This window comes from Martes martes (assembly GCF_963455335.1).
Source record: "Martes martes genome assembly, chromosome: 9".
In the NCBI taxonomy this organism is placed as follows: Eukaryota; Metazoa; Chordata; class Mammalia; order Carnivora; family Mustelidae; genus Martes; species Martes martes.
Genome location: NC_137896.1, coordinates 129,466,105 through 129,610,283, shown reverse-complemented (window position 1 = coordinate 129,610,283; position 144,179 = coordinate 129,466,105). Strand labels below are relative to the sequence as shown.

The window sequence follows — 144,179 nt, the reverse complement described above, 5'->3', positions numbered from 1 at the left end:
GTATCTAGTTCATCTGAAGAAAGCTGTTAAAAAAAAAAAAAAAGAGGGGCACCTGGGTGGCTCAGTGGGTTAAAGCCTCTACCTTCGTCTCAGGTCATGATCTCAGGGTCCTGGGATCGAGCCCCGCATCGGGCTCTCTGCTCAGCCGGGAGCCTGCTTCCTCCTCCCTCTCTCTCTGTGCCTGCCTCTCTGCCTACTTGTGACCTCTGTCACAAGTAAATGAATAAAATCTTTAAAAAAAAAAAAAAAAGAAAGAAAAAATAACAATCCAGAAAGAGAGCTAGGAAAGAGGTCATTGCATTACCCTGCTTGTGTTGAGGTGTTTTTTTGTTTTGTTTTGTTTTTGTCTTTAAATATTTTTTAAAAATATCAAAAAATGCACCAAAAAACAAAAATACAGCTCAAAGAATTATTGCAAAATAAACAACAGTATGTTCATGAGTAAAAGCCCCTCAAATGTCTTCTTCTACCTCAAGATAGCCAATTTCTAACCTACAAAATCATAGCTTAGCCTTTAATACTTTTGTCTATATTCTCGCACTCAATATTATGTTTGGGGATCCATCCACTTTGCTGAAAGTTCTTATAGTTTGTCCATCTTCTTTTTCATTCTATTATATGAAAGACCATATTATTTAATTCATTCTACTCTTAGTGCTCATATGAGGATTTTTCCAGACATAAAGACAGTATTTTAAAAACTTCAAAACATTATTTTTTATTTTTTATTTTAATAAACATATAATGTATTTTTATCCCCAGAGGTACAGGTCTGTGAATCGCCAGGTTTACACATTTCACAGCACTCATCATAGCATATACCCTCCCCAATGTCCATTTCCCCACCACCCTCTCCCGTCCCCCCTCCCCCCAGCAACCCTCAGTCTGTTTTTTGAGATTCAGTCTTTTATGGTTTGTCCCCCTCCCAATCCCATCTTTTCATTTTTTCTTTTCCTACCTCCCCCAACCCCCCAACATTGCATCTCCACTTCCTCATATCAAAGAGATCATATGATAGTTGTCTTTCTCTGATTGACTTATTTCACTAAGCATGATACCCTCTAGTTCCATCCACATCGTCGCAAATGGCAAGATTTCATGTCTTTTGATGACTGCATAGTATTCCATTGTGTATATATACCACCTCTTCTTTATCCATTCATCTGTTGATGGACATCTAGGCTCTTTCCACAGTTTGGCTATTGTGGACATTGCTGCTATAAACATTCGGGTGCACGTGCCCCTTCAGAGCACCACATTTGTATCTTTAGGATATATACCCAGTAGTGCAATCGCTGGGTCGTAGGGTAGCTCTATTTTCAGTTTTTTGAGGAACCTCCACACTGTTTTCCAGAGTGGTTGCACCAGCTTGCATTCCCACCAGCAGTGTAGGAGGGTTCCCCTCTCTCTGCATCCTCGCCAGCATCTGTCATTTCTTGACTTGTTAATTTTAGCCATTCTGACTGGTGTGAGGTGGTATCTCATTGTGGTTTTCATTTGTATTTCCCTGATGCCGAGTGATGTGGAGCACTTTTTCATGTGTCTGTCGGCCATCTGGATGTCTTCTTTGCAGAAATGTCTGTTCATGTCCTCTGCCCATTTCTTTCTTTTTTTTTTTTTTTAAAGAGTTTATTTATTTATTTGACAGACAGAGATCACAGGTAGGCAGAGAGGCAGGCAGAGAGAGAGGAAGGGAAGCAGGCTCTCTGCTGAGCAGAGACGCGAAGCGGGGCTCGATCCCAGAACCTCGGGATCATGACCTGAGCCGAAGGCAGAGGCTTAACCCACTGAGCCACCCAGGCGCCCCCTCTGCCCATTTCTTGATTGGGTTATTTGTTCTTTGGGTATTGAGTTTGATAAGCTCTTTATAGATTTTGGATACTAGCCCTTTATCTGATATGTCGTTTGCAAATATCTTCTCCCATTCTGTCAGTTGTCTTTTGGTTTTGTTAACTGTTTCCTTTGCTGTGCAAAAGCTTTTGATCTTGATGAAATCCCAATAGTTCATTTTTGCCCTTGCTTCTGTTGCCTTTGGTGATGATCCTAGGAAGAAGTTGCTGCGGTTGAGGTCAAAGAGGTTGCTGCCTGCATTCTCCTCAAGGATTTTGATAGATTCCTTTCTCACATTGAGGTCCTTCATCCATTTTGAGTCTATTTTCGTGTGCGGTATAAGGAAATAGTCCAATTTCATTTTTCTGCATGTGACTCTCCAATTTTCCCAGCACGATTTGTTGAAGAGGCTGTCTTTTTCCATTGGATATTCTTTCCTGCTTTGTCGAAGATTAGTTGACCATAGAGTTGAGGGTCTATTTCTGGGCTCTCTATTCTGTTCCATTGGTCTATATGTCTGTTTTTGTGCCAGTACCATACTGTCTTGATGATGACAGCTTTGTAATAGAGCTTGAAGTCTGGAATTGTGATGCCACCAACTTTGGCTTTCTTTTTCAATATTCCTTTGGCTATTCGAGGTCTTTTCTGGTTCCATATGAATTTTAGGATTATTTGTTCTATTTCTTTAAAAAAAATGGATGGGATTTTGATAGGGATTGCATTAAATGTGTAGATTGCTTTAGGTAGAATAGACATTTTCACAATATTTGTTCTTCCAATCCATGAGCATGGAATATTTTTCCATTTCTTTGTGTCTTCCTCAATTTCTTTCATGAGTACTTTATAGTTTTCTGAGTATAGATTCTTTGCCTCTTTGGTTAGATTTATTCCTAGGTATCTTATGGTTTTGGGTGCAATTGTAAACGGGACTGACTCCTCAATTTCTCTTTCTTCTGGCTTGTTGTTAGTGTAAAGAAATGCGACTGATTTCTGTGCATTGACTTTATATCCTGACACTTTACTGAATTCCTGTATAAGTTCTAGCAGTTTTGGAGTGGAGCCTTTTGGGTTTTCCACATATAGTATCATATCATCTGCAAAGAGTGATAGTTTGACTTCTTCTTTGCCAATTTGGATGCCTTGAATTTCTTTTTGTTGTCTGATTGCTGAGGCTAGGACTTCTAGTACTATATTGAACAGCAGTGGTGATAATGGACATCCCTGCCGTGTTCCTGACCTTAGCGGAAAAGCTTTCAGTTTTTCTCCATTGAGAATGATATTTGCGGTGGGTTTTTCATAGATGGCTTTGATAATAAGGAGGTATGTGCCTTCTATCCCTACACTTTGAAGAGTTTTAATCAGGAAGGGATGCTGCACTTTGTCAAATGCTTTTTCAGCATCTATTGAGAGTATCATATGGTTCTTATTCTTTCTTTTATTAATGTATTGTATCACATTGATGGATTTGCGGATGTTGAACCAACCTTGCAGCCCTGGAATAAATCCCACTTAGTCGTGGTGAATAATCCTTTTAATGTACTGTTGGATCCTATTGGCCAGTATTTTGGTGAGAATTTTCGTATCTGTGTTCATCAAAGATATTGGTCTGTAATTCTCTTTTTTGGTGGGATCCTTGTCTGGTTTTGGGATCAAGGTGATGCTGGCCTCATAGAATGAGTTGGAAGTTTTCCTTCCATTTCTATTTTTTGGAACAGTTTCAGGAGAATAGGAATTAATTCTTCTTTAAATGTTTGGTAGAATTCCCCTGGGAAGCCATCTGGTCCTGGGCTTTTGTTTGTTTGGAGATTTTTGATGACTGTTTCAATCTTCTTACTGGTTATGGGTCTGTTCAGGTTATCTATTTCTTCCTGGTTCAGTTGTGGTAGTTTATATGTCTCTAGAAATGTATCCATTTCTTCCAGATTGTCAAATTTGTTGGCATAGAGTTGCTTGTAGTATGTTCTTATAATTGTTTGTATTTCTTTGGTGTTGGTTGTGATCTCTCCTCTTTCATTCATGATTTTATTTATTTGTGTCCTTTCTCTTTTCTTTTTGATAAGTCTGGCCAGGGGCTTATCAATCTTATTAATTCTTTCAAAGAACCAGTTCCTAGTTTTGTTGATTTGTTCTATTGTTTTTTTAGTTTCTATTTCATTGATTTCTCCTCTGATCTTTATTATTTCTCTTCTCCTGCTGGGTTTAGGCTTTCTTTGTTGTTCTCTCTCCAGCTCCTTTAGGTGTACGGTTAGGTTGTATATTTGAGACCTTTCTTGTTTCTTGAGAAAGGCTCGCGCCGCTATATATTTTCCTCTCAGGACTGCCTTTGTTGTGTCCCACAGATTTTGAACCGTTGTGTTTTCATTATCATTTGTTTCCATGAATTTTTTCAATTCTTCTTTAATTTCCTGGTTGACCCATTCATTTATTAGAAGGATGCTGTTTAGTCTCCATGTATTTGCGTTCTTTCCAAATTTCCTCTTGTGATTGAGTTCTAGCTTCAGAGCGTTGTGGTCTGTAAATATGCAGGGAATGATCTCAGTCTTTTGATACCGGTTGAAACCTGATTTATGACCCAGGACGTGGTCTATTCTGGAGAATGTTCCATGTGCACTAGAGAAGAATGTATATTCTGTTGCTTTGGGATGGAATGTTCTGAATATATCTGTGATGTCCATCTGGTCCAGTGTGTCATTTAAGGCCTTTATTTCCTTGTTGATCTTTTGCTTAGATGATCTGTCCATTTCAGTGAGGGGAGTGTTAAAGTCCCCTGCTATTATTGTATTACTGTCGATGTATTTCTTTGATTTTGTTATTAATTGGTTTATATAGTTGGCTGCTCCCATGTTAGGGGCATAGATATTTATGATTGTTAGGTCTTCTTGTTGGACAGACCCTTTGAGTATGATATAGTGTCCTTCCTCATCTCTTATTATAGTCTTTGGCTTAAAATCTAATTGATCTGATATAAGGATTGCCACCCCAGCTTTCTTCTGATGTCCATTAGCATGGTACATTGTTTTCCAACCCCTCACTTTAAATCTGGAGGTGTCTTCGGGTCTAAAATGAGTTTCTTGTAGGCAGCATATTGACGGGTTTTGTTTTTTTATCCATTCTGATACCCTGTGTCTTTTGATTGGGGCATTTAGCCCATTAACATTCAGGGTAACTATTGAGAGATATGAATTTAGTGCCATTGTATTGCCTGTAAGGTGACTGGTACTGTATATTGTCTCTGTTTCTTTCTGATCTACTACTTTTAGGGTCTCTCTTTGCTTAGAGGACCCCTTTCAATATTTCCTGTAGAGCTGGTTTGGTGTTTGCAAATTCTTTCAGCTTTTGTTTGTCCTGGAAGCTCTTTATCTCTCCTTCTATTTTCAATGATAGCCTAGCCGGATATAGTATTCTTGGCTGCATGTTTTTCTCGTTTAGTGCTCTAAATATATCATGCCAGTTCTTTCTGACCTGCCAGGTCTCTGTGGATAGGTCTGCTGCAAATCTAATGTTTTTACCCTTGTATGTTACAGACTTCTTTTCCCGGGCTGCTTTCAGGATTTTCTCTTTGTCATTAAGACTTGTAAATTTTACTATCAGGTGACGAGGTGTGGACCTATTTTTATTGATTTTGAGGGGCGTTCTTAGCATCTCCTGGATTTTGATGTTTGTTCCCTTTGCCATATTAGGGAAATTCTCTCCAATAATTGTCTCCAATATACCTTCTGCTCCTCTCTCTCTTTCTTCTTCTTCTGGAATCCCAATTATTCTAATGTTGTGTCATCTTATGTGTTGCTTATCTCTCGAATTCTCTCCTCGTGGTCTGGTATTTGTTTGTCTCTCTTTTGCTCAGCTTCTTTATTCTCTGTCATTTGGTCTTCTATGTCACTAATTCTTTCTTCTGCCTCATTTATCCTAGCAGTGAAAGCTTCCATTTTTGATTGCACCTCATTAATAGCTTTTTTGATTTCAACTTGGTTAGATTTTAGTTCTTTTATTTCTCCAGAAAGGGCTTTGATCTCTCCAGAGAGGGTTTCTCTAATATCTTCTATGCCTTTTTCGAGCCCAGCTAGAACCTTGAGAATTGTCATTCTGAACTCTAGATCTGTCATGTTACCAATGTCTGTATTGATTAGGTCTCCAGCCTTCGGTACGGCCTCTTGTTCTTTTTTTTGAGGTGAGTTTTTCCACCTTGTCATTTTGTCCAGATAAGATTTGCTTTCTCCTGCTGTGGAATTCTGCTGTTCTTGGTGAGTGAAGTTGGTTTTGGTTGGGTTTCTTGTTGATCTTCTGGGGGAGGGGCCTGTTGTAGTGATTCTCAAGTGTCTTTGCCGCAGGCGGAATTGCACCGCCCTTTCCAGGGGCAGGGCTAAGTAATCTGCTCGGGTTTGCTTTCAGGAGCTTTTGTTCCCTGAGCACTTTCCGTAGAGTTCCGGAGGACGGGAATGAAGATGGTGGACTCCCAATCTCTCGGCCCGGAGGAGCCGAGAGCTTGGGGTTCCACTCCTCAGTGCGCCCTCAGAGAAAAGCGCCCAACCACCCCGCCTCCCTGGCCTGCGGTCGCATCTTGAGGAAAGCAGTCAATTGCTGGAACCTGGAGAAAAGCGCCCGGTCGCTTCCGTCTCCGTGGCCTCCGGCCACACTCCGAGCCCACCCAGCCTGCGACCGGCACAAGGTAACCCTGGGTTGAGAGCGTACTCCTTGGCTTTGTCACTGTAGCCGGCTTCCCCGCTCTAATACCTGCGAGCCCTGCGGCACTCAGACACCCCCAGTCCTTCTGTGACCCCGCGGGACCTGGGGTTATGCTGACCCCGCCTGGGTCCCCCCCCCCCCCATTTAGCCTCTGGAGCGATGTCTCCCAGTGGAGCCGACTTTTAAAAGTCCCGATTTTGTGCTCCGTTGCTCCGCCTCTTGCTAGGAGCCGGCCCCTCCCCCCGGGGGTCTATCTTCCCGTTGCTTTGGATTCACTTCTCCGCAGGTCCTACCTTTCAGAAAGTGATCGATTTTCTGTTTCTAAAATTGTTGCTCTTCTTCTCTTCAATTTCCCGTTGTATTTGTAGGTGTTCACAATGGTTAGATAAGCTATCTAGCTGATCTCCTGCTACCCGATGTCATCTCAGCCTGCTATTTCTCCGCCATCTTGACTCCTCCCCCCAAAACATTTTAAAAAATATCTCATGGTACACTGTGTCTACATTTCTGTTGAACCACAGTTGATACATCATGAGATATTCAAATGTTCAAATTTAGTAGATGATGCTAAATTGTTTTCCTAAATGACTGTGCTACTTTATGTTCACACTATATCCTCTATGTTCCTCCTAAACCATTCTGGTGAAATGGACAGCAAGAACTGGGACATCTGGCTGGCTCAGTTGGTGGAGCATGCAGTTCTTGATGTCATGGTCAGAGTTCAATCCCCACATTGTGTGTAGAATTTACTTAAAAAAAAAAAAAAGATTGTTAAGAATCTAAAGGGAACCCAAGATAGCAAGAATATCTCTCAAAAAGATTTGTCACTGTGACCTTTTGTCTGATGGAGTAGTTTCTGATAAGATTCATAAAAATCACCACAAAGTTTGTAATATAATTGTACTTGTGAAATTCCCAACAGCATGGGATGAAAAGGACAAGAGACAGCAAAGTATGAAAAGACATGTTTAGACCTTAAACTGTCTACAGGAAGGAAGCTATCTGAGAAAGCTAATAAATCCCAATCCATGTCTTATAGGAAAGAAAAGAATGAGGCAGAGTCAGAACCAAGAGCCTAAAGGACAGATCCAAGAACCACAGAGATTACTGCCCAGGAGGTCTATATTATTTTATTTAGAGAATTTTTCAAAAGGCAATGTAAAGTCCAGATTAGCGTGCCTATAGACTTCCTGACTTGAAACAGAATGCTCATTTTTGTGTATGTAATTTACCAGAGACCATGCACACACATTAGGTAAGTGCATAAGTTATTATTTTTTGCCATTCTCTTTTGCATGAATTGCTCCTTATTTATCTATTGGGTTTTTAATATTTTTTTAAATTTTTTAATTTTTTAAAATTTCTTTTCAGTGTACCACACCCAGTGCTCCATGCACTATGCGCCCTCCATAATACCCACCACCAGGCTCACCCAACTTCCCACCATCTGCCCCTTCAAAACCCTCAGATTGTTTTTCAGAGTCCATAGTCTCTCATGGTTCATCTCCCCCTCCAATTTCCCTCAACTGCCTTCTCCTCTCCATCTCCCCATGTCCTCCGTGTTATTTCTTATGCTCCACAATAATTTTTTTTTAATTTTTAAAGATTATTTATTTATTTGTCAGAGAGTGAGCACAAGCAGGGAGAACAGCGGGCAGAGCAGGCAGAGGGAGAAGCAGGCTCCCCACTGAGCAGGGAACCCAATATGGGACTCGATCCATGGGATCATGACCCGAGCCGAAATCAGACACTTAACAGACTAAGCCAACTAGGCATCCCTATAGGGTTTTTTTTGTTTGTTTGTTTTTTAATCAAAAACATTTTTCAAGATGGTTTCTTAGAATTTCATGTTTGATTCTTACTTAACTTACTATTAAAATGCAAGATATTTGTTATTGAATCCCATTTAGAAAGCAAATAGTCTCATGCCAAATATTTCTTATATATTTAATTGATCTTTTAATGGTTTGTATGCTCAAATATGAAAATAGCAAGAGCCATAACTGATAAGTGCACATCTATACCAGGGAGTCTCAGACTACAGGCTCCCTTGAACCATGCTTGAAATCAGCTAGAGGCTAAACCCAGCACACAGAACATTTCCCGGCAGGTATCTTAAGGCATAGAACAGCTGCTCAATAATATATGAATATATACTGAATAAGTTCGTCAGTGAATGGGCCACTGACATTGGGTTCCATCCAACTCTGCCATTTTTTAAATTATGTTCTTGTCAAATTACTCAACAAGTTACTCAACTATATAGTCACAACCTCACTTTTTCCTCAACTTCTGCAAACCAGTAGAGATTTTTTAACAACTATTATATGGATGAAGAGACTGTGCCCCAGAGACATTGAGTCGCTTGTATGAAGTCATCATTATGATTTGAACTCTTCCATACTGGGAAGCAAACTGTTTGCATGTAGGCAAAGTTAGATAAACATACATATTTTAAAGACTGGAATGGCCCTGAAGACTATTCTAAACCATTCCATTTTTAGATCCCAGCATGTTGGATTAGGAAATAAACTTAAAGGTCCCAACATACTCTTTTTTTCTTCCTACCTCTCTGTCATCCTTTTTAATGTTCTTTGTTAGCTCTTTTCTATATTCTTAACTGCTAAATTTTGGAAATTCATCTCCTGCTTTCATCTCTCTGTCTCTCTTCCTTAAAATTCTACACTCCATTACTCAACTCCCCTGCGATCCCATCCGGTATTATGTCACTGAATACCATCATTACATGTCGACTCTGATATTTGTATTTCCAATATGGATCCATTCTCCAAACTCAAATCCAGACTGTATCTCCAACAGCCCTACCGAGTATGCCCACCTGACTTTTTTAGCAGTCATCTCAAACATATGTTTCTTTTCATTCTAATCATGCCCTCCCAGATGTACTCTTTCCTCACTCTTAATCATCCTCGTTCTTGTCAACTCCATCTTTCCAGATACTCAAGTAAAAAAAAAAAAAAAAAAAACTGTATTCATCGTGGACTCTTCCTTTTTCTGACACTCCGTATACACTCAGCATATTTAAAATACATCGGGGCACCTGGGTGGCTCAGTGGGTTAAGCCTCTGCCTTCGGCTCAGGTCATGATCTCAGGGTCCTGGGATCCGAGCCCGCATCGGGCTCTCTGCTCAGCGGGGGGCCTGCTTCCTCCTCTCTCTCTGTCTGCCTCTCTGCCTACTTTTGATCTCTGTCTGTCAAATAAATAAATAAAATCTTTAAAAATAAATAAAATAAAATAAAATACATCCAATATTCTACTACTTCTCATATTCATTATGGGATAGTTTGGGTCCTCTGAGAATCAGATACCAAGATAGGATTAAACATGCAAATGTATTAGGGAAAAAGTCCTTGAGACAAAATGAGAATGGAGGTTGGAGAGACAGAATGAAATGCAGATCTGATTCCAAGTAAAGGAGAAAGAGAAGATAAGAAATTGGGTCTAAGTGGTTTGACTGCAAAACTTTTTTTAAAGATTTATTTGAGAGAGAGAGAAAGAGCACAAGCAGTGGAGAAGGGCAGAGGAGAACCAGACAACCCAGTGAGTAGGGAGCCCAACGCACAGGGCTACATTCCAGAACCCTGAGATCATGACCTGAGCTGAAGTCAGAGGCTTAACCAACTGAGCCATCCAGACGCCCCCAAAACAATTCTAAGGAGAGCTTGGCAAGGCCACTGAAGGGCCTTTAAGCCAAAGTCACCTGTGAGGGGATTTCTGCACTGCCGAGAAATGAGCTTGCCTTAGAATCTCTGCCACACTCAGTCACTGGCCGGGCAAACCATGGGAAACGAGGCCCTGTTGTAACCCACCACTGGATTTCAGAGTGTCCCCAGTGGTCAGAGATCTGGGAAGTGCATTCTCATGGTGGACACATAGTTTCATCACCTTGCTCCTGGCCATTATCATCTCTCAGTAGAATTATCAGAATAACTTGTTAACTGATCTTATTTATTTGCCCTTCCTCACTTTAGCCTTTTCTCAGCATACCTTCTGTGCCTCTTTCATGAGAGCAGGAGGGTTTTTGTTTGTTTGTTTGTGTGTTTGTTTGTTTTTGTTTTGTTTTCTAAGACTTATTTATTTGAGAGAAAGAGTGAACAGAGGAGAAGGAAGGAGGGGCAGGAAAAGAAGAAGCAGCAGACTACCCACTGAGTAGGGGAGCCTGATGCGGGGCTCCATCCCATGACCCTGGGATCAGGACCTAAGCCCAAGGCAGATGCTTACCGGACTGAGACACCCAGGTGCCCCAAGGGGAGGGGTTCTTATCTAACTGCTGCATTGTATTGTCTAAACCATTACACATACAGATTAAGTGCTCAGAATACACTTTTTGCATTTATAAATGGTGATGATCCAAGGACTTTAAGAGAGATGGGCATTCAAATTCTAACTTTAACAACTATTACTTCTCTCTGAAGAAATCAATTAGCTTCTGTACCTCAGTTTTCTCAGTTGTAAAATAGTAGATTAATCCAGTCAAGAAACCATCTTATGTGTGCTGTGGGTACTAAAACCAAACCAAACACAAATCTTTACAATCTTTCAGATGTTCCAAAAACCCCTTCATCATTATGATCTTTATCCAGTTAGATTGGAGTCTGTCGTACTCTCATTGCAGACCCAATTCTTCAGGTAATAATTCAGTTACAACACAGATTGGACACACTTTCACTCTGAGGTTCTCTGTTTTTAATTTCCTTGAAAGATTATAGATCACTTTTCCTTCCCGACCAGAGATACTGCAAGAGTATAAATTAATGGACATAGAATTTCTATTAATTGGGATTCAAAATTCAGCTTTGCCTCAAACAGTATGTAAATAGAGAAATATTATTTTATACGTCTCTGACATAACCCCTTCATCTATAATAGAGTAGTGATACTCTTCCGTCCAAGAGGTTCCCATACAAGGTTCATAAAATGTGTCAGACAGATTTAAATCAAGTAGTCAGTACCCTTAAGGATGGCACTTTACCTGAAGGTGACAGAAGGTCAGTGATTCTCAATAAAGACAGTAAAAGCATTAGATCATCTCCATACACCTGAAGGGCATAGTTTCTTATTTGATACAGCTTTGGTTTCTAGCACACCACTGCTCCTAAAATGACTAATGAAATGAAATATTAGTATTCCAAATTCAGTGTATCATAATTCTAGGATGACTGAAGAATAAGATAAAGTCATCATCAAATAAGGTCATCTGGGCATAAAACACATTTATCCCCCAATTTCTCTCCAGGAGACACACTACTCCTGACCTGAGATGTCCTATGTCAATATGATGTATTGGATGAATTATTTTCTGTTTAATGCTAGGGCAACAACATGTCTTTTCTTTATTGACCTTGATATCTCATTTTTAGAAATACAAGCATCAGAATTTCAAAAGATCTGACCATGGCCTTGCTCTCCCTTTCTTCCAGTGGATTTTTTAGTTGCATCTCACCTTCTACCCAAGAGCTCAGATCCCCCCTGCTGTTCTGTGCTTTCTGCAGAGTACAGACTTGTTCCTGTTCTCTAACTATGCAATCAAAGATAGAGGATATGTAAATAATTGGTTTATAAAAGCAGACCAATGTGTATTTTGCTAAAAATTTGCTCATGAATTTTTAAAACATGGAGCTTTATTACAAAGCCTGAAAGTATAATTGATTACATTTTGTCACAATAATTTCTAGCCTAATTATTAATTACCTAATTCATACACTAAATTTTCAGTCATTCAATCTGGTGAGATGAGCAGCAAAATAGGTCAATCCTGAGGCCATGGTGCTACTAGTTGAGAACAATGGAACCACCAAGATTCTTAAAAATATTTTTTTTTCCCTGAGAAACAATGTTGATTGAACCCAACAAATGCAATAATAATAAAAGATATATTTTATCAACAGTCTCATAATAAATTGGCACTCATACCTTATCACCCACCTGAGACACAATTAAAGTGGAACAGGGATGTCATTAAAATTATACCAAGACATCAGCAAAAACTGGATCTGTTCCAGACAACATTGGGAATAAATTCATCCTGAACCCTTTCAATATATCCTTTCTAGTTTCCAAATAAGCCTGCAAGCATGCTAACAACTTGCCTAAGATCATACTTGCTTATGTAGAACTTGAACACTTTTTCTCCCAACTAGAAAATACAAATTCTTTGTACTGTGTTACATTGCCTCCATACAAATACATGCTTCAGATCCATCCTTTCAAAAACATCACATAAAATACAGAAGGAATAAATGAACGTCTGTGGAGAAGACACTCCTGGGTTAGAGGTTACAGTCCGTTGGGAAACACAGAGCATGGCTATGAGAAGAAAGCATATATGCATAGGAGAGATCCACTCTGAGATGGTCGCTTCCATGGTAACATGGTGACTTCCATGGTAACATGGTCAGTGCGTAGACACATTCAGAGCAATACATCTAAAAAGCTGGAGAAACTTGAACTATAAAACATACTTTTTGTTGTTGTTGTTGTTTTGATGCGTGGCAGAGTTTTCAAGAAGAGAACAGAAATATCCAAGCTCCCAAAATGTAAAAGAAAACTAAATAGTAAGGAAGTCAGCATGTACTGTCTCGGCTATACGGAGGGTGAATTTCTATCTTTAGACCTAAAATACTAAGTTTTCAAAGTTATAAGGGGCGGTGATATAAGACATGGGGCTCCCTTGAGGCAGGGAAGATAACAGAGACTCTTACCTGTCTACCTCTGTGGTGATGGCTCTCAACAGGGGATGGTACACTAGTGCACGCTGGTACATTTGTATGGCTATTTTTGTTTATAACAATGAATAGAGGACACTACAGAAATTTAGAAAACTGATAACTTTTTAAAATACAAAAAGTTAATACACACTTATTATAAAATATAAAGTATTTTTTAAACTATAAGTATTTCTTAAATTCTATTTGGAAACTCAATTATAGATCCATAATGAGAAATCAGCAGGAAAAAAAAAACATAGATTTTGCATAAGCATTAATCATAACACACATGATTATCAGGTTCAACCAAAAATGTAAGCATACAGTGTTCAGAGCATTGAAAAAATTTTAAACAATTTCTAAAACATATAAGGTGTTGACTCCTTTTTATTACAAAATATCTTAATTTGAATATATTGTCTTAAATCATATACTTAAAAATAAATACATGCTGGATTCTGCAAACAGTTCTACCTTCAGGAACTGTGAGACCAGAAACTAGAGAAATTCGCATATATTATCTTCCGTCTCTTTGATGTGGTTTGTAAAGAGGAAACATCTGTTGGCATAAATAACAGCTCATTTGAAAAATACAGAATGAGATCTTTAATAATCAATACTTTGTATTCACCAAAATGTCAGTATTTATTTTCTGTTTCCCATTCTCGTTCAGTTTATAATCCTCTCTGTGATTTATGTGTTCCTTTTAATCACTAGAGAATGTTAGGTAGAATTAAAATTGGCACAGTCTTTGTGGTTACACAGATCTAGAATGAAACCCCGACTTCTCAACATCTGTCTGACCAAAGACAAGTGCTTGACCTCCTGGAGACCCTGTATTTTTCTTGTTTTAAATAAAGATAAGTATGCCTATCTTACAGGACGGGTGTAGAATTATTAGTAATATATGCATGCAAAACCTCTGGCATAAAGTAGATTTTCAAAAATGTACCTGTTATTATCACTGTACATCAGAATTACCTGTGGGATATTTTTACAGTTCAGACCCGTGTGGAGGAAATCATAGTGTCTACTGATGTGGCCATTGCCAAGATTGCAGATAGGTTCAAACAGCAACGGACATATTTGTATTCATATTAGATTAAGGGCAGCCACATAAAAGTCTTTTGCTTTACAAATACCCTTTCCAAGCCTCACACGTTGCAAAAGCTTCATTTATTTTCCCCACAGGTACCTCAGACTAAGATACAATTTATCTGGTGTTTACGTTTCATTTGGAAACTTCTTTACAGGTTTGATTTTGGAAAATCTTCAAAATAGTTCTAATTGGTGTTTAACGTTGCATTACAGGTAATTGGACTGAGATCAGTGAGATAAAGTTCCTTTTCTCAGGGGACACAAGGGGTAAGCACAGAAGTGAAGTCTTAGCTCTCTCAGATCCACAGTCTTACCCTTTCCAATACCCAGCTCAAATACCCATTCCTTTTGATGTCTTTCATCAGTGGGTTTTCGGTTTTGACTTTCAGCTGGCCTCACATGTCCTACTTATTTTCACCCTGGCTCTTTTCACTCTGATCTGCACTTTCCTGCTTGCGTACCTCTAACAGAGTGTGGGGGTACTACAGGGAAGGAACTCTCACTGTTCTACAATCACACTGTTAAATGCTCACTTAAAAAAAAAAAAATACTGAATTGTTGCATGAGCTGGGCTTGGCACCATTTCCTATCTTTTTCCATGAAGATGCATTGGACAAGGATGCCAAGGTCAGTGGCAAAGCTTAAACTCTCTTGACTCAGATTCTCACTAGCCAAAAGAGATGTCCTCAAAAAGAAACGAATAATCTCATAGAAATTACATCTTGAAATATAGCTTCATGATTGGATTCAGACAGAGGGAAGTTCATAAATTCTTCATGAAGAAATATTTTCTCTTTACAGCAGGTTGCAATGCTCAGGCCAAGAGTCTGAGCCAAAAGAACTCAGCTATTCATTTAAAGTAAGATTGAAACTGTATGATGTTGGGCAGTATCTGTCCATCTCAGAGTGTTAAAAAGGTTTTTATTTGTCTGTTTTCTTTTTGTTTCATAGTATTATAAATACATTTTTAATAAAATTGTTTCATTAAATGGTTATAAACTTACTGAAAAGTTACAAGTACTGTAAAAAGTTTTTCCTGAATCATCCGCTAATAGGCTGCCGGCATGATGTCTCATTAAAACCAAATACTTTAATGCAGTTTCCTACAAACATGAACTTTCTCTTAGATCACTTCTGTTTAGCTCTCAAAAGTCAGAACTTAACAATGAATCATGATTACCCTTTGAATCCTCAGGCCTCATTCAAATTCTGCCAGTTGTTCTGATAATATACTTTGTAAGAAAAGAAATCAATTCCAAACCATATATCGCATCTCACTTATTTATGTTATGTTTCTTTGGACTCCTTTTTCAATTTTTTCCTGTTTTCTTGACCTAGCTACTTTCAAAGATTACATGCCATTATTTTATAGAATGTCCTGCAATTGAATTTGATGTTTCCTTATGGTTAGATTCAGGTTAGGCTCCCTCTGCAGGAGTGTCTTGCCTTGGTCAGGGTTGGCCACGGTTAAGGCAGAGCTGGGTCTACAGGCAAAGGCTCTACAACCTGTTGGGACACACTAAGCCCACGACTCGCATATTCATTGACACTTGGCTCTTCTAGACTTCTCTAGACTTTGACCCTCAGCATTTCTCCCAAGATACCCACTCAATCCACACAAGACACCTGTCTTTTTACGGCCTTGCTTAGAAAACACCTTTCACATGGTCTCAACCCTGACTGAGAACTGAAACTGGTTTATTGTATTAGTTAGGAGCCTCCAAAGACACATAACTGATAAGGTGTGTGTGTGTGTGCGTGTGTGTGTGCGCGCGTGTAGGAATTAGTTCATATGATGGTGAAGGCTTGGCGAGTCCAAAATCTGATGGAAGAGGTTAGCCGGATCAATTTTGTAAATGAAGTCTGAAGGCCATCAGCTTGCAGAAATCTCTCTTGTTGGGAGAGGTCAGAATTTTGGTCTTCTCAGATTGTCAACTGACTGGATGAGAAGTACATTCACATTTCAGAAAATTATCTGCTTTATTCGGAGTCCACTGATTTAAATGTAAGTCTCATCCAAAACCAATCTCACAGAAATGCCCAAAATAACATTTGACCAAATGTCTGGGCACCGTGGTCCAGTCAATTTGCTTGATAAAATTCAGCATCACAGTTACCTACTCATTGGGCAGTCAGAAGTTATCTTATACCAGATGGGCCAAGACCCATTTTTTGCTCTGGTGAGCTCTTCTGTTCTGTGTCACTACTGTACCCCAAGTACAGCCAGAGGCTATCAGAGCATACATTCTAAGGACAAGGGTGGCTTTAGGGACCTCCAATTGCCCAGGGCCAGCTGGTGGGTCAACCAAGGATCGTGTTCTCTTGATGACCTCCCCCAACAATTTCACAGGTGCAGTATCTGACTAGAGAGGGGGTGTGGTGTTCTCAGTGTAATGATGCATGGTCAAGATACAACAAAGTATCCTCACACCTACGACACTCTTGTCATCTCTATCACTTTCTAAATATTCCCAAAGAGACGGAAAACAATAAATGTTATAGCTAGGACCTAGAGACATACATTATGGTGGACTGCAACAAGAAAAAAAAAAGAAGCTCTTTGACACTTCATGTTCTGTATTAAACATCAGTGTAAAACTTGCTCTCTCTATGATAATATACATGTATATTTTTTAATCTAAATGTCTTAAAATAAAAATTCCCACATATCTCAGAAGAAATTCCATAACCTAATAAGAACCTGACTTACTGCAGTCTTTCACTATAAAGAATAATCCACTGCTTTCGGCCAATGTTACGATTCTGCATTCTCCATTCCACCATCAGATGTAGCCATAGAAACCCTCCCTCAGACAGAAGAATTGCCACAGCCACCAATTAAAGTAAGGTCTGCAATAGAATTCGAGAGTAATGAATCAGTACCAGAGCTTTAGGACCAGTTCCACACAGCTAACCGTGCTACAGCACAGCTGGCACTAGCTTCTGGGCTCCATGAAGACCTAATCAGTAAAGCAAAACAGACTTGGGGGCTGGGGAGGGGAGGAGCGTAAAAGCCTATACTCAAAGGTCATCAGAGTCCCTGGGAATCTAAGAAAGTCCTCTTGGTTTTCACAAAACTATGTGTCTGCAGGTTCCTGGCTTCAGATACATAGGTAGATCTTACGGAATCCAACAACAGGCAGCAGCTACTGAGAAAATCAAAATTTCAGGATGAAGTTGTTGCAAACATTCCAAGCAGTCCTCACACCCTAGCTGTACTAGAGGAGAAGGAAGAGGGAGGGATCAATGAGAAGCAGTTGAAGGTAAGGAGGTTGTGTAGGAAGGCAGGCAGTCCCAGCTCTGAAGAACCACAGCGTTGTAACTGTAAATGCCAGGAGGGAAGGGATGACACGGTCATTTGGAAATGTGGATTCTTTTGGAGTCTCAAGTAAGTTGTAGTCTTTTAATAATTTACGAAGTTGTGGCTTCTCCTTGAATAAAAATAAATAAATAACGCAAGTGTGAATCACATTTTATTTCCACGAGACCGCAACATTTCATAGAGATATCCAAACCAAATTGGTAAGTGAACATTTTGACCAAACTATTCTCTTGTTAAGGATGTGTTACAGGTAAAAGAATTATGACACCTGCTCAGGGAAGATAAAAATGGCAGCACTTCCAGTCGTGCCTTAATTCTTTGATTATATCCCCAATTTAAGTGAGGCAAATGATTTCTAAAAATCATGAAAATTAATTTAAGCTCCTGGTTCTGGTTGAATTTAATCCCCACTGAGGCAACTGATTTCTAAAAATCATGAAAATTAATTTAAGCTCCTGGTTCTGGTTGAATTTAATCCCCAAATCATAATATTTAGCATCATTCAAGCATCCTTAGGTTCCAATAAAATTAGCGTTAAATAATTCTTTAAATGCAATTATATTTAGCATTTAAATGTACTGTTTGGAGCCAATTCATTGTAACACAAAGTCTCTAATTATTGTGTTCTTAAAACCATATTCATACCATTTAATGGTTTTATAGAGCCCTCTTGCAAAGGGGCACACAAAGGAAAGTTATGATGAAATGAATTAAGAAATTTTCTTTTTCCTATTTAACCAAGTGTATTTTAAAGCACTAAAAGAACAACGTTTGCAAATGACCCACTGAGACTCACATATATGTTTCTTCAACTAAATGATAAAACATGCAGGTTTAATACCATATAATTTCCTAACAGTGGATCAAATTCTCAGCATCACATATATTGTTTTTAGTCTTTGTGCTTTGAATAAAGTGCTGGAATAATGTCTTTTTATGGTAATTACAAATAAACTAATTCATGTAATTATTCTGTAATAATGTAATTGTTGCCATGTAGACTATAGACCATAAAAAAGCATTAAGTAATTGTAGGGTTATTTATGGCTTGAAAATTGTCTGGCAATTATACTAGAGGTAATAGTAGCATGAAATTCATAGCTTAATTGTTACTTGATTTTAAAATGTAAAATGTGGATATCTTTTTATTATAGACCTAAGCACCTAACCACATAATTATATCACATGCGCTGCACAGAATGGAAAATTGGGCACAATCCAATACCGAAGCATATTCTCCTATTTAGTTCTAAGTACTTGAAAAATTAGCAATTTTAAAATTGTTTGTTACTTAATTGCAATTTCCACATGTCTTAAAACCAGGACGTTTGGTTCAGACGGCACGTGATCCTATGCTCTGTGATACCTTATACCTCATGCACATGTGGGCACCTGGCAGAACATCCCCTATTCTTTGACAGCATGATCTGGGAGGCTGGCACCATTTTTGATGAAATTATTTATAAGAATGTGGCACACATGACAGAGTTCACTTTTGTGCCAATGCGAACCTTAATCTCTGAGAATAAGCAGAGTCCTTTTGGAAGATCAACCTGAGAAGAATAGCTGGCGGTCACAATTTATATTCATCAGGGACCAAGACCAAGATAAAATGCCCCTCCCTAACCTCAGCACTCTCAGCTCCGCACCAACTGTCTACCCGGTCAGGTCCCTCTCGTTCCACCATTTTTACCTTGTTCAGTCACTAAAATAGCATCCCAAACCCCAGATCACCACGCATCCCGCATTCGGGTTCCTGTAAGGTTTCTGGTGTCTTTGCGCTGTCTCCTTTCCTCACCTTTGGTACGCTTTTGTTTGCCTGCTCACGAATGTAATTTTATGATAAAAAGTCATCTCTGTCTTGAATCTATTTTAAGAAAACTCCTTAGTTTTCACTCTCAAAGGAAGTTTTTCTCCAGAATACCAACTGCCAGGCTCTCAAGTGATGGCTGTTTCCTTCTTCTTCATCCCTACCGCCTCTCATCCTGCAAAGTGTCTTCTTATGCCACGTGGCTGCTTGAAGACTACTCCCTTCTCCTCCTCCCTGTACCGATCTGCCAGCCGGAGATCTGTTAGCAGCAGACTTGTCACCCTCTGCCCTTCATCTCTGCTGGTTTCCACCAACCTCTGTGATAATTTACTCCATTTCTTCACACTTTTATTACCTACTGGCTAACTACAACCCTGAACAAAACAACTCATGTCTTACGTATCGATTTTAAATGTGTATGTTAAATGATACTTCCACAACTCTGGCCTCTCAGCAGTTTAAGCGACTTCCTCCAACACGCCTGTCTTCCGCTCTACACAAGCCACTCATTGCCAAGTATGATACCCTACATCTAAAGAATTGTATCCTTTTATGACGATGCCTCTGAACAATGGCGTTAACTTTTATTAATCAAATACTGAATACAGTTCCGTGGTACTCTCTGAAGTCATGTTCAATAAATAATTTAAAAAGCATAAGACCATGTGGTACCTACTTCAAGTACTTAAAAGTGATGGCAGATACCCACCCACACATCTATAACATGGACCCTTGTTCACTTGTGTAGATAGTCATTTTTCAAGTTCAGGAAGTCCTCCTCCATTTCTTTTATCAGTGGTGTTACGTTTTGCCAAATGGTTTTTCTGCATCTACTGATATGATGATAAGATTTTTCTTTTTTAGTCTGCTGATGTGACAAACTAACATGATTGATTTCTGAAGGCTGAGCCAGCCTCGCATCCCTGCCAGAAGTCCCATTTGTTCACGGTGTATAATTCTTTCTATATGTTTTAATTTGCCTTTCTAATATTTTGTTAAGTATTTATATTTATAATGGATATTGTTGTGTTTTCCTTTCTTGTAATGCCAAAATCTGGCTGTGTTATTTGGGCAATGATGGTATCATAAAAAAGTTTTGAAGTTTTTCTCCTGCTTCTATTTTCTGGAAGATTGTAGAGAACTGGTACAATTTCTTCCTTGCCTGTGTACTAGAATTCACCAATTAAGTCATAATGGTTTGGGGGCTTTCTTTGTTGAAAACTTATTAGTAACTGATTCAATATGTTGTCCTGGTTTGGATTTTGGGTTGTGTTTTATATGAACAGAAGGCTAGCAAGATTATTTAATTATCCTTTTGTGAGTTCTGATAGTTTACATCTTACAGGGAATTGGTCCATTTCATATAAGGCATCAAATTTGTGTACATAGAAGCTCATAGGATTCATTTATTACCCTTTTAATATCCAGGGGATAAGTAGTTATGGGCCCTCTTTCATTTCAGGTATTGGTAATATGTATCTTCTTTTTTCGGGGGGGGTTTCACTTGAAAAGTTATTAATAGCTTTCTGTATTGCTCGTGGAAGTATATATTCCTTGTGGAATTTCCTGTTAGAAGCACCTCTGAACGGTGCTTTAATATCATAGAAAAATAATTCATATTCTCAAGAAAAGACTGGAAAAATATTGGAGAAATGATTTGGCAGAGAAGAAAATATTTCTATGCTATATCTGTATATTTTCCATAAATCACTTGTGCATTTATTTATCCATCTATTCCAAAACATTTGTAGATTATCTAGTAAGTGCTACTTTGATAGCTTCTGGGAATAAATGCTATATGACAGACCATTTACTTAAGGATCTGGTCCCATTTTTATTTCCATTTACAAAAAAGACTATATTTTTTATAGCACAGGTGGAAAAGGATCCTCAAGAAGTGATAATGGATTTCTCACCAGTCATAGCAGACAGGTTTTAGAGGTTTAGGAAACAAAGTTTGCTTTCCTTCATCTAGAATCTATGCACCAAATGACATCCATAATATGTACAAATAGAATGAAAGGATTAAAGTCATGTTTTTGTCCCCATTCAAATAAAACAACCCCATAAGCCCATACTGATACAGACTAAAACTACAGAAATCTGGGGTGCTTGGGTGGCTCAGTCATTAAGCATCTGCCTTCAGCTCAGGTCATGATCCCACGGTCCTGGGATTGAGCCCCACATCGGGCTCCCTGCTCAGGGGGAAGCCTGTTTCTCCCTCTCCTATGCCCCCTGCTTGTGTTCCCTCACTCGCTGTCTCTCTCTGTCTGTCAAATAAATAAATAAAATATTTTTAAAATAATAAAAAATAAAACTACAGAAATCTGAAGGAAACTGAAATGTTCAGTGTTCACCACTACACAAGTCGTTAAATATTTTCATTAGGGTTTGTATTGCTCAAATGAAGAACTGAATTTATGTCCATACAAATTAAAATGAAAACTGACAAGGTACAATTTGAGAGGCCATATGAACCACCACAAATACTTCCTCCACAATCACCCAATCATGCCTTTGGACAAAGGAGATATCCTCTACCATAAGCCAAGACTCAGAATACATGAATTCTACTATATGTATTCTTTTGGATCTCTGTCCTCAAAGATACCCTTGAAAATAAAAATCATGTTAGAAAAGATGACGTTCTGGGGTACCTGGGTGGGGCTCAGTCAGTTAAGCTTCTGCCTAGGCTCAGTTCCTGATCTTAGGGGCCTGGGATCAAGCCCCACATCTGGTTCCCTGCTCAGCGAGGAGTCTGCTTCTCCCTCTGCCTCTGCTGTTTCCCTTGCTTGTGCTTTCTCTCTCTCTGTCAAATAAATAAACAAAATCATTAAGAAAAGAAAGAAAATTTGATGTTCTAAGCTGAAATACATACATCGCATTGTCTATACACTAAGAGACTTGACAGGGAGTTAATTCATTAAGGAGAGCAGAGACAGAAAGAGGAGTGGGAAAGGACTTTTAGCAGAGATAATACATTAAACAAGGTCATGGATTCTACATGGGGCACTATTAACATATTTGATCAGAAGACTCTTTGTTTTGTATGACTGTTCTGCACATTGTGGGAGGTTTGGCTGCATCTTGAACCTCTATGCATTAATTGCCAGTAAGAACCTTCCAAATATGACAACCAAAATTGTCCCTTGACATTACCAATATCCTCTTTGTTGAGGTCATTGTCTTTGGGTGTGAAGCACTCGTTCCAGCAAAGACACAAAACAGGTGTTTATTTCATGGAAACAAATATGTGTGTATTTGCCTTTAAAAATAAAAATATATGTATAATATATACTGTATAATGAGGATAATTTCACTCAATTGCTGGCAGGTTTCATTTTTTTTTCCTAACCATTAAATGTCTTCTAAGTGACAGATGACTTCCAACCTTTTCCTAATGGGCAAGCCATCTCAATGAGATATGTAGACAAGGCGTAAAAAGAGGGAGGAGAGCAGCAATAGTGGTTTTATGATCGTGTATGTACAAATCCACTTTTTGCGATTGATTTTAAGTGTCATTATTATAACCAGGGGATGAATGTGTGTGCATGTGTCTATGTGCATGTGTGCACATGCATGTGTGTGTGTGTGTGTGTGTGTGTGTGTGTTTGTATTGTTCAAAATGAAGAACTGAATTTATGTGCATACAGATTAAAATGAAAACCAGCAAGGTGCAATTTGAGAGGCCCTATGAACTACCGCAAGTATTTCCTCTGCAATCACCCAATCATAGCTTTGGACAAAGGAGATATCCTCTACCATCTCCAGGAAGGACATGTCAAAGTTCTTTCACTATTCACTGTGACTAAATAATATGTTCATAATGTGAGTTGATAAGTTCCCTAATGCTGTTTCCCTCCCTGTTTATTAAAATTAATGATTTTCTCAAACTCCTGAAGCTAGCAATAATGAGAATGATATTGAGCTTGATTTTAAATCTCCGGTGACATACATCCAATCAAGGCATTCCCTTAGGCTTTTAGCCTAAATAGTCTTAAAGAATTCAGTAAATTAATAAATTAAAAAAATAGAATAACTATCTACTACTTCATGATGATTATAAATAGAACAGACCAGAAAGTTTTAGATATTGCTAATTAAGAAACTCTGCCATCTAGCTCCAACTTATAAAGAGCTGTAGTAGGCCATCACTCCATGCTTACTGCAAAAGAAAAAAAAAAAAAAAAAGGCTGAATAATCTGAAAATCAGCGACTTTTCCTGGGCCCATTAAAGAATTTAGGTTGCAAGGCAAGCTGGCAGACTCAAATCTGGAAAGACAAGCCAATACAGAGAATCCCAGCAGAGATCAGATTAACTAGAGCATAAGCTGCTGGAGCCATAAACTGGCAGGAACATTTAAACGGTGATTTGATGACAGTGGACTAGCTTGAGAGTGAGAAAATCCTGAGGGCATGCAATCTCAGGGAAGCCCCTCTGCTTTTATGGGTTTTATGTCCAGTTCCCCATTATTTCTTTTAGTGAAGGACAAGAATATCGCCCTGTGCCTTTGGCAGGGGGAGTGAAGAAGTAACCGTGTGAAATATGCCAGTGTGTTCTCCAAACAAACACCGAGTCTCCAGAGCAAAAGGCTTTGCCAGAGTCTATCTTACACAGGCTTAAAAGTAATTATCCAACTCCAATCATCTAACTCCTTCTACTAATCCTGTCACCTGAAGAGAGGATGGTGGGGGCGGGGGGAGCAATTTTGAACCACTCTGGAAGTCATAGCCCATGAAAAGAGAGGTTTAATCTTAAGATTATGAAATCTTTCCCCTTTCCCGCTCCTTGTGAACACATGCACAGGGCTTCAGAACTCTAGCAGTAATAATTAGACTGGAATGATCCAGCAAGACTCACTCAGTTTAAGGAGTTCTTAGGATAGTCTAAAGGAAACAGGGGAGAGTAAGCAAAGATATTAGGGGATTTTGAACCCCCTGACATCTAACATTACAAACAAACATAAATGTAGCCCAATTCAGAGTCAGATGAAAATAAAACCTCAGTCTAAGGGATTATTACCTGGTACATTATGTTCAGGTTTCAACAAAAAACTTCAAGGCATTCTAAAAGGCAGGGAAAAAATAGAATACAATCTGAAGACACTAAGCAGACATTAGAACAAGATTCATATAAGGTACAAATTTGGAATTTCTTAATGATGAATTTATTTTTTTTAAGATTTTATTTATTTGTCAGAGAGATAGAGAGAGAGAGAGAGCAAGCACAAGCAGGGGGAGGAGCAGGCAGGACAGGCTCCTGCTCGATGTGGGACTCAACCCCAGGACCCTGGGGTCATGACCTGAGCCAAAGGCAGACACTTAACAGACCAAGCTACCCAGGCATCCCTTGAATGATGATTTTAAAATAAATGTGATTAAAATGTTAAGTGCTTTAATTGAAAATTTGATAAAAGACAAAAACAGGTGAGTAATGTAAATAAGGAGATGGAAATGTTAGAAAAAAATGCTAGAAATTTGGGGCACCTGGGTGGCTCAGTGGGTTAAGCCTCTGCCTTCGGCTCGGGTCATGATCCCAGGGTCCTGGGATCGAGCCCCACATCGGGCTCTCTGCTCAGTGGGGAGCCTACTTCCCCCTCTTTCTCTGCCTGCCTCTCTGCATACTTGTGATCTCTCTCTCTGTGTCAAATAAATAAATAAAATCTTAAAAAAAAAATTTAAAAAAAAATGCTAGAAATTTAAAATAATGTAAGAAAAATGAATGTTTTTGCAAAGCCCATTAGTAGAATGCACATGGCTGAGGAAAAAACTTGTAAGCCTGTAAGTATGTCAGTAAAAATTTCCCATAATGAAATATAAAGGGGAAAAAAATGAAAAGGAAAAAAAATCAGGATATATAAGAACTGTGTAAAAATATCAAAAGGTATAACATGCATATAATCAGAGCATCAAAAAAATAAACAATGAGAGAATGAAACTGAAAGAAATATTTGAATAAATAATGGCAGAAAGCAATAATAATAATAATAATAATAATAATAATATCAAACCACAAAATCAGGAAGCTTGGGGAACACAAAGCAGCATACATATAGAAAACAAACAAAACTATCATTAGGCATATTATATTGAAACTGCAGAAAATCAAAGTTAAACACAAAATCTTCAAAAAAGGCATAGTAGAATAACAAAAACAAAACAAAACAACGATAAGAAAACACCTTACCTACAGAAGAATAAGGATTTAAAAACTACAGCAGACTTCTTGTCAGAAATCATGCAAGAAAGAAGACAGTGGTGTGAAATATTTAAAGTGATGAAAGATAGAAAACCAATCTAGAGTTACATATCTAGCCAATCTAGAGTTACATATCTAGCAAAATTATATTTGCAAAATAAAAGAAAACAAAATAAATTGCAATGAATTCTTAAAGGCCAAGTACAGGTGAATGTGAGAAGTTAACTACCCAGATGCCCTAAAAACAAGTTTCATTGGGTGCTCATGAGAGAGGCTGGGGAAGGCTTTAGCTCAGAGGAGGGCTTGCACTGACACAGAGAGATGTGGAGTGATAAGCCGTCACGAGCGGAGTAGTACAGAGCCCAGACCCTTATCTCATATGAAACAAAAACTGTCTATGTAAAAGAGAAACTAGAACCCTTCCCACCCATCTCCACTCGTTCAGGGGAATGGTTGGTCACTTCTAGCAGAAAGAAACAAACAAAAGCCTTCTGTTTCTAGAACAGGGTAAGGGAATGCATTCTCATCAGGGACCATGCACTGAAACAAATCAGGATAAGGGCAGGAAAATCATTCTTCCTAAAAACACCTCAGTGTTGCAAGGCAGTGTTTGGGTGACAGCTATCGAGTAGGAGAAAAAGTGTGTGTGAGGGGGGTGGTATATTGGAGGCACACAAACACAGACCAGACCCTAAAACTAAGTCTAAAGAAGGCGAACCAAGGACACATACCTTAATTCCCTACTGCCCACTCAGGGTCTTAAATTAAGTAAAATCAACAGCAACCCACCACTGGAAGAACAGAGGAAGAAAAGAGAGCCCCTCTGTGTCTCAGGCATACAATCCTATTAACACCTTGACTAAAGCAGCAACACTGAGAAAATCTATGTCACTCCAGGTCTTACAGCACAAGGTAGCAGTCAGCCAAGATGTAGTAATTTGAAGTCTATGGTTCCCTGAAGGTGACTTTAGCAACAATAAAAGCTAAGACCCCCTAATTTATGACTAGATTAATTCAAATCTCTCCATTAACACAGTAAGAAAAAGAGACATGTCTTTCTATATGTCTTTCTTTCTCTCTCTCTCTCTCTAACTAAGCTCCATGCCCAGCATCAAGCCCAGTATGGGGCTTGAACTCATGACCCTGAGATCAAGACCTCAGCTGAGATCAAGAGTCAGATGCTTACTGACTGAGCCCCTCACGCACTCCTGAGCCATGTCCATTTCCAAGCAAGAATAAAATTCTGTTTAGTCTTTACTCATCTTTTATGTATAGTATCTGAAATGCTCTCAAATATATGATACACACTGAAGGGGGGAAAATTACTCATTTTTTAAAATTTATTTATTTGACAGACAGAGATCACAAGTAAGGAGAGAGGCAGGCAGAGAGAGAGGGGGAAGCAGGCTCCCTGCTGAGCAGAGAGCCCCATGTGGGGCTCAATCCCGGGACCCTGAGATCATGAGATCATGACCCTGAGATCATGACCTGAGCCGAAGGCAGAGGCTTTAACTCACTGAGCCACCCAGGTGCCCCAGAAAATTACTCATTTTAAAGGGGAAAACCAGTTAACAGAATCAAACTTAGAAATGGGCCTGTTGGTGGAAGTGGAACTCTCCAAGTAGGGATTTTGAAGGAACTGTGATTAATTAGTCAAAGGATATAGTGGAAAAGACACATAGCATGCAGAAGTAGATGGGAAATTTTAGTAGCAAGATGGTAATCTAAGAAAGAATCTAATAGAAATGCCAAAAATGCAAAATGTCATATCGGAGACACAGAAGTCATTGAAAAAGCTTAACAGTATATACTGAGCAGAGAAAAAGAAGTAATTAGTGTATTTTAAGACAGCTCAATAGAAATTATCCAAAATAAAGGATAAAGATAATTTTTAAAATTTAGACCAGAGCTCTAAGAATTAGGAGCTTATATATCAAAATGTTTAACATACATGTAACTGAAGTCTGAGTAGAAAAACAAAAAACATACAAAGAATAAGAAAGGATCACAGGAACAGTTGAATGATAGTGGCAAGCATTTTCTTAAATTAATGAAAACCAGTAGAGTAGACCATGATGCTCAGAGAACCATAAACAGGATAAATAAAAATATATATATATATAATAACATGTTATAGCCAAAGTGTGTGAAAACAAAGGTTAAGAGGAAATACTGAAGGCAGCCAGAAGGGGTGAAAAATAATAAACATAAAGGGTAAAATATAAGAAAAATATCAGACTTTATAGTTGATTGGAAAACAAACAAACAAAACCTGTAGGGTTTACTGGAAGCAGACCTGCCTCACAGACAGAATAAACATGACACCAGACGGAGATCTGGATCCACAAAAAGAAATGAAGGGAATCAGAAGGGGTGAAAATTAGAGTAAATAGAAGTATTTTCCAGGCACCATGCTGGCTCAGTCAATAGAACATGTGGCTCACGTGGGTTATAAATTCAAGCCCCACATTGGGTGTAGAGATAAATTAAAAATAAAATCTTTAAGGAGCACCTGGGTGGCTCAGTTGGTTAAGATCTGTGTTCAGCTGGGGCTTCTGGGTGGCTCAGTGGGTTAAGCCTCTGCCTTAGGCTCAGGTCATGATCCCAGGGTCCTGGGATCAAGCCCCACATCTGGCTGTCTGCTCAGCGGGGAGCCTGCTTCCCCCTTTCTCTCTGCTTGCCTCTCTGCCTACTTGTGATCTCTGACTGTCAAATAAATAAATAAAATAAAATAAAATAAAAGATCTGTGTTCGGCAAAGGTCATGATCCCAGGGTCCTGAGATCAAGCCCTGCTTCAGGCTCCCTGCTCAGTGGGGACCCTGCTTTTCCCTCTCCCACTCCCCGTTTGTGCTCGCTCTGTCCCATAAATAAATAAAATCTAAAAAATAAATAACATCTTTTTAATAAAAGTATTTTCCATATATTTAACCTCCTTAGAAATAAAATAAAATTTTAAAAAAATAATCTGTGTTAAATTTTGATGTATATAGTTTCCCAGATTTTTTTCTGTTTGTTACATACTTTTGAAATTAATAAAAGAAAAATATATTAACAATACAAAAAAATTAAAAGTGTTATTTTGAGTTTTATACTAAATGTCAAAATGAAAGATTAAATAATGAAGTACAAAGGAGGAAAGTGAGGAAATGGGAAATTACACTGTACAATACATAGTACTACATAAAGGTAAGTTGCGATAAAATATATTTTGTAATCCTAGAACAATTACTAAAAAACAAAACATAGAGCATGATCCAAAAATCAATAGTGAGGATAAAATGGAATAAAAATATTACATTTCTAAATAAAGGCCAAAAAGAAAAAAGAGGACCAAGGCAAAATAGGAAATAAATAGCAAAATAGTATATTTAAAAGTAAATAAAAAAGTAATATTTAAAAGTATATATTGTGCCTGGGTGGCTCAGTGGGTTAAGCTTCTGCCTTCAGCTCAGGTCATGATCTCAGGGTCCTGGGATGGAGCCCCGCATCGGGCTCTCTGCTCAGCAAGGAGACTGCTTCCGTCTCTCTGCCTGTCTCTCTACTTATGACCTCTCTCTTTCTCTGTCAAATAAATAAATAAAATCTCTTAAAAAAAGTAAATATATTGATAGTTACATTAAAGACATCTTCTAAGTATATCAGTTAAATGATAAAAATTGTTAAGTTGCATAAAAAATGCAAGATTTACATACATGCCATGTTTAAAAACATCCACTTTAATTACACAAAACGAAGATAGATTAATGAGGAATTTATAAAATATATTAAGCCATGCTAACAGAAATCCACAAGCTCCTGATTGGCTACATAATATCAGGCTAAGTAGACTGTACCACAAGGAATACTACCAAGGTTAAAAAAAGGTTTTTAATGTTGTAAGAGTCAATTCACCAAGAAGAGATGACAATCCTAAACACAGAAGAATATACCCCTCCAAAAAAAGAGCTTCAAAATACTTAAAGTACAACTGATAGAATTGAAAAGATTTATAATAACATGAAAAATATGAAAGGTTTAGGAAAGGTTTAGAAAAAAATTTCATAAACTATATATATATGTGTGTGTGTGTATATATGTGTGTGTGTGTGTGTGTGTATATATATATATATATATGATCAATTCATTGTTGACAGATGTCCCAATACAAAAGTAATTTAAGGGAGAAAAGGTAGTATTTTCAACAAATAATTCTGGAAATTATGTTAGTATACATGCAAAAAAATGTACTGCAAACTATATCCTGCACCATTTTCTAAAGTTTACTAAATATTTATCAGAAAATTAAGTATAAAAATGAAAACTTTGAACTATCTGATTGAAACCATTAAAGAAAATTTTTCTGACCTTCAGTTATGCTGTTTTCTTTGCTAAAAATTCAGAAAAGCAAAAACCATAAAAGAAAAAAATGATAAATTTGACTTTCTCAAAGTAAATAAGAAGTTGCGTACTTCATAAGATGCTTTTAATAAAATGATAGGCAAAGCTACCAACTAGCATAAAATATTTTAAAATAAATATTAATATGAGTTTTTATATTCTTTTTTTAATAAGATTTTATTTATTTATTTGACACAGAGAGATCACAAATAGGCAGAGAGGCAGGCAGAGAGAGGGGGGGAAGCAAGCTCCCTGCTGAGCAGAGAGCCTGATGTGGGGCTCGATCCCAGGACACTGAGATCATGACCTGAGCCTAAGGCAGAGGCTTAACCCTCTGAGCCACCCAGGCGCCCTGAGTTTTTATATTCTGAATGTATTAAGAATTCATATAATTCAATAATCCAATAATTAAAAGAAAAAATGATTCAATAGAGAGGAAAAAAAAAAGATCTGAATAGATTTCCCTAAAGAAGATATACAAATGGCACAAGATATGGGAAAATGCTCAAACCCCTTAGTCTTTAGGGAAATATAAATTAAGAGCACAGTAGATACCACTTCAACTCGATCACACTGGAGAAACAGAGAAAATCAAAGAATGAAAATAAGAGATGCTAATGAGGATGTGGACCAGCTAGATTTACACACACTGATGGCATGAATGCAAAATGTTCCAGTCGTGCTGGAAAATGTTTGACAATTTTTCATAAACTCAAAAACACATTTACTGCTCACCTCAGCCACTCCACTTCCAGCTATTTACTTACAGTGAAAACACAGGCTCACACCAAGAATTGCAGGTGAAAATCCACAGTATTTTTTGTTTTTATATTTATAGCCCCAAACTGTAAACAACCTAGTTGTTCTTCACACCGTGAATGGTCACATTTTGGCATGTTCATTCAAGGGACTAGACTCCACAATAAAAAGAAAAAAAATACTAAGATATGCAGCCACAGGGCCTCATATTATACAATTCCATTATGTGATCTTCTCAAAAAGGCAAAACTACAGAGATAAAAATATAGGTCATAGGTTGTTGTGAGCTCAGGCTAGAGGTAAGGGGTTAAAGGGAATTTTTTGATGTGATAGAAATGATCTAAGTGCTGAGTTAGGTGCTCACTGTTCTAAGTCTTTGAATCATTCATGTAAAGGGTTCATTTTATTGTACGTAAATGATGACTTAAAATAATTTGAAGAATTTGCTTTAATATCAAAGACTGCTTTTATGCACCCTACAGTGCTTTTGAAAAAGAGTAATAGTTTTTATCGAGAAAAAGTTATATTTGCATCAATATCAGCAAACACTTCATCAAGACCAACTATTAGAAGAGGCTTGTGACATGGAACAATTTCCATATAGGGTCACAACTCCATCCTGGTTTTGATGGGTGCCACTGACAACACTTTTCAGCCCAAGGTTGATGCTTGTCCATCCAACCATTCTTTCCTTAAATTTAAAATATATCCACATTTGACTAACTTATTTAAATTCCTTTAATTACAGAAACCTCCAGTGAGATAAAATTGAAAGCCTTTCATAGGGGAATTTCAAAAATACATTATCGTAGTATCAGAAACAGAAGTCTGGTTGGAAGAACATGAGATGATTTCTTATAATATTCAAATCCATACATCAATTTAAATTAAATAAAATATTCTGTAGGTATACTTGGTACTTTGAAAAAAGTGATTTTTCCATTTCAATTTCACTTAGAAATTATATGTAGACCCATAAATAATAGCTCTTACTCAGCTGTTTCCAAAGCCTAACAGTAATGTTACCGGAAGCAAATATAATTTATTTCACCTTTTATGACACACACTCAGGAATATGATTATAAAAAAATTCAAGCCTAATACAGTTATAAAAAGTTATTTTCACCTGACATAATTTAAGTTATGCTACCCCTCTATGTTTTAATGTAAATATGTATTTACCTCTCTCACACTGTATTTCAGTTAAATGTTTTAATTGTTTGATTTGATTCATCTATCTAATCTTACTTTCTCTAGATTATGAGAATTTATTAAATAAAGCACAGAAAAATGTGTTTTATTTCTATTTTTTCCATCCTGAGATAAAATAGGTACTCACGATGTGTAAGTTGAGGGTTTATTTTCAGCTACTTAGGAAAATGCAAAAATACTCCAGAAGAACCTTAAGCCGTTAGGTTTAATACTGAGTCATCATGGAAAAAGAAAAATCACTTCTTGATTTTGGAAAAGTGGGTAGGTTTTTAAAAATGTTCCTCCTTAGTCCCATTCTCTAAAATTTTAATGATTACACTTATTGCACCTATTTGGTACAAGGATGAGATAAAACACATTATTTAAAAACAAACAAACAAACAAACAAACAAAAACTAGTGCAAGGCCCAGAATATATTTTATTGAAAGTCACAGGAGCTGATTTGTGCCTTATGGAAAACAGTAGACTAGGTGTTTCCTCTAATATTGCATGTAAACTGTTATATGTGTTACCCATAGGTTGGTTTCTATCAGTTCAAAAATATAATATGAATCATGGAATCCAAATCGTTTCCCCTATCGTAATCCAGGCCATCCTTGTGAGGATCCTTCATAGTTTGGTTGCTCTCCCTGACTGGCTCGCTAATATTAGTCATGGACAAAGCACTGGTTTTAAAGGATGACCCGGTTCCTAATCTGGTGCTAAAGCCAGACATACTTTAAAAATAAAGTTCAGGGAGAGTCCCAAATTGCCAACAGGCGGGCTGGCCTTCAACAACCCTGGGATATGTTCAGTGACTTTAGGCCTCAGTGCCTTGCCCCAGCAGGGTACTTGGTACTTAGTACAAATGGTCTTCAGTATCGCCCGCTGAGACCTCAGCTCAGAGATGAGTACACAGGCCATGTCATGGGGCAGTGGGGTTGGACTGCCTTCTATGGCTCCTCACACAAAGCCTCTTATTGACTAGATGGCCTTCCTACACGGCAGGTATAATCTGGTAGAGCAGGAGCTGAAGTTCCCTGTAGCCCTCCCCGGGGCACACCTGGGGCAGCCCGTTGAGCGGCAGGCTAATGAAAGTGCTATGGCAGGGACTCTGTGGGGCTTCTACCACACAGGTGGTCTAACCCAGTCCATGCTGGTAATGGACTCCCCTGAGCTACCGCATCGTGTCTGTGAGTGCTGGATATCCAAGCTCCTCGTCTCCTTCCTTAAAACTCCAAGACTGCATCCAATCTGGCTTGTTTGCGTACTGCCCTATGGATGCCTGGGAAATTAGAAGAGCCTGTGGCGATGGTACCTCTGGTCCTTGGTGGCTGTTAATCCCTCCAAAGCCAGGATCTGTAGACTTTATGATTTGGCCACTTGACATGAACAAGGTACTGTCTTGGTTTGGGCAGACAACATTGGAAATAGAATGATTATTAACTGTGTGTGGAGTACAGTAGAAATCTTTGCTCCACATACAACATCTTGCCTCTGATTTAGATTTTTTTTTAAATGCAATGACTTTAAGATTGTGCATATTTGAAGCCTAGAGTAACTATGACTTAATGACAGTTCTAAATATCAAGAGAGATCCACTAATAAATATCATGGGTTTTTTTTTGTTTGGTTGGTTGGGTTTTTTTGTTTTGTTTTTTTTTACTTCTATAAGGGAAAGCTAACATCATGCATCCACTTGAAGAGACAAATTAGTTCAACAATAATAAAAACAACAAACGTAACAGGTAGCACATGGTATTTTGTCCCTTGGGGTAAAGTCAGTAGCAATTTAGAATCTCAGCACACCTGACCTGAATCCTATTGCTGCCAGTATGTCTGAAGAATCTGCTATTTGATTTAAAAACAATTATGGTTGCACTTCTTTAGGACAAATTATTTTCCTCACTTTCATACAGGCAAGTAGTTTTTTTAACTTTATGCTCATTGAATCCTATCACTGGAAGGAATAATATAAACGATTGGTCCAAAGTCATGCTCAAGGCTGCAAAAACTTGTGTTTTGATCCCAACAGGTGGAGACCCTGCCACTGTTGAAACTGTCCCAGTGTCACTGTGTTCTCTACCCTACACACCAAGCTTCGCTTCCATGCGGGGGCATTTTTAGTTCATGTTTCATTGTCTTTCTAAAATGCTTCCTATCTAGACTTAGACAAGAAAAGTCATATCCTTATTAAAAGTTTACCTATCTCAGAAAATACTCCAGTGATTTATAATAGTGGGAACTCCACTTTACAGTAAATTCTGAGGCAAATTAACACGTAATTCATTTCAGCTTTGAAAATTCATTTGAAAATTCATTTTGAATTACTATTGAGTGGATTTGTGATAACCATGTGATCTTTTATGTGATAAAACAAATCCAAGAACAGTTTTCTAGGCTAACTGCAACTACAAATAGGGTTCCAGTTAGTAGAAAACGTCCAGTGGTTCCTGGGTGGTTCAGTTGGTTAAGCCTCTGACTCTTGTTTCGGCTCAGGTTATGATCTTAGGGTTTTGAGATAGAGCCCTGTGTTGGGAGGCATGCTGGGAGTAGAGCCTGCTTAGGATTCTCTCTCTCTCCCTCTCCCCCTGCACCCCATGTGCTCTCTCTCTCTCTCAAAAATAAAAATTGAAGAAAAAAGGCTACATTTTAGCATATTTCATTTATTCTGGAATTTCACTACACATAACTCTAGACTGTTTCAATAAAGAGCAAAAATTAAATTTAATATCCTTATTAAGCAATAACCCTAGTAGTCTCTGTTAGACTCTTAACAAAACTGATTATTGAGCTCTCTCTAAAACATCATATAACTTAATATCTTTATGTGATGACTATTACTGTCAATACTATTAAACACCCATATGTGCTAAAGACTATTTAAAAATACATTATATACAGCCCAGGTTTCATGGAGAAAAATATTTAGATTGATAGTCAAACAACTAGTTACATTATAATATTAAACAAATACTAACAAAACATGTAATTTGAAGAAGGCATAAATTATTTTGTTGAGGTTTGAAAATTACTTCAATGATAAATAGAATTTCTTTAGTTAAGGAAGTAAAACTGAAATATTCTCACACACACAAAGATAAAATTCTCACCAGAATATAAGACTGTGACTAAAATCCTTTTGATGTTATTAAACTTACTCTACTAAACAAGAAATCTCATCAAATCTTGACAAAATATGCACAAAATGAAAATGCGTTTGTTCAGTTAAAACAAATGCTTATTATGGAACCCTTATGTATTATTCAAAAACATACAGAATGAATCATTCTGACTATATTTTCTAAGGTTGCTTGTATTCATAGCCTTAGCATTTTTCTGAGGGTCCAGGTAGTACCTTATAACCTCTCAGTATCAATATATAACCATAAAGGCAATTTCTAGAATAGACTTCAGGAAATAGTGACTCATAAGCGTTTTTCCTCCCTTCCACTCCCAGCCATAACCCAGCCACTTTCTGTACCCTGTGGATAACTGAGTGGGAAGGAGGGCTTTGGCTCTAAGGGGAAGCCAATAGAATAAAAGTAGTGCAAGGCTCCTGTGGCCAGTGCAGGGACTAGAGGTCATTTTAAGAGAACTATAAAGAAAATCACATAATGTCTATATATCGGTATCTCTATCTGTATCTTTATCTCCTAGAAAGAGCCTGGCTGACAGAAGTGTAAGAACCACATTGATCCTGGGTGAATTTGCCTAATCAGCCTGATTTCCAAGTACTGAAAGTGTTTGGGTCCTTCTACTCGTAGGTCTGGGAAGAAAAAGAGCATTACACCTGGATGACAAGGTGTCCCAACTTAATGACAAGCCACCAGCCATCTTTACTTGTGCTATTTTTAGTACTATTATTCAAGGCATTCCAACAAGACTTGGGCTCTAGTGAGCTGATGAAGAAAAATAATACCACATATAAGAGGTTTCGAAGTCACCAAAAAAAAAAAAAAAAGAAGGAGATCTTATAAACTTGGGATGGGAAAACATTTTCTTAAAAAGGAGAAGATCAGGACAGTATTAAATTTTTCATTCCATGTCACTCCAGAAACTAAAAGGTGGCAGAAAAACTACCAGAAGTAAATAATATGATACAAAGATGTTACACCCAACAGAGATGTCAATATCTTACTAGGGCACAAGAAGGATATTTGTAGATATTGAAGAGTTTATCACCCATGATTCTCATGTAAAGGAGATATTTGAGTGAGGTTTCTAACCAACATTTTTCTTTAAATCTCTACAATGAGGAAAAATTTTGAAAAGAAGAAAGTGATGAGTAATGAAATATGTGAAATATATAGCAATACCTCATTTCTACAAATATCTATGAATATACATATAAGTAAATATAAACTAATATTGGCAATATAATAGAACTTAATAAAATATAGATTAAGCATTATAAGGGAATTTTTAATTTTTTTATTTTAATTTTTTATTTTTAATTTTTAATTTAATTTTATTTATTCATTTCATCTATGTAATAGATAAAATATGATCCATGTAAGTGAATGTAGATATTGATAATGAAGGGGAGAATAGGGAGAAAAAGAAAATAGAAGCATTTTGAAGATCTCATTCTGGGAATAATGGGAAGTGATAGTAGAACATAATTGTGGGGGAAAATTAGAGTTTTTATTTTTAATTAAACAAGAAAAATATGTGTCTTATTGTCAGAAATACAGACATTTGTCAGAATTTTCCCAAGTATAATGACTAATGAAATAATCCAACCCATTACCTGATTTATTTTTACCTCCATAGCACTGATTACTGACATTTTATTGTGTATTTATTTGCTTTTTTCTTCACTAGAATACCTAGAATATAAACTCTTCTATGGCAGCGTCTTCTCTGTTTTGTTCAATGTTTTACTCCCATGCCAGGAAGAAACGATAAGTAGTAGGTAATCAATAAATATTCACTGAATAAATGCATGAGTTCCGGGTTAAGAAAGTCAAAAATTAATGGAATGGAGAAGCACATTAAATTTTCCAAGTTGGCAATGGGAAATATAGAATCAATAGTAATTTGGCCAAACCAGGAAAAAAATAATCAAAATGCAAAAAAGGATATAAGTAACATAAATTCAAATGTAAAGTAAAACAACAACAATAAAAGCCATATTCTATTTATAAAAAATACATTAGGCTTCTGATTTCAATGCCACATGCGCAAATCCTGGAAGTTATCACCCTCATTCGTTCTTATACTAAGGAAGCCTGGACAATTGAAAGTCAATGTCTTTTCTAGAAATATAAGAGAATAAAAGCTACAGAACAAACTGCCTCCTGGAAACCTGGACAGAGAGGTGCATCCAGAGTCATAGCTGGGAAACGGTCAACTGGTAGGAACAATCTCACCGGCACTCTTGATCAATTGTGACAATGAAAAACCCCTGGAATTTCAGTCTTGGGGGTGCCCACACTTTCATGGGCTTTACTTCCGGGAAGCTTACCACAGTGAAGATCCTGAAGTTTCCTTTTTCTTTTTTTAATTAAATTCAATTAGCCAACATCATTAGTTTCAGATGTAGTGTTCAATAATTTATCAGTTTCGTATAAGACCCAGTTCTCACCAGATCATGTGCCCTCCTGAAGATCCCATTGTGGATCAGGGGAGGGGGGGTGGGGATGGAAAGACAAACCACAGACTGGGAGAAAATGTTGGCTAAACACATATCTTATACAGGACATGAATCCAAAATATACGAAAAACATCTAAAATTCAACAACGAGTAAATAACCTACCTGGAAAATGGGTGAAAAATCTGGCAGGAACCTCATCGAAGACATACAAATAACCAAGAAGCATATGCAAAGATGCTCAAAATCATCTGTCCTAAGGGAGATGCAAATTAAAACAACAATGTGGTACCATAGTACAACACACACACACACAAATGGTAAATTTAAAAATAAAAAAATCACACTACTACTTCTGACCAGGATATAGAAGGACAATAACTCTCCTCACTGCTGGTGGGATTGCAAAATGAATACAATCTGGTAATTTCCTATAGAGTTAAACTGCTGGTGGGATTGCAAAATGAATACAATTTTGTAATTCTTATAGAGTTAAACATCATCTAAGCCTATCATCTAGAAGTCACTTTCCTAAATATTTAAACAATTAGTTTGAAAACTTATAGTCACACACAAGAAAACACAAAAACACTGCACCTGAAAGTTTACAGTGGATTTATTTATAATGGTCCCAAACTGGAAACACCTAAGATATCCTTCAATAGGTAAATGGATGAACTGTGTTATATCCATACAATGGAATGCTGCTCAGGATGACAAACAATTGGCTCTCAAGCCATGAGAACATGGGAATAAATCTTAACTGCATATCGGTGAATGAAAGAAGCCAACCTGAAAAGATTACATTCAACTATATGCCATTCCGGAAAAGCAAACTCGTAAGACAATAAATAGTTTAGTGGTCGTTGGGGGGTGATGTGGGAGGTTTTTAGTGGGAAGACTGAATACATAGGGCACAGGGAATTTTTAGGTCCTGAACTCTTACGCTTGATACTGGAATAGTGGATACACGACACTATACAATCGCCAAAACTTACAGAACTCTATAGTTCGATACTAGACTTTGATGTATACAACAATGTGGACAAGAGCCATTTTAGAGATTAGAGGGTCCCAGGGTAGAATGCAGAGTGTGACGAGAAAGAATCTGTTTTACCTGTGTATGAAACCGTTTTACTGAAGGAGGTGGTGGGGAGTGGGGGCAGGTGGTGGGAAAGGTGCTGACTTAAGAAATTTTGGCAATGAGTGGAATTTGTAAGACTAAAAGCAAAAAGTATTATACAAAGCATTATACTTTGACAAAATTGAGTCTCACCGAGCTATGTGTTAACAATTTTGGAAACATCTACATGTGTATTTGAATTGAACAACTGTGGTTATAATTGTAATTGGGTAGCGGCTTGAGGGACACAGTTTTTCACTGTTGGAGTAGAATAAACAAGTAGAAACAGAAAACCAAGTAGAAGAGGGCAGAATGATCCCTGTAGTAATGGATTAGAGGTGGACATGAGTATGAACACTTGTTGAACTAAATACAGATATAGATGGCACACATAGACATATTTATAGACATGTATATATACATACTTATATCCTAATGGAAGGACAGAACCCATTATGGAGGGAGGGAGAAATATACATCATATTGTGTAATTCTAAATTCATTACTGATAATACCAAAACACAGGTTATGTGTGTGCTATATACCAGGGAGGGATGGAATGATTTGAGAATTACAGGGGCAGGTATTAAAGTTAGGAAACCCAAAAGTGATTTCAAATCTAAAGGAACCTCAAGCAATAGGAAAACACCATGCTGGGCAGGTCCAGAAAAATGAAGGTTCAATGCATTCCCACAGAGAACTTCTCCAGGCTGGGATGTCTTAATAATATTCATCAATACTCTGCTCCAGTGGACCACAGAACACTCAACAGAGTCAAGCTACATCCGCTGTTTTTCAAACCCAGTTAAGTCACAGATAAGGCAACCAGGACCATAATGTTTGGTTCTTCTAGTTTCTCTGAATAAGAAAATCAACAAAATCCCAAAGTTCAAAGGAAAGAGACAATTATTGGGGGAGGGGACTCATTCACTGACATGACTGTGACTTTGCACAATTTTCTGCTTCTCTTTGTATCAGATTCTTCTTGAATACAGTGAGTCCACTAACGCATAACTGAAGGTTGCTCCACATTTAAATTTTTGCCAATAAAATAATTGGATACAGTTTATGACCAGCTGTTTAAGAGAAATGGAACTCCAAATGGCCAATAACTAACATGAAAGGTACTCAAACTCTCTTGTAATTAAGTAAATAAAAATTAAAAGCACAAGGGGAAATGTTAAAACTCACAATATTGTTATTTTTATAGCTTGACAATGTCAAGAGTTACCTAGTAAGTAGGAACACAGGAACTGCCATATACTGACAGCAGGAGTATAATTGTTACAATAATTTTAGAGAATAACATGGCAATTCTATTACGGTTTTGGGATATGTCTGACCTGTGACCCATCAATGCTAGTATTTGGTATGGATCCAGGAGAAACTCTCACATGTCCATAGGAGTCATGCACAAGCATTAACAGATGTAACTACAACTTAAAAAAAAAAAAAAAGAGAGAGAGAGAGAGATTCTGTGCTGCTCAGTACAGTAGTTACTGAGGACATGTGGCTATTCAAATTCAAATTTTAGGGGCGTGTGGGTGGCACAGTCAGTTAAGTATCAGACTTGATTTCAGTTTAGGTGATAATCTCAGGGTTCTGAGATTGAGCCCCAGGCTGGGCTCTACGCTCAGTGCAATCTGCCTGTCCTTCTCCCTCTGTTCCTCCCCCTGCTATCTTTCGCTCTCAAATAAATAAGTAAAATCTTTAAATTGTTTTTAAATTTTAGATCACTAAATTAAAATAGAATAAAATCAGTTACTATGTTGCACCAACTACATTTAAAGCACTCAATAATCATCTGTGCATTCATATCATTGCAGAAAATGCTCTTGGATATTGCTGATCTAAATCACTGTGGATAATTAAATGGATAAATCAGTTCTCAACTCTGATATATTTATAGATGAAATTGAAAAATATTAAAGACACATGTGCCAGTAAGTACAATTCTCATAAATATAACATGGAATGATAACATAAACTTAATTTAGATTTGTGCAGATATATATGTAAATATGTATACATATATGCATATATAATAGCATTTATATAAGGTTTCTTTTAAATTAGTTAAATTGGTATATATTGCTGAGTTGAAATATATAAAATAATAGGTAAGCAAAAAGATACGTGAAATGGAATACTGAAATTTCAGAATACTGGCCATCTTCTAACAAAGAGGGAAAGTAATAGAAGATAGAACTCAAGGTACTTCTAGTAATTTGTTAAAATGTTATATTTTATCCTAGGTGTTGGGTATATAAAATTTCATATTTTTGAACTTTTTTATATATAAGATGATTCATTAACATGAAATTAAACAGAATGACATTAAGTGTAAAGTTGTTTTGATAATGTAATATCAAACTGCAAATTTTAAAACTCTTTATATAGATAGAGACAATTATATAGGGATCCCTCATCTTATTAAATAAAGTCTATACCATCCATTATCTTTGCATTGTAAGTTAGGCATTATATCCCTACTTCAGGAAAACCCAGGCTTACAGCTGGAGCTTCCCCCAGTTCCTGATATTAATAAGCAGTAGAATCTCAATTCGAACTGTTTTGTGGGTCAATAAACAGACCTTTTCTGTAGCATATAGATATGTGTATTTACTGAGGTTTGATGAGAAAAGCACTATGAACATAGTTATGGGCAGCATTATGGTCTAGTAAGTTTTATTATCATCCTTTATGTTGTAGCAGGCACCAGACTTGAAAATACTTAATTTGATACCCACAAAAGATCTTGTAATAATAGTTTCTCTATTAATGTGTGGGAAACTTAAAAATTAAGATGATTATCAGCAGATAACATATTCTTACATGCATTTTAGCACTAACTTACAATGTAGATGGGGGAAAAGACCCTCAGTATTGTGAAAAATTATGATTATAATAATCTCTATAAAGATACAAGTTGGTTTTGTGTTCTAGGTTCCATAAAATTCAGGGATCCATAACTGAAAATTCTAACCTAAATTTTGGATCAAAGATGGCAACTCTGAAGATATGATATGTAAATTAGAAAACAAGAAAGAGCCAGAAGCAAGTAGAGGGAGAAAATAAGAGACTCCAGAGCTTATTTCTTATGCAGGGGATTACTGCATGTCTTCATGTAATTGTGTTATATATGTATGTGCCCCTGAATAAAAATGTTTTGCTCTTAAAAACTTTATTAATTATGACATTAATCTGTATATATTCAAATTTAATTGGCCTTTGGAGGCAATTGCAGTTGTCCGAGGTAAAAGCAGATGGTAAAAAGATGGTGGCAGCAAAAATAGGGAAAGTCACAATTACTGAATGGTAATTAAGTGGCAAGATTGTTGCACAAGGTGACTGATAGGATGTTTCAAGTTCACAAGTTCCATGTGAACAAGGATGGTGTCTCTTCTTGAGATGTGGCACATGAGATTAAGTGAAGTTTTCTTAAAGATCACAAGCTCAATCATGGACATTTTGGAAACTGAGACCTGAATCGTATTTTCTTTCCTTGCACACCATTTTGTCTCTCATTATATGTAAACTATACCACCCACATATCTACACATATCCACATGTACAAACACACAGCAGATATTAGCATCAGAAATGTGCTGCATGGAGAACAGTATTGTCGAAGGAATTTGGGGAAATATATTATTTCTTGTTCTCATGCCAAAGACACAACACATGCAAAAGGAGCCAAATCAAAGAGCTCCCAATGGCCAAAGCTGGAACAATCAGAGCAATGAAATAAAGAAGAATTATATATACAAAATATTCATGAGTTTATAATAATATAAATTAATTAATGACTAAAGAAATAGATGAAGAAGAGACAGACCTCCCATGCAGGATTCCAAATGATTTGCGTAGATAACGAGCATCACTTTCAGGGAAATGATGTCTGACCACTCATTCCTTAAGTGTGAGCTGAACACAGTGACTTCCTTCCAAAGTGTACAGTATGGAAATGGGGAAAATAAAGTACATATCAGTGAAGAAACCTGACAAACCCTTGTCAAGTGCTAAAGGTCAAGTCAAGAGTATTAAGTCATATTGAGAGCATGCACTCTTGACATGAAGTGATGAAAATGGCCTTTTCCCTCTGTAATATTCTCCCCTAAAACATCATAACCCATTCTAATCATGAAAGAAAAAACAAATAAATCCAAGCTGAGGGACATTCTACACAATATCCAGAATTCCTCAAAATTCTCAAGATCACTGAAAAGAAGAAATGTCTAAGAAACTGTCACAGCCAACAGATGCCTAAGAAGACATGACAGTGAAATGTAAAGTACTATCCGGGATGTAATCCTGCAACAGAAATAGCAGGTAAAAAATAAGGACATCTGAATAAAATAGGGACTTCAGTTAATAATAATGTACCAGGAACTATAACTATTTGACTATTCTAGTATAAAATGTTAATCAGGGGCGCCTGGGTGGCTCAGTGGGTTAAAGCCTCTGCCTTCGGCTCAGGTCAGAATCCCAGGGTCCTGGGATCGAGTCCCGCATCGGGCTCTCTGCTCAGCAGCGAGCCAGCTTCCCTTCCTCTCTCTCTGCCTGCCTCTCTGCCTACCTGTGATCTCTGTCTGTCAAATTAAATAAAATCTTTTTAAAAAAATAAATAAATAAAATAAAATGTTACTCATACAGGAAACTGGTGTGAGTATATGGAAACTCTGTGGTACCTTCATATTTTTTATATATTAAAAACTGCCCTAAAATAGTTTATCTTAAAAAAGAAAAAACATGGGGTGCCTGGGTTTCTCAGTGGGTTAAAGCCTCTGCCTTCGGCTCAGGTCATGATCCCAGGGTCCTGGGATCGAGCCCCGCATCGGGCTCTCTGCTCAGCGGGGAGCCTGCTTCCCTTCCTCTCTCTCTGGCTGCCTCTCTGCCTACCTGTGATCTCTGTCTGTCAAATAAATAAATAAAATCTTTAAAAAAAAAAAGAAAATACAGCAAAGATTTATGTGTTAACAGTTAATATTGGACTTAATTTAGGAATATGTGGGGCAGTGTTATGGAAAATTTCTAAGTAGGTAGAACTCCTGAGATGATTCACCAAGGGCTGCAAGAAGTTTAACTTAGGACGATTGTGGATTCCAAGCAAGAGGACAGAATATTGTGTACACGCAGGGCCTGAGATTCAAAAATACCCGAAAATGACTAATAATAGAATGGATACACCAGAAGGAATGAATTATTTGAGGCTGGGGAGCTTGTGAGGAAAAGGACAACGGGAGCAGAGATGACAACAGAGGGTACATATATACCATCCAAAATGGTCCAGCAGAAATTAACCTTTGGGTCCTTTCGGCTGTTGTGAGAAACCTAGGGACCGGAAGGTGAAATTAACGCTGATGAGCGGTTAGTCTAAGGCAGCAGATGTGAGGTAAAAAACTCAGAAGCACAAGGGAATATAAAATAGTCCTGTAACTATTCGAGGCATGATAACAGGATAGCATGTTGAAACAAAATGACATTTCTCACCAGCGGATGCCGGCACGCCTAATAACTTATTAATGTTCTCGTGTTTTTATACATCTCTAGAAGCTTGTTAAAGGTCAAAGCCAGAATTTCATAATTGAATTCAGAACAACAGGAGGAGCTGCTCTAGCTTGAAATGTACAAATAAACCTCAACACGGAGGAGCAAATTTTAATAGATTCATTCAAATATGAAATTTAATCCACGAGTTTAAGATTTCAGCATTTTAAAATTCATTAAAACTTAAGTTAGCAAAACCTAGAGCTAAAGAGGAAGGGAAGATTTCCATTCCTGCTGCCCAGGAATGAGTGGCCCACATCCTCACTGAATCAGTGGAGAACCCACGAGACCCTCAACTTCCACCTCCTCCTGCTGACCGCGAGATATCCATCCATCTTCTATCTAGCTGGAGTGGTGTGCCTAGAGGCCTCGTGGAGAGTGGAGAGTCAGAACTTCCAAAGGCACCCAGATATAGCAAGGCCAGACCCCGTTCCAGACAGGACAGTGTAGTAGACATCTAGTAAACACCTGTGTCCCTTCTTCAACCGAGGAGTAACAAAGAACTTTCCCCTAGGTGTCAATAGATGCTGAATGGAACATACACGATCTTCTCCTTCTATGTCAGGAAGCCATCAGTGCCTGCACTACTTTCCCCTGATGGGGCAGTGTCATAGAAGGCAAGCCAAAAACAAAAGATTTAAATAAGATAGAGAGATTTATAGCATGATATGTAAAACATCACAGCTTCTATCAAAAATCACCTGTCATAAAAAAATCTGGACAATCTCAATTTGAAGGAGGAAAATAATCAATAAATGCTCACACCAAGATAACAGAGCTAATATACTACCTGCGAGAATTTTAAGGCAGCCATCATACAAATACTTCAATGAGCTTTAAGAATATACTTGGGGAAAAAAAAAAAAAGGGGGGGGGAAAAAAGTCTTAACAAAGAAGTAGAAAGTCTAAGCAAAGAAGCGAAAGAGGTAAAGAGACACCAAATAGAAATTCTAGAACTTGGAACTGCAATATGTAAAATAAAACTTTCAACCCAAGAATAAGGGACAGGAAAAGAATCACTGAAATTAAAGACAAAAAAATATATATATATATTATATATACATAATATATGTTATATATATATATATATATATATAACTGAACAAAAGAGAGAAAATGAGCTGAATGTAAAAAATTTTCCCAACTTGATATACATATTTAATGTAATTTTTTATACAAATCTCCACAAGTTCTTTTTTTTTTTTCCAGAGACATGGACAAGCCTTTTCTAAAATGTTTATGGAAAAAAACATACCAAAGTATCGAAAACAATCATTACAAAGAATATAGTGGAAGGAATCACTCTTTACCTACAGTAATCAAGACTGTGTGATGTTAGTGAGGAAAAGGCACATAGATCAATTGGACAGAAGAGTACCACAAACAGCCTGTACAAGTTGGGCCCACTATTTCTGGACAAATTCATAAAAGCAATTCAGTGGAAGAGGAACAGTTTTTTCAACAAATAGTCCTGTTGGTCCTCATCCTTAGGAATTTCCCAGGTTAAATCTGAAACTCGCCCCCATAGTGGTGGGCAAGGAGAGACTGAAGAAAGAAGCAGGCCATTCCAGATTGGTAGGTAGTAGTTTTAATAAGCAAAGGAACTTACACACGAAGCTTGTCTTGCATGGCTGCAAGATGGGTAGATTTCCACACCTGCCTGCTGGAATCTTAGAAAAGTTTATATAGTGGCTCTGAGTGCAGTCACAATACCCATCCAGATGATCTCAACAACACCTTTCTCTCTCAAGGCTGCGTTCTTGAAAATGGCTCCCCCTGTGGGGATGGAGAGCAGAACGTATACTCCAGAGTACCCCCTTAAGAGGGAGTGAGGAGCCTCCAACAGCCTAGATCCAGTTCAAAGGTCAACTGACAGTCACAGTTATTTGATGACTTCTCCTGGCATGTTCCATAGCAATCAGATATCAACAGGCAAAACAAAGAAACATTGATCTAATCTTTAACGTCCTACAAAAATTAATTCAAAATTGATGGGACAACTGGGTGGCTCAGTAGGTTAAGCATATGGTTCTTGGTTTTGGCCTCAGGTCATGATCTCTTGGTGGTGAGACTGAGCCCGATCTGGGTTCCACACTCAGCATGGAGTCTGCTCAAGATTCTTTCTCCCTCTGCTCCTCCCTCAGCTTGCACTCTCCCTCCCTCTCTCTCTTTCTCTCTAATAAATACATATGTTTTAAAAAATTGATCAAAGGTTTAAGCATAAAATGAAACTATAGAGTATTTGGGAAAAAAAATAGGATAAAATCTTGCAAACCTTTGGCGTGATGAACAGCTTTGAGTCTCACATCAAAATCATGATCCAAAAAATAAAATGTATAAAAAAAAATTTAAATTATACTTTGTGAGAATTAAAAATGTTTGCTTTGTGAAAACCATGCTAAGAGAATGAAAAGACAAGTCATGGACTGTGAGAAGGTATTTGAGAACCACACATCTGGAAGAGGACTCCTATCAGGAATACATACATGATGATCTCTCAAAACTCAGCTGTAAAAAATAAAGAAATAAATATATAAAAAAAGAGCCAATTCTATCCAATTAAAAATGGGTAAAAATACTCTGGTTTCTCATCAGAGTGAAAAAAATCTTTCGCCTTAAACAAAAAAAAGGGGGGGGGGTAAAAAAACACGAATATATATTTCAATGAAGGTGATACTCAGATAGCAAATAAGAGCATGAGAACATATTTAGCATTCAGCAGTCATTACTGGCAACAGAGAGTAAGGCCATGATAAGATATCACTATCTGTTAAAATTGCTAGGAACATAAAAACAAACAAAACCACTGATAATACCCAAATGTTGGCAAAAATGTGGAGAAACTGTCTTACACATACATTGATAACGGCAATGTAAAATAATGCAATCATGCTAAAAATAGCGTGGTGTGTGTGTGTTTTTTAATGTAAATATACAATGTATTATATGGTGTAGCAATCACACTTCTGGACCTTTTCCCCAGAGAAAATAAATACTTATGTCCCCATAAAATTCAATACAAAAGTGTTCACAGGAGATTTATCTGTACTATTCAAAATCTAGAAAAAAAATTCAGCAGATTCATATCATGAAAATCTATGCAGTAAGAAGAAGAAAATTAAGGGGTGCCTGGGTGGCTCAGTTGGTTAAGAGTCTGCCTTCAGTCAAGTCATGATATCAGGGTCCTGGGATAGAGACCCGCATCAGGCTCCCTGCTCAGCGGGGAGTCTGCTTACCCTCTGCCCCTCCCCTATGCTCCTGTTCTCTGTCTCTCTCAAATAAATAAATAAATAAATTCTTTTAAAATTTTTAAAAGAGAAAACAAAAATTAAGAAACTAGTGTGATACCTAATGACTTAAATGGATCAAAAGAAAATTATGCAGAATAAAAGAAATCCAATATTAAAAAGGTCACGTATCTTACAATTCCATTCATGTTATATATGAGTATCGTAATTAGTAGGAAAGTGGAAAATGTGTCCCAGCATATATTCTTCCTTTTTCTGTTTTTCACAAATAGCATTCTGTAAACCAATAAAAAAAAAAAATAAGTTGCCCTTTATTTATTGACCTACAGCATTCAGACAGTCATAACTGTCTGTTAAACATACAACATACCTTACATAGCTCAGACGACCCGTGATTGTGCACACTAGCTGTTCATACGATATCCAGCCTTTAACTCCTACCCGGATCTTTTCATTATGGTTGTGAATAAGTTCCCACTTTTACTTTTATGAGAACACATTATGACAGTGGCAGAAAATGAAAAATCATCTTGAAAACAAGGATTTAGGAAAGAAAAGAGAGTTCCAGTTGTAAAGATTACAATGGGAAAGAGAGATGAACCTTCTTCAAGGACTTGTCTGGTAGATGAGGTTATAGGGTTCTCATTTATAAAATCAGATGCAAAAGGGAGAACCATTAAATACCTCAGATACACTTTGTTTTTTTAAAGATTTTACTTATTTATTTGACAGAGAGAGACACAATGAGAGAGGGAACACAAGCAGGGGGGAGTAAGAGAGAGAGAAGCAGGCTTCCCGCCAAGCAGGGAGCCCAATGCTGGGCTTGATCCCAGGACCCTGGGATCATGATCTGAGCTGAAGGCAGACGCTTAAGGACTGAGCCACCCAGGCACCCCCCTCATATACACTTTAAATGAAAGAAGCATATACTGACTCCTTAACATATACCAAGTGACCTTATACATGGTTGAAGGTCATCACCTCTAACATCCTACACAACTGTCAATAGCTTCATTTTACAGATGAGGACACTGAGGTTCCTCGAAACCAAGCGGTATGGCATAATCATTGGAGGTGATGGAGAACTAACATCGCTCATTTCTTTTTCTCTATACCCTGTTGCCTTCTTAGAGTGAAACGTATCCTTACACTTGCTGTAAAAATGAGATTTCTTGGATGGCAAGGTCTCTCTGGCATATGGCATTACCATGCTCATTTCTATATGGGAAAAATAAGAATTATATTTAAGTATAGATACTGGGATGCTTGGGTGGCTCAGTAGATTAAGCATCTGCCTTCAGCTCAGATCATGAGCCCTGGCAGGGTCCTGGGATCAAGTTCAGCACCAGGCTCCTTGCTCAGTGGGGAGCCTGCTTCTCCCCCCGCCTGCAGCTCCTCTTGATTGTTCTCTCTCTCTCTCTCTCTCTCTCTCTCTCTCTTTCTCTCTCAAGCTGATAAGTAAATAAGTATATTAAAAGAAATAAATAAAGTCTAGATACTCCTGAATGGTGAGGGACAATTCCTGAGAGGACAGAGGAAATGCAGACACTCTGCAGAGTTGCCCTGGGATCTCGGTCCAGGCTGGCCCTGCCATGCTCCTTTTAGATGGCGCTGATGATGGGCTATGGCTGCTGTTCGAAGTGCTCACGTTTCCTGGAAGTACACCTTTCACAGCAGACTTAGTTGGCAGCTGTGGAATTTAAAGTTTCTGCAGCAGCAAGGCAGTGATTCCTAATGACGGGATAGGAATGAATCCTGCACAGGCCACAAGAAAAACATGTTTTTGTTTTTAAAATATGGTTCAGACCATGAATTATTCCTAGGAATAGTGTTGTAAGTAGTTAATATCTGTTATCTGGAATTTGCAATTACCTTCAGAATAATTGTGGTTTTTTAATGTTTTGTAACATGCAAGTCAGTCTATATGAAATACTATGAAAATGCCAATATTCAATGAAATGTGAAAGCTGAAATGTGAAATTCTTCCATCCATTCTTATACTTCATGTGACTAATGTGTAAAGACAGAATGCTCTGCAGTGAGACTGCCACCAACACAGATCGTCACTCCTCTACGGTTAGCTCACACTGAACAGCTAGTTAGTTCACCAGGGGAAAAGGCTTATCTGACAATTCATTTTGAAAATAATTGGGGAATAATAATTTACTGCATCTAAATTCCAGCAAGTTACTTTGTGGGTATTGACAAACCAATTCTCATATTTATAGGGAAAGGCAAAAGAACCAATCAGCCAACAAAATCATGGAATCATGGAGAACGAAGTCAGAGTACTGGTGCCCCCCAACTTCAAGTCTTAGCATAAAGCCACAATAATAAAGCCAGTGCAGTGTTGGTGAAAGAACCGACAGACTGACAGCATAGACCAGAGTGTCGAGGAACAGACCCACAGAATTACAGCCAACTCAATCTTGACAAAGGCGTAAAGACACAGCTTTCCAACAAATGAGGCTGGGACAACTGAATGTCCACAAGCAAAAATAAATAAATAAATAAATAATAAAAATAAAAGGAAGAATAAAAAGAATCTAGACACTTACATTACCTCTTTCACAAAAATCTACTCAAAATGGATTATATATCCAAATGGAAAACACAAAACCACAAAATTTCTGGAACAGGAGAAAATCTAGATGATTCTGAGTTTGGCAATGAGTTATTAGATACAATAGCAAAACCAGGATCCATGAAAGGAAGTGAGACTTCACTAAAATTAGAAACCACTCCTCTGGGGGCACCTGGATGGCTCAGTAGGTTAAGGAGCTGACTCTTCATCTCCGCTCAGGTCATGATCTCCGGGTCCTGGGATCGAGCTCCATGTCAGGCTCCCTGCTCAGCTCTGCACTCAGCAGGGAGTCTGCTTGAGATTCTCTCTCTCCCTCTGCCCCTTCCCCCACTAAAATAAATAAATAAATGTAAAAAAGGGACTCATCTGTGAAACACTGTTAAGAGGATGAAATGAAAATCCACAGACTACAAGGAAAGACCCGTGAAACACGTACTGATAAAGGGCTTATACTGAAAAGATACAAAGAACTCATACGATTCAATAACATGAAGTCAAGCATCCCAATTTAAAAATTGGCAAAATATCTGAACAACACAGAAGATAGAAGATGGCAAATAAGCATGTGATAAAATGTTCAACATCATATGTCATTAGAGAAATTTTTTTTAGTGAGATAACACTAGATATACCTTGTTCGAATGGCTACAAAACCAAAACCCTGACAATGCAAAATTCCAGCAAGGATGTAGAGCAACATGAACTCTCATCCATTGATGGTGGGAATGCAGAAAGGTACAGCCACTTTGGACGACAGTTCGGCAGCTTTTTACAAAGTTAAACACAGTCTTACCACTAATCACACTCCTAGCTACTACCCAAATGAGTTGAAAATTTATATACACATAAAACATGCACATGGATGCTTTTAGCAGGTTATTCATATTTGCCAAAACGTGGAAGAAACCAAAATATCAGTCTGTAGGTTCCTGGATAAACACACCGTGGTACATCCTTGCAATGGAGTATTATTCAGCGCTAAAACAACTGAGCCATCCCCCTAGAAAGGACATGGAGGAGTCAGAGATGCACATTGCTAAGTGAAAGAATCCAATTCGAAATAGTGATACTCAATATGGTTCCAACCATATGATGTACTTTGAAAGGCAAAACTTCAGGGGAAGTAAAGAGATCAATGGTTCCCAGAGATCAGTGTGTAAGGAAGGTAAGGAATGAAGAGGTAGAGTGGCAGGGAATTTTAAGGCCATGAAACTATTCTGTATGATACTGTGATGGTGACAATGCCATATTCTGCATTTGGCAAAAGGCATAGAAATTTAAAATACAACTCTATCCAGATCTAAAACTGTTCTAAAAATAAAGTCTATTAATAAAAAATAACTGAATCTTAATCACTTGTCTGAGTTAAATGCAGCTTGTGGACAGCAGTTTGATATCCTCTCATTTGCAAGACATGTAAATAGTTGAATTCATAATTATATATGCTTATGCTGAGGGTAATAGATACGCCAATGAATACCTAAATATCTTAACTTTTTACCATTTAGGGTTTTTTTTTTCTAGAAGTTTTAAATTCCATGTACTCATATACATTTTAATTTCTAATCAATGTGCAAATAACTAATTTTTTTTTATCTTGATGAGTAAGTGTATACATTGACATCCCATGCAAAATAGTTTAAATTATAATCTTCCAAAAATCCAGTAGTGGTGAGGACTGACAGTATGTTAGAAGCATCCTTTGCTGAAGTGTGCATTTCTTTATCAATATATTTTATTGTGTCCTTTAAAACAGAAGTCATTATCTCCTGGAGGAGTTATAAATGGTATCCATAAGAGAGTATTGTTGAAAAAAAAATCGCATTTCACAACAAACCCCAAATTAATGTGGAGGACATTCATTTTCTTTATTGAAAACTGAGCATTTAAAAAAGTGTTGTGATTAATCCAAGAGAACTACGAAGCCAGGAAAAAGAAGATTCCAATGGAGAACCTTCTGGTAAGAAGGAAGCCACAGAGGACAGTGGAGGAAAACAGAAAGCTTCAGCAAAGTGTCACAGAACCAAGCCAACTGGATCATGAAACTACGGAAGCCATATTGCAAGAACTGAGGGGAAACCCAAAAATCAAAAAACTCCAGAATACCATTTGGTGCTGTCATAGAGATGGAAAAAGGGAATTAAATCAGAATATATAGGCCTGTCAACATGAAATCCTATCAAGTGTTTAAAATTCTGCTCATGAATTCCAAGACTGTCCTGCATACGAAAGGGCTTTCTTTACCCCCAACGATGAAATTATTTACACAAACCTTGGAAAGTGAAATGAAGGCCCTGGTGATTCAGAAACTGTACTTGACTTATTTTTTAGAATGTGAGCTCTCAGAAGACAGGGGAGGAATCTGTCTTGCTCTATCTAGACATAACTGGGAATACAGTAAGCTATACTTCTTGAAAAAAATCATGAATATAGTCTTTAATACTAGGGGTGACTGAATGTCTCGGTCAATTAAGGGTCTGCCTTCAGCTCAACTCATGATCCCAAGGTCCTGGCATTGAATCCCATGTTGGTATCCTTGCTCAGCAGGGAGCCTGCTTCTCCCTCTCCCTCTAACTGCCTTCATACCCATCTCCCTTCCCACTCATGCTTTCTCTCTCTCTCTCTCTCTCAAATAAATAAATAAAATCTTAAAAAAACAGACTAATTTTTATCTAAGTGGATTTCAGTGTATTCCTTTATTTTAACAGCTAAGGCCATTGGGGCAAAAAGTGTTATAAGAAACTGCAATGTCAAAAACGTTTGAAGGGTTAAATCGCTAATTAAATTTAAGAAGTTAATCAGATATCATTCATAAGTGTGACAGATATATTAATAAGTTTCTAAATTATCAAAGAAAAATATTTTTGGTTAAATAAAAAAGTATACTACTGCTGTTAGGGGAAGTTTTTCAATTCTATGAGTAAAAAATTGATTCTCAAAGGCCCCTAGTCCTAATAAAGTTGAATTTCAGTTAACCAGAAATTTAAGAACACCCATTTCTTAAATTTGTGGTTTAATTTCCACTTTTTTCTTCATTTTCTCTTGAGCAAAAACTCTGTCTGCTGTGTTCCATAAATAAAATTATGGTATCATATGCCACTAAGTGATTTACTTAAGAGTTTCCTTCTTGGTTTTGAAAATTTTGTTTGTAGTAAGTTCTTAAATGAAAAGCACTTTTTTACATCTACAAATGTTTTTATTAGGTAAATGTAATCTTTTCATTCTTATTTAATGCAGGATGTTTTGAAATATTATATTTACTTTAAATGAATTGCAAGATACATAATATCTTGCAGAAATACATTTTTTACACTATTAAAAAAATCTGCTTATTCTTTGTAATAAAAGTTCCTGGCTCCATTTCCTCCACTCTAAGCCAATATTAATCACCATATGAGTAGGCTCTGGGAACAAAGAGTGTCACAATCATGTCAAAGAAATCTTGGATCCTGGTGAAATGTGAATATAAAAAAGGCAACAGTGTGGAATGTTGGAAACTGGGGATGAGGACTGCCCTCGAAAAGAAGTGAGGGGATCTGCCCCCCATCAGGACCAGCAGGGTGCGTTCATTTGGTGAACTCACCTGGTTCCGCGTTCAGTCATCAGACAGGGTTTTTCACGCACCCAGAACTGTTTAGAGTCTCGGGTATAGCTTGCAGTTGATGTAAATAAGAAGAAACCAAAATAGAATCTGTGTGCCAATAGAGTTATATATATGGCTATAGTACTTCAGAATCGACACCTCCAGAAAGCCAAATGGATCGTTCTTAATGTGAGTTTATTCAGATATAGTTAAAAGGAGACAAAGAGTTTTAATTAAACAATAATAATAATAATAATAATAATAATAATAACGGTGACTCTTGGTTTTGGCTCAGGTTATGATCTCAGGGTCATGAGATCGAGCCCTGTGTTGGGCTCCACACTGGGTGCGGAGTCTATTGAAGATTCTCTCTCTCTTTCTCTCTAAGCTCCTCCCACCTACCCACCCCCAAAATAAATAATTAAATAAATCTTTTAAAAAATTCTAACGATAATAATAGCTCTCAGCACCTGGGCACACAATCCCTTTGTATCACTCACCTTCTCCAATTATAACCACAGTTCCGTGAGACAGAATTATATTCCCTTCTATGAGTTGGAAGAATGGAGCAATCCAACCATGCTTTCTAATTTCAAGTCCCGTGTGCTTTAGAATGATTTTCTTAATAGCTCATGGGTGTCTATCCTCTCTTAATTATTTTAGACACACCATCTAAATACTTTAATACTTCTGGGATGGAACGATCAAAGGGTGTAGATTCAAGTTCGCTGTATGGCTACTGGTCTGGAGTTCAGCTTTCATTTTTGAAAAGTGATGTTATTTGGTATTTTTGCTTTAATTTAGTGTAACTGCTTTGGGCATTCTTTTCTGAGATAATGCTTTCTTGGTTCATGCTTCTCTTTTGCTTGCTTCCCTCATTCTGTCGGTTAGTAGTAAATCCGAGTCAGCCTCCAGTTAGAACTGAACCCTTCTCTTGTCCTTCTACTCCTCCTGCACATTATAGCTATTTCCTAGCATTAAATTCCTCATTTGAAAAAAGTAGACTATCACATGGTTTTCTGACTGGACACTGGCTGACACACCTACTATAGACAAGATTTATAACACTCAGAGAAAGCCAAATGCATGAGGGATCAATGCCACGTGGGGAGGAACAGAAAGCCTTCGCAGCAGAGATAGTGCCAGAGCCAATTCTGAGAACTGAATAAAATGATTCAGGAAATAGGTGTAAAAAAAGAAAAAAAAGAAAGAAAGAAAGAAAGAAAAGAAATCCACAAAGACAAAGAAAACAGAAACAGCTCAGCAAAGCAAAAACTAAATCATTTATTTAATGTCTAATCCAGCAAAATGTTTATAAGATAGTGAATTAGGAATCATTTGGATTGGCAACAATTAGAAGTGCTTATATTACTAAAACCTATGTTCTTACTAGAAATTGTCTTTTGTAGTTATTTCATTCATCACCTTTATTGTCAAATAATGGAAGGTTATTTTATATTTAAAAAATAGCAAGGCATGGTACCTTAATAAGAGTTTCGTCAGAGCATGTCTTTACTGAAGGTCTGCTTTCAAAAGTATTTGGATTGAGGCTGAGAGAAGGAAGCTGCCTATATAGTCTAGTGTAAATGGTTATAAATCACAGTATGAATGGGCAATTTATAACATAACTTCTCCCTTAGAAAATTATGGATAGTGTATATAATTTCTTCAGTGTTTTTCTTAAGATCTTTGCATGTGTTTCCCAAATCATATCTTGATCATACTTCATTGGGAATCATCCATTAATTTTAATTTTAAAAGAGAGCAACTATGAATATCAATATATTCTTTTTGATTGATTAGACCAGGAATGTAATGTCTAAACTGTATATTTATTCTCTCTAATCTTTAAAGATGATGATTTCCTGGCCCATGTGTGATTTTTCATGGTGAGGACCCTTTCCTATGTATATTCACAGTAGACTAACTTGCAAACAATAACCAAAACCATATGTTTGTATTTTTTATTTATTTATTTTTAAATTTCTTTATCTGTTAGAGAGAGAGAGAGAGCCAGCACAGGCAGAGAGTGGTAGGCAGAGGCAGACGGAGAAGCAGGCTCCCCGCTGAGCAAGGAGCCCGATGTGGGACTCGATCCCAGGATGCTGGGATCATGACCTGAGCCGAAGGCAGCCGCCCAACCAACTGAGCCACCCAGGCGTCCCATATGTTTGTAGTTTTTAATATGTGAAGGTGCCCAGTCTGTGGGATGCATAGAAGGAGCACTTAGTATCTAATTTACCATCAAGGCTGAAATGAAAACTGTACTACATTAAATATTAACACATGATAATAGGAGATCCTCTCAATATTATCGGTTTCAATTTCAAACTTTTCAAAATATCCTCAGACTGAACCTCAATGGTTCAGTCAGTTAAGTGTTTGACCACTGACTTTAGCTCAGGTCATGATTTCAGGGTCATGAGGTCAAGCCCCACGTCAGGCTCTACACTCAGCAGGAAGTCTGCCCGAGATTCTCTGTCTCACTCCCTTTCTGCCCCTCCCCCCATTCACTCTCTCTCTCACTCTCACTCTCTTTCAAGTAAACCTTTAAATATATATTCCAGCTCTGCTCCAGTAAGTAAACTCATATGATCAGTTCACTGGAAATACTCTTCAAGGAAAAAAAAAAATGAGGGGGGATTACTAAGTGTAGAGTCCTTAATGACTCCTTGATTTCAAATTTCCAACAGCATTCAACATTGTAATCAAAGCTTTCCTTTCTCTGCTTCCTAAGTCATAAATTCAGATTCTCTAGTTCTTGATGTAGTTTCCTGTTCCTTTCTTCCTTGTGTAAGAAGGATATTCTCATGGAATTATCCCATCTCTCTATCCATAGATGGTTTCTGTATTATTTTCCCCCTTTCCATCAGAGAGTTCCTCTTCTCTTCATCTAACACCAATTCCCAAATCTAGATCTCTAGCTTCTGAAATATTTTTACTCTTGCATATTGAATTTCCTGCTACCCACTAAATAAACAGCCTATTTTAAAACGATCTCTTTGCCATCTCTTTCCTTTTGATGGCATTATCAGAATCCTCATTAATAATGTGCTAGAATTTTTTTTTTTATTTTTAAAACCGAATCATCACTGAAATTGTTCTCCACGGTATTGTACTTTAAATGAAGAATTAGAAGAGCACTGTAGGACTCATGAATAAGTCACCCCTCCCGGCACAGAGAACAGATAGTTGGGATGGTGTCGTAGCATGGAGCACAACACGTACGTAATCCATCAGTGGCGGAAAAACTGACCGAAGAAGGAGTAAATGTCAAGGGTAGCTGCTTTTCTGCCTTTGGCACCGCTGGCCATTAGACCGTACTGCGGAAGACAAATAGGAGCTCCCTCGTCCCATAATGTATCTTCAACCGGGATGGATGCTTTGACTTCATTAATTATGGGTATAAAAGAGCCCAGCGTCTGAAGTGAAATTTGCCTATAACAAATTGTACAGGAAATGTAGCTCTATAACCAACACCTCTCGTGCTTATGGCACATCCCCCGGGACGCAGACATGGCTGTAGGGAACTTCTCTAAAGAGCTCGGATTCAGCCCTCCCACAGGACTCACCTCTAATTCCCTCAGGTCAGCTCCCTGCACTCTTTTCCAGGGTCTTTTCCAGGGACAACTGCCATCTGGAAATGGGAACAGTTACACTCCCAGGCCAGTCTGTCATCAGTGAGAACTGTAGCCAGTTGATAAAGGCCACAGCCTTTCAGGTGGCTAATTCTGGAAAGTGCCCCCTATGACTGTGAGAGGTCACATCGTGCCGACAGATGAAATATTTATAATACGCCTTTGACTGGTTTTTCCTCCTTTCCTGTCTCACTCACTCCGATCTGTTATTCTTGGGATCACCTCACTCAACAACTCCCTGCAACCAAGTTCTTTACTCAGATTGTTTTTGGTGACCTTAAGTTGAGACAAGTGAACTTTGATATCACTGTTCTTTCTAACTCAATAATAAATGTGTCCTTACCTTTGTGCAAGAAACACTTTCCTTCTAAATGGATCTTGTTCATTTTCCTTCCAAATCCCACAAATTTTCTCCTGCCCTGTTCTCAGTTTCCAGCCTCTGGTGAGGGTGTGACTTTTTGCTTCAGTGTTCCTATTTAGCATATTTTGGTATGGGTTTATTCAGCTACACCAACTACAAGGTAAACACCAAAAGCTCTGAACTGAATCCCACAATAATTTTTTATTCTCCACAGTATCTTCTGAAAGTGTGGATTCTTTTTCATTAATTGATCTGTGGAATAAGAGAGTGGGACTCCATTTTTATATCAATCTCTTCCTCTCTAAACTAGGAGGTTTTTCAGGACACCGTGTTCTCTCCTCCTGGGCTGCATTTGTCTCTGTCAGAATCAGTACATTGCTCAAGCAGCGGAAATAAGAACAGAATTTTAAATATTACCTGGTGAGAAGAGTCCCCTCTTTTGTGGTCTGAGCTAAAAATGGACTTCTCATTGTGTAGCTGCCGTCCCTCCATGTGCAGAAGATTAATAAGTTTCTTGGAGGTTTTAACTCCTGGGCTCAACCTGAACTCCACTAGTATGTGGTCTGCTGGAAACTGCTGGGCAGGGAAGAGACCCGAGTTATTACACTGAAAAAGCTCTGTGGTCTTGGGAATGTTATTCATCTTCTCATGGTCTCCATTTGCACATTTTAAAAGTAAGATGGTTTAACTTAATGATTCTGCAGGTGCCTTTCAGCTAGAAAAATGTCTACATCCAATGGGTGCCTTTTCTTTTATATTGTTCTTTATTATCTAGAAAATAAAGAGTCATTTTGTCTCTCAACAGTAGTCTCTCTTCCTCTTTGGGGCCGGACACCAGGATAGACTTTCTCCAAATTCCAAAATTCTGTTGTCACACAAAGCCACATAGTGTGTCTTCATACACTGCAGGAGATTGATTGTAAAGGTTTTAGCTGGTGGCGCACCTGGGTGCTGCAGTCAGTTAGGCAGCTGACTCTTGGTTTTGGCTCAGGTCATGACCTTGGGGTTGTGAGACAGAATCCTACACTGGGCTCTGAGGTCAGCATAGAATCTGCTGGAGAGTCTCTCTCTTCCTCTCTCTCCCTCCAGCCTTTCCCTCCTTGCATGTGTGCCCTCTCTCTCTCTCTCTCTCAAAAGAAAAAAATAAATAAATAAAGGTTTCAGCTGGTGTCATATGTGCCACCTGGTATCCATCCTCCAAATTTGGGTTTGTTTATGTAGTTTTCTGTCTGAGCTACCACACCTATATTTAATTTTCAGTGTATGTTAATTTCAATCTCAAAAGCCCAATCTGATGTATTATTTCAGCAGCTTGCCAGAATGAATTATCAGTTTCTTTACCACATTGAATTAAATCTTCTGTTACTGAGAAATTTACTTTCACTTGAATATATATTAAACGAACATACTTAGGTTAACGGAATAACTTATATATTAACTCTCTTAGGTTTTCTGTTAGGTGTTTTAGTTAACTCTCTTAGGTTTTCTGTTAGAGATCACACCTTTCGGATAGTTGAAAACTGGAGAGGTTTACTCTGAGTCTAATCAGCCAGAGTCCAAAACTGAACTCCCATTCTTATGAATTCTGTGGACTTTCATTCCCTGAATTTGGAATCCTTTCTTACAAGAAGGGTAGCATGTTTACTCAGAGGGCTTGAAAACAAAATGATAGTGTTTATAAAACAGCTAACACAAGGCCTCCTACATGATACAGTCTCAGCAAATAAGACTTCCTATAGAAATGATAAATGGAGTCTAATCCACAGGAATTCAAAAGATAAATACAGTGCTTCGCACCAGTCATCGGCAACCCAGAAACATGCAGTCGAGTCTTAGGGCCATCGTACAGTGGGGAAAATAGTCCAGACCAGACTTTGGAGCCAGAACTATGCTCATTGGCCACCCCTACTACCCCACCCCCATCCTCCGCTAATTACATATATGCCAACTGGCAAGTTGTATAGTTTTACTTCAGATTTCTATTTCTCAGTAAAATAGATGCTTATAGGACTGCAGTGAAGAAGAGTGCCTGGGTGGCTGCCTTTGGCTCAGCTCATGATCCCGGGGTCCTGGGATTGAGCCCTGCCTGTGTTCCCTGATCAGTGGGGAGTTTGCTTCTCTCTCTCACTCTGTTGCATCACCCCACTCATGCTCTCTGGTTTACTCTCTCTGTCTAAAATAAATAAGTAAAATCTTAAAAAAAAAAAAAAAGTTTGCAATGAAGATGAAACTACAAATACAAAATGCCAAAGACAGCACCAAGCAAGGAGATGGGACTCAATCATCGATGAGTGGTTAATCACTAACATACAACAACCTTCCAAAATATATTTTTAAATCTATTCTGTTAAAAGGCTCTAATGTAGACCTCCTGTCACAGAACATATCTAATAAGTTTGTAACCAGTGCAATAGGGTCATTAGGCAAACATTTCTAATACTGGTACCAGTCTTAAATATGTCTCTTCTTTATGAAAGCATTACTTTAAAATCATATAGGTTTACAGGCTACAACAGAAAGTTTCCCATATCTGGGAGAGCTTTTCTAAATGAATCTACAGGCATTGTTTAGAAAAGAAGAGAGATCTTTGTCACAGGACCCCTGGAAGATCCCAACTTCTAACTTGATTAAATATCAATCCCATTTGTCAGTTTACATGCCCTTTCTTCTATCAAGCCTCCTCTTACCAAGGTCTTCCACTCTGATGTGTCATAACTGCACTTTAAAATTAAAATTGCTTGTTTAGTTTTTACTACCACAGGGTCTAATGTTGGAAGCCAATAAATATTTTCCAGATTCATAGATTATCTGTGATATCTTATCCCTTAGTCTATGATACGTCCATTACCAAGGAGATACCATGCTAAACACATGCTAAATAATTTGATTCCCCAGAAAGAAACACAACATTGTGACTCTATGAGAAAGAAATCTTCTATCTATTTGTGAAAAAACAACCAAAGAACTGGAGAGTTAGTGTCAACTGTAGAAAAATGTTTCAATATCATTGTTGTCAGAAAAAACAGAAGCTAGTTCTATGTATTCGAGGAATGAGCGGTTGTAATACAGAGAATTCAAGATTTACACAACTATTTTAAAGAGTAGGGAAGAAGGTCATAGGGGCCAGTGCCTGAGCCCTCTTCAGCACTGAGACTGGTGGATCTCAAGGGTTCCTCCAGAAGCTGCGAAGCACCCGCCATGAACCCCCTGAGTGGGTTAAACACCCCTAAGTTTCTCAATGCAACTGTGACCGCTGCTTCTCCTGTTTCAAATACCATTCTTTTCCCCTCGGGAAAGGGACCAAAAGGGATAGACAACATTGTTCATGGCTTTTCCTCAATAATGCAGTGGAGATCTTAGGAGTTGGTGATGATATAGTCTATAGGATATGATATAGGTGATCTATAGGATACGATATAGGTGATCTAGAGGAGTTGGTGATGGTAGAGTATTACTAATCATCAGCTTTGCCAGAACTCAGGCAAAACAGTCCCTAAACCATTATATTTTCCTTACGAGATAACCAGAACTACTATTTTATTCAAATTAAGGAATGAAGTTATGTAGACCACAAGGTAAACATGTCTCCATGAGCTGTGCAACACTCAGGTTATGCCAGCGACCACTGAATCACTCTTTCAGATGCTAGAACTAAAAGAGGGAGTTGATGGACTGTGTCCAGGATTCTAATTGCTCAGGAAAAGTAGGTTCCATATTAAATCACTTAATTGTCATACTGATTTATATATTAATATGAATGTATTAACAAATGACTAATAACTGAGGTGTGGGATAATTAAGTATCTGTATGGAATAAATAATGTACTCAGATAAGTCAGTACAAACACATTTTCAAAGAAGGAAGCTTATTAATTTTATCCACTCTGGGATCAGCATTTAGATTGGAAGTGACCTAAGGAGAATTCTTTAGGAAGGAATGACTGGAAGGTTTTGCTTTTTTCTCTTCCTTTCCTTTCTTTTATTTTCTTTTCCTGTTTCATTACTTTAAAAAAAATTTTTTTTGAAATGAAGGTACAACATTGAGTGAAGTACACGAATACGACACATAGAACTCCGTAAATGTTCCACGTGTATGTGTTCATACCACTACTCAGACTGAGATATTCCCCCTCCTCACCAAGTCCCCTCATGTTCCAGCCCACTCAATACATCTGAGGTAACTTCTACTCTCATTTCCACTTTGCCTGTCCTTGAGATACATAGCTAATTACAGAAATGTTCTCTTTTGTGTTTATATTTTTTCATTCAATATAATGTCTGTGAAGTTCAGCAGTATTGTGTGTTATCCGTAGTTTATTTATTCTTATTTCTGTGTAGTGTTCCATTATGTAAATATATTTTGCTTTACTTCGATATTCTTTATTTGCTCTTCACTTAAGTTGGTTTTTGCCTCTTAGGAGTAAAGCTACCATGAACATTCTTGCATATATCTTTCAGTTGACACACACACTCATTTCTGTTGGGCACATATCTAGGAGTAGGAACCCTGGGTTACATAGTTGGCTTATGTTTAGCTTTAATGGATGTAAAGCTATTTTCCAAAGTGATTGAATCACTTTATATTTCTATCAGAAACTATGAAGAGTTCTACTTCCTCTACATCCTCTTCATTTATAGTGACCACATTTTAGACACAGTCATTGAATTAGTTGTGAATTGTTATAACAATATAGTCAGTTTTTATTAAATTAGACTTTTTAGTAAATAGTAAAATAGACTTTTTGGTGCACAGTTCTATGACTTTAACACACAGACAGAATTTGGGGACCACCATCATAATCGGGATGCAGATCATCTCCATCACCAGAAAATGTTCCCTTGTGCTGCCTTTCAGAGTCAACCCGTTCTCATCTCTAACACATTAATACCACTGATCTGTACTCTGCCCTTATAGCTTTGCTTATTCCAGAACATCATGTAAATGTTATTGTACAGTAAGGAATCATTTCTTGCTGGGTTCTTCCACTCAGCCTTTGAGATTCATTCACGCTGTAGAGCACCGACCAAGGGTTAATTCCTTTCTGTCGCCCCAGTAGTAGCAGTTCATTTGATGGATGTACCACAGAATGTTTATGCCTTCACCCACTGAAGTTCATCTGGGTTGCCCCTATTATACTAGAAGACATGCTAAGCTGATTTCCAGAGTGGCTGTGCCACACTGCATTGCCACCAAAGACACATGAGAGTTTTAGTTGCTCCTAAACCATACCCACATATGGCTTTGCCAGGATTATTTTATTTTAGCAATGCTAACACATGTGTAATAGTATTCCACTGAGGTTTTATTCTGCATTTCTCAAATGACTAACATTGAACACTTTTTCATGAGATAATCTGTCATATGTTTTATTCTGTAAAATGTCTAAGTCTTTTGTGCTTTTCATTTTTTGGTGGTGTAGGGCTCCTTGTTCTGTAATCCTTGGTTTTGAGGGTTCTTTACATATTTTGCATCATGTTATCTCTTCAGTAGAAAAGCTTATATTCATTCCCTTAGACCCAGAAGTCATTTAGTAATTAGTGTCTAAACTGAGAGTAGGCTTTCTTTATTAATAATCATATTATTAGATGCACTGCCTGTTAATAAAAAATCCGTAACTGCACAATTTCTTTGTACTATTTAACCCCTAAACCAATTATTTAATTGTTATTATCTCAGTTATATTAAAACACTGTAATCATTTTCTTAGTGTCTGTTTTACTACTAGATAGTGAGTTCCTTGAGGTAAGAGCTCATGTGTTATTAAATTTTGAGTCATACTGAATGTCAATGTTTTGTTTACTGAGGGTGAATTTTTGCTTTCTTCTGAGTAGTGGCATTAAGATAGTGCTTATGTTCTACTTTGCGCATATTATGTAAATTATTCTATATATATTTATCATTATTTTATAGAATTTGTGTAATTATAAAAGTTGTCAGTGATTTTTTAAAAAAAATCAAACATTTACATTAGCAAGATGACAAATAAGTCATTGAGTTATCTTAAAACATGAAAAAGGTATTTAGATTTTAAATTACGCAGTGAAATAAAGTATTTATTTTTCTATATGACCAATAATTTATGCAAGATTCACTCCCACATAATAAGCTACAGTTTTTTTTAAAATTTTTTAACAGGTTTTATTTTTTTTTAAGATTTTATTTATTTATTTGACAGAGATCACAAGCAGGCAGAGAGGCAGGCAGAGAGAGAGGAAGGGAAGCAGGCTCCCCGCTGAGCAGAGAGCCTGATGCGGGGCTTGATCCCAGGACCCTGAGATCATGACCTGAGCTGACGGCAGAGGCTTTAACCCACTGAGCCACCCAGGCGCCCCAATAAGCTATAGTTTAAAGCACACTGAATTGGTATTCAGGACACTAATGATAAAATGTATCCATTGAACATAATTATGTGACATTGGTTATACTATTTCTCAATTTAGGTCTTATAGTTCTCAAATATAAGTAAGTTTTCCTTGATAATATGATAATATCCAAGATTACTTTCAGCTACAATGTCTTTCCAGTCCTCAAAACAGTTCCACTTATTTCTAAACATATAATGGAAAAGAAAACATTAGTTTTCAGCCTGTGTTTCCTTGGCTAATGGACTCTCAAAAAAGGATGTTAACCAATATGTTAGCACATAATGCCCCAGGCTATTTTCCATAAAGACACAAAGTAAATCCCTACAGAATTCTATTGCAAATAAGAAAAATGTATTTTGCCACCACTGAGATATTTTCAAAACTTCCCATGAAATTTGAACTCAGAGGGAAATAATTTGTATTCTTTTAAATGGCACAGAAAAGTCTATCACTCCTCCAAAATGGAAAAAAAAAAAAAAATTATGTATGTTGGGCCACAGACCCGAGCAACCCAAAAAACTTACACAGATATACAGAAAGTTAGATTTCCTTTCTTATTCAATGTGATCATTATTGCATTAGTAACTCAACTTATATTACAACTTTGATGTTTCTTTTTGTTCCTGTCAACTCTCCTGTCTGTCTTGTCACTCCCTAGGCCTACAAAGCTCCAAATTTCAAACAACATAAAACAATAAAACATCTGTACCTGAATGAAGTCTTTATGACTTCATGCTTAATAGCACTCCATTCTGCTGGGAGAGATAAGTTTGAAATACATAAATCTATTATTCTATTTTAATCCTTCCCATATTCCTATGACCTTGACAACAGAATGCAAAACACTATAGCCTAGAAAACCCTTCCTGATATTACATTTGTCGACTTATCAATATTCTGATACTATCTTCAATGCTATTTATGCTTTATGGATTACTTTTAAAAATTATTTTCTAGAAAATGTGTTTTTTACTCAAAATTAGCTTCCGAGGATTTAAATCTGTAAACCCATCCACTGTTGCTTATTTTGTTTTACACAAGTTACTCATATTTACTAGTTCAATTTACCACAAGGAAGAGTTAGCTCTGCCTTCCGTGCCAGAGAACAGGTAATAGCTATTCTAAGTATACCACAAGCTGTCCAATTTCTTTAAATAATGATTCCATTAGTTCTTTAATATAATATTTTAAATGCAGAAGTATTCGGTTCACTCTGACAAAGAGAGTAAACCACCGAAGATGGAAGAGAAGTCAGCATTCAAAAACAGTTATGCCCAACACGAATATTCTTGTTCTTTCCAGGATACTACTTTCTATCTCTCCCTGCCAAGTAAAACTAGGTTATGCAGATCAATTTATGAACTATCTTTGAAAACCACTTTCCATTTCTAAATGTGAGGATATTATCTACGTTAAGTGTTGTTTGAGAACAAAATATGAAAATATATTTAATGCCTCATTAAACTATATATTATTAAATAGCCATTCATCCAATAACATTTACCAAGAAGCAACTTTGTGGCAGACTCCTTTCTAAGTGTTCTATGTATAATAGTAATAAATAAAGCGGGCACACACTCTGGCCCTCAAGGCATATTTATTCCAGTAAGGAGAAACAGACAAGCAAAACAAAAATATCAAAGTGAATGAGTCCTTCATCCTTAGATAGGAGATCCTTGGTTTGCCTTGAATCGCAACGTAGGTCTAGGCCTAGAAGTAACTGAGTCCTGCATGAGATCAAGGTACAGAAAGATTCAAGAGAATGTCGGTATTAATCACGAATCATAATTCTTCTTGACTCCGTCAAAGAACTGAGGTCACAAGGCAGCAAACGGAACTGGATTCCAAAGAGTAACAAGCGCCTCCCAGAAGAGCAGAGATTATGAACTGTTTCACCTTTGACAAGCATGGGAGGAAGAAGCAGTCTCTGCAGAAGTGGGAAAGAATAAATCAGCTATAATTTTAACAAATTTTTAAAGGCCAAATGTGTGCTGGCATACCAATTTAAAATAGATCTAGACGTGGGAGTGTTCACACTTACTCAGAAGCTCTTTTCCATGTGTCTCTCCCGGGTATTCACAAAAAGAGGAGGGGCAAGAGGGAGAGGCCTGAGGAACCTTCCTCAGTGGCACAGTCCTCAGGGGAGGAGATCAGCTGTTGATGCGTGATAGGGTCCAACATTTCCCAGAACCCTGCCCTCAAGCATTAATATTAGTAAATATTAACTTAAAAAGAAAAAGAAAAAAAAAAAAAAGCTTTAAGCCACTACAGAAAGGTCATCGAAGTCTGTGGTACTCAGGGCCCTGTTGGAGAAGTAAAAGCAGAACTTTCTACCTTTAGAAAACTCTCTCTTCCCGCACAAAGCTAAATGAAGACCCAGGAATTTTCTTGTTGTTGATGATAATGATGTATTTTGAAAGAAGAGTAGAAGTCAAACCCACCTGACATGTGGGGAAAGGCAAGGAATTTTTGCATGCACAGGATCCACAACAGCAAGGAAATACTGGCCACACTGAAGATGGGAGTAGAAGAAAGCTTAAAGGGCCTTATCGTGAACCCAGGAGCAGCACAAGTCTTACCAAAAGCAGAACCTGGACCAGAGGATTAAGAATACTTTCCTGCCTGTATCACAAGCTTACCACTGAATAATAAGCAACAAAAGTCTTACTAGAGGATTGTAAAGTGTGTGGGAAAATAAGAATGACAATAGCAACAACAAAGCCCAAATCCAGCCCAGCCAAGCGACTAGACTGACCCAACCTTACACACTAGTGAGTTGATGGAAGAAAACGTCTGCCTACTTCCTGTTATACATTTCTTGGTACCTACTGTTCATTTATACACAACATTTTATATTCGATTAAAAATAAAAGATACATAAAAAGCAACAAAAATTATTATCAAGAGATAACGATCTCAGAGATGACCCATATGATGGAACTATCCTACAGGGACTTTAAAATATCTATGATCACTACTAAGTTGATAGTATTTGTATGTTGAATTGTGTCCTCCAAATGATATACCGAAGTCCTGAGCCCAGGTACCTGTAAATGTGTCCTAGTTCAGAAATAAGGTTTTAACACTGTTATTATTTAAATTAAAGACAAGACATAATAGATTGGGGTGGGCTCTAAATTCAATATGGTGGGTATTTTTAAAGGTTTAAGAGATGACACAGACACAGACACAAGGACAATGGTATACAAAAGCAGTGGCAGAGATTAGAGTGATACATCTACAAAACAAGAAACACCAAGAATTGCCAGCAAATTATAGAAGCTAGAAGAAAGGACTCTTGAGGAAGCATGGCCTTTTTGTGACCTTGATCTCAAGCTTTCAGTCTCCAGAATTGTGACAGAATATATTTCTGTTGTTTAAACCACCCAGTTTGTGGTGATTTGTTACATAATTCCTAGGGAATTAATATACAGTTTAAATGATAATTAACATGGAAAAATTGATACAGAAAGAAGAATCTCAGCAGACACATATAAAATTATTTTTAAAAAGTGATTTGAGACTGCTAGGAATAAAAATATGACATTAGAGATAAAATATTCCTTCAGTGGGTTTATCAACAAAATAGAACTAATAAAAAAATCAAACACCTTGAAAAGAGTCCAATAAAAATTGTCCAAAATGAAGCAAAGAGAAATAAAGAAAATCAGAACAAAGAACCCAAGAGGTATAGGTCAATATCAACTATCTTGACTTCATTACATAATTGGAGACAAATAAAGGAAAAGAGGCAAGGCAGAAGAACTATTTCCAAATACAATTGGTGAGAATTTTCAAAAAGAATGAAAGGAGGAAAGAAAAATCCAAATACACATTTAAGAAGATCAAAGAAACAAACGTTATTAATAATTATTTTATTTTATTTTAATATTTTACTTAGTCATTTGACAGAGAACACAAAAGTAGACACAGTGAGAAGGAGAAAGAGACTCCCCACTGAGCAGAAAGCCCAATGTGGGGCTCAATCTCAGGATGCTGGGATCATGACCCAAGCTGAAAACAGATGCTTAATTGACTGAGCCACCCAGGTACCCCAGTAATTTTAAAAAGCTACGCATACATATCAGTCAAAATGCACAAAAGCAAAAATTAACAAAAAATTTTAAAGGCAATCTGAAGAAAAGAAAAAAACATGTATACACAGAGGAGCAAAGATAAAACATAAAGTATGATGTCTTTAAAAATTAAAAGAAAGGGAAAAAAAAATCTTCCATTACAGAATTCTATACCCACTGAAAATATCCTTCAAAAATGAAGGTGAAATAAAAATTTTTTTCAGACTAACAAAAACTGAGAAGATTCACTGCTAGTAGACCTAACTATGACAAATATTAAAGGAGTTTGTTCAGGCAGAAGGAAAATGTTATCAGCTATAAATCTGGGTCTATATAAAGAAAAAAGAGAAATATATATGGTCAAAATGCAGGCACACATAAGACATATTACTTTAAAGAATGATAGACTATCTAAACCAAAGAAGATAATTGTATAAATTGTATGTTTTACAACAAATGCACAATTAAGTTGAATAAAAAGGATAGTATAAAGGATAAGATGGAGGGAATGAAGTATATTGAGTATATTTTAAGATTCCTACATTCTACATGAAGTGGAATGATATCATTTGATGGTTCACAATGGTAATTTAAAGTCAATATTTTAAAATAAACTTAAAATTTTTAAATGTGCAATAAGTAGAGATAACACATAATAAATCACAATAAATTTAAAAAGGCAGAAAGTTAAGATAAGAATTAAGTGATGAGACAACAGAAGTCAAACAGCAAAGGCAGACTGAAAAACAACCATGAATGTACAAAAATAAATATTAATAGTTGAAGTCATACAATATGAAATGTGTATATATCAATAACAGAACTTTAAAAGCCATAAATCAATAAAGGACAGAACTTAAAGGAATAATAGAAAAAAATCACAATTCCTTTGAACTGTTCTACTTGATAGAACAAGTAGACAGTTTCATCAGTAAAAATATATAGGAAATTAGTAACTTAAAATACTAATACTAAATATCACCAAATTAACATTTATAGTACAATACACCACAAAAGGAGGACAATACTTTTTTTTCATGTGCACATGGAATATTCATTTATATTTTGGTTGATTAAAACAAGAAAAAGTCAACAAATGTAAAACAATTGAGTTAATTCAAAGTATATTGTCTAACCAAAATGGAATTAAATTAGAACAGTAACAGAGAGATCTCTAGAAATTCTCTCAAATTTTGGAAACTAAGCAATCTATTTCCAAATAATCCATAGATCAAGGAAGAAATTTCCAGGGAAATAGACATCAATTTTGAAATTGGTAAAAAGAAAAACACAACATAACAAACCTATGGGATGCAACCAAAGCAGTTCTTGGTGGGAATTTTATAAAATTAAATGTCTATATTAAGAAATAAGGAAGGTCTCAAACCAGTACTTAAAACTTCCAACATTAAAAAAAAAAATTAGCAAAAAAAAAAAAAAAAGAAAGAAAAAAATTAAATCTAAAGCAAACAGAAGGAAGGAAGCAAAGATAAGAGAGCAGCTATCCATTAAAAAAAAAGAAAAGATTTAAATATCAATTTAACTAAAAGAAGTTCATTGAATAATAGGTCAATAAAATTGGATAAATCTCTAGCCAGGCTGATCAAGTTAAATAAGAGAGAATACACAAACCAGCAATATCAGGAATGAAAGTGGTGACATTACTACAGAGCCTAGAGACATTAGTTAGACCAAGAAAGGAGTGTTATTACAACTTTATGCCAATATATTTCATAATATAGAAAACATGGGCAATTTCCTGAATCAAACTACTGAAGTTCACAGAAGACAAAGTGGATTATCTTAACAGAACAAGTAATAAATTGAATTTTTAAATACTTCTACTAAGATAGACTTGTACCTAGAGAACTTCATTGGTAGTTTCTTTTTAATACAATGGAGTATTATGCCTCCGTCAGAAAGGATGAATACCCAACTTTTGTATCAACATGGACAGGACTGGAAGAGATTATACTGAGTGAAATAAGTTAAGCAGAGAGAGTCAGTTGTCATATGGTTTCAATTACTTGTGAAACATAAGGAATAACATGGAGGACATTGAGAGATGGAGAGAAGAAGCGAGTTGGGGGAAATTGGAGGGGGAGACAAACCATGAGAGACTGTGGACTCTGGGAAACAAAGTGAGGGTTTTGGAGGCGAGGGAGGTGGGGGGATGGGTGAGCCTGGTGGTGGATATTATGGAGGGCACATATTGTATGGGACACTGGGTGTGGCGCATAAACAATGAATCTAGGAACACTGAAAAAAAATTAAACAAACAAACAAAAAAAAAACCGTAAGGGACAAATTATAACAACTGTACTAAACTAAGATAGAAATTAAAAGAAGGGAACAATTTACAACTCATTTTTTTAGGTCGCCATTACTTTAATTCCTGAACTAGACATTATAAGGAAACAGATCTGTGCAACAAAAAGAGTGAATTTCAGTGTCTGTAAACTGGGATTAACAATAAAGGATTACTGAAAAAAAAAGAGAGAGAGAGAAACAGATGTAAATGTAGATTAGATGAAGAATCCTAATTCCCTTGCCCTACCAAAGTCTTTCTCTTAGCTTCATCTCCGCTATCATTTAGATTTCCCTTTCATGTGTGTTTCTGTGTGTGTTCAGGGAGGGGGTGGGAAGGAGAGAGGTGACACGGAAGTGTTAAAAGTATCCAAATGGCTGATATTTAGAGTAATTTTTTTCTATGACCTTTTGGTGCCACTCACACTCACTCTCTGGATATAAATGTAACTGATGAAGTCACTGCTTTCTCAGAAAGTATTTTGAATTTCCTTTAATTTTTTGAATCATGGATCAGAGAATACTTTGAATATTAATTTTAGCAACTCCTCCCTGAGAAATTCCTAAAAGCCAAGGTCTTTGATTGAACAAAATAATTATTTCTAAAGACAGACTTCTATCTTATTTTTACCACACCCCATCTTCTGGACAATCCTGTCATCACTTATATTATGAGATCTTAAAGTTGAAAAGGATTGGAGAGATCCTGGGCTTGAGGATTTAATCTAAACATTGAGCATTTCCTTGTCAATGTCCTTAACCTGTGCTCTCTGTTCTGCCTCTGCTCTGATATCACCAGCGGTGGGTTGTTTCTTGCCTTTCTTGGGTTTACCCATTCCACCAGAGAACAGTCATTTTGTTGCTCTTGTTTGATTTTGCTATTTTTCCTTTAGTTTTAATGTTCTATTCTATATTCTTCTGAGTCATACTAATGAAGCCCTTAGGCTGCAAAGCAGCCTTCTTTGTTCTGCTTCCACATGATAGCCCAGACAACACAGCAAGATCTCAGATTCCCTGTGCACCACAGGCTCAAGATAGTCCCAATTACTTCTACTAGTCTCATAACCAGAATTCAAGATCTCTTGCCATCTTTCAAGTTTAAATTGATTTGTGAATATTCTTCTTAAAGAGCTGTAGCCAGGACTGAACTCCCTTTTGCTGGGCCTTCTATTGTGTCTGTACATTCACTGTCTTAGTAGTTATATCAAATAACTGAATTCATTTAAAATTCTCCCCTTTCGGTTTGGAGGTTTTTAGTCTTTGCCATTATTATAAAAACTATGATTATTACGTGATGTCATGCTACTTACTATATTATAGGGTATATAAGAATTTTTGCTATGTTGAAATAATTAGTATTTTTATTCATATATTATAAAATACCCATCTGTTCAATGTCTTGAACAAGAAGGGAGGAAGAAATTACTAACATTACCCGAGCGTCTATTAAGTGCCAGGCACTGCGCCATAACTTGTGCATACATTTTCTCATTCATTCTCAAATTAGCCCTGGAAAGTAAGCATTATCATTTCCATTTTAAATGGGAAAACTAGACTCAAAGAATCTAATTAAACTGCCTAAATTTACACAACTTATGAGAGAAGAATAAGGATGTGAATCAGTATCTGCTATCATCTCAGCCCAGCGATACATACAAGACAATCTTCAAAGAACAGCAAGCCAAAACAGTCTGAATATATTTTACACTATTATTGACAAAAATGAACCATATATTAAGATGTTGTGTAATAACACATACGTAAGAATTTATGAATCTGTTTTCACGTTATCTAGAATGATATACACTGACTATTTAGTGCTCTGTAATAGTTGGAAGAGCTGGGATTCGCACATGCTAGTGCCCTAAGGCAAATACGGAAGAGCTATTTTACAATGATGGCATTATGAACACCACATGTAGATGATTTAATTAGTAATATCTTCTTTTAAATTAATTATTATACATTGTTGAGAATTAGATAATTAAACACCATTGAAACCAGTGAATGTCTGCTCTACGGCTGATTGGATAATGTTAGTCCAACCCTGTTAGGAATCATATGCCAAACTGTATGCGAAGAACTGCACTTTTTCCTGGGTAGGGGGTCTTGGTACTCAATCAAGAATACGTCCTTTGTGCTAACCACATCCTCTCAGTTCTACCTCTACCTGATTTTCATCTTAGATAATTAAACCTATCCTTATCCATGGCTTTGACATTGAAGGATTTTAGTACCATTTGATTTCTTGGTTCTTACAGAAATCTGTCTTCACAGCACGAGTCCTTGTTTCAACCACATAGGATCAAATACTAACAACATATTCTCTTTTTTTCTGTGCCTTTCCCTCCCCCTAAAACTCCCCTCTCTTCCTTATCAAGTCATAACCTACCCATTTTTTAAACTGACGCATAGCTGACATACCTGACATCATATTCCTGATCATTGCATTGTTCTAAAACTCAACACTGGCAATGACTGGATGAAAAGCTTCTGACTCTGTCCTCAAAATCCATGTGAGAAACTTTAGAGAACACTTAGTTCTGTAGAACACTAGGTCAGCTATCCCAAAGATTTTTAATTAGCTTCCACTCCCTAACCTCACAGAATAACAGCATTGGCTAAAGCATCTTATCTCATTAGTCTAGTTATTTAATTGATATGTCTTGCCACTTCTTCTGAAATACGGTATATGTGACTGTATAATTTTTGCTACCAACAGAAATGAGCAAAACCATTCCATCAGTGCACATTCACTTAGGCACTTTACAGTTTTTGGAAAGAAGAAGACTTCATTTGTAATTCTTGCAAGAGCATTTGTCTGGACCCCCATGCTTACTATCTGGCCCTCAGGAAGTGCATCTGGTAATTGTGACTATTTGAAGTCCACAAATCCCACTAAGTACAGGGGAATACCAAAAACCATGAATGCTTTTGGAAAACCACACGATAATGAGGCTCTAAAAAACCCAGCAATCACTGTGTACATCTGAAAAATTATTCCAGCTAATTATTATGCAGATGATTTTAAGGAAAGTAAGACCAAACTTTAAATAGAATTTCTAGGTCACAGGTTAGCTTTTTGATAAATGAAGGCTTCTTAACCATTATTACTTGAGATAAGCAATGGTAAGTAGCTCTTTGTTCCACTATCTAACAGATACCCAAGAAAATAATCTTCAACCATGATTTATTTCTTTATTGATACCACAAAATTGCCACCGGTTTTTGAAGAGGTTTAAAGAATTAGGGAGCTGACAAGTGACTTTGGAAGGTTAATCTCATTACTCTGCACTCTGTCCATATCAGTCTGGCCTCCTGCACAGAATGGAAGAATTATCTGTTGACAGTTCAGCAGTGATATAAAACAGTTTGGGAGAAAAAAAAGTTTGGGAGCATTATCCAGAAAAAGGTAGTAATCCACTTTCCTTTCCCCCAGAACACTAGCGTAATCATGATCTTTATTAAACTTCTAGTACTTAAAGAAACACTTAAAGAAAAGAGAATATCTCTGGTAATCATGAAAATATAATCGTAAAAGAAGTAAAGATAATTTTGTGTGGTGCCATGCCTAAATGAAATAATTTACATAAAGCATTTTGTACTGTTCCTGGCCCATAAGTACTTGAAGATTATATATAATTTTCCTAATGGGTTTAGGTGTTTATATTAACATGAGTATTTATTTTTCTAATACATATGCAACACCCGGATTGACTCAATCTTTCTGGTGGTCAGCATTTGAAAACAGTGCCCAGTTCCTGCACAGCACTCCAAGGGATATCTGACATGTGAAGTGGGCTCTGTGCCTATACTTTTCATCGCACAATTTGAATGAGACAATTGGAATCAAAAGGAAACTAACAGAGGAGGACATATCTAACACAGTATCCCTGTAGATGAGAGTCAGGATCATGTAATGATTACGTACAGGATCTCCACCAAGTGCTGGCTCTGAAACCTAGGAAAAGTAATGTACACTTTCTTTCTTTTTTTGTTTTTTAAAGGATTTTTATTTATTTGACAGAGAGAGGTCACAAGTAGGCAGAGAGGCAGGCAGAGAGAGAGGGGGAAGCAGGCTCCCCGCCGAGCAGAGAGCGTGATGTGGGGCTCCATACCAGGACCCTGAGATCAGGACACCAGCCGAAGGCAGAGGCTTAACCCACTGAGCCACCCGGGTGCCCCTAATGTACATTTTCTTAGTACAGTTTTGTTGTGGGGGGGGGGGTGTATATAACAGGAATGTTCTTAGGGACTTTAATTTAGCTCTTAGAGAATGTCAGATGATATAAGGGCTCAGGTTACAACTCCGACCTGTGAAAGCACAGAAAATATGACGACGGACAAGGTGGGCCAGGCTTTCACCACAGCATCTCCTACCCCACCCCCTTCCATCCACTCTGCCCTCCTCCACAGGGCATTCCCAGTATGGCATCCATCCTGGGCTTTGCTTCTTGGCTGCTGGGAAATTCAACAAATCCACTTTAGGAAACACTGAAAAGAAAGAGAAATTGTAGCTTCTTTCTCTGTGATACCATCCTCTTTTCATCTATGTGGCTGTCATCTGCATCACTGTCATCATTTACTCTCCGTTGGATCATTCTGGTTCTTCTTAAATCCAGTGATTTAGTTTGCTTTCCTCCACGAGCTACTTATTGCCATGATGTCTCCCCATTAATTCAGTTATGGTCCTTACATACAGTCTCCTTTATTCATTATGGTAAGGCCTCAGCTTTAACAATTATTGGTCCAGTTCAATTTATTTCCAAAATGAAGCCAAAAAAAAAAAAAAGAGGTTGAAAATCAAATATATCTACAAATGCAGTTTGGATCACATACTATAACGATAATGTAAGGTTTTTTATTCTATTTTATATCAATTTTTATCTTCCATTTGACTCACAATGTATGCTTACAGAAAAACTCCACAATATATTAAATTGCATAAAGTTGGTGAGAAGGGGATTTAACTCTGTATCTGGCCTTTGCTTTATCACTGAGACCTTATATTCCACATTTTCTCCTTTAATTATTTAACAAAAAAAATGTATTGAACAAATATTCCTATAAGGGACTGCTATATAGTCTGGGGGAGGAAGGGAAGATGAACAAGGCATGGCCTCTACTTTTTTTTACATTCCATAGTCCCAGGGACTAGCTATAATTTATAAAGTCTAAGAATTCTCCTTTCCTTTCTAAGTGATTTAAAGTCAATTTATAAATTTATTTTGAATACTGAACACTTCTAAAGAAAAATAAAAACCCCAAGCATCATAGACTACCAAAGCTGAGTGTTGTTTGTTGTTGGCTTTTTGTTTTCTTTGGTTTTTTTACCAGTTCCAATTTCTTGTTCTCACCCATAATTTTACCTCACAAAGGAAGGATATCCATAGAGAGGTAGAATCTTCTGGGATTTATAAAGGATGAATAGGAAAAAGGATATCCTAAGGAAGTCTACCTAACAAGGTTGAATGTCCAGTTGAGAAGTTTATATAATATACAAATAGTGCATTTTATATTTTGTTCTTTGGCTAACCAAAAATTGCATATTCACATTATGTATAGGCTATATGTTATGAAGGAAAAAGGCAAGACATGGAGTCATATATAACAGAAAATAAATCTCAGCTGGATTCCTAATTAGCTCTATATTTGGACAAGTTTTAAAACTTTTATAGTCTTAGTTTCTTTACTGGTTCATTGAGCATAATTACACTATACGTATGACCAGTTTTTGAGTTCTGAACAAAAAATATGATTTGATACAAATATTAAACACTCAGAGAATATTAGGTCCCACCAGCTAGGGACTTCTAAAAATGATCCACTGATATAGAAATATTTTCAGTGCATTATTCATTACTTAATCTTATGACATCGCTGTTCGAGCCAGTGGACTACTGGCAATTCTCTGAAGGGGTTTACTTTAGATTTTGCCAATTATACTTCTATATGGTTCCTCAAAAATTATTATCTCTGTTTTTATTGCAGCAAAAAATATCCCTGAGGAGTTATAAGAAATGCTTTTATTCTATAATTTATAACAATACTAATGAGAATTCATTCATTCACTCATTCATTTGTTCAAGAGATACTGATGTAGTGCTTACTGTGAGCCAATTACTGGGCCACATAGAGAAGACAGAATGTTAAAAAAGAAATTCTCTGCCCTCATGGCATAATGTTAATAAAATAATTTAAACAGGTCCCAGGTGTTTTCACATACCCTGTTTTACCAAATCCCGATAATGACCATGTAAGGTAGGTGTTGTGAATATGGAGACAATTTCACTGATTGGAACACTAACGATGGACGGTACAAAAAGAGTTCCTTGCCTTGCCTCATAATTCCAAATTCGGTACCAAGACACTATGCCTCTTAAGATTTTCAGCTATCACTGCACTGTGCACCCAATTTGTGGGTCCCCATGACAAAACTGTCAGCAAATGTTGGCTCTTCATTGTTTATGGGGCTCATATCAGAATATGCACTGTCCATTGCTAAATCATATGTAATTTTTTTTTAACGGATGTCAATTCAAATAACCTGCATTGTGTCTCCTCTTCCATCAGTGCATGTAATTGAGAGCTGGCTTGGAGTTAGAGAAAGCTTATACTGAGCAATTTCCTCAATCTGGAAGAGTTTCTTTCACCATTATAATCTTCTGCTTATTGTTTGAGCCAGAGAATAATAAATGCTTGATTACTTATTCTTTTATAGCTGCATGTATTGTCTGTTTCTAGAAAACAGGGCTCTTTGTATATTACATTTTACAAAAGATTAGATCTATCACCTCATTACCTGGGGAGTATGCCTCCATACATAATGTTTATCCCACAATCTTTCTTCCATCCTACCTAGTTCAATTATCTTTCTCTCCTTCTTATTGCTTGGCATGCATTGCCTGAATTACTAGGCCATGAAATGTTCTTTTTCCTATAACTCAGTCTCTGACATTTCCAAATCTTCCTTGCGAGAGATATCAAAAAGAAGCACTTCATTTCTTTACAGAATTAATAAGATGAATGGTCTTAATTGCAACCTTTTAAGCTAATTAAAATGAAATTGGAATGCATATGGTAGAGGTAAACATCTCACTTTACTTCTGGAAATATTCATGACTTTTCCATTTTATACTTCTAAAATTGTACAACTATTTGTTTATTCAAATATATACAAATATATTGGAGCCTGTTGCACAAAACAATGAAAGTGGAAAAAATAATTTTATTGTTCATTGCTGTTCATGGCACTCTACCGCAGTGATTTTAATTTGTGATTATTATTCATTAAGAACAAGAAAGATTTCTGATTCTTACCAATTTTGTTTTCATTCCATTTTACTTGAACAAAGGAAATGCACCCTTATAGCAGTAGCTCATGACTTCTGCACATTACAAACTAAGCTCAAATGCATAGGAACATCATCGGGAGATATTTATGACTATTTTTAGTTTTTTATTTCTTTTAAAGATTTTATTTATTTATTTGTCAGAGAGAGAGAGAGGGAGAGAGAGAGAGCAAGCACAGGCAGAGGCAGAGGGAGAAGCAGGCTCCCCACCAAGCAAGGAGCCCGATGTGGGACTCGATCCCAGGACGCTGGGATCATGACCTGAGCCGAAGGCAGCTGCTTAACCAACTGAGCCACCCAGGCGTCCCATGACTATTTTTAAATAGCATCTTAGACCCTGTCCATATACAGAGATCAATGATGTGTATTAAAAAGCAATTAGTTCAAACTAGACTTAAATTACACATAATGTGAATTAATCCTGAATGCTTTCTTGGTATTACAAAGTTTGGAAATGTGAATATCTGTCTCATGTGTACCTTCTACTGTGCAATCATTCTTTTGGCTAATATTGACAATTATGTTTATAAGCTTTCCTCCACAATGAGTTTGAATGGTCACAGACAAATATATAAACTCTATGAGACAACAGTCTGCATTGCATAGGCAGATAACTGGTCTATCTACTCTCCTCAAGCTTTCAGTTTTCTGAAATTTTACTACCACCCTCACAAATACTTTCTAATGAGTCTGGGTTTTTCTTTTCTCCTTTTTCAAATGCACCCATGGGGGTGTTGGAACTTGTCAAAAGAAGAGCATGCCTTTTCAAGCAGAGATGAGTAGCCTAACTACAAACAGGCACGTTAAAGAAATATTTTCTTAAGGGCTAGACATAGGAGCTAGTTAAAAATATATTCCATAATTGACACAAACTAAAGGGCTAGATCGAGATAGAATATCGTAATCACTCAGGAGAACATAAGAATTGAAATCTAAATTAGAGTTAGGGGCATCTGGGTGGTGCAGTTGGTTAAGCATCTGCCTTCGGCTCAGGTCATGATCCCAGGGTTCTGGGATCGAGCCTCACATCAGATTCCCTGCTCCTCAGGGAGCCTGCTTCTCCTTTTCCCCTACTTGTGTTCTCTAGCTCTCTCTTTGTATCTCTCCAATAAATAAATAAAATCTTTAAAAAAAATAAAAATAAATAAATAAGTAAATTAGATAGAATTAACTAGGATATAAAGGTAAGAGAATGACCTCAAAACAAAACAATAAAACAAACAGCCAGAAGAGAGTATTTATGTGTGAATAGGTAAATCAGTGTAGATGGGGTTTTAATACACTCATACATACTTTTGCAAGATTGACCTTGTATACATGGATATGGAAAAGAACCAAATCTTCAGTTCTATACACTAAATCATTATTCATTTATTCTACATATTTTGGTAATCCTATTAGGTGTCCAACTCACTGTGGACACATGGATCAAAAATTGAAAGTAATAATATATTTGCTTCCAAAGGGCTCACTAGTAAAGACACACATGTATATATTCTTATTAAAGGTAAAAAAAAACAAACAAAAATAACTATTCAACACTGAATAAACAAAAACAAGATATTGTACTTACCACGTTTTGAGTGAGGAGAAAAGTAACGTGTTTTTCAAATAAAATGTGTAAAAGCCATAGTGTAGATAGCAATGATTTACGTTTAATTCCAGACAGATGTAAATTTTTCTTTGCGTTTATGACATGCTTTTGTATCATTTCTTGAAATATGACAGAATTAAGTAAAACTATTATTTTTTTCCTTTACTATAGGAAAGGAATTAAGAAGGAAAGTTAGGTGAGTGCCTGGATGACTCAGTCAATTAAACATCAGACTCTTGGTTTTGGCTCTGGTTATGATCTCATGAGTGTTAAGACCCACACAAAGCCCCAAGCCAGGCTTCATGCTCAGCAGGGAGGCCTCGAGAGTCTCTCCCTCTGCCCCTCCCCTGCTTGTGCACTTGCTCTTGCATGCACACGCTCTCACTCTCTCAAATAAATCTTTATTTATTTTTTTTAAGAAGGAAACTTAGAAAATCGGCTTTCAGAACTGTCCCTAACTTCTAGTCGCTTCACTGAAGTGTAAAGAGTTTGGAAGTCAGCATTCCCATACCTGCAACAAGAAAAACCTAGACAAACAGAAAATCCACACCTTTTCTAAGCCATAAAACTGAGGAAAAAGATTTAATCACAAGCAAAATTTGGAGAGACAAGCATATCCCAAGAGTCACAGCTTAGCTCTGCATACTTAAAGGAGAATCCACTGGATCAATAATCCGGTCGAAACACTTAAATGCTAATTTTGATGAATTGGTGGAGGTTGCGTGTGGACTACCTTGAAAGTAAGAAATTTCTGGAGTGCTCCGGTGGCTCAGTTGGTTAAGTTTCTGCCTTCAGCTCAGGTCATGATCCCAGAGTCCTGGGATCAAGCCCCGCATCCAGCTCCCTGCTTAGTAGGGAGCCTGCTTCTCCCTTTCCCTACTTCCCCCTCTCCCTCTGCACCCCCTACTCATGTTCTGTCTATTGAGCTCTCTCTCTCTCAGAAAAATAAAACTGAAAAAAAAAAAAAAAAGTAGGAAATTCCAAAACAGCAGCCTTAGACAGGTCCTCAGACTTTTTGAAGGTTATACTGCCAGGAAACCCACCTCACTGTGGGATTCTCACTATAAAGATTTGAGGAAGATTCACCTGTGTGTCTGGCCAGAGGACAGGCAGCATAATCACTGTGAAATACAAGTGCAGCCTTCTCATAACAAATGCCTTCTCTCAGGAGAACAGACTTCCCTTGAGCCTTCTTACCACAGTTTTGGAGAAGAGACTTTTCTCTCACTCTAGCCTTCTCTGGTATTACTATCTCATCCCAGGTGGAGACAGCAGGGGTTGGAGGAGGGAATAAAGATACAGGGGAAAAACAAAACAAAACAAAACAAAAATACCATTGGAGAAACACTTTGAAGGTCACAGCCCTGAAATACAGTCCCACGACAACACTCAGATTTAATCAAACTATTACAGAACCCCTCAGTTCCTTACTCCTTACCACCATACCAACAAGGACCCAATATAACAAGGGATTGTATCTGAAGGATGTGCAAGATACCGATTCTTTCCAAGGAGGAGTACTTAGGGAAGCCGGAAATCAAAAGAGGAGAAAACAACAGAGATCACAGAGGGAGTTGAAGGCTCTGGCTACAAGCATTAGCTATGACAACCTAGAGCTGTAACAAACATTAAACAGAGCCCAATTCATAGCCAAAGTAACATAAATCCCCACACTGAAGTCCTACTTAATTCAGTTCTTATCACTTGATAGAAAATATTTGATTTTTAGAGGGAAAGGGGGAATTAGAAGTTATGTCAAAAAGTGAAAGGATATGGATTATGAAGAGAAAAGGCAATAATCGGAATTGGACTCTGACGTGTAGGAATTATCTGAGAGGGAATTTAAAATAACTAAGATTAATACTTTAAGGGCTCTAATCAAAAGAGCAGACAACATGCAAGAATAGATGGGCATTACAAGCAGAGAGATGGAAGCTCTACAAGAGTCAAACGGAAATGGAAATCAAAAACATTGCAACCGAAAAAAGTAATGTCTTTGATGGGCTCGTACAACATAGCTGAAAAAAGAATCCTGGGCTTGATAATCAAGCAATATAAATGTCACAAAATAAAATGAAAAGAGATAAGCTAAAAACAAAACAAAAAAGACAAAAAAGAACATCTAAGAACTGTGGGGCAATTTCCAAAGACACAACATGGGTATAATTGGAATGTCAGAAGAAAAAAAGAGAATGAGGTAAAAGAAACATCTGAGGAAATAGCAGGTGAATTTTCCGAAATGGATGATATACAATAAGCCACAGTTCTAGGATATCCCGGAAACAAGAGGATAAAATAGTTACCAAAACAAACAAACAAAAATCATGAGCATAGTATATTCAAATTGCAGAATACTAAAGGGAAAGTCTTGAAACCCAGGGAGTTAGGTTGGGGAACATCTTACCTAGAGGGGAACAAGAAGGAATTACAGAAAAGTTCTTAGATACCATGCAGGCAGAAAGGGGGTATAGGTAAACACTTAAAATGTATTTTTTTAGGTAAATACTTAAATGAAAGAAAAAAGAATCTAGAATTCTATACACAGTAAATTATTACTCTTCAAAAGTGAAGAAAAGTAAATATTTTCTCAACTATTGAAAACTGTGGTAATTCACAGCCACTAGATCTACCCTTTAGGTAATGCTGGAAGTTTTTCTGACAGATGGAAAAATATACAGGTCATACATTTAGATCTGCATAAAGAACAGAAGAGTATCTAAGAATAAATAAATATAACAACAATACTTAATTCTTTTTAAATTAACTGACTATTTTAAATGGTTACATTAAAATTTTATTGGGCACTTATAGCATTCAGATAAATGAAATTAAGAGAGCAATAACACAGGGGGTTTTAGGCAGAAGTTGGAAATAGTTCTAATTCCCTACACTACATATGAATGGTGTAGTATTTGAAAGTAAACTTACATAAGATAAAAATGTATACTACAAATTAATTCCAATTAATTAATTAACCCTCTGTTAGTAATCCAGCAGGCAGAAAATCAGTAGAGACATAGCTGAATTGACGAGCACTATCAATCAACTTCATTGAATGGACATTTGTGGAATATGTCATCAAATAACAGCAGAATACACATTCATTTCAAACCCACGTGGACATTTGAGAGAGACCCTATTCTGGGTCATAAAACACAGTTTTAAAAACACGAAGAACAAAAATTATACAAAGTATGATTTCAGATCAAATGGAATTAAAGAATTCAATAACAGAAAAACAGCAGAAAATCCCTAAATGGTTGCAAATTAAACATTACATACCTAAATGATACATACGCTAATGAATTTTTTTAAAAAGTTAAGATGTTTTCAACTAAAATCCAAAATATATAAAGAACTTACAAAACTAAGTGCCCAAAATATGATTAACCCAATTAAAAAATGGGCAGAAGACATGAACAGACATTTATCCAAAGAAGACATACAGGTGACCAACAGACACATGAAAAGATGCTCAACATCATTCATCATCAGGTAAATGCAAATCAAAACTACAATATCACCTCACACCTGTCAGAATGGTTAAAATCAGCAACAAAAGAAACAATAGGTGTTGGTGAGGATGTGGAGAAAGAGAAACCCTCTTGCACTGTTCACGGAAATGCAAACTGGTACAGCCATTGTGGAAAACAGTATGGAGGTTAATCAAAAAGTTAAAAATAGAACTAACCTATGACCCAGCAATTATACTACTAGGCATTTATCCAAAGAATAGAAAAATACTAACTCAAAGAGATGCATGTACCCTGATATTGAGAGCAGTATTATCAATAATAGCCAAACTATGAAAATAGCCCAAGTGCCCATCGACAGTTGAATGGATAAATTAGATGTGGTATACATATGCAATTAATATTATTTAGCCATAAACAAGAATGAAATCTTGCCATTTGCAATGACATGGATGGAGCCAGAGAGAATTATCTTAGGTGAAATAAGTCAGAGAAAGACAAATACCATATGACTTCACTCATATGTGGAATTTAAGAAATAAAGCAAATGAGCAAGGAAAAAAAGAGGGCAAGGCAAACCAAGAAACAGACTCTTAACTATAGAGAACAAACTGATGGTTACCAGAAGGGAGGCGGGTGTGGGAATGTGTGAAACGGGGGATGGGGATTAAGGAGTACCATTGTGATGAACACTGGGTGATGTTCAGAAGTGCTGAATCACTATGTTGTACACCTGAAACTAACATTACACTGCAAGTTAACTAACTGGAATTTAAATTAAAACTTCAAAAAATCTTTAACTGAAGTAAAATTAAATGACAATATATCAAAATCCATGGCATTCAGCAAAAGCAGAGCTTTGGATAGTGACAGAATTAAATTCATATGTTAGAAAAAAGTATCTAAAACTTAAAATTGTGTCTCCCTTTAGTAAACTAAAGGGAAAAAAGAGAAATTTAAGCTTAAAAAAAAAAAACTCTAGCAGAATAAATTTTAAAATAAATGAAATTTAGAATAGCTATCAGTAAAATTGAAAACATAAAAATCATGCAAAAAAAAAACTGACAAAGCCTAAAGCCAGTTATTTGAAAAGATTAATAAAATTGATAAGACTCTACCCAGTCTCCCCAAGAAAATAAAAAGGACAGAAAATACAAATTACCAGTATCAGTTATGAAAGAGAGGTTATCTCGGCTTACCCAACAGGTAGTAAAAGGATAATAAAGGATACTATGAACAATTTCATTTTTACATATTTGATTACTTAGATTAGTTATTCTCATTCCTTGAAAGCCATAAACTACAGAGCTCACACACGGAAAAATGATCTAATAGTTCTGCATCTACTAAAGAAATTGAATCAATAATAAGGAAGGAAGGATAGGAGGGAGGAAGAAAGCAAACAGAAGGAAGGAAGGAAGCAAGCAAGCAAGCAAGCAGGCAGGAAGGAAGGAATTGCCAAGAATTCTCATTCATTTTTGAGGGGAATGCAAAGTCATATAGCCATTTTGGAAGAGAGTTTGGTACTTTTCTTATAAAGTTAAATATAGTCTTATATGATCTAGCAATGCACTCTTAGATATTTACCCAATTGTTTTGAATAGTTATGCCCACTCAAAAATCTGACATTCACGTTTATTACAACTTTAATCATAATCAAAAAAACTAGAAGCAACCAAAATGTTCTCAATAGATGACTGGCTAAACACACTGTAGCACATCTATAAACTGCAATATATTCACGATAAAAAGGAATGAGTTGCCAATGCATGCGAAGTCCTGGTCAAACTTACAGGACTATTGCAGAGTGATATAAACCAGTCAAAAAGGCCCCATGCTATGTGATCTCATTTATTTGATACTCTGGAAAGGGAAAACTACAGCAATGTTAAATATACCAGTGGTGGCCATGGGTTTAGATTTGGAAAAATTAACCAGGTGGACATAGGGTATAGTTAAGGCAGTGAAACGTTTCTGTAGGATACTGTAATGGTTGATACATGACACTATGAATTTGACAAATCCCATGGAACTTTACAAAACAAAGGGTGAACACTAATATATGAAAATTTAATATGGACACAGAAATACACTTTATGTGATGCTTAGGGAATTCCAAAATGGAATGTGAGAAAAGAATCTGATTGCATCCACATAGAAGACTCAACTTCACTTAAGGGAGTGCGGAAAGAGGCTCACCTGAGAAACACTGGAACTGAATGGAATCTATGACTAAAAGCAAAAGAAAGCACACGGAAGCACTGTGGTCTGGAAGGGTCCACTGAGTCAGGCTAACAATTCCGAAACCATTATCCATGTCTACTGGAATTAACAATTAAGTCAATATGAGCTGGATGGTGGGAGATGTGTTTCTTAGTCTTGGATTAGGAGGATACAAGTCATCAAAGAGAAAAGACTCAAATGACCCCCAGTATAATATGGTACTTGATTGAAGTTCAAGACCCCAGTATGATGATCTGGAGTGAAAATATTTAAAATGCTGAAAGAAAAAAAACATTTAAAATTCTGTACTCAGCAACAACTCTGTAAGCTTGATACTGTTATTATCCACATTTTACAGATGAAGAAAGTGAGGCATGGTGAGAGTCAGTAACTTTTCCAAAAGTCACTCAATTAGTGACAGAGCTGCAATTTGAACCTGCGCCATGTGTCTGGAGTCCGTATTCTTATTCAATATGCTATCCTGGCTCTCACGGTTTATTTTTATCATTTCCCCTATATAGTTTTATGGCATCTGTTCCCACTCCTCCCATGACTGTCTTAATGACTAGACTATGAGTTAAGTAAAAGATGAGATAATCTTTGTTAATTAATGAAAGAATGAATGAATGCAGGTAAAACTTTGGCATAATGATATCTGTCCTTGGTTTCTTAGGAATTTAAATTAGTACATGAACTATTAGAGACTAATTCAAATCCGCCTAAAATATGATAGGATGATTTTTATGTAATGTAGCCAGTAGTTACTTTAATGGTATACTAAAGGATTTTTTAATCAAATCATTAAGGTTTTGTTGAGCATTTGTTATGCAGCTAACATTGCATTGGGCAGAGAGGAAAACATTGAGTGATGACTCCACTGTGGTCCAAGCACTAACTTACAGAATTAAACTGTACTACTGGGAATCTGTGAGGTAAGAGGACAAGATAAAATTTGCTCGAAGTTGTAGGTCACTGACTGTAAATACATGAAAAAGGCAGAGGAACAGTACATTTACACATGATGTGTTTGGGGAACATTCTCTTACAGTATTCTTTGAAGGACAGACTTTCACTTATGACAAAATTCATCGGCTAGCCTATCTTTTCGGGGAGAACAGCTATGCCATTGCTAATTGATTTCATAAATGAGTAGAGTTGTTTTGTGATTTAGCATTTCAGTCTGAAAAACATTTCAGCAAATGGTAGTGAAAGGCCTTCTACTCGCCAGGAATTTGGGAGGTGATGGAGAAACAGAGATGAGCCAAGGGGTATCCCTTAGATTCAGAACGCTGATGGTCAGCCCATGAATACAGAACCAAATAAGTAAACCAGAGGGTTCGTTAATTAAACATGTTGTATTAGAGATGGATAGGAGGTGTGCATTGAAAAGCAGACTTGCTGTGAAGGTTAAACTTGAGGGTCTCTCATTTGAAAGAGCCACCTCCAAAGTTCAGCATATTCTCCTCCAGGAACACGGGATGAAGCACTTCACTGTCCACTCACCGATGGCTTGGGGGCTGCCCTAGCACAGTGATCACACTCTAAGCCAATACAGGCCAGCGATCTGCCATGCATTCCGTAATACAAAGGACAGCCTCCTGCAACACGGAATTGTTGGATTCCCAAAGTCAGTAGTGCTCTGGTACTGGAACTGTGGATGGGGCCACCAGGCTGCCAGCATACCTCATCACCCAGAATCTGTATTTGATCCTGAGAATAAGATGTGAATAAACTCTGCTCTGCTCCTCAGAGAAGGAGAGGAAGGTAGCGTAAGTTAGCAACTGTCAATGGAGAGGACCTGGACGAAATAGACCAGCTCCTTGATGCAGCTCCCCTAACCCACCCTAAAAGAATGTGACTCTAAATGTATTTTCTACCCAACTTATATTTATGTAAATCAATCTCTCTGATCTCACCTGTCCCTAATGACTTGACCCTCCATTCAATTTCACTACTTTATACCCTTCCTTCATTCCTTGTATTGTCTTTGGTATTCTAAACCCAATAAAATTTTTCCAAAAATCTACATTGTTTTAGAAAAGGTAACTATTTTAGAGAAGGAAATTGATTTCTAGAGCTCCTAATTCTCATTTGAAACATTAGCCACTCTTACATATTTATTCAATTTAATAATCCATTTCATTGAATACATAATTTTGTTGAACCAGAAATTCCACTTTTAGTTTGGGTTGATGCCCAAATATCAACCAACATTTGAACCTCCAGAGCAGTTGAAAGTTATCTCTTGTTGAATAATTACTACTCCTTGAGCTGTATTAGCAAACCTTTCTTTTTATTTCTATGTTCAATTCCAAAATTTATTAGGTGTTTCAATTTTTAAAGAATTGAGCAGGCCTATAATCCAAGATTTTATGAGGATTTATAACTCTATGTTTCATTAAATATATGTCTGGAACTAGCACTTTAGTAGGAAAAAATAGGTTTTAGGATTCTGAAATGTAGTAATATGTTTGATGGTTAAAATAAAGTAGGAAAGAAAAATGAATGGAAATTCTATATATCAAAAAAGAATTTGAAAACATAAAATAGTGGAAGTAGATTTCTTTAGCACCAAGGGATTATTGTGTTTGTTAGTTTCAAGTCCTTGGGAAATTTATCTTTAGAAGATAAATCACATCACTTCTAATAAGGAGAAGGACATATAATATGAACAAAATTTAAAAAGAAGGAAGAAGGGAAAAGAAATAGTGATTAAAATGAGGAACAGGACAAAATAAGAGAGTTGAGAAGGTGGGGGGTGTGGGAGCAACAGAGCGACCCCCGGAAACCCAACTGGCTTGCTATTTTCAAAATTAACAAAGTAGGCTTAGCATATTATCTGAGATTTATTAAATCTGTTGAGAATAAGTTTTGTCTTTTCCTAATGAATTGAAAAGGCCTTTGAACCTATAATGTAATACAGACTAAGAATTAATGTTAATATTTTGTTGTCTAGGAGGATTATACTTACTATCTCTCATTAAGAAGACAGCACTGGATCATTTGAGTACAGACTGGAATAACAGTTATGTTTTTGCATCTAAATTTATTTCAGATTAAGTACCCATGACTAGCCTCTATGTTATCATTTGGGCCCCATTCTGTGTTTTTCCTCAATATGTACATTTAGAGAGAAATTTTCCCACTGACAAGTGAGAGTTAAATGTTTTTGTGCATCTATACTTACAGTCTTCATTTTTAAAGATTTATTTATTTTAGAGAGCATGTGTGTCAATGGGAGGTGGGGCAGAGGGAGATGGAGAGAGAGAATCACAAGCAGACTCCCCACTAAGCGCTCAATCCCAGGACCCTGAGATCATGAGCTAAGCTGAAATCAACAGTCAGACGCCCAACCGACTGAGCCACCCAGGTGCCTGTGTTCATACATTCTTATTGGAAACTTTATATTGTCAAGGGAAGAGTTTGGAAATCTATAAACCCATATCATCAAAACACTACTTTGAAGTTACTAAACTCAATGCAATTAGAAATGATTGCCATAGAAGTTAAAAATTGCCCTTAAAATTGCCCTTAAAAATCTTCCATAGTAAGTGTTTTGTATGGAAAAAGATTTAAAAACTAAATTTCTTTTGTAATATAAAACGTTATTTGAAAATAACCGTTTATCATGTAATCGTCAAATATTCAACCAAAAGACAAACTAACCAACAAAACCAAAAATATTCTCTTGTTTTCACCTTGTTAGATCTTTTTTTAATTGTTTTTTCGTTTTTTAGAGAGAGAGAGCATGAGAAGAGGGAGGGTCAGAGGGAGAAGCAGACTCCCTGCCAAGCAGGGAGCCTGATGCAGGACTTGATCCCAGGACTCCAGGATCATAAACCTGAACTGAAGGCAGTCGCTTAACCAACAGAGACACCCAGGTGCCTCACCTTGTTAGACTTTGAAAGTAAGTGTTATCTCAGGAAAACCTTCCCAGATTAAATTTGGTGGTGCCGTTGCTTTTATGATCTCAAGTAATTCTCAGTGGTTTAGTTAAATATTTATTGCATACTTATTTAACTAGTGTCTATATGTCTCTACCACACAATGCTCCCAGAAGGCCAAGTGTGTGTCACTTTTGTGTCTAGTGACTGACCTATCATAACAGCTGACATATTTGTCAATGGGATAGGCAGGTCTAGCACAGACTCTGAGGAGATGGACAGCCTGTGCTGTGTCACACAGCCCACTATCCTGGTCATGGTGACCCATGTGTTACATCTGTCCTGAAACATCTTCAGAGTTCCCACTTTCTCTTTTACCCAAAGGTACCACAATACATTTAGGACAGCCATATTTATCACCTGAATCCTCCGTCTCTTGTTGCTAATGAGGAAGCATTACATGTAAATATGAAGTGATGATGTGTTTACAGTCAAACCTCCTTTGACTAAAATTAATAAAGAGAGAAGCCTGGCTACGAGGTAGGATTCTCACCAGCTTTTGTATTTCTTTTCTAAATGTAACTCCCCAGTGTTCAGCAGGCTTTATCTTGCTAAATGTTAGAAGATTATGCTAATTAATAAACAAGTGAAGACAGCAGAAGGGATGAACAGAACATTAATTTATCCTGCTTAAGGCTTTAAATAAAATCTTCTCAGACCATGAGGGGGAAAAAAAGAACTTGGACAGCTTTTTAATCACACACAGCTATTAATGAATATTTTCTGATGAATTATCTTTACCCAACTCCATGAGAAGAGCCATCCGAAATGTAATATTTTTCCCAAAAAGCCACAAGAAATTGCCATGCCCAGTTCTGCAGAACAAGAACATTTTATGTTTTATTTTATTTCATCTTGTTTTAAGCTCGGTGGGTTAGAATTTGTTAGCTCATTGGATTGTAAAATATACCTCTGTAGCAAACTATTATTGAAGTGCTTTTTCATTGAAGCATAGAAGTTGGCATCCTGTAGGATTATCCTGCTAGTGATTTCATATGCAGGGCCCACTGGAGCTGTGTCTATTTGTTCTGCTGACAAGACACAGAGTCCAAACTTTTAAAAGAACTGAGTTACGTTTAACAACATCCCCGCATTTTTCCTAAAAAGAAATGAAATATTTAGAGAAGGTCAACAGTTTTAGCAAGCAGAAAAGAACTGTCACTGGAGGGCCACCGTGTTTTGCCCAGCGTGAGGTGCCCAGCTGAGGTGATACACTGCTTATCTAAGGGGCCGTCTGTAGACACGTTGTGGATTTCATAAAATGTATATAATAAAAAATAATAAAATCTAGAATGTTCACTTGCCAGAGGAAAAAGGTCTTTTGCTTCCTTGTAGAAACCTGCAGGAGAATACAGATTCTCGCAGAGCTGATCACTATCTGTGCCACATCGGAATAAAAGGGATTGGACGGACCGTGGGTAGCTTGTGGATACTCAGACACCCTGACAAGCAGGGGTTATGGGGGTCTGAGCAAGAGGACACAGAGGAACTTACCAAGTGACGAAAAGTCAGGGAATTGTCCCCAGGAGAGAGAGAGAGAGAAGAACGAGGTTCATTACATCTTGAAAGAAAGAAGGTTGAATGGACACCTAATCTTCAAGGAGAGGAGATATGGCCTATGGAACAATGAGCAGTGGCCTTTTCTGTTAACTGAGGAGGTGACTCAGCCTTTTAGCCAGAAGGATTCAGGTTTAGCCTTGAAAAGCAACTTGTGCTGCCCAGTAGGAATCCATTTTATCAAGGAAAGCTTCAGATTTTCCTTGTCCAAATATTTATTAGTCTGAAATATGTGCATGCATGAGTTCTACCCAAAACTACAAATTTGTTTTCAAGTGACTTCCAAGCTTTGACCTCTGTGTCCTAGATTCCAAGAGGAGAGGGCTTATGAATAGGGTCAAGCTTAGGACTCATAATTTTCTGTTTCCAAACAATTCCCTAAGTTGCAACTTCATGGAGTCAGAAATCCCAATAGGGAGTCTTGACACTGAATTACTCAACAGGTGATACCAAGTTCTCAGAATAAAATAGGCACATATGTATTTTAATATTTTTTTTAGTGCCGATCCCAAATTAATTTAACTACATTCAATGCCTATTTACGAAGAGCTCATTTCAAATTCTTGATAAGGCTTCCCTCCAACAGTATGCTATTAATGGTTAAGTTTTGGGGAAGTCAAAAATTATACGTGGACTTTCAACTCTGCAGGGGCACCCCTAACCACTGCATTGTTTGGAGGTCAACTGTACTCAGAATACCCAAAAGATGTGTTTTTTGAAATGCTTGATCAAATAGAAAAATCCTCTGACAGTATGAGTTCAAAACAAGAGAATTCATAAAAAAAAGAAAAAAAAAACAGAATTCATAATAATACTTCAATAGAAACAAGACATTTCCAATAGAGTAGTGATTTTTAAAAAATAAGGAAAAACGTGATAAATTGAAAATCATACTTAAATAACTTACACATTTAATATACCCAGTTGACTACACTGACACTTTCTCTGATAACAACCAAAAAATAAAATCAACAAATAAACATAATTCTTTCATCCATGCATGGCATAGTAGGAAAGAAACAATTACTCTGGAGAAAAAAAACAAAAATTGATTCTTTCCTGAGAGTTCTGCAACCACACACCAGCCCTGGGGTAGGTTTATCACCCAACAGAAACTACATGGGTAACCCAAAGAGCTGCAAGATGCTAATTTACTTAATGCTGTTACACTGAAAAGAAATTAAAAAAAAAAAAAAGATGCTAATTTACATGAAAATTCTAAGTCACAGATCTCTAGTGATTGTGGAAACCTGTAGAAGCAAAGAGAAAAATTTTTCAGGAGGAATTTTCATCTGAGGTCTAATAATTCAAGTAATTTCCGTATGTAAATATCCACAAAAATGTATATTTTATATTAAAATATAAAATACACAAAGTAATGTTATCATTAGTAAACACGAAAGTTAATACAAGCGATGCCTGGGTGGCTCAGTGGGTTAAACATCCAACTTTGGATTTCGGCTCAGGTCATGATCTCAAGGTCCTGAGATGGAGCCCCACACAGGACTCCATGCTCACTGGGGAGTCTGGTTCTCCCTCTCCCTCTACCCTTCCTCTTAGCTCACGTGAGAATGCTCTCTCTCTCTCTCTCTCTCTCTCAAATTTATAAATCTTTAAAAAATAATACAAGAATAAGCCTCAAAGTCATTAAATAATGGTACGATAAAAGAAATTGAATTTCAGATATCTCAAAAGGTTCCTAGAAATAAAGCAAAGACATACAAGTTTGAACCAGGAGGATTTTAAATTCTTTCAAATAGAAAAAGGTCGGGGTGGGTATGCTTCTGTATGCCACTATTTGCTCATTGTTTGGGGAAAGAAAGGGCACAGAACAATGGGGACTGATGAATCACTGTGATGGTTAATGTTCTGTGTCAACTTGACTAGTCACTTATGTGGTCAAATAGCAGTATAGATGTTGCTGGGAAGACACTTTTTACATGAGATTAACATATAGTCTGGCTCTGTTCCATATGTACATGGGCCTCATCTAACCATTTGAAGGCCATAGAGAAAAAAGTAGAAGGACCCCTAGGAAGAGAGGGTTCCATCTCCGCCACGCTTCTGAACTCCAGCTGTGGCATCAACTCTTCCCTGAGTTTCTGCTCTGTCGGACCTGTAAATTCTGGACTTGCCATTTCCCCAAAATCATATAAACCAATTCTGTAAAAAAATCACTCCCTCCCCGACCCCTTGGACTCTCTCTCCCTCTTCTCCTCCCCCTCCCTCCATGCGAACAGAGGGACCACCACGAAAGCTGAAATGCTACCTCTAGTATGACTAGTAGAGAAGACGGTCCTCCTATTCACGTTACCTTAAAAAACCAAGAATTCAGAGAAGTTCAGCTTATAAGCCTATTTTCTACTCATCTAGAAAATATCAAAAGGGTAAATCAGCATCTTAAAGGCAGAAAGGACCCAACAAAAACCGAATCCCTGAACGTAACTTGAAGAAAAACAGGAGAGCAGATAAGATGATAAAACAAAGAATAACCATACAACAACTTTAACAATAATGACAACAACACAACTGCCTGGTATAAACGTACACTTAGAATGAGACACAATGGTTCCTAAAGAGGAATGTGCTGTGTAAATGACTTAGTATTAGCTGAATGAAGGGATGGGCATGTGGGTGTGTGTGTGACAGAAAGAGACAGACAGACAGAGATTAAGATGGAGACAGTGAAAGAGAGACAGAGATATGACAAATCACATGCTGAAAGCACGGATACTCTGGGGCATCAACTGTATTAACTATTAAGCCACAAACCCAAGTAAAAAGGAAATGAGATAAGAATTTTAGTAAAATAGGGGCGCCTGGGTGGCTCAGTGGGTTAAAGCCTCTGCCTTCAGCTCAGGTCATGATCCCGGGGTCCTGGGATTGAGCCCCACATCTGGCTCTCTGCTCAGGAGGGAGCCTGCTTCCTCCTCTCTCTCTGCCTGCCTCTCTGACTACTTGTGATCTCTGTCTGTCAAATAAATAAATAAAATCTTAAAAGGAAAAAAAAAGAATTTTAGTAAAATAATAATACTTTGACAAGCCTCACCTAGCTGAAATCCTTACTGAATTTGAAATGTTCCTTCTTTGTTGGGGTTGTTGTTGCCTTGATTCCAGTGTGTTTCAGGGAGGAGAACAGAATTAAATGGCTTTCCTCGGCCATCGCTTGATTAGAAATTACATTACTGACTTGAGACTCCACTCCTTTAATATATCTACATTATATAAATATTGATCTTATTCTATTCCATCAATCTTTCTTTGTGTATCAATATTATCATTTTAAAATATATGATGCACTGTTTCATTTTTGCAGTTTATCTTATTCTTATTTCTTGCAAAAATTCTCTGATTATTCTCATACTTTCCCCCAAAGATGAATTTTAGAATTCTTTTCACTACTCCACAAAACAGCCCTGCCTGCTGGGACATTGGTTTACAGAGACTGAATTGTTGCCATATCTCTTTTTCTTTTGGGTATGCCTAATAATTTCCATCGCTGGTTCAATTTAAATAAAGATAATCCTGAATTTTTTATTATACTTTTCAGGTTCACTTGAAGTAATCAGCCTTTGTCCTTTAAATGTGTTTTTTAAAAGGCCACCCATTAGTTCATGAGTTAATAAGTGTCATGTGTTTGGCTTGTATGTTGCCCTGTAGCTTTCTGTCTTTCTTCTTTCCAACCGAAGTACTCTTTGTTCTCTGACTCCATAATTCTGTGTTCTGCTTCTGTGTTTTGCATTCTGCCACATGCTTTTGTTGCAAAAGTGTTACTATAATTTGCTCCTTTGGAGGAAACTTTCTTGTTGATGTTTGAGCTGAAAATGGTTTCCTTTGCTATGCCGAAATAGAAATGCTTTTTCTTTCATGTACAGTACCATTGAGCATCTCCTCTGACTGCAAGAGTTCAGAGATTTGCTTTATCATTTATCATTTCATACTCAACACTGAGAATCAGATTTATTTCCAATGACATTGACAGTAAAGGAAGTATAGTAAGGCAATGCAGTTTTAGGGTCATACTCCTCTGAACGGAGCTTTGGACAATTTCCTGTTGATGTATGCAGCTGGGTATTAGTGTATGTTATATTCATGTTGTGTTTACTCAGTCTTTTATTCATTAATTAGCTATAATCCTCCAGGTGTTACATTATTGCGGAAGACGGAAACATTTAGAAACCATGGTTTTTATTAGGAAACAGCTCATAGACTATTATAATAATAGACAAAGAAGCCAGAATTTTAGAGCATTGGGTAAGCATTACGGATAAGCACTATGAAAACAGAACACATGGGAAATGGTTGCATGGGGAAAGAACCAAACTCTGATTAGTGTATGATCAGGGGAAGCACCCTTGTGAGTGCTGTGACATAACCAAATCTGAGAAATTCGCCAGTCAGTGCATGGGGAAGGGGCATTCCTACAGTCAAGAGCACATGCATATGGAAGCAAATGGGAGAAGTAGAACCCATTTAGATTTTTAGGGCATTTCTATAAGACTGACATATACAGTAAAAGGGAAATGTAGCAAGAGCTATGGCTGGCAAAGAATACAGATGATAGAGTCACAAGCAAAACAGTTTACAAAATAAACTATACAACCTTTATGTAAAGGTTGCCATAAAGGACAAGCAACTGAAATGCTTCTTACATTACAGGGTTGGAATAAAAATTGGGATTGAATGGGTTCTAGGAAGCAGAGTATTCAAATATGTGGAGGCCAATCCGTGGAAACAGTGTGAACACTAGAGAGCCAACTAGGGGCAATATCCAGAGAAGAAGATGGGGGTCGGGGCTGCCCCAGGAAAGAAGACGTCTGTTCTGCCAATAGAAAAGTGTTGAACTGAAAGTCAAAAAGAACAAACAGAAAACACCTGGAAATGCAGACGGTGGTAGACCAGAAAGACACCCCAGCCTCCTCACAAGTAAAGGGTCCCAGGGGGTCCTACTGTTGACACTGAGGAAGTATTCATGAACAGAATTAAAGATTCCTAAAGAACTAAAACCGTGGCTTGCTGAGGATGGAGAATTAACTACCAGGCAGCAACAGGTCTTTTATCTTCCTGCCAGGGAGAATGTGGACTCCATTCTATGCACATTACAAGAAATCTCAGGAGAACACAGATAATAAGGAGTCCGCAGTTAATGGGGCTGCGGCAGGGATCCAGTAATACTTCGAAGTACTTTTGGGCACTCAGCTACTCTACAAATCTGAGAGACCACAGGACACGGAGATCCTCACAGATCATCCCGACGCACCCAAGACCCTATCTTCCAAGATTACCTTTACGAACGGGAGCAATATTGGCCTACACAGCTTTGGACAAGAAGAGCCTTGCATTATTAGTGAATTATCATCATGATTTCCTACAATACCTGGCAAAGAATTCTGCAACCTTATTTAGAGCCAGAGACTATGAAGTGGCTCATCTTGAACAACTTCTCAAGGCTGTGGGAGGCGAGGCCCTGACACGTACTTTCTTTGGATCTCTGCAAACACATTTTTGTTTTTAGTCCTTCTCTTCTATAACGACGTACTTTGAAAATGTTAGTATATAACAAGGGATGTGTCTTTTCTGCTTGATTTTAAACAGAGAAAATAAAAAAGATTACTGCTCCAAAAACAAAACAAAACAAAACAAAATAAACTACGCATGATTCCCTGACTCCAGAAAATCGAAAGCACTACAGTGTCGTTTATGATGTATCGACACTTAAGGAATCTTGGGAAGATTATCTATAAAAGAGTTTTCAAAACCTGCCTGAGGGTAGAAAGTAGAAAAATATTTACTTCTTTAAAAAATCTAAGGAAAGTGATCTCTGTCCTCAGAAGTGTCTTCCCATACACTCTTTAGACCGTTTGTTGCTTCTGCCTTCCTTCTCACGGGAATTATAAATGCCTCACTCTCCTCGTTCAGTTAAGCAAGAATATAGGCGATGTCATTCCCCAGGCCACCACTCTCTGCCCTCACAGCCCTAAGTTCAAGCTGTCTTTGAAGGACCAGTCAAGGACTTACTGGACCACAAAACCTTCACTGCATCTCAAAGCTACCTGTTTCTGTTTTGACCCGAAGTCTCCTATCAACCACTTCCTGCGATAGGGTTTTATTCATTTCTTGAAATCTAAGCCTAAGCTTTGTTAGAACTTCTTTTTTATTTTTTAAAAAATGTTTTACCTATGTGACTTATCTCTGAACACCTTCAAGTTGCCTCCGGAATATGCCTCGTTCTGACTATGCATGGAACATGAGACTGACTTTATAGAATTAGAGACTCTGAGAGCAGATGGTGGTGTGAAGAAGACCACAAAGAGGCCTGCCGCTCTTGCCCTGTCATTTCTTTCACCCAGGAAATGAAGTGCCCTGTAGATGCTCGGCACCTGCAAAATCAGAAATAGGTAATGGAGTGCCACCATACTTTCTTTTGAAAACCATCTTATGGATGTATGATTGACATACAAAAGCTGTACAAGTTTAATGTAAAAATCGATGAGTTTGCATGTAAGTATACAACCATAAAACCCACACCACAGTCTACGCCATAAGCATATCCACCACCTCCAAAAGTTTCTTAGTGCTCTATTTTTTTTATTACTTTTTGTGATAAGAACACTTGAGATCTATTCTCTTCGCGAATTTTTCAGTATATAATGCAGTGACATTACCTATAGGCTCTATGCTATACAGCAGACCTCTAGGATTACACATCCTGCATCACTGGCCCTTTTGTACACTTTCAAGGATACCTCCCCATTTCCTTCTCTCTCAACGCCCTGGAAATCACCACTCTACTCTCTGCCTCTATAAATCTGACTATTATAGATACCGCCTATAAGTGGTATCATATAGTATTTGTCCTTCTGTGTCCGACTCATTTCCCTTTAACACGGTATCTTCCAGGTTTATCTATGTTGTCTCAAGTGGGAGGATTTCCTTCATTTTTAAGTCTGAATCATATTCCATTGTAGGCACACACTACATTTTCTTTGTCCACCCAACCACTGATGGATACTCAGGCCGCTCCCATGAGCAGGCTGTTTGAATACCACAGCAATCAACACGATCGTACATACTTCCTGATGGGGAAATTCACCTTTGCCGAGTTTCCTAAAATGAATTTGACACAACTGCTGTTAGCACCTCAATTTTTTCCCTCCAAAACTTATGCTCAAGTTCTAACCTCCACCCTGTACCTCAGAATGTGACTTCACTTGGAGGCAGGGTCCTTAAGAATGTAATTAAGGTAAAATGAGGTCATAGGGGCTGGCTCTCATCCAACATGATTGGTTTCCTGAGGAAATGAGGACGCAGACACATAGGCGAGAAGAGCATATGAAGACTCAAGGAGAAGATGGCCATCTGGTAGCCAAGTAAAAAGGCCTCAGAAGACACCAGCCCTGCCAACACCTTGATGTTCCACCTTGGACGTCCAGATTCCAGGACTGTGAGAAAATAAATTTCTGCTAGTTAAGTCACCCAGTCTGTGGTCCTTTGTTATGGCAACCCTAGAAAACAAATACGACTGCTTTCAAAACTCCAAAATTCTAAAGCTTATTTCTAATATTTATCACGAAAAATAATACAATAATAAGATGTTTAGTATATTCCTGGTGTAATACACTATACAAACTGCTTTACATGAGGCATATCCTAAAATTCTTCAGGTAATTGTATGAAATATGTATTATTATTATTGTTATTATTATTATTATTATTATTATCATTATTATTGAGGCAGGCTAGGGAATAGTCATAGATCACAAAGTAAAATTACAGAAGTAAATGCCTTCGAGCTTGTGCTTCAATTAGCCACACTTTATACCAGAACTGTCTACTTCTTTAATTTCTGGGGAAGTGGAAGAAATTGATAATGGTTTTTTGTTTGTTTGTTTGTTTTTAAGATTTTATTTATTTATTTGACAGAGAGAGAGAGAGAGAGAGATCACAAGTAGGCAGAGAGGCAGGCAGAGAGAGAGAAGGAAGCAGGCTCCCTGCTGAGGACAGAGCCCGATGTGGGGCTCGATCTCAGGACCCTGGGATCATGACCTGAGCCAAAGGCAAGAGGCTTTAACCCACTGGGCCACCCAGGTGCCCCAGAAATTGATAATGTTGACTGATGTTAATAGTCAAAATTGTTTTTTTAAATAAGATTACTGAGGTTGAGCACAAACTTCCAGATCAATACGTACTATCAGGCCACATTAAATAAAATAGTTTAGTAAAATATTTTAGAAGTGGACAAATAACTGAATGAAATAGGCTATGATCTAGTTGGACATGCTGTCTTCATATACAGAAACTTAAAATCTAAAATGCATTTAAAATACACAGGAAAAGATTAGGCATTCAAACAACTGCGGGGAAACTCCTATGTCTACCGAAAAAAAATCCAAAAAATTAAGCAGATAGCAAAAATAAACTTAATTCTGTGAAGTTAGAACTAAATCCCAAGTGCAACCATCCCTCATCCTAACGGATGAATCGTGCATTCTTGAAAGCTACAAACCCCTTGTTCCCTTCCTTGATATAATTTCAGTTCCTCTCACCCCTTTGGTCACTCAGCTAATAACACATTCTGTTCTCTTAATCTTATTTGCAACACATGGAAGTCAGGAGAGAATACAACACCCCGTGTGACTTTGCCAGTTCTGGATAGAGCAGAATATTATTGCACTTGTTCCAGACAGTTTATTTCTTGTAATGAACTTATGATAACATTAAATTTTTGTTGACAGCCATATCACACCAGTGACTCATACTGATTAACCCACAATCTGAAGTCTGCTCCATGTGAATTACCTGTAATCAAGTCTCCTCCAGCCATGCTTTACTAAGCCAGTGACCTCAGCAAAGGAGGAGGATGAATATTGTCTCATAGGAATTTAAAATATCAAAATAATGTTAGAAATCAGTGCTTCTTTTCCTAAGTAACTTAGGAATCAGAGTTAGAAATTTTCCTAAGTAACTTAATAAACTGTCTTTCAATAATTTAAGATTTGTCTTACATCAACTCAAAACTATGAAGTCTAGAGGTTTATGGAATTTCATTTACTCATGTATTTTAAAAAATAAGAGAGCATTTCCTTCTCTTCATCATCTTAGTACTTTACCCATTATTCATTATTCTTTGAAGATCCTTAATTATGCTTTGATAAAAATATTTGGCACTGTCTCTATTAGTAACATGTGAGGCAGTCCCATTATGTCTATTAATACTAGATGTATATACAAATATTGACTCTGATATGAATTTTCTTTGTGATGTTTAAAATTCATTTTATATATCATTTTATACATGTCATCACCAGAAATAAAAACAACTTCACTGAGAGGCTTATAAAAGACATAAAATTGTGAGCATGAAATAAACCAATTCATGGGATTTTATAGGTGCAAATGGATGGGCTGTGTCAGAATTATTCTTGTGCACAAGAGCTCCCCAGGGTTTCTATTTTTTTTTTTTTTTTTTTTTTACCTTTCAGAACAAACACCTGTACAGTTTTAGAGAATTCCACAAAGGTTTGTGAGGACAAAGGGATTTCAATAGAGATCAATAGATACAAGTTAGATATTTAAGTAATTGGGCATAGACTGTCAGAAAAGAATAGATGTAATTCCTAAGTCACATTCTTGAAATTGCCCATGAAAATAAAAAAGTTTAGAGTAGAGGCTGTAATGGGAATTGCCCTATTTTCTGAGAGCAACTGGCCATTTGCTCTGACATGTAATATGGGAGATCAATCCATGAGGTGTTTGTGTTAGAGAAGAGTGCACTCAAAATACTTCTGTAGACACAGAAGCTATGAATCACAATGAATTCTAAAATCTTGGTAGAATTTTTTTCTTAGGAAAAAACAGGAAAATGATTCTACTCACAGGACATAAGTCAATATCTTAAATGACATGCCATTTAAGTAATCATCATAGCAACAAATAGCCAGTATGATACCAGTCACTTAAATGTTACTTCATATTCTATCAGGATTGGAATATTTTCTCAATAATTATGTATACCATAATCTTTACTTAAAGACTCATATGTATAAAGTATAGAAGTATTTCAGAACACAGGTGGAAGTAAAGGCATCAAGCCAAATGGTTTAGAGAATTTAAAATTATTTGACACTTAAAACTTTAAAAACAAATAAATAGAAAAACATTTGACACCTGAATACACATGTGTATATATGTCCATTTACATATGCATATATATACTTCTGCGTATGTGTGGGTATATGTACGTAATTGTGCTGCTGTGGTTTTAATTTGCCTTTTGAAAAATTTAAAATTAATAAAAAAAACTCCTACAACCATGGTATCTTCATAAAAAGAAAAAGTATATTCATTACCACAGTTAGGAACAAAAGACTCTCAGATTAAAAAAAAAGGGAAGGAGGGAAAGTTACACCAAATCAAACAAAAATGTATTTTGAATAATAATCTATACCTTTTTCCTAATTTGGCTGCATATAATTCTTTAAGAACTGCTGAATTTTTAAAGCCAACATTTATTTATTAATTGCTACAGTGTAGAATTATTAATATATTGGCACAAAGGCACATAGTTGGTAGGTGGCAAACACTAACCTGATCCCAAATACCATACCCAACAATGCATCAAATTACTGGAAAATCTACATCTTAGAGTCTCCATTTCTACTGTATTATACATATTATTCTTTGTCCAGTTACACAGATTATACCTCAAATACCAGTTATGTCAAACTAACAAAAAAGCATCATATATAAAAGTTAGCATCCTGGGTCACTTTAATACAGGGTTTAGCAAACTTTTTCTTAAAGGCCAGAGAGTAAATATTTCAGGCTTTATGGTGCATATGATCTCTATTACAACTACTCAGCTCTGCAGTCATAGTGTGAAAGCAGCCATAGATGATATGTAAACAAATTAGCGTAGCTGTATTTCAATAAAACTTTATGGACACTGAAATTTGAATGTCGTAGAATTTTCATGTCATAAAATATTATTCTTCTTTTGATTTTTTCCAACCATTTAAAAACACAAAAATCATTCATAGTCTGTAGGCTGTATGAAAACAGGAAGCCGGTGGGATTAGCTCAAGGGCTATAATTTGCTGACTCCACAATAGGCAAATATATGACTTAACTAGAATGACTTCTGCAATAATTAATTTGCATAGCATTTAATTCTATGCAATTTTACCTAGTTATCATACAACTGCGTACAGTGGATTCAAACAGATAGCAAGAGCACCAATCCACAATTCTCCCCTTGACCTAACTTGAACATACTAGAGATCCACTTTTCAGAAATTATATTTATTTATGTAGTACTTATAAGTGACCAGTTGGTTTTCCAAGTATGATGTAAAAAATGGAGGTGTGCAACTTTGTGCACCTACCAGCCTCTACAAACCAAATACCAAGTCAGTTGCCCTCTACCCTCTGTGCCAAAGATCCAACCTGAGCAGAATATATGGAGCTGATTTTATAAAAATTCAAATTATTCTATATAAACCCCTGCCTGAATTACACTGCAGTGTGGTCTGGCACAAAAAGCGAGCTCAGGAGGAATATCTCTTATTGAGCCTCCCTTAAAGCGGGAACACACTGTGCCATGAACCAGTCCCTGCAGCACTCCCCCATGGCCAGTTAAGGAGCTTAAGGGAAAAAGCCTACTTATCTGCACAAGCCCTGAGGTGATCAATAGAACCCCCGCACCCTAGATTCCAGGGAGTTTCTACCTGCTAAATAAAAACTTTATAATGGCTGATTCATATGCCATCTTCTTTAGACACCAGTAGGTAAAGGTTGTTAGTATTTGTTTGATTTCTGGTGGGACAATCAGCAGCATACCTGGTTAGTTATCCCTCAGGTATGATGAGAACTCTCTCATATTTCCCTCAGTGTCTAAGTGATAATCTTAAAGATTTGATTTTTGCTTGAGGATCCACTCTGAAATGGCATGGAGAGGATTTAGTGTCATGCTCTCCTGAAACAGTCCACAGGACTCCATATATTAAAAAAAAAAAAAATCTGGAGAGCTGCAGAGAGCATCAAGAAAAAAACTTTTAAATCTATAAAGAATTTGTGCAATATTTGGGTCACAATCTCAGAAGATTGGTATTTTCTGTACTCTGAAAATAAAGGATTTCCAATTATATCTGTCTCCAAACTAAAAGACAACTCAAGGTTTTTGTTTGGTTTGTTTGGGTTTTTTGTTTGTTTGCTCACTTGTTTGCTTTTAGGATTGACTAGTTCTTATAGACAATAATTATTATTTGTTTTGGTATAGCTCAGCCCTCACATCTCCCATGGATCCAAACGCTGACAAGCTTCCTCAGTAAAGTCCTGTCTGCAGCAACCTGCAACTTTGGGTATCCCTAACTATACAAAAGCCATCCATCTTGCTGTTTATGAGAGAGAGGGCTGACTGCATTAGGACATTCTAAGATGGTGCATGTAAGATTCTACTGCCATTAGCATAACCCTCTATTCAGGAGCAGAGGCATGCCTTTCCTACTTGTGTGAAGTATCAGCAGTAGCCAAACTGCTTGAAGCTTCTGCTGGTGTGGTACTTGTTTTTCCACTAACTCCATGGGCTCTATATGCCAAGAACTCTTGGTTAATTCTTATTTGATCATGTGAAAGTTTATGAAAACCTTTTATTATCTACTCTCTTAGCCAATATTAAACTTCACTCAAATCTTAATTGTGCAATCTTACCCCTTCTAGATGACGGAGAATACATGACTGTTTGGCTATAATTCAGGAATTAAATATACTCAGGTTGATTTTACAGACCCCTCTTGTTCGATCCTGAATAATATTGTTTGATATGGCTCTTACCTTAAAAATGTCAAAGGCATTCCCTGCATGGGATATGGTGTAACCACTGAACTTAGAGCCATGAAGACATTTCTTTCCTAACACTTGATCTGCTCAGATAACTAAACTGAGTACCTATGATTTGAGTTGGAACCCTGGAAAAAGTTAAGAACAAAAACATTTATACAAACAGTGGATGCGCTTTTGGAGTTGTGCATGACTTGATGGTATTATGGTTTCAATATGGAAGACAATTAAGAACGGTAAAAACAGGGGCTCCTGGGTGGCTCAGGGGGTTAAGCCTCTGCCTTCGGCTCAGGTGATGATCTCAGGATCCTGAGATCGAGCCCCGAATCGGGATCTCTGCTCAGCAGGGAGCCTGCTTCCCCCTCTCTCTCTGCCTATATCTCTCTCTGTCAAATAAATAAATAAAATCTTACAAAGAAAAAAAAAAAAAAAGAATGGTAAAAACATCAGTGACTTCTCAGAGACTTGTCAATATCCCAAAGAGTTATTTGTTATTCAATCGCATATAAGAGATCACTCCAGAAACTAAGGGCAATGTTCTGCCTAACCTCCTTGGTCAATAAGTGTCTCTTACCTCTCAGGTTCATTAAGTGCTAATAAATTTAGAAAGATTTTGATCAACTCAAAGCAATCAGCTCAATCCTCCGATAAATAAAAACATACTGGCTATCAAAGGAATGCCATCTCCATAACCATGAATTGTAATGACTTTGTCATGGCTTCTCAGGAGAGACACAATTAATCCAATGGATCCTGGTCAAATTACTCTTTTACTCCCTTTAACATAATGAAAGAGATAGTTTTTACATGTCACACAAAATCCTCAGAATATATAACGGTTAAAAAAAATGGCTCAGAGCTTCCTCCTCAAAGTTTTCTGATGCAAATTAATCTCATACAACTGCCCATCTCTAAGCTATGAATATGTGTTAGTTTCTGTTTGTAAAGTTTCTGGTTGAATAGGTTTTCACTGACAGAGGAGTAGAGCTGGTGAAGCATATTCTGTGTTCCCTACACAGAAACAGCTCACCGAGGTTATTCTCTTAACCCAAAAATTTTATTTCATGTTCATGTCACCATGAGTTGTTAAGAAATTCAGAAACAGTAAACATTGTCCTCAAGTTAAAAGCATCAAAAAGAGAAGAAATTCTTGCTCTACTTTGACCTAAAATTTTGCCACTAGCATTAAGGGCCATGAAAGCATCTCAGAGTGCAAACTGACTTCCTCTCTGTGAGATCATACACAAACAACCTATGGAATATGGAATAGTTAGAGAACTCCAACAATGTCACATGTAGATCTAGCTAAATACCATCCAGGACTTACTTGGTCTACTCATAATTAGGTCAAGCAAGTACAAGCGACCTTTCCAAAGGAGATACCTTCCAAAGTTTGCATGATCTCTGACATGGTAACTGTATCTACCAGATGACATAGTAATGCACAAGTGCTTTATCCTTTCCTGAAGACAAAATTTCAAATTCTATTGATCATAGCTACAACAGTCAAGATTAAAGATATAGGACAGGCATGTCTCCAGTCTATATAACAGTGGAACTCCACACATGAGTGGCCTCAAACTAAGACTAATTTAAAATCCTCTAGAAACCTAGGACTCTAAGGCTCAAATAGTGTCTCCAAAAAGTTAACAACAGAAATGACAGCTTCTGCCCAATACTATGGAATAAGACATACTAGAGGAATTTTCTTAATTCTTTTTCCTTCATAATTTTTTTTTCTGGTGTTCTTTTGTGGGTTTAACTCCAATACCTTGAGATCATTGTTTTCATTTATGATAGTTTTGTTACAGTCAAAATGCAAGTCTGGAGTTAGCCTCTGAATTGGCAAATAACATTTAATGTATAAAATGTGGGATATATGGGCACTTCCAATTTTATGCTTAGGATCTCCACAAGAAACTAATGCCATGTAATTCTAGTTATTATTCACAGGCATCTGAGTTTTCTGGTCCCCCACTGAACTAACTCTACCACATGTGGGATTCGTGAATCCATTCCAGTGATTTCTTGTATAGGCACAATTTAACTGTTCAGAAATCATACATGTAATGGGGTCTGAATGGGATACAAAATTGGCAACTACTCAGTTCTGGAAATGAAAATGAGAACACAAAATGGCCATCACAAATAACATATCATTTTCAATAATACCCAAAAGATTTTAAAAAGTAAGGGGGAAAACACAAGTGGGTCATTTTGCATACAGGTTTCCTGAAGTCTGGTATTAGGTCAAACCTTTTATCCTAAAATTGTAAGACACAGACCTGAAGCCTGGTAGATATTACCAGTTGATTAGGTAGGCTCATATGATTCAGGCTATTTTATGATATTCTTTCAGAACTTGTTGGTTATTTTTTTTTTTTTTAAGAGTATGCATCTGCTCACAAGCAGAGAGAGGGGCACAGAAGGAGAGGGAGAAAGAGAATCTTAAGCCTAGTGTGGAGCCTGATGCCAGGCTCAATCTCACAACACTGGGATCATGACCTGAACCAAAATCAAGAGTCAGACCCTTAACCGACTGAGCCACCCAGGTGCCAAGAATCTGTTGGCTATTTTAAAGCAAAGAAATAATTAGATAATAAATTAGCTAAAAGTCATCTATAGAAACAAAAACATGTTACTATAAATGCAGAGTCTATAGGGCTATCATCTTTTCTTCAAGCAACTTCTCATCATACTTTTCTTTTTAGGAAACCAAAAAGTTAGAAGGTTAATGGAAGTCTCCCCAAATCTCTTTACTGCTGGCTTAATGAGATTGGATGACACTATTAATTCTTAAAATAGGAAATACCAGAAATGAGATACCTAGTTCTCCAAAATAGGGCAATATTAGACAAGATCTTTGTTTCAAAGGGAGGATTTGTATTGCCTTGAATATGCAAGAGTTATGCATATTTTTTGGTCTGGTTACTTTCATTCAAAGTAATCATTTTTGAGAATCCATGTTATATCCTGTATCAATGGTTCTTTCATCACTAAGACATGTTCCATTGTATAGATATATGACAGTTTTCTTATCCATTCACCTCTTGATAGTCATGTGAGTTGTTTTCAGTTTGGGGTTATTACAGATAAAACTGTCGCAAACGTTCATATTCAAGTGTTCGTATGGATATACATTTTCCATTTCATTTGAACAAATACCTAGGAGTAGAAGGACCATCGCATATGGCAGGTGTACACATTTCTTGTTAGAAAACTACCAAACTGTTTTCCAAAGTGGTTGCACCATTTTATATCCCCATGAGTAATGGATGAGATATCAAATTTCCCCATATTCTTGTCAATATGAGATATCATCATTTTGATTTTAGCCACTCAAAAAGGTACATAGTGATAAGACATTGTAGCCTCCATCTGCATTCCACTACAACTAATGATATCAAGAGTCTTGCTATCTGCTTGCCACTCACATATTTTCTTGGTGAAATAGTTGTCTAAATCTTCTTCCCAAAATTTAGAGTGGCTTGTTTTCTTACCATTTATCAGATATTTGACTTAAAAGCATTCTGTCCCAACCTGTGGCCTCTTTTCATTCTCATGTTCTTGAAAAACAGAAAATTCTAATTTTAATTAGTTTGAATTATCTTTATTTTTTAGTTTATGAATTCTGTTTTTGGTGTTGTATTTAAGAAATATTTGCCTAACTCAAGGTCACAAAAATTTTCTCATATTTTATTCTAAAGATTTTAATTTTAGGTTTTACATTTGTATCTATGATCTGTTTCAAGTTAATTTTTGTGCATATATGAGGTATAGATCAAAGTTCATTTTTTTCCTGAATTTAGGCATCTAATTATCATAATATAATTTCCTGAAAAAACTATCTTTCATTCACTGAACTGCCACTGATATGAGAGATATTCACTTGCAGAACTTTATCTTTAAAAAATTTACCTTAATTTTCTTCTCCAGAACCTCATCTCTGAGAACTTAACAAGAATTTTCAAATGTATAGTGAGATCCACCTTACAAATTACAATTTCATTTTAGGACTATCTTTTGGACATTAAATATTTGTGTTATTATCTTTAAATTTTTAATGGTTTCATTTAGAATTTATTTTTTCTATTACAAGTAGAGATTATTTTTACATGTTACTGGATACATGGCCTCGTTCCAAGATATCATTTCATAATATTAATAAGCTAGTCATAGGTATAAAAGAATAAAATAGGACAGAAGAGAAGAAAAAACACTGAAATATAACCCTATCATAGATACCAATTCTTAGTTTATTTTCATAGTCACCCATTTGAAATACATAAATAAAGTATTAAGAAAAACTTAGATTTAAATAAGATTTAGAGTATCTGCTAGATTTCCTAGGAATTTTGATGTCATTCCCAAAGTCTGAAGATTAAATGGGTTGGAAATTGGGAAATAATTTCATGGAAATAGAAGAAGAATCATCACTCCTGAGAAAGGAGACTGAGTGACAAACCCAAGCTCAAACTGTGTCAAAGCAAAAATTGAACTTCACAAAGATAAAGAAGCAAAGACGCTGAGGCCACATAAGAGAGACAAGTGGCCAGAACTCAGTCTAAGCTCAACTCTACTAAAACTAATGGCTGGTGAGTTTTATAAGAGCTGGGATGCGGGAATCTCAGGTCATCTGTGTTTACTAATTGCCTCCCTCCCCCCATAAAGTAAACTTTCTCAAACCTCCATGACAGGAGGAAATTTTTGTGCAGGGAACACGGTGTCCACCAAAGTTAGGCTCTTCCCCTCCCTAAAGAAAGCAGGAGATAAGGGCATGAAGTTCCTTGATAACATTTCAAAGAAATCCACCACCACCACCCCTGTCCCTGTCCTTGAGAAAGAAAGTCCCAGGTTATAAAAACTGGCAAGAAGCTTTTCACAGGATTTTACCCACCAGAAAGAAAGAGAAAGGATGTGCAACCACAGATTTTCTAAAGTAAATGCTCCAAGCGAAAGGCAGTTAGGGATTTGCAGACAGAAGCATGCCTTCTTGATCAGTGCGCAGACAATATGTATATACACGACAGGCCAGTCAGTATGGTGGACACTCTACATAGCTTGCTTCTTATCCTTACTTTGCAAAGGAAGTAAGGAACACAAGACGAATGTGCACATTGTTCCTTAGAAGATTTACTGTCTAATGGAGTCGAGTCGGAGTTGGAGGCAGGTCACCAAAGTCTTTAATAGTCCAAATAACCAGGAGTTGGAATCCTACATCTGTACCCACTCACTACATGATTTTGCAAAAGTTAATATATCTCTGTAACCCTCAATGTACTCTTCTGTGGATGGTCATACTAATAATGCCTGCTCCAGAGATTAGGCAGAGAAAAGACCATGAGCATAAAGGACAGCATGATGTACTATCCACTGAAATGGTTTAAAGGTATCCATAAAAATTATCATAAATAATCATAAGGCAACAGAAAGAAAAGTGATGGATACAAAAGATGTAAAGATACTGCTCTGGAAACTCAGAACCAGAAACAATTAATCTTGCCTGGATGACTTAAGAAAAGCCTTACTGAGTAGAGGAACTGGATCATGAAGAGACAGGGGTTCTGTTAGGAAGAGCACCCCAGTCAGAAAATGTCTATCCCAGAAGGATGCAAACTGCAGAACAGAGAAAATACCTCTGAGCTTGTTAAGACATTCAGGCCGTATTTACTGAATTGCACTGAACTGACTTCCAAGGATTCAAAGTAATTGGGTGTGCTCAAAAATGGTGAATATTTCAAAAGAGAACATCATCCTCAAGTAGGAAGTGGGAGGAGATGAGTCTGGAGAAAGATTTTAAAAGAATTTGATTCTTACTTTATAAACAGCCCAGTACTATCAGAATTCCTTTTATTCCCCTGAAAGTGCAAATATCTATCCCCAACTAGAGAGAAGCCAAAATAAGTAATTCTAAGAAAGTCTCTAGAATGCCATGGGAAGATTTTGAGTTGAGTACCAACATAATCAGACTTTTATTTTTAATGAAAAACACCATTTCATGATATCCACATCTTGAGAAAAACTAAAAGATGAGTAAATTTTTCTTTTACTAGTCCATTTGGTGCATATGAACTATTCCTCTTGTAATAAAGAAATAACCTAATTCTCTTTTAAATATAGTGTGGATAGTCATGTAACTTGCAATAAAAATCACTAAATTATATTTTAAACCCAGCTTCTGTTTTTTGGACCTCACCTACTTGTGTCAAAGTCTCTACTCATATTGGCTTTGTAAAAATAAACAAAGACCACCCAAATGAAAACAAACTCTTTATTCTGAAGCTATTTATTCTGAGCTTGTTATAGCAACTCAGCCACCACTTCCATATGATAGAGTCTCAAAGGTAGGCAGGAGAGTGGAACAACTTTCTAGTGAGAAAAGGGCCCAGTTTTTGCTGTGCTTTGACTGGACAGTCTTGGCATAGAGAGGCTAGAGGTGGGCAGCAGGACATCTTAGGTGATTGGTTTGAGAAACCAATCAGGTTTCTATATTTTTATATATTTTATATATATATATATATTTTATTTTATATATATTTATAAATATATATTTTTATATATTTTCTATATATATTTATATATAATATATATTATATAATATATATAAAATATATATTTATATATATATTTTTCTATATATATTTTCTATATATATGTATGTATATATATATATACATATATATAAAGAAATATATTTTCTATATTTCTATATTTTCCCTATACTTCCCAACCAGGGGAAAGTATAGGGACGTGGCAGTCACTGACCAGTCTTGATTTTTCTGGGTTGACTGCTGTGGTTATAGTTGGGATTCTTGGGCTGGTTGCAGCAGAAGTTCTGGGTCAGAATTCTATTGGCATATATAATCCAACGATTATCCACTTGTATTTTGACTATCTCAATTCTAACCCTTTCCATGGATACTGAGTACTTTGGACTTCAACACTCTCAACACTCGGGGCTCCTGGGTGGCTCAGTTGATGAAGCATCCAACTCGGTTTTGGCTCAGTCACGATCTCAGGATTGTGAGATTGAGCCTCATATGGGGCTCCGTGCTCAAGGTGGAGTCTGCTTGTCCCTTTTCCTCTGCTCCTCCCCCTGCTCACACTCTCTCTCTTTCAAATAAGCAAATAAAATCTTAAAAAAAAAAAAAAAACCTTCACCATTCAAGGGAATTCAAATGCCTCTTTTATTTTAAAATCATATTTTATATAGAATATTGAAATTAAAAACCAATTATGATTAAATAATTTGAAAAACTGTTCTTGATATCTGAACTCGTCATCTGATCTATGTTTGACCTCCCAAACTTGGGGCATCCCTGAATGTATATAAAAATATGTATGTATTATATTTACTTATCATTGTATGCTTTAATACCACAAGAACTTGTTTTTGCCCAATATAAAGTTCTCTTTGTTCATTAGCACTAAACTCACAAATATTTCTCCTAATAATGAGTTTTACAATGACTTTAACAATAAACTGTCTTTTTTTAAAATTTCTTTTCAGCGTAATAAACTGTCTTTCTTAATAGCAGATATTTTACAGAAATGTGTATGTAATCAACATCTCCAAAAATGAAAAAAAATAATATTAAAAATAAAGAAACTATGCCCTCTCTGCTTCATTGGTCACAAAGTCCCTCTTCCTTGAATTTGTAAGAAGGAATGAGAGTATTATTTCATTTGTTAACAGATTGTGTTCTGGTCATAATTAGCAAATAAGAATAGAATCTTAGGATCAACTTCTCATTCCAACTGCACTTTATTTTTTTTTAATTTTTTATTTCTTTTCAGCGTAACAGTATTCATTGTTTTTTCACCACACCCAGTGCTCCACGCAATCCGTGCCCTCCCTAATACCCACCACCTGGTTCCTCCAACATCCCACCCCCGCCCCTTCAAAACCCTCAGGTTGTTTTTCAGAGTCCATAGTCTCTCATGGTTCACCTCCCCTTCCAATTTCCCTCAACTCCCTTCTCCAACTGCACTTTAACTTGACAATTATTTAATTAGTGCTACCCCACATAACTCAGTCTTTGGTCTTCTTGCTCTCACGGTCCAGAAGAGGGCAAAGTCTTATAAACAAGTCAGAGTGACAACCAGTGCTACATTCAACAACGAAAGCATCAAAAATAATGAAATATGTACAAGGAATAAAGAAAATAGAGATTATTTTTTTCTAGCCATTGTTACCAAAAAATATGCTTAAGATGTTATTTTATCTTCAATCTGTTTTTAATTACACATAAAAACTTCTAAGCGAAAGAGAATGGGGAAGGTGTCTTCACAACAGCAGTAATGGTATACACAAGATCTCATCTGGGTGAAAGAGCAGAGCTCATGTCCATTACGGTCCAGGGTAGCAATAGAACTGGAAGCAACAGCCACTTCAACTCACATTGGCCATGTACGAGAATTTGCATGTTGGCTCCCATTCTTGCCAATGACCAGGTGTGTAAACTTGCACAAAGTACTTATTCTCACTCCAATTATGTACTGATAAGGGGGATGATGTAATAGAGTTGTTCTTCAGGTTTAGAGGTAACCTGCATAGGTTTCACATACAAGGCCTGATGCCTTCTTCATCACTATCAATACGGCTATGAAAGCAGCTTTTTTGTGTGATTTACAGATAACAATACAAACAAAACTAATGAAATAGCTAACACAATACCCTCACTGATATGGTTTTTAATTTGCATCAGCATGGGGGCACCTGGTGGCTCATCTGGTTAAGCAGCTGACTGGATTTTGGCTCACGTCATGATCTCGAGATCCTGGGATCAAACCCTGAGTTGGGCTCCACACTCAGCATGGAGTCCACTTGGACTCTCTGTCTCCCTCTGGCCCTCCCCCTGCTTGCTTGCTCTCTCTCTAAAATAAATAAAGAAATCTTTTTAAAAATTAAAAAAAATACATATCAACATTAACAATATTTACGGAGGGCTTATAGGATGATGAAGCCCCTGTTTCCAAGTGCTGTTTTGACTTTTCACTGCATACCCCACCACTCATCCTCTGGGGCTCTCTCCGTTTGTCTTCCATTCCTTCCCACTCCCCTCATCCATCCTGATTCCTTGCATTTCTACTCGAGGAACAGCAAGATTTTTCTACTTGCCAACAAAGAATAATGTATCTTTCTCAAGCTCATATTTCTGATTGAAGCTCCAGACCCACTTTGCAGATACAAATACACAGAGGACTCAGCTGAATTAAAGAGCAACTCTATTTTTCTTCAGTTGCTAACATCACTTTCATTTAAGAATAGTTGTCATTCTTAAAAGGCAACTGTATTTTTTGAATTCCATCTAAATTAATCGCATCCAAGATACAGGAAAAAATGAAAGCAATATGTCCTTAAGAGCTCCTGGCCCTATAAAGCAGGCTCTAGGCTTCTGAGAGCTAAGGCTGTGCCAGGCCATTGGATTTCCCTGAGAGCTAGACACAACATTAAATATGATAAAAATTATTAAGAATATTCTAACTAATAAAGCTGTAGATTGCCATAGACATTTTTAGCTATGTTATAAAAATATTAGGTATAAATTTCCAAATCACATGTATATTGGGCACTATAGTATTTTTAAAAGATTTTATTTTTTATTTATTTGAGAGAGACAGAGAGAGACAGAGAACACAAGCAGGGGGAGAGGGAAGAGAGGCAGAGGAAGAAGCAGACACCCTGCTGAGCAAGGAGCCAGATGCCGGGCTTGATCCCAAGACCCCAAGATTATGACCTGAACTGAAGGCAGATGCTTAACAGACTGAGCCACCCAGGCATCCCTATACTTGGTTCTATAATATTTAAAAAAAAAAAAAAAAACCAATATGGATGTACATTGTTAAATCTCATAGATGTAATAGTTAATTTGTCCTCTGAGTAGAAAAATTTCTTTTTCATATGCTTAGGAGACAATTTCATACATTTCCAATAAGATTAATTTAAATGATTAACTTACCATTCATTAGTAAATAATAAGGATGTAATTTATAGACTATTGCCCCCCAAAATGTTCACAAGTAAAATTGTTTCTAGATATAAAATGTTGAGCCTCCTACAGCCAACTCTATAACATGTTAAATCAAAACGTAACCACCTCTTCCAGAGAGCCAATTCTACACTTCCACTGAATCAAGAAATACTAATTAAAAACCTACATCAGTCCTGACACCATTCTAGATGCTTTAACTTAATAATTACGAGGAAAGACTGGAGCCAGACTGCCTGGGTTTGAATTCTTTCTCACCCATTTTTTCTAGCTTTTGTGATCTTGAGAATTTAATCTCTCTGTGCAGTTTCTCAACCATGAAGTAGTAATGAAAGCAATAATGATATGTACTTACATTGTTGTTATGACAATTAGTCAACATATTATTAGTGTTTATATATAACTAATATCACTCCAAATACGTTTATGTGAATCTGTATTCATATATTCAAATATAGGAAGTGATATTAGTTATATATAAATACATAACAATGTTAATGTATACATGTATAAGTATGCATATATACACATACACATCATTTAGAACAGTAACTAAAAACCATCAAGACTTTTAAAAGTGTTTTATTACTTTTTAAAAAGATTTTATTTATTTATTTGACAGACAGAGATCACAAGAAGGCAGAGAGGCAGGCAGAGAGAAAGGAAAGGAAGCAGGCTCCCCAGTGAGCAGAGAGCTCGATGTGGGGCTCAATCCCAGGACCCTGGGATGACCTGAGCCAAAGGCTGAAGCTTTAACCCAGTGAGCCACCCAGGCGCCCCGTGTTTTGTTATTATTAATAATGGTTCAGTAGTGAACAAAAAAGAAAGACATCTGTTTTCAAGGAATAGACACACTATGGAGAAGAAATAGTAAATAAGTAAACAAATACTGTAGAAAATCACCTATAGTAACAAATACTAGGCTAAGTATTAAAACACAGCCATGTGGCAGGGAGGGAACACCTATGGCTGAGTTTTGAGAGCAGGCCTGCCTGGGAAGGTGACATTCAAGCTGAAATCTTAATAACAATAAGGTCAGTGTAAAGATTTTAAATACTGTTCTGTGTCAATGGGAAGTTTTTTGGGGGGTTTAAGTTTGAAGAAGGAGAAAGAAAAACTGGGATATGAACTGACTTTGTCTATAAAAATTAGCTGTGGGGTGCCTGAGTGGCTCAGATGGTTAAGCATCTGCCTTCAGCTCAGGTCATGATCCCAGTGTACTGGGATCAAGTCCAGCACTGGGCTCCCTGCTTGGCGGGAAGCCTGCTTTCCCTCTCCCACTCCCCCTGCTTGTGTTCCTGTTCCTGCTGTCAATCTCTCTGTCAGATAAATAAATAAAGTCTTTAACAAAATAAATAAAATAAAATAATAATAATTAGTTGAGTTGTTATACATGAATTTTAGGGAGGCATTTTGGAAGCACGCGTGGAGTAGACCTAAATAAACCAGATTATCTTCAAATATTTTATTTTGATCTACTCAGTTATATATTAACATTTCATAAACATGTCAATTACATACGACATATGGAATAAATATGTAACAAAAATCCAAAGGAGGAAAAACAGACCATTCCATGTACATAAACTATACAGAAGAAAAATGACAAGATCTACTAAGGTAATTCTTTAAAAGAAGAATATGAGTTCTCACATATCCTTTACCTAGTTTCTTCCAATGGTTGCATCTTGCATCATGATGATACACTGTCAAAACAGGAATTTAATATTAGAACTAGGTATGCATGTGTGTTTATATCTTCCTTAATAAGGTGTATAGATTCATCATATCACTACATCAACCAAGATACAGAAATATTCCATCACATGAAGAACCCCATCTGCTAGACGTGCCTCCGTATATGTGCCTAGCAGCACTGCTTTGGCTGTGTCCCACACTTTTTGATATGTTGCATTTTAATTTTCATTAAATTTAAAGCATGTTTTTTAATTTCCTTACGTCTTCTTCTGAGACACGCAGATTTTTTTTAGAACGGGTTGTTTAGTTCCAAGTGTTTGGAGACTTCCTGCTACCTTTTCCTTATGGATTTCTGAATGGATTCCATTGTGCTCAGATCAGGAATGCCCTTTGTCTAATTTCAAGTTTTTAAAATCTTGAGATTTTTAGGACTTAGGGTATTACCTGTCCTGGTACCTATCTGGAGATGTTTGGAAAATGTGTATTCTGCTACTATATAATGCCATCATATCACACTCAATCAATAAGAAAAACAATCTTACTTATTTAAGGATCTCCTGGATCTCATCTTGCCAACCTCTTCTCCCAAGCTGAAAGTAAAATGGTTCACATGATGACGCTACAAAACTAAAACAAAACAAACAAAAACCTACCACTTCTCCCTCTGCTCACCTTTACCTCTCTTGTTTTCCCAATTCCATTCCTTCTTTTTTACAATAAAAAGACTCAAAGCCATGATCGAACCATTAGAAAAGTGTTCAGCTTGTCTCTGTGGAATATGGCCCCCTTTTCTCTTTCCCTCTTGTTTTCCGTTCAATTGCCATCCATCAACGATCATACACAAGCAATTCTGAACTTCCTCTTCACTCTGAGCTGCTCAACAGGCAAAGCCCATGTTTACAGAGTTGCAAAGGAGAAAGTGCTAAATTGATGCAGCACATTTGCATACATCCCACTTGAAAAAATTAAAACAACATAAAACAAGGCAGGTGAGGCATCCCGGGAAGTGATGTGAAAGCAATTATTCTGTTTAAAATGTTTTGTCTGTATATGGTGTGCACACCATCACTCACAGCGCGTCTTCCGGAATGTGATTTCTGACATCCTGTTGTCTGCTGCGCCACTTAATTACAGTGAGTAATGAAGAGATTTTAAAACCACACTGTCACAGTTAATAGGGTGAATAATTAAAGTAATAATAGAGTTGGTTTCCCTTCTGTACAAACCATTTGGCCTTCTAACAACACTGTTTAGATTTTCCCACAAAGTGATTCTCTTCCTCAAAATTTACTGTTCCAGAAGCCAGACTTGAGCACTGAGCCCCTCACAAGGAGAATATGAGAGCTAACCTGTGTGAATTCTCCGAAACACCATACTAAGGCAGGTAGTTACCCCTTTACACTTCTCCTTTCTCTCTCTCCACCCTCAGTGGGGATTGGGGGGGGACAATTTGTTCTCCTGAAGGAACACGCAGTTGATAATCTATTAAGTGAACAATTTTGAATTATCAGATTTTTTTTTTTTTTTTTTTTTTTTAGTTTCTTAGAGATGAAGTAGACATGCTAAAGAAGAGGAATTAGCAAAAACAATCTTCACAGTCATGTGAAGGAGAGAACAAAAGCATAGAAACCAAAATTACCTGGCACCAAGGGTGGGAACAAGCAAATATTACTATGATAAAGAAAGTTTCATGGGCACAGTTAATTAAGTATCCAATTCTTGATTTCAGCTCAGCTCAGGTCATGATCTCGGGGTGCTGAGATCGAGTCCCGCATCAGGTTCTGTGCTCAGAAGGGGGTCTGCTTCAGGTTCTCTAGCTCTCCTTCCCTCATCCCTCCCCTCCTGCACTCGAGCTCAATTTCTCTCTCCCTCTCTCTCTCTCTCTCTAAAATAAATAAAATCTTAAAGAAGGAAGGAAGGTTTGTTGGTTGGCTGCCTCATGGGAGAGAGAAATGGAGAATACTACAAAGAATAAAAGTTTGGGACAGAGTAGGAAGAGACTTTAGTGTCAGAATAAGAATGTGTAATTTACTCTGTGGGAAACTCAGGATCATAAAGGTTTGAACATGAATTTAACATCATGCAAAGTGATTTCAGAAAGATAAGGTTAAAGGGTATTAATTTGTAAGGCATGGGCTTAGTGCTTTAGGATGTATACTAGTTAATTTCAGAGACCTAAAATTAACCAGTGACTAAAATTCTTTCCACTTAACTTGAGATTTATTGTTCAGGAAGTAGATTTTGCATATTGGCAACACCCCTGGATTAAAGTCAAAATGCCAAAAGTCCTGTCACCTTATTGGTCTTAGTTTCCTCATCCTGTAAAATATGTCTGCCCTGTCTTCCTCATAGGATGACAGCTAGTGATATGTTTACTGTTGATCCCATGAAAGGAAATGAAAATAAGCTGTTGATCAAGTCAATCACGGAGGGTTCTTGCTGGCTGCAATGACAGAAGTAGCTACCCTGACAGAGTGTAAGTACTATCTTGTAAGAGGGAGGTCTAAGGGGGAATATTTATGAAGTTCTGGGAGTCTAGGATAAGACAAGACTTTCAATATGGAGGCTGGACTGGGCAGAGCAATGTTTGTAATATAATAGTTTAGAATTAGTGTATATGAAGCATTTTTAAATGAATATTGTGAAGTAAACAATTGTTTGATAAACCCAGTTTAGTAACTGATTTTTCTCAGAAGGAAAACTCTGAAAGAAACAATAAAGTTAATCCCAGTCTCATCTTTCCGAGAAAGAATTCCCTAGAATAGTTAAGTCATATCCGTGCATATAAATGACTGTAAGCTAAAGTCATTTACTTTTCTTTGTAGGCAAGCTTTATTTTCAACCTTATGAAGCTGTGCGCCTTAATTTCTTACTGGTTACAGTGAGAGAGAGCTGCACTTTAGAAATCAACGTTGAATCCTTTAAGAGACATGAATCTGGTTGCAAACCACCGGCAAGAGCACTAGACATCACTTTGATTTCTAAATGACTGTATGCAGTTACTAAAGTTAGCAGACTGCACACTTAAAATGGCTGAATTTCACTGTATGTGAACAATGCCTTCATTTAAAAAAGCATGGTGAAGAACTGAGTCTCCAAACTCCCTCCCAAATTTGTATTAGCTTCCTCAATTCTTTCATTGACTTTCCAATGCAAGACATTCTGGTTCCACTTTCCAATTCCCCAGTGTTTTAAGAACCAAATCTTTGCAAAAAGAAGAAAATTTTACTTAAAAATACCTAATATGTCACATTTCCCCCCATGCAAATTATTCTTTATTTCTCCCAACATCCACACTCAATGTTTTATATCTTCGCTCACATTTTCCAGCAACCTGCATAAAGCAGCCCGTATCTCTGTATATTAAACTTGTATACACATCCTCAGGAACCAATTTAAATATGATCTCTTGTGAAAAATCTCTCCACGTTCCTCTTACAACATTTTCATACCATGCTTAGGGCATTTATTACTTTTATTTTGGGTTGTAGATACTTGCTTATATGGGTATCAAATCATGAAAACAAGGATCCAAATCTGTTTCATCTCTTCATGTCTTCTATTATTTAACATGCTTGGGGCGCCTGCGTGGCATAGTCGGTAAAGCATTCAACTCTTAGTTTCAGCTCAGGTGGTGATTTCAGGGTCACGAAATTGAGAGCCCCCTTCAGGTTCCATGCTCTGTGCTCTGTGCAGAGTCTGCTTAAGACTCTCTCTCCCTCTCCTCCTGCCCCTCCCCCTACCAGCCCTCACTCTCACTCTTTCTCTCTCTCTCTAAAATAAATAAAATAAAATAAAATAAATAAAAGTAGATCCTGCATATAGAAGGTGTTTAGTAAATATTTTGAAAATGGATGATTGGTTGAAGGAATGAATGTCAACAATGGATTGTGTCCATTCGAGTTTCTAAAGATGCCGCCAGAGGATGGTACAAGGGTCAGATAAACTGGATACTGCTCTAGAACTACCAAAATGCTGGTCCCTGAGCATCCAGAGAAAGGAACTCAAGGGGAGAATGCAGTGTACAAAGAAAAGTAGAGGGGAACCATAGATGACAGAGAGTAAGGAAACCCACATTCTGTTTGTGAGTCAGCTGGTAAATACTTCGTAAAACTATGCAATGCTCGCTCTCTCTAGACACATTCCTTGTGTTTCTTTTGAATCTTACAATTAACAATTCTAATTTTGGATCTCCCACCATTATGCTTGCTGTGTGTTTATTGCCTATGTCTACACTACTTAAAAGTATTCATCGTCTCATAATCTCTCTTTCTGCCATACCTCAACTTTCCACAATCTCCCATGTAGACAAAAGACCAGGCTGCCATTGATTTTCCTCTAGTGATGGCATTTAATTAATCACCCCTGACCCCCCTACCTGGATTCTGTTTCTCTTGTCATTTCATCACTGCCCCACCACTTTATACAATTTAGCATTTCAAACACCGCGGTGTACTTGTTATAACACCTATTAGGTTCCCTTCTCAAGCTTTGAACTCACTCGGGCTGTAGAATGGATCATCTTATTATCTCAGGCTCTCAGGTAAACTGTAGCAGAGTTGTAATTTGCATGAAGCACATCTTTCATGGGGTGGAAAGGACCAAGATGACAGGATTGAAGCACCAGGCTTTCGATTTAATTAGTTCCACCCCAATGCCTGGAATTTTTTACTTCCTACTTTCAACTACAATTACACTGAAAACAAGTGGTGGGGTAATATTTTACTTGTGAATTAAGGGCTCATTTAAGAAAGCTCTGCCACCTCGTTACCTACTTCTTAGGGTCTTAGGCATAAATATGTAAAGATAAATAAAAATTCCTTTTTATGTGTTATTTCTTTTAAATTTTGCTATCTCTTGAATTAATATTGATCATCTGAAAAAGGGACTAAGAGAGTTAGAGTAATGCATAAACTGGCAATTATCCTAAGACCCAAAAGCACAGTAGGTGGGTGTTAGATCTAAAATAAATAAGTTGGGTAATTCTGCGGTCCATTTTCTTTTGAAAACTTTATATAGAAGAGAAGAAATCAGCTTAGGTTTTGTGCCTGCATATGAGGAGGGAAACTTCCGGACAAAGCTGAGACGTTTTATGTAGGACAAACAAGTGTTCTGTTTTGAAACTGCAACTACCCACTTTGTCTATCAGCCTTTACTCTGAAATTCAAACTGTAATGGCCTTTCCCTTGGGCTTAGGAGACCTTCTTACCAAATGAACAAACATACAAGATCTTCAAAACTCTTGGAAAGACCCATTTTGGGGGTTTTGGGGTTTTTTTTTTTTGAAAAGCATCCAGTGACTATATGAGAGAAAAGTTATACAGAGAGATGGTCCATATTTCTTGTCCTTAAAATATTCCCTTTCCCTCACCTGCGTTTTTTAAACTAGCTCCTACTCAACCATTGGCTATCATTTAAATATTCTTCTTTCAAAAATATTTATTTATTTCAAAATTTATTTCAAAAATAAATACACTTCTTTCAAAAAGTCTTTCCTGGAACCTGAGTTAAATTAGTTGTCTCAGGAAGTTCTCACGGCACCCTGAAACTTTTCCAGTATCGCTATCTTTCATCCACTACTTTAATACTAGCTTCACTGCTTAGGCTCTCCTATAAATTTCAAGCTCACTAAAAACAATACGATAAAATATTTACCATTCTACTCCCAGTTAATGCACAATATCACATACTAGTACAGGGCTCATTCCCATTTCATGAGGTTCACAGCTGAACATGGCCTTGTGGTTAAGGGCTTCAGCCTTGGTTTCCCGCTCTGCGTTCTGTTTACAAATTGTTAATAATTTTATCTTTGAACTTGTATTTTATGTGTGAAGTCTATGGAATGACGGAGCATGTGAGCAAGCAGAGGACATCTGGACAACGAGCGTGTCTGCATGGCTCCTGGCTAAGCAAGCTTGCTTGCACTCAGCCTAGAATGCCCCAGGAGCACAGAATCCTGGTGAGGCCTGTGATGCACGAAAGGGAGTCCCCAAGCACAGAAAGAGGGACACTGACAGCATGGAGATGTGACACTTCCCCAAAACAAGGCTCTGGTGTTCTGAGAAAGACAGAGAACCAAGGCAGCCTGCCCTGTTCTTCTTGACTTGTGCTATGTGATTGTGTTAGGCAATAACTTACACGAAAAGGACATCAACAGAAAGAAGAATGCGGGACAACAAAAATCAGACAAAAAGTGCTTCTCTCTTTCAGCCCTTTGTACTCATCTGCAAACCAAAGGCAGAGAATGTTCACAGAGGCTGTGCCTAACAGGAAGTGAAATGTAAAGAGCCGGGTTAGTTCTGAGTGTGGTTCCCCCCCGACCCCATTCTGGTCAACAGCTACACCACATGCTCTTAGGAGCAGAGATACAAATTTTGCAATTCCAGTTCTTCAATATATGACTTATAGACTCCCATTTGCATCTAAAATTGGTATTATTATCCCTAATAGTTTAGAATTTTAATTCTTCTTTAGTTAGAATGATATTATACAGCAAATATGAAATACCATGGCTCTCTGAAAGCGCCAACCGAAGACAGGAAAACTCTTCTACTTAAGTCCTGCAATGACACTACATTCCTGCTTTTTCATTAAGGAATGCCACATTCTCATCTTGCCCTGGGTCCTACAAAATATGTAGTCACCTGTGCATCAAGTTTTAACACAGCAAATGCAAAGTGTTCAAACCCAATGCATTCCAAAGAAAGGACTCATCCTTGACCAGTTTCTGGGAGATAAACTCTGAGCCTTTGAATTATCCTACTTGATAAAAGTGCTTTCATGTATGGGAGAACTTCGGCCACACTGTATGGTTTATGCTAACAATGTGATTTACGGCAAGTATCTATTTTTACTCACCTGGGTCTCTGGGCCCTGTTGTATCAGTTTTAACTCTGGGAGATGGCTGGACCCTGAACAGCTAAGGTCAGGTGCACAGAGTGCTCCATGCCCCTGTGACTGGCCCCTAACAAAAAACCTAGCCATCAAGGCTCAGGTGAGCTTCCTGATTGGCAGTATTTCATGCATGTTGTCATACGTCATTGCTGGGAGAATTAAGTGCTGTCTATAGGACTAAGCAGGGGCAGCTCAAACGAAATCTGCGTAGATCTTCCTAGACTCCAGCACACATGTCTGTTAAAGTTAGCTGATTTTAATCTACATCCGTTGTCTGTAATAAACCTTTTTAAGTGAATATAACAGCTTTACTGAGTACTGTGACTCTTTCTAGAAGATCATCCAACCTGAGAGTGGGTATGGAGACCCCTGGAACACGGGCCCTAACTCTTAGTTACAAATTGGGACGCCGTATTTAATAGCTCACACAAGATCATGATAGAGTATTTTCCCCAGTGTGAAGTGAGAGTATTGTTCTAAAAGCAGAGGATTGGTGGTAAGGCAAAAATATTTACTTTTATATATGTATATGATCTTCCTTTTTAAGTCTGAATAATATTCTGTTTCATGCATGCACCAAATTTTGTTTATTCATTCACCTGTCAATGTACACTGTTGGTGTTTTAGGGGTGGATGGCTTCTTTAGCTTCAAATTTGGGATACAGGAGGTAAAAGGAAAATCCAAAGAACTCGCCACAGTGAATCAAGTGCAAGATAGAATGGTAGAAATACCAACCTAAAAAACAGCATGAAATTGGGGGGAAATAGGAATGATCCTCAATGATCTAAAAAAATCTAAATTTTGTGACATCAGAGTCCTAGAAAAGGACAAAAAAGAGAGGACTAAATAAGTAGTAGAAAAAATAATTTTGGATACTCCCAAAGTGTGGAAAAAATACAGGTAATTATAGTTTCAACAAGCTGAGAAAACCCCTAACAGTATAATCCCCAAGAGATCCAGCCAAGACACAGCAGTCAAACCTCTGAAAAACTAAAGTCAAGGAAAATATTTTGAATGTAGTGAGAGAGGAACTATCCTTACCTTTACGGGTAAATGATTTGAACGACAGTGGATTTGTCATCAAAAACCAAGGAAACCAAAAGAAAGTGGCATAACATTTTTCAAGTAATGGCAGAAAGGAACTGTCAATTGGAATATGATATCCACAGGATACATCCTTCAGAAATGAAAAGGAAATTAAAAAAAAAATACTCTGATAAAGGAAAACTAAGAGAATTAGCCACCAGCAGACCTACCCTAAAAGAATGACTAAATCAAGTTACCAAAGAAGAAAGAAGACAATAGAAGAAAGAAGCTTGGAAGACTCCTAAAGAACACAGGAAGGAAATGTATGGGTAAATATAATAGACTTTTTTTCTCTTCTTTTTTCAAATTATGATTTATAACTGAAACAAAATTATAAAACTGTCAGATGTGGTTCTAAATGTACACAGAAAAATTTTAACTATTAATAGTAATAACTTAAAAATTATTAAAATGATTCAAGACAATTATAAATAAAAGAGGATAAGAGATTATATAAGGAGGCACGGTTTCTGCACCACTCACACTGGTAAAATAATGGCACAAGGAGACTATGACAAGTCATGCATCTATAATGTCATACGTAGAACAACCACTGACAAAGCTATAAAAGGGAGATATGCCCCAAAACACTGTACATAAATCAAAACAGAATTCTAAAAACTGTTCAGGTAAACCATAGGAAGGTACAAAAAAGAAAAAATGATGGAAAAACAGAGAGCAAAGAGAAAACAATAATAAAATAAAATGGCAAACTGAAGCACTAACATAGCAATGATGACATGAAATGTAACTTGTCAAAAGACATCAATGAAAAGACAGAGACTGGCAAAGTGGATTAAAATGTGCAACCAAGCTATAGACTGCCTACAATAATTTCACTTTAAATACAGTGATACAGACAATAGACATGTAAAAGAACGAAAAGGGTATATTATGCAAGCTTTAATCAAAAGAAAACAGAAGTGGCTATATTATTATTGCTTAAAGTACACATTATGGCAAAAAAAAAGTACCCAAGGTAGAGAGGGACATTATATGAGAAAGCGTCAACCCAGCAAGGACACACAATAATAATGAATGTGTACGCATGAACACAACATTACTGCAAAATATCTGAGGCAGGAACTGACAGGACTGAAAAAGAAATAAGCAATTCTACAAAGGAGCAACTAGAATGAAAATCAGAAAGGGTATAGAAGAATTCAACACCACCAACATCTGATAAACATCGGTAGTGCATTCTCCCAATAGCAGCTGCATACGCATTCATTTCGAGTGCCCTCAGACATATGCCAAGATAGACCATCTGCTGGGACATAAAAAGAAAGTCATCAAATTAAGACAATTGAAATCATATAGAGTGTGTTTTCTGAGAAACAAAAACAAAAACAAAAAAAGAAAAGAAACTGAAATCTAACTAGAAATCAATACCAGAAAGACAACAGAAAAATCTCCAAACACTGAGAAAGTAAACACCACACATAAATAATACATGGGTCAGGGAGGAAGTCTCAAGGGAAATTTAAAAAACACACTGAACTGAATGAAAATGAAAATGCAACATATCAAAATTTGTGGGAAAGAGGTAAAGCAGTATTGAGATAGAAATTTATAACATTAAGGTATACATAAAAAGTAGAAAATTTCTCAAATCAATAATCTAAGCTTGCACATCAAGAACCTATAAAAATAAGAGTAAAATAAGCACATGACAAGTAAAAGTCAGACAGGAATTGGCCAAAACATATCAAAAGACATTTCACTGAAGAGGATACACAGATAAAAAATAAACACAATGAATATGTGTTTGGTTTCATTAGCAATTACAGAAATTCAAGTAAAAACATCACAATGAGATCACCTATAAGAATGACTGAAATAAAAAAAAATCAAAACCACATTGAGATAACACCTGACACCGGTCAGAATGGCTAAAATTAATAAGACAGGAAACAAAAAATGTTGGAGAATTTGTGGAGAAATGGGGACCCTCTTACACTGTTGGTGGGAATGCAAGTTGATGCAGCCACTTTGGAAAACAGTGTGGAGGTTCCTCAAAAAGTTAAAAATACAGCTACCAGCAATTGCACTACTGGGTATTTACCCCAAAGATACAGATGTAGTGAAAAGAAGGTGTTCCTGTATCCCAATATTCCTAGCAGCAATGTCTACAATAGCCAAACTGTGGAAGGAACTGAGATGCCCTTCAGCAGGTGAATGGATAAAGATGTGGTATATGCATGCAATGAAATATTGCTCAGCCATCAGGAAGGATGAATACTTACATTTACATAGACATGGATGGAACTGAGGGCATTATGGTGAGTGAAATAAGTCAATCAGAGGAAAACATTTATCATAGGGTTTCACTCATTTTGGAATATAAAAAAAAAAAGGTAGCACAGAAGATCATAGGGGAAGGAGGGAAAACTACTGGGAAGAAATCAGAGAGGGAGACAAACCATGAAAGACCCTTGACTCTGGAAAACAAACAAGTTTGTGGAAGGGGAGGTTGGTGGGGGGATGGGGTAACTGGGTGATGGGCATTAAGGAATTACATGCAACTGATGAATCACTGAACATTACATCTAAAACTAATGATATACGTTGCCTAAATATATTTAAATTTTTTAAAAAGACGTTAAAAAATGGCTAAAATAGGGGCACCTGGGTGGCTCAGTGGGTTAAAGCCTCTGCCTTCGGCTCAGGTCATGATCTCAGGGTCCTGGGATCGAGCCCCACATTAGGCTCTCCGCTCAACGGGGGGCCTGCTTCCCTTCCCCTCTCTCTGCCTGCCTCTCTGCCTACTTGTGATCTCTGTCTGTCCAATAAATAAATAAAATATTTTAAAGAAAAATGGCTAAAATAGAACATAGGTGACACCACCAAATCCTGGCAAGAATGTGGAGAAACTGTGTCATTCATACATTGTGGATGGGAATATAAAATTGTACAGCCTTTCTGGAAACCACTTTGGGATGTTAACTACATATGCAATAACTACATATGCAATTATCCCGTAAAAATAAACACACAAGAATCTATACACTAATGTTCACAGTAGCTATATTTATAATAGCCCCAATCTGGAAACAATCTGGATATCCTCCAGTGGGTGAATAGTCAACAAACTGTGATACATACTTACCATGAAATACTAGTCTAACTAAAAAGGGAGTATTGATGTAATAGCCTAGATGAACCTGGAGGTAATTGTATTTTATAAAAAAAAAAAAATTAAACAGTTACATGTAATTCTATTTACATTACATTGTTGAAATGCCAAAATTATAGAAGTGGAAAGGAGATTCGTGGTTGCCAGGGGCAAAGGATTGGTGGAGATTTGGAGGGAAATGGGTGTGGATATAAAAGGGTTCCTCTTGGTGACAGGCATCTTAAGGACCTTTACTGTATCAAAGCCAATATTCTATTTGTGCTATTATACTCTAGTTTTGCAAGTTGTTATCTTTGGGAAACTGGGTAAAGGGTAAAAGGAATCACTGTATTATTTGTTGCTACCACATTTAAATGTACAATTATCTCAAAACTTACAGAATATAAAAAATAAATATAGCCAATTAAAAAATAATGAAGAAAAAATAAACTGTACACTCTAGATTTTCTGTTGCATTTAGAATTTGATTCACATTCAAAACTTGCTTTTGGAGAGAAAGACTCCTACTCAGGCCTTTATGCCATACTTGAAGTTATAAATATATCATGGTAACATTCTGCCCTTTAGACTATTTTGAAACAGTATTTTTTTGCACTTATTTATATTTCTTTCTCATACCAAATCCATTATCAGCAATAGTGGTTCATCCTTTTACTTCATATATTTCCCCGAGATGTGTGGAAACTCAGTCTCAAACTAACCTGGCTTCCTTCAATTACATATTCTTTGTGTGTGACATGTGGCAAATTCCTTAAATTCTTAGTTTTTGCAAACATAAAAAATAGACGATTATACATACATTGCAGCGGCATCCTAAAAAGAGAACCCAGTTGGAGAGGGATGGTAACATCAAACAAAAAAATAATTGCCAATACATTTGTTCAACACCTTCCACGGAATACAATTCTGTTTTTATATCCTTAGATGTATGGATTTTGTTGCATAGTAATCCTTCCTATACGTGCATGTAATGAAAAAATGATTTTGCATTCTTAACTCTGTCACCTGCTGCCTAAAAATTCACATTTTCTGTCATGACTATTTAGACAAGAGGTTCTGTCAAGTCCAAAGCACTTATGTTTTTATGGTTCCAGTTAACTGCTGAACATAATTTCAGGTCACTGTCCATTATCAGCACTTACAGGGTTAATATTAACAAAATGACAAGGCAAGCTTCAGGAATTTGTGTATAAGGCAAAGTTATAAAATAGAGAGAACCTGACTGAACAACCAGGGTCAGTGGTATCAGAGACAGATTTTCAGAGCACAGAGATCCACTTAACTCCCAGCTCTGGAATTTTCCATTAAGTGGTCTTGGACTAATATTAAAACAATTTTCATTTTTTTCCTCTATCAAACTAGGCGCTAATCAATCCCTAACTGACAAGATGGCTGTGAGTGTGAACTATATGCAGTTGAAAATAATTTGAAATATACTGAGTATACAACAGGTATTTTTAATCTTTTGCTTGAGATTATTTTCAATCTCCTTATCTCAGCAGAATGAATGAAAAACAAGATCCCATATATTGAAATGCATGTTCTAAACTATCTAGTAGTGAAAATCTAGACCCTAGGACAGTGACTCATTTGTATAGGGCTGGAAAGATTGGACGACAGAGTCAAGAAAATAGAAAAAGATAAGGGGGGATCACTCAAAATAAGTGAGGTATTATAGATATAATTATTTACTTAATCAGAGTAAGCCTGGTGTTTATTTGGAAATTTTTCAAGAACATTTCTTGCCTTTAGTATCTACATTGCAAAGAAATACCAGTATTTTATTATTAGATCATTGGATGTTTGTAAGAAGTTTAGAGTTTTCTACTCTGAATTCTAAGGGCCTCTAAAAGTGTCTAATTCAGAGGAATTTCTGAGTTTGTTAGCCCAATGAATAAATGGATTAATGAATGAATAATTTAATGAGGAAACAATGACTCAATTAATATGATCATTTTAAGCCTTTAGATTTCAACATGAATTACAAAAATACTCAACAGTTTTAGTGTTGAGTATCCTCAACACAAATACTCAACTGCAACACTTTGTCATTTAGGAAAACCTTGCTGATGATTTCTTTCCATGCAAGATGATAGCTAGCCCACAAATAACCTGAACTTTTCAGAAAACTGTATTTCTGCCCAGGATCTTGATGCTCAGACACAACCCGACTGTCATGAGACTGAGCAAGACACACTAACTCCTTAGAATATATGGACCAGCCATAAATTTTAGCATAAAGGCCTCTCATCCTGGCCTGCAGAGTATGTAGATTATAAAGACAGACCTCTTTGTATAGGATATATCCATGTTCAGTCTTAGCTATTATTGATGAACAAGGGGGTCCAGTAGAGTCACAATGCCATTCTCAATGAATGGGAGCCACACATGGGACATTCATCATTATGTAACAGATCAAAGGACATCATACGGTCTCTGTAGTTGTTCTTAATAATTTTCATTTGAGTATAGGCCAATTTATAAAATTAATATATTTTATAACCACCGTCCCTGAAAGAGACTCATTTTACTAACTTTTAATCTTTGTCCCCAAGCTGCTTCCTCCCTGATCTATCTTGTTGCAAGGATGATGATCTTTTTAATATACGCTGGGTTGATTTCTTCCACACCTTCTCTTTGCCCTTGAGATAAAGTCCAAGCTGAAACAAGGCATGCAATGCTCCCATGGCCTGGCTTCCTCCTTTCTATCCAGTTTCATTCATCAAGGTTCTGCATCTTAAACTTTATACCCCAGTAAATCAAAACGTTCTGCAGTTTCTCTGAATGCTACGGGAATTCATGCATCAGTACCTTCATTTGTTCGGTTCCCTTTGTCTGAAATGCTCTACTTTCCCAGTCTCTTTTTGGACAAACCCTACTCATTTCTCAAGATTTAACCAAGTATCTTCTTCAGCAATTCCTCCCTAAGTGCCTAATTCGGTGAAACAACCACTCCTTGTAGTTTACTCATCAGGCATATATTTATCATGACACTTGACATATTATATTGAAATTTTCTAATTACATCTTTGTCTCCCTCATTAGACTTGCATATCGTTGAGGGAAAAGTACACTCAAATTCATCTTTGAATCTCCTGGGTGTGGTGAGTATTCAGAAATGTGCTCAATGATATTTACTGAAATTAATGCAGATAAGTGCTAAGAAATAATTTACTTTAATGGAATACCATCTGGTGGCCTGAGGGCTATCTTTTCTGAGCCAAAAACCAAAACAAACAAACAAACAATACCATTAAGTGTTTAAGATGAGGATTACAGCCAGTGATTTTTTTCCAGAAAACAAATTGGTTAATTTATGTTGTCCTGTAAAAGGTTACATTCTAGGCCTTCCAATTATCAACAGCAATAGAATGTTTATTCTGGATGCCATGTAAGAGTCTTGATTTATTTTTCTGTAGTGAATGTGCCTGCTTTGTTTTATTTCATTTCTTTGGAAAAGCTATTATATAGTCTGCAATGCTCAAGAGATTATTTCTTTTTAAACTGAGCTTCTTTAATTTCAGATACATAAATTGGCTATAATTCAGAGTGAAATGTGTCATTATAGTCTAACAGCATTTATAAATGTTCATAGATGTTAAATTATAAGCCATTCAGACACTTAAAAGAATGCGTGCACATGTACATTGGGCAGCATGTAATGAGAAAATTTATCTTTATGTTTGGCTGCACAATCTATTTTCATTCCCTGGACTATTTCAATTCATCATTTAAACCTGGTTCTAAATCTTCTACTGAAAATATTGCTAATGGGGCCAATCTGGGCTGGCAAACAGAAGTATGTAGGTGCTTATCTGTCCAGGAGCGTATAAAGTTAAAATGCTGCAGGTACCTCGTAATATTTTAACCTTGTCCAAATGTACCTAGGATAAACCACAATATTTAAAACAGTGATTACTATGACTAATATTTCATCTGTGGGAATTCCCTGGGTAATCCTACCCCCACCACCAAATTATGAATTTACTAAATGAACACTCTTTTGTTTATGCTGCGGCTCTTTTCTTTTTTCTTTCTTTCTTTCTTTTTTTTTTTTTGTTATTGCAAAAATTGCATAATGCATTGAATTGGGAAGCAAGTTCACACAATAAGTTCTCAACCAATTAAGCAATATAACTCCTGAACAGAACAATTTGTTGATATTCTCTGTACTTTCTTTGAATAAGCGATTCTTAGACTCATTTGTTCTGGAATATAGGTTGGTCAAAATCCATCATGTAGTGGAGGAAATGATGAGTAGTTCAACCCTTTATTCATATAGAAAAAACAGAATATAAGCAAGATCCCAATACGCAGAATAAATAGACACAAAACTGCCATTGGAGGGAAGAAAAAGGACTTCAATCAGACAACCCGGCTTTCGCTTGCCCCTGTAGCAGGTCTTGTGATTCTAAGGAGCACAATTTAGAAAACTAAGGTATCAGATCACTTTTAGTCCTAACATTAACCAAGGGAAGCACATTTGTGAGACTTTCCTTTTCTTTATTTTTTTTTTGAGACTTTTTTTCTACATACATAAATGTGTTCATACTTCCCAGGCTCTGAATACTAAGAAAAGTCTGGAAAACTTTCAGGGAAACAAAAGACTTTAGGCACAATGTTATCTTCCCAGTAAAATTGCCACTGTCTCATTAGTTTTTATTCCTATCTTAGATTTTTGTCTTTGAGGTTTTAACCATCTTTATAAGCAATTATGCTTCTGAGTACCTTTAAAAAGATAATTTTTTAGATACTAGGACCTCTCACTTGAGAACTAAACTGTAGTGACAATAACCCAGTGTATACTTTTTCCTGGATATCTGACAAATCTGTAAGATTCAGAATTTCCAAAGCTTACTTTATCAACTTTGCCTTAAATATTTATTAACTTGTGTGCATGTGTGTATGTGCATGTGTGTGTGTGTGTGTGTGTATACGTACATACTGACATTACCCTCGACATGAGATACCCAACTTAAAAATGGGAGGGGGTGTCATCACTTCTTAAATACCATTTTACTCCATTCAAATAGCCACATATTCAACTTATTACAGACTGTCACTGCGATAATCCTTTTTTTTTTTCATTTTATTTCTTTCTAGTGTTCCAGAATTCATTGTTTATGCACCACACCCAATGCTCCATTCAATACGTGCCCTCCATAATACCCACCACCAGGCTCACCCAACCACCCACCCCCCTCCCCTCCAAAACCCTCAGTTTGTTTCTCAGAGTCCACAGTTGCTCATAGTTTGTCTCCCCCTCCGATTTCCCCCAGCTCACTTCTCCTCTCCATCTCCTAATGTCCTCCATGTTATTCCTTATTCTCCACAAATAAGTGAAACCATATGATAATTGACTCTCTCTTTGACTTATTTCACTCAACATAATCTCTTCCAGTCCCATCCATATTGATACAAAAGTCAGGTACTCATCCTCTCTAATGGAGGCATAATACTCCATTATATATATGGACCATATTTTCTTTATCCATTCCTCCATTGAAGGGCATCTTGGTTCTTTCCACAGTTTGGTGACTGTGGCTGCTATGAACAGATGGACCTTCTTTTCACTACATCTGTATCTTTGGGATAAATACCCAGTAGTGCAATTGCAGGGTCATAGGGAAGCTCTATTTTTAATTTCTTAAGGAATCTCCACACTGTTCTCCAAAGTGGCTGCACCAATTTGCATTCCCACCAACAGTGTAAGAGGGTTCCCCTTTCTCCACATCCTCTCCAACACTTGTTGTTTACTGTCTTGTTAATTTTGGCCATTCTAACTGGTGTAAGGTGGTATCTCAATGTGGTTTTGATTTGAATCTCCCTGATGGCCAGTGATGATGAACATTTTTTCATGTCTGTTAGCCATTTGTATGTCTTCATTGGAGAAGTGTCTGTTCATGTCTTCTGCCCATTTTTGACGTGATTATCTGTTTTGAGTGTGTTGAGTTTGAGGAGTTCTTTATAGATCTTGAATATTAGCCCTTTGTCTCTAGTGTCATATGCAAATATCTTCTCCCATTCCATGGGTTGCCTCTTTGCTTTGTTGACTGTTGCCTTTGCTGTGCAGAAGCTTTTGATCTTGATGAAGTCCCAAAAGTTCATTTTTGCTTTTGTTTCCTTCACTGTGATAATCTTTTACACCATTATTTCCCATTCTAATTTATACCATTTGAATTCAGTTCCTCATTCTTTCCTGCCTTTGCAAAGGTTGCAATAAATCATCTAACCTATAATTTTATTCTACTTTACTTAAATATTTTCCTATTACTGGATATTTATGTAGTTACAATTTTTTTCACCATCATGAATAATATTTGTGCACATATATCTGCATTTTGTGTTGGTTCCTCATCAAAGCCCATTAGGATTTACTTAACAGTATGGTATTAACTTAATCTATCTTCTCAAAGAATAAAATATATTCTCAAAAATTATGGCTATTTATCACTTTTGGATTGTAAAGCAAAATCACATCAGTTAGAAGAAGAATAATGTACAAGTTCCAAGTATAAATCAAAGATCGGAAAGTATGACCACAAGTTTGAATAAGCCTGGGATGGTGTCATTATTTAATGATTTATTGTCAGGATGTTTGGAGAAATGCTGATATTCTGTCAAGTTCCATATAAAATTCTATGCTAATATAAATAGCTAAGCACTAAATTTGCCTATTCCGAATACATGTTTGTTGTTGTTATTGTTGTTTTAAGTTAAAATACAGTAGATTTTAGCAAGAGGGAAAGTTTGTAAAGATTATTTCAAAATTTATGGCTCCAATAACTGAGCAAATGATCACATGAACTACAGAAACATGGAAAGCTTGAATATAACTAGATTTGGAATATAAGAGTATAAAACAGAATTTTAGAACATTATAAATTAGAACTTTTACTTATTGAGTTTGGTAAGCCCTTCAGAATCCAAGAATGTTTTGAATAGGCAGTTTGAGATATAGATTTGGAGGCTGAAGGAGTTATGAGATGGAGGTGTACATTTTTGAGTGATCTTCACAGATTATTCTTAAAACCATAATTATAAACAAACAAACAAAAACAAAACAAAAAAGCCATGATTGTGAATGAGATCATTTAGGAAGAGAATATATTCTGAAATAATATGTAAAGACACAATTAAATGGCCATGATATAATGACACAAAATTCAAGAAACAAAGTTTTGTATTCTATAGGGAACAAATCCATAAATGTTTACATATGTATGATAAGAGAACACACAAGAGAAATAAAAACACTTTGGTAAATTTATTAATAAAAAATAAGACCTACACATATACTTATGGAGAATATATATTTTTAATTATTTGTTTATTTTTAAAATTCCCCCATATTAGGTTATAAATGCATATTATTTTAATAATTTAAACAATATCATCACAAGTTAGGAAAAGATCTATCATTTCATACAAAAAAAGGGAAAGCTGGACTGATAAAATATAAGACAGTACAAAATAGTGTCATAATCTCTAAGATATAAGGTTTTATACACAAAAGTGAGATTAATTTAAACATATGATATATATATATATATTTTTAAGATTTTATTTATTTATTTGAGAGAAAGCAAGAGAGAGAGAGAAAGCACAAGCAGGGTGAGGGGCAGATGGAGAAGAAGGCTCCCTGCTGAGCAGAGAGACCTATGTGGGGCTGGATCCCAACACTCCAGGATCATGACCTGAGCTGAAGGCAGATGCTTAACCAAATGAGCCACCCAGGTGCCCCTAAACATGTGATATATATTTTAAACAAATAAAATGCAGTCCTTAAATATTATTGATGGGACAGTTGCAGAAAAGGGTTCAGGGTGTAAAGAGGGAGATTCAGATGGTAAAACCATGGACACAGAAGATAATTTTTTAAATGCTAAAAGAGGGGTATGGCATCTTAAGAAAGTAATCAAAGAAGAACTAAATAAATGAAGGGATATTCCATAGTAAGCAATGGAATGAATAATACTGTCCATTTTATCAAGATGTCAACTCTTCCCAACTTGATCTATAAATTCAATATATTACCATTGAAAATTTCAGAAAATTATTGTGTGGTTATCAACAAACTAACCCCAAATTTCATATAGAGAGGCAAAAGACCCAGAGTTTTCAATGTAATATTGAAGGAAAAGGGCAAAGTAGGTAGCCTGGCAACACCTGATTTCAAGACTTAACTATAAATCTACCATAAAAGAGACTATAGGATGGGTGGAAGAACACAGATGAATAGATTAATGAAATACAACCCAGAAATGGATCCACATAAACACAGCTAACTAATCACTGATAAAGCAGCTAGGGCAATATAATGGATTAAAGATTGTTGTTTCAACAAATGTTGCTAAAACTGGACATCCACATGCAAAAATAAAAATGGATATAGCTACAGACCTTATTTCCCCTAAAAAATTGACTCAAAATCAAGCACAGACCTTAACATAAAATGCGAAACTATAAAGCTCCTAAATGGTAACAAAGGAGAATATCTAGGTGACATTATGTATGGTGACAACTTTTTAGATACACCAAAAGGCATGAGCCATAAAAGAACTGATAAATTGGACATCATTAAAATGTAAAACTTCTGCTCTGTGAAAGAAACTATCAAGAGAGTAAGAGAAGTAACTAACTGGATGAAGATATTTACAAAAGAAACATATGATAAAGGACTATTATCTGAATTATGCAATGAACGATCAAAACCAAATATCAGGAAATTAAAAATCCAATGAAAAGGTAAACAAAAGACCTAACAGACATTAGACCAAAGAAGATATCCAGGTGACAAAGAACTGTGAAGATATTCAACATCATATATCATTAGGGAGAGACAAATTGAAACAAAGAGACACCACTATAAACCCATGAGAACGACCAAAATCCAAAACATGGACAAGACCAAATGTTGGTGAAGATTCAAAGCAACAGGGATTCTCATTCACTGCTGGCAAGAAAGCCACATCATACAGACATGCTGGAAAACAGTGTAGTAGCTTCTTACAAAACCAAATAGACTCTTATCATACAATCCAGCAATCATACTCTCTGGTATTTAACCAAATGAATTAAAAATCTAGGTATCCCTTAAAACATGCACCCAGATGTTTACCACAATTTTCTTCTTATTCATTTTTCATAAAAAGATATTCCCATATATACACAGTAGTTTTATTTTTGTTTTTTTATTCTAACACATGGAAGCGACCAAGATATTCTCTAGTAGGTGAATGATAAATAAACCATAGGATGCCAGACAATGGAATATTACTCAGTGTCAAAAAGAAATAAGCTGTCAAGCCATGAAAAGACATGAAAGATAGTTTAATGCATTTTTCTAACAGAAAGAAGCAAATCTGAAAAGCCTTCATAGTATAAGATTCCAACTAGGTAACATTCTGGAAAAGGCAAAACTATGGAGAGACTCACAAGATCAGTGGTTGCCAGGGTTTAGGGGCAATGAAGGGATGAACAGGCAGAGCCCAGAGGACTTTTAGGTTAGTGAAATTATTCTATATGATAACATAATGCTAAAAACATATTTATTATACAGAGCCCCAAGCTACCTAATGTACAACACTGAAAGAACCTAATGTATACTATGAACTGTGGGTGATAACCGTATTCTAACATAGGTGTCATGGTTGTAACACATGTATCACCGTGGTATGGGATGTTGACAGCTTGTGTTTGTGCCTATATAGGGGAAAGCATATATGGGAACTCTTTTTGCTTGCCATTCACTTTTGTTGTGATGTTAAAAATACTCTAAATTAAAAAATCTACTAAAAATTAAACAAAAAAGAAAGAAAGCAAAGAACTAATGAAAATAGGCAGCATAAAATATTCACATCTTTGGGGGCACCTGGGTGGCTCAGTTGGTTAAAAGCATCTGCCTTTGCCTCAGGTCATGATCTCGGGATCCTGGGATAGAGCCCAACATCAGGCTCCATGCTCAGCAGGGAGTCTGTTTCTCCCTCTCCCTTTACCCCTCTCTCTTGACTCCTGCTCTCTCTTTCTCCCCCTCTCTCAAATAAATAAATAAAATCTTTATGGAAAAAAAATTCACATCTTTGTGAATGAAGATGGACAGGAGGAAGATTCAGGAATCTAAGACTCTACCAAACACACTATTTACTTAAAGAATCCTCTGAATCAACTGTTGAAACTACGGAAACTCTGAAGTCTAGTTGAACACATGCAGCATCCAAAAAAGTGCCTCATGCAGGAAAAAGTTTGTAAACATTGGCACTTTGAGCAGTGAGTACAATTTCCCAATCCCCAGCCCAGCAGTGGTAGCTGCACAGATGGTGGCCCATATTCGCAGTGAGACTTATGTCAACTTAGACAATAGGGACATTATCCTACAAAAATTGGGGCTGTGGGTTTTGATGTCCCTAATGGTTGACTGAGGGGATGACACAGAAGCTGACCAATGTTTTCAGCTCTCACCCGTACAAGTGGCTCCCTTAGCAGTGTTGACCAAGAGGATTTAAAGAAACAGAATATTTTAGGTTTTTGTTTGTTTGTTTGTTTCACCTATTTAGATCAGGCATTTAAGTAGAACTCTGTCAGGTCACTGGCTGACTATGGAGAAAATAAAACAGAAATTTCATTAATGATATGTGATAAGAAATATAGCCCTTGCAAAAAAATAGTTAAAGCAAGTCACTAAATAGAAAATTACAGCTTTCCTCAGGAAAGCTGGAGAAAATCTGATTTCCAGTTACTGCATTACAATATTTGAAATGTATACTTCTCAACAAAAAAAAAATGACAAAGCATACAAAAATAGGAAGTTATGGTTAATTGAGAGGAAAACAAACAAAATATGACAGAAACCATTTCCAAGAAAGCCTACTCATTGGACTTACTAGGCAAAGACCTGAAATTATCCATCATAAAATTGCTCAAAGAAGAAACACAAGACAAGAAAGAGACTCTTAACTATAGAGAACAAACTGATGGTTGCCAGAGGGGAGGAGGGCAGGGAGGTGGGGGAAATCAGTGATGAGGATTAAGGAGTGCACTTGTGATGAGCACAGGGTAAGGCGTGGAATTATTGAATCATTATCTTGTACATTTGAAATTAATATAATACTGGATATATCTGTATTAGAATTAAATTTTAAAAAATTAAAAAAACTTAAAAGCTCAAATAGATAAAGTCATGAATAAAAAACTAAAGCAAATCAGGGGGAAAGTATTTGGGCAAGTAGGAAATATCAATAAAAATACAGAAATTATAAAAATGAGCCAAGTAGAAATTCAGAAGTTGAAAGTGTAACAGCTGGGGGAAAAAAAAAAAAAAATCAGTCGAGGGATTCAATGGAGTATTTGAGCAAGCAAAATAAATAAATAAAAGAATCAGCAAACTTGAAATTAGGGCAATAAAATCCCCTAGTCAGTGAAAAGAAAGAAAAGAAAGAAAGAAAGAATCTATGAGATATCATCAAGCATACTAATATCAAAGGAATCTCAGAAGAGAGAAAATCGCAGAAAAAATATTTGAAAAAAATGATCAAAACATTATTTGATGCAAAACATGAATCTACACATCCTAGAAGCTCAATGAATCCCAAGCAAGGTTATACTAAAAATATCCACACTGAGATACATTATAATCAAATTGTCAAAAGCCAAAAACAGAGAAAATCTTGAAAGCAGCAAAAGAAAAGTGATTTGCCACATTAAGTAATCCTCAATAAAATTAACAGCCAATTTCCCATCTGAAACCATGCATACTAGCAGGCAGTGATAAGATATTTTTAAGCACCAAGAAAAAAAACAAAAACAAAAAACCTGTTAACCAAGAGTTCTCTATCTGGAAAATTATCTTAAGAATAAAGGAGATGCTAAGACATTCCCAGATAAACAAATGATAAGGGTGTACGTACTGAGTAGACCTGTCCTAAGAGAAATATTGAAGGGAGTCTTTTGGGCTAGAAAAAGACACTGTAGAGTGACTCAAAGACATACAAAGAAAGAAAGATCACTGGTAAAGGAAACTATATAGATAACTATAAATGTTACTATTATTGTAGTTTTGGTCTATAAAACTACACTTAATTCTTAAGTTTCTCCATTTAGTTTCCTGTATGATTTTAAAGATAAATGCATAAAATGATCATTATAAACTTATGTTGCTAAACACACAATGTATAAATATGCTATCTGTCATAATAATAATACAAAAGGCGAGGAAGACTTTATAAGAGCAGAGTCCATGTACACTATGGAAGTTAACCTGTTACCAACTTATACTTGATTGCTATAAATTTATTAACTATAATCCTCATGGTAACCACAAATATAACTGAAAGAATATACAGAAAAGGTAATGAAGAGGGAACCAAAATGATGCAATGTAAAAAAAAATTAAGAAAACACAAAATAAGGTGATACTAGAGGAAGTGAGGAAGATAATATTTGTGACATAAAGAAAAATAATCCACAGGGAGACTGGGTGGTTCAGTCAGTTAAGCAGCCAACTCTTGATTTCAGCTCAGGCCACGATCTCAGGGTCCTGGAATCCGGCCCTGAGTCAGGCTCACCGCTCTGCAGGGTGCTTTAGGATTTTCTCTCTCATTCACCCTTTGCCCCTCCTCCAGTTCACATGAGCGCTCTTTCTCTCTCTCTCTCTCTCTCAAATAAATAAATCTTTTTAAAGTAATCCAGAATGTCAAAAGTTCTTCACCATCAGTTCATTTTAAATGTAAATAGCTTAAGTTCACCAAATAAATTACAGAGACTGGCAGAACTGAAGAAAACAACACAACACAGTTCAGTTATGTGTCACCTATAAGAAACTCATTTTGGACCCTAAGACACTAATAGGGTTGGAAGTGAAAGCGTAGAAAAGATATTTCATACAAATAGTAACTGCAAAAGAGCTAAAGAGTTTACAGTATTATTGAACAAAAACAGATTTTAAGGCAGAAGTTATTACAAAAGAAAGTTAAGACATTTTATATTGATAAAAGGGCCCATTCATAAAAAAATGTAACAATTATAAACATAAATATCAAATAAAAAACAGTCTCAAAATATAGGAATAAAATATTCACAAAATGAAAGGGAGTAATAGTTCTAAAATAATATTTGGAGACTTCAATATTTCACTTTCAATAATGCATAGAAAGTCTAGTCAAATGACCAATAAGGAAATTATAAAATTGTGTTATTTACATGCAATAGAATATTATTGAGCAATAAATTAGATACTGATGCGTACTGCAATACAGATGAACCATAAAATCCTTACACTGAGTCTAAGGAGCCAAATCCAAAAGGCCACATATTTTATGTTTCCTTTCCTAGAGCTATATCCAGCTTCAACAAATACAAAGAGACAGAAAATAGATTACTGGTTACCAGGGCATCAGGGATGGGGAAATGGGGAAAAATTACTTATTAGAAACGAGTTGCTTTTCTGAGGTAATGAAAACATTTCAAAACTAGAGCATAGTGTGGCTGCACAATATTGTGACTATATTAAATGCCACTCAAGTATGTAATTTAAAATAGTTTATTTTATGTTATATGACTTCCATCTCAGTTTTTAAAATCACATCTCAAATAACTACTTCATGAAGTCAGTAACACTCTGGTTTAAAATGCTTATCAAATTTTTCATCATCACTTCAAAGAAGGATTTGTATTTCATGTAGAAAAACACTCTCATGACTTATCCAGATCTGGGTATGCTTGAAGGTGACCACTGTGAAATTAGAGCAAATGCAGGAATGTGGCCTAATCTACAAGGCAAAGAAATTCTCACATGCATTTTTATTCACCTCTGTATTCTTATTAAAACAATTTAATCTCCAGTTTGAGCAATTAGCTAGAATATTTAATTATAGTCTTATGATTTTTAATTAAGGAAAATGTACTGAGCTAATAATTCACCTCTATCCTACATTCTGAAGATACTAAAGTGCAGATGTATGAAAGTCTCCTTACTTTAAGGTACTTAGCAGACCAGTGTGAGAGTCAGACAGTCTAAAAAATGTCACGCACACATAATAACATGTGTGCACACAAAATGTGATGAGAAACTATACATAAAAATAAAAGTATGTATTATAACATTTTACATATGCATATACATATTTCTAAGACAATTCAGGGGGGAAAATTACTTCCTCAGCCTGAATGATTACTGTCCATTAAACTCTTTAAAAGAGTTCTTTTTAAGCTGAGCCTAGAAGTTCAGTGAGGATATCAATGGCCAAAATAATATTACATAGGGTAATACGGAAACAAAAATGGGATACTTTGAGCAGTGACAGCAAAGTTCAAATTTCAATAATTCTGGTGGCATTATTATTGGGGTCAAAGGTTTGTAAAATGTGTTGGATGGGAAAGAGACTGTATGCCACTTAAAGGTGCCACAGCAGAGTCACAAGTATTGAAGGACATGGTCTCTCTTATGTAAATTTTTATTACAGTTCAATGTGTATAAAGAGTAATGGATAGCACAACGATTATGCACATAGTAAATACTATGGATTATTCATTTTTTTTTTTTAATGGTGCTCCAAAGGCTTGGGGAAGAATGGATTGGGAGCAATAAACAGTAGGAAAGCACTTTGATGACGGTGGTGGTCCTCCCTCCAAGCAGGGCTGGGGGTCTGAATGGAGAGGAACTGTCAGAGGATATCAACGTTTAATTTGTCAAGTTAAAAGGAACTGGTAGCCAATTAACAAAGAGCTAAGGAACCCACTACCCATGGGTGGCTACTTACCACTTAAAATGTGGTCCTTCTGAATTGGTATGTCTATAAGTATAAATACACACATTTCAAAAATGCCCCCCCACCACCATCAGCTCCAAATGCACTCAGCCCCTTCCAGCCCTGAAGATGTTGATTTCCATAATCTACAGCTCCAGAAAGAACCAGGGTGGAAGGGATGGCGTTAGCGCCAAGCAAAAACACCACAGTTTCCCATTCTTCCTACCAAAAGTTTGGCAGTTTCTCACAAACAAACACTTCTCATTTTGCTGCACATCTCAGTCAGTTTTCAGAGCACTGAAATGGCTGTTTTGATAGTGTTGCCTGGTTTTCTTTTGACAGGGGAGAGGATATGCAAACTTCCTTAGTTTTTCCTGTTGAAAATAGCCACTTTTAAAGCCCCTCACTTTTACTTAAGTTAATAAAGCTAAATCAATTATCCAAATTTCAAAAGTTCTCTTTGATTTAAAAAAATTAAATAAAATGGGCCCCTGGGTGGCTTAGTCAGTTAAGTATCTGCCTTCAACTCAGGTCATGATCTCAGGGTCCTGGGATCGAGCCCCACATCAGACTCCCTGCTCAGCGAGGAGCCTGGTTCTCCCTCTCCCTCTGCTGCTCCCCTTGCTTGTGTCCACTTGGTCCCTCTCTGTGTCAAATAAATAAATAAAATCTTTTTTTAAAAAAATTTAAATAAATATGACAAATAAATATTAAATAAATAAATAAATAAATAAATAAATTACTGGGGAGTGATTTAGAGCCAAAACTGAATTGTAAATGGCAGGGTGAAACTAGAGGGTCATTACAGCAATTCAAATTTTAAAGCCTTTATACAGGTTCCTTTATTCCCTGATGTGGGAAAACTCTAATGTTTTTCTCCAGCTATTAGCAGAAGTACTTGGACGGTTTTAAAAGCTTTCAATTTTCCAGTACATAATAGACAATAATATTGCAGCATTTGCGTGTGCTTTGAAGCTACAATGTCCCGACACTTTTTAAATGGATTCTCTTACTTCTATTGTTAACTCTTGGGTTTAGTACTTATTTATCAACTGAGAAAATCTAAAAGAAGTTTACATTTAAGAGGAAAATGGGCCTCAAATCACCCATGTAGGTTAATACTGGATTCATACAATTCCCTGTTCATCTGATACTTGCAAAATACCTTAATTTTTACTCAACCTGGAGGTGGGGGGGGGAATCCTGCAAAATAGGCTCATTTGGTTGATGAAATCAGGTGTTATCCTAGGAACCATAATGTTCCTGACACTATGACAAATAATCTAGCAGATTAATGACTAGAATCCAATCATCTTTTCTTCTTGTTCCCTCCCTGAGCTCTAAAAAGTCTTCCCTGTGTCCTTTACAGGATTCATTTTATGTACCTCATATTTCACTGAGCCATACTTCTGTCCATTTATCCTGTGGCAATTTTCAGCTCTTATCTTCATTTTCCTTTTCCCAGTTTCAGACTACACCCTAGTCCTGGTTAGAGATTTCCTTACAGAAATGAGGGCAAAGATCACCAATGGAAAACTGAAGATAATTTAAACCTGTTGACTAGGACCAAAGTCACCAAAATGCCTCCACCTTCAATTACGTGATCTAGTCTCCCTTTCTCCCTGAATTCCCATTGCAACCTCCACCTCTTTCTCCTAGTTTCTTGCAATATGTGCTCAGCTGTAGGCCCTTTCCAAAACATACCAAATCTTCACAAACCATATGCATTGCCTAAGTAGTTTCTTTAGAATTCTTTAAATGTAAATATTAATGCAAATACCTCTCACATTCATACATGTGGGAAAAAAAACACTAAGAGAAATCTGGGGTGGGAGTCAGAATTCTTGGGGATTATAGAGATTTCTGGGAGAAAAATGCCACTTAAAATGGGCTTTGCAAGGCAGATGAGAGGGACCACCACTTTACTCATTCACTCCTTTTTCAGATTTTTAGTTTATAAGAAATTGTATCCAGTAGTCACAGGAAACCAGTCTATCATTAACTAGACATTGTGCTCAACACTTTTTCAATAGTACATTTAATTCTCACTACTTGGTACATATCTCTGTCCTTCTTCGTCCTCAAACTATTTATACCTTATACATTAACAGCTTGGTACAAGCAATGGTGAAAAGTCGAACCATCTTTCCCTTCCACAAAAGAAACTGGAGTACTTTTGGGGCACCTAGCTGACTCAGTCAGTAGATTATGCAACTCTCAATCTCAGGGTCGCAAGTTCGAGCCCCACATGGGGCATGAAACCTACTTAAAAAAAAAAATTAAAGTTAAAAAATAAATTGTAGTACTTTTAACAAAATTACAATTTTGAAAACAGGAAGTTCATAATCTACATGCACCAGGTGATAAGTCCTCAACATCTCCAAGCCATGGTGGAGCGTTGGGTCACACCAAACTCTTCTTCCACTTGGATTGAGGCAGGGGCGTCAAAGCCCTTGCCTGCTGCTTCTGTGTGTTCTGATAGTGAAGCAAAACCCAGAGCTACAGTTACGAAAACCCCAATGGCTTCTTCGTTTGAGTCAATTTTATTGTTCCTTCGGGACAGGAAGACTGCCATTGGATTACTGGCTAATCTAAACCTATGTAAAATTTGTTCTTCCAGTTTCCAGCAAGAAAGAAGGGCAGGATGGAATCAGCCAGGACTTCACAATCAGACAGCAGGAAGCACCTGACACGTGCTGCCACCAAATGAGCAATCAAGAATTGAGTTTATGAAAGAATGTAATTTTTAGGGGAATAATTCATTTTTAAAATCATTTTCTCAGGTATCTTCTGATACTTATTTGGGTTGAGGTACATACTTGATTCCCTAGTTACAAAGTTTGGCTATTACTGGGGCAAGGAGTGGGGTGAATCTGTAATTCAAGGAGTACATAATGACAAATACCAAGAATGTCTGTGTTGAGGAACCGAAATAAGCTTTCAAGGTTACTATCCAAGGTAATATAGGTCATGAGGGAATGAAACAAAACACAAATCCAAGCACATTTTTTGAGTTTGTGTATTTTCCACGACAAGTTGAAATAAATATAAGCACTGGAGACTACAGGCAATATTCACGTATTTTAGCCATGCTGTAAGTACATTTTGGGGTGGTGTTTATTTACTTGAATTCAAGTGATTACATGATCATAATTCAGGGAAAATGGTGACTTCTGACTTCTCTTACACTAGGGATATATATGCTGAAACTTATT

At 36.8% G+C, this 144,179-nt stretch overlaps 1 pseudogene across 1 annotated transcript; it reads left to right on the top strand.

The window, feature by feature from the left end:
- The first annotated feature begins 32,988 nt into the window (after positions 1-32,988).
- On the top strand, positions 32,989-118,092 carry LOC308349176 (mortality factor 4-like protein 1; annotated as a pseudogene). The gene is made up of 3 exons: positions 32,989-33,159; positions 95,192-96,050; positions 117,929-118,092. The product of its transcript is annotated as a mortality factor 4-like protein 1 (transcript).
- The last annotated feature ends 26,087 nt before the right edge of the window (positions 118,093-144,179 follow it).